The following is a 129,525-nucleotide window of genomic DNA, read 5'->3' on the forward strand; positions in this document are numbered from 1 at the left end:
TCCACGTCCACGTCCACGACCACGACCACGACCTTGATTTTGTCCTCGACCAAAATCTTGTTTGTAACTTTGATTTTGGTTTCCAGGTTTAAATTCATTTTTGCTTACAGCATTTACTTCTGGAAATGCTGTTGATCCAGTGGGTCGAGACTGATGATTTCTCATTAATAGCTCGTTGTTCTTTTCCGCCACAAGAAGACATGCAATAAGTTCAGAATATCTCGCAAATCCACGCGCTCTATATTGTTGCTGTAGAGTTATATTTGATGCGTGAAATGTGGAAAATGTATTTTCAAGCATTTCCGATTTCGTAACCTCATGTCCACAAAATTTTAATTGCGAGATTATTCGATACATCGCCGAATTGCAATCATTTACTTTCTTAAAATCTTGGAATCTNCCCCTTTATTGATTCTTTATAAAGTTTACAAAGGTGCTCAGGGGCCCGACAAATACGGGACCAATGTCCTGGAGTACCACATCTGAAACAAGAACTTTCAAATCTTTTTGAGTGATTCTCATTAACACTCATATTCTCTTGATGCCTTTTCGGTGGGTGGTTTGGGACGTTCTTTTGAGATGAGTTATAGAAATAACTATCTCGATTATTTTCAAAACCACGGCCGCGTCCACGACCACGACCACTTCCACGTCCACGTCCACGTCCACGACCACGACCACGACCTCGATTTTGTCCTCGACCAAAATCTTGTCTGTAACTTTGATTTTGGTTTCCAGGTTTAAATTCATTTTTGCTTACAGCATTTACTTCTGGAAATGCTGTTGATCCAGTGGGTCGGGACTGATGATTTCTCATTAATAGCTCGTTGTTCTTTTCCGCCACAAGAAGACAGGCGATGAGTTCAGAATATCTCGCAAATCCACGCACTCTATATTGTTGCTGTAGTGTTATATTTGATGCGTGAAACGTGGAAAATGTTTTTTCAAGCATTTCCGATTCTGTAACCTCATGTCCACAAAATTTTAACTGCGAGATTATTCTATACATCGCTGAATTGTAATCACTGACTTTTTTAAAGTCTTGGAATCTTAACATATTCCATTCATCACGGGCGGTCGGAAGTATAACTTCCCTTATATGTTCAAATCTCTCTTTTAATCCTTTCCACAGAGCCATGGGATCTTTTTCGATGAGATATTCACATTTTAAACCTTCATCAAGGTGTCGTCGTAAAAATATTATAGCTTTTGCTTTTTCTTGTGATGAAGATATACCATTTTCTTTAATGGTCTCGCTTAGACCCAATGACTCAAGATGCATTTCTACATCGAGAGTCCATGGCATATAATTTTTCCCCGTAATGTCGAGTGCAACAAATTCGAGCTTTGTCAAGTTTGACATGGTGGTACTAAAAAAAATTATGATGCATTTTATTAGTTAATGAATATTGCAATACAAAGTAATGGATAAACAACAAATACAAGCATTCGTAAAAATAAAGAAAACACATGAGGAGGATATTCTCCGATAAGTACAAGATTCGTGAGTATTATAACCAAAATAATTAAAAATAACTTTGTGAAAGCCATCTTCTTTTTTCTTCAAAAATTTGATGAAGAATAATTTTAGAGAAGAAGAGAAAGTTGGAGTGATTGAATGTGTTTGTGAGATCATATTTATAGGGCAAAAACTAGCCGTTTTGTTACCGTTTATGACCGTTGGTGTACAAGAAAATAAATGTATGTATTTGTATAATTTTATGGTAATAATATGGTGTATATAATATTAGTAATGTTTTAAATAATTATGTATATCATATCACAATATTATAATGAGGTGTCATAAGATATTTTGTTTAAAAACCTTATAGACTTTTATACTTGTCGTATCCCTTACCGGGAGTGTGGGATGTCGTCTTAACATCCTCCCAGGATTTATAACAAGTTTTTTGAAAAATTTATTTTTATTATTTATAATAACATTATATTATATAGTAAATATATAAACAATAAATAAATAAACAATAAAATAAATATTATTACTTTTGTTACCTTTTTCTTCTGTTTTGGAGCTTGGAAAAATATGGAAGACTTTTAGAGCTTCGTGCTGATAACGTGTTGTGAAAAAGTAAAAATTTACGGTAAAAAGTAAAAATCTCAAACTCTCAAAATTATCACACTACACACTTTATAATATTTTTCTCTCAACTCAATTGTGATTTTCTTCACAAATGAGAGATCTATTTATAGAAAAATTTTACAAATAATTCAAAAATAAAATACATCATTACATACATCATCACGTACTAATTTTCAACATTCAACACCTAATTTTATCTAATTTTCAACATTCACATTTTCAACACAAATATTTTCATATTTTTAAATAATTTTTCAACATACTACATATTTTTTTAAAAAAGAGAGATTTTTGTAATAATGCCTAGTTGAGTAATGATATTTTTATTAACTCATAACATTCGTGGATTAAAATCGATTACTGCTGATAGAGTCGCCTCGTAGTGGGCCTCAAAGTGGAGCACACGACAACAATCAAGCCCCAACCCAGCCCAAAAGAATAGCCCATTGATTGCGTGATCAATCGGGTTGGCGCCTTGATTGAAAAACAGCTTTAATTTCCTCAAATTTCCCTTTTCAATCTCCCAACCAAATTTACACACTTAGCCCAAACAAGATTTTGTATCCTGCAATTTTGGATTGAACATTTCTCTGCGCAAACCCTGGTTTTCGCTGCAATTATTGATTTCTCTCCGGTTCTCTGTAAGTTTCTCCCTTTCTCAGCGTCTGCAACCAAAGCATATGTGATTTGGGTGGTCTGGATGTTATCAGAAGTCCGAATAGTGATTGTGGTCGTGTCTTCCGTTTAATGGTGATAATAATGTTATTAAAAATTGTATGGCTTGAACGGGTATGGATCAATCCGGTGTTAGGGTTTTAAGAGTAGTTTCCGGATTAACCCGAAAAGTGCATTAACTCATCGGGTCGGTTTCTTATATTATCAAAGTTCGGGTTTTTTTAGCAAACAGGATATGGGCTGGCCTTTTTCTTTTCCGCCCATGTACAAAATTGGCATTTTGTTTCGAATGCTGAATCTTTTTTTTAGCTCGAAATGGGAGCAAATTTTCTTCATGTTGATTGTTTAAGTTGAACTGGTCTGATAATTGCACTGATTTTTTTATGGCTTTTACTCCTTTTTTCCGATGCACAAATGACAGTTTCCGGCCGAGGCTGAGCTTTTGGTCACTTTTTACTAATTTATAATCTAGAATTGAAGGCACCAGACAACATTCGTATTCCTCTTTCAGAGTTTTGTTATTTTGCGTTCTTTTCATTTTTCTTTTACCCTTTTTGAAAGGAAATGTTCCCAACAAATATGCACTTGGTTACTTCAAGTTTGTCGTGGTTTAGTCTTTAATCTACGTTTTCAGGTGATATCTTGTCAGAGCCTACATAGGAGGAATAACATTTAAAGCAAATGGATGGCTCAGATGAAGCTGTCATTGTTAACTCTAGTAGATTGAAATCTGTTGTCTGGAATGATTTTGATAGAGTTAAAAGAGGTGAAACATACATGGCCGTCTGTCGGCACTGCAAAAGAATACTTAGCGGGTCAAGTACTAGTGGAACATCTCATTTGAGAAATCATTTGACTAGGTGCCGTAAAAGATCAAACCACGACATTGCTCAAATGTTGACAAGGGGCATGAGAAAGCAAAGCACCCTTGCCCTTACCAAGTTCAACTCAGTTCAAATAAAGAATGAGATGGTCACTATTGCAAGTAACACTTGTGAACAAGGGCCAAAAAGTGGAAATGTGAGCATGGGAAGTGTCAATGTTGATCAGAGGAAGAGTCAGACAGATCTTGCACGCATGATCATTATGCATGGTTATCCATTGGGCATGGTTGAGGACATAGGCTTCAAGATATTTGTTGGAAATCTTCAGCCCTTGTTTGATCTTGTGACTGTTGATAGAGTTCAGGCTGACTGTATGGAGATCTATGGAAAAGAGAAACAGAGAGTATATGAGGAGCTTGATAAACTGCCTGGGAAAGTCAGCCTTAGTGCTGAGAGATGGACTTACAATGGAAATACAGAGTATCTGAGTTTGATAGCACATTTTATCGATGATTCTTGGGAACTAAAGAAGAAGGTTTTGAACTTTTTAGCCATTGATCCCTTTCAAGCAGAAGAATTGCTTTCAGATATAATCATGACTAATCTTAGGAACTGGGATATTGATAGAAAGTTGTTCTCATTGACAGTTGATAACTGTTCCACCTGTGACAGGATTGTCTATAGAATCAGAGACCAACTCAGCCAGCACAATTTCCTGATGTGTGAGGGCCAATTGTTCGATGTACGCTGTGCAGCAAATACCGTCAAGTTGTTGGTCCAAGATGTCCTTGGAACATCACGAGAGATCACTGACAAAGTTCGTGAAGCTATACGGTTTGTTCAAAATTCCCAAGCCACTAGAGAAAAGTTTGAAGAGATAGTTCAGTTAGTTGGGGCTAATTGCCAGCAACTCTTATCCCTTGATAATCCATTTCAATGGAACTCGACATATTCAATGCTTGAAACTGCTTTAGGGTACAAAGAAGCACTCTCTCAATTGCAAGAACGTGACCCTGGCTTCTCAATATTTCCATCTTGTTTAGATTGGGACAGACTGCGTGCTGTCACTAGTATCTTGAAGTTCTTTCATGAAGTTTCCAATGTATTTGTGGGAGGCAAGCATTCCACTGCTAATTCATACTTTGCTGAGACTTGTGACATTCATTTACAGCTGATTGAATGGTGCCAGAAGTCAGATGATTTCGTTAGCAGTTTAGCATTGAAACTGAAAACAAAGTTTGACGAATATTGGAAGAAATGCAGCTTGATTATGGCCGTTGCAGCCATCTTAGATCCCAGATTTAAAATGAAACTAGTGGAATACTACTATCCACAAATTTATGGTGATACTGCTCTAGATTGCATAGATATTGTTTCAAATTGTATAAAAGCTTTGTACAATGGTCATGCTATCTACACCCCATTAGCGGATCATGGTCAATGTTCAAATTCGGAAACGAGTGGTAGTGCTGTTAAGGATAAACTTACTGGCTTTGACGGATTCCTGCACGAAAATTCCGTTAACCAAAATATAAAATCTGACCTAGACAAGTATTTGGAGGAACCCCTCTTTCCACGAAGTGTTGATTTCAGTATATTGAATTGGTGGAAGGTTCACGAACCAAGATATCCTGTGCTGTCCATGATGGCGCGCAACATTTTAGGGATACCGATATCCAAAGTATCCCTTGAGTCTCTATTTGATTTTCGCGATAGGGCCCTTAATCACTGCTGGAGTTCACTCAAGCCGGATAGTTTGCAAGCTTTGATGTGTTCCCAGGATTGGGTGCGGCATGAATTAGAAGGTAGCTGTGTTTTTTGCCACATTTCTATTTGCGAGTTTTGTGTAGTTGCAGCTAACAGATAACTTTTCTCCATTCTGCAGTGACATACTCGAAATCTCTCGTGGCCCCTACCTTTGCCTTGTGCTACGATGCAAACTAACATATTCCTGGTATAATTTTCTGCTTTCAGCTGCCATCTACAAACTTAGTCAGCATTTTCTCAGAAACATTAGAAGCTTTATTTGGTAGATCTAACTTACGAAAAACATGCTTGACTCTGCTATATTGGGACGAAACATTGGTTTGTCAGATATCAACGTTGCTAGCCTTACATTGATTCTTAACTAGGGATTGAATGATGAATACAGTACAAGGCTTTAAATTGTTCAAATGTTTTATCTAGATGTTACAAGTAGACCCTTTGATTGCGATGATTTCATCCATTTGGTGTTAAGAATGAGGAGAGCAAGAATTTTGGTAGGAAGGGGCTAAGTAGTTTATCCGAATTTGAAATTCTTTTGGTGCGAGGTGTGTGGTGATCTATAAATAAGAAAGACTTGCACTATATGTTAATTAGTTTTTATTTATTTATTTTTGTATAATTTTTTTTCAATGTTCCAATATGTATAGCTAACGCAAGTATTATTGCGTTTGTCTCTGCTGCGTTTCTGGTATAGACATCAGTTTTCACCCATAATAATTCGGTTTTTCATTGGATTGTGTTAAATTGGATTGATCTGCTACAAGTTTAACATGCCTGGAATAATAGGCCATGTTTGGTTTTGTTATTCAAAACATTTACATCCGTTTTCACTATATCTATTAAATTATCCTCTGAACAGATAGATTATATTTTGTATTTTAAAACATCTCATAAACAACATTATTGAATGATTTCAAGTTCCAAGTAAAAATGTCATCTTAGCTGCCTTGATTTCTTTAAAAACACTTTCTTCAACACATTCTCAAGCCAAACGTAGCCATTGTTTTCGACCTTAAGCTAGCTAGCTATTGAAGTACGGCGCCAAATCAAAGACTAAATTGCAACGTTATCCAAGCAAATGCAAAGTCATGAAAAATGAAACAGGGCATCACTTGTGAGCAAATACAAGCAAAATAAAACATATATCAAGGATAGTGGGAATATATCTTTTATTCAAGGGAAAAAATACAAATATGCCATTCAAAAAACTGTGTTTAATATATGGATTGTGAGTGTAAATATATTTCGTCTACCTTCTTCTATATCGTTACTTATCAACAAGCTAGGGAGCATGGCCTGTGACGAGACTGAAGGCTAAACCTACTTCCCTCTGTCATAGAGGATGCTCCATGGCCTAAAACAGTAATAAGTAACTATAAATTGTGCTACGGGATATAACTTTATCCCTTTAGCCTGCTATTCCACATCTTCTTATACATTCGTTTGAAAAATTTACATGCCTGGTCCAAAGGTCTCTTACCTCAGGGGACGCAATTTCGAGCCATGGCTTTGCAGGCCCGCTAAAGTGTATAACTGCTGCCGCTTCTGACATCTGTTTATCAACTTGGGGGAAGCGATAACCCAGACCAGCCAGTTGCCATGAAGAATCAATGTGATGCACATGGTTTTTGAATGCAATCAAGGCGGGAGGAAGTGCTCCAGGATGCCATAGTGTAAAACCAGAATTTAGGTTCTACAAAACATGTGAAAGAATAATGAAATAGCTGTAACTAGCTTTTCGGTTAGGGTAAAACAATTTATATGCTCGTATACTTCTAAATCTTTTATTGATTCATCAACTACTCTGAATGTGGGAAACCAATCGATGAATAAACTTAATTATTGAGATCACCATCAGAGGAAGAGATACTCACAAGTTTGAGCCATTGGTGATACACTGCAGTGATGTTAGTCTTCCTCCATTTTTTGAGGTCAAAGATAGCCATCCCGTATTGCCATCCACAATTATCTGGATCCATGTTAGATAGTATGATAGGATCTGTAAAATTGAAGTAATCCTTGTATTTTCTTCCTGGACAGCAGTCACGTCCGCACCATGAATCTACAACTGCACCTACAACCTTGTCATTGAGGTCCAAGTCCCATAGAGATGATAAGTCATGTTGTGCAACAATATCATCATCCAATAGCACAACCTTGTCGAGATCTGGGAACAGCTGCGAGATAATGAAAATTGAACACCAAATGAATTTTAATTCATTCGCAAGGATGATGCATTGTCATAATCAGTCCAAGCTAGTAGATTGTAAGTATTTACCTCAGGGAGATAAATGCGGAGGTGATTCAAAAGTGAAACGCCGCTGGGGCTTAGGACACCTAGTTTGTGATCACAATCTTCTTTGTCATCAAAGCCTTCCTTTAGATTTATCAAATTGTACTTCACGATCTGGTGATGAATTTCGAACACCTCCTTAATCCCGACATTTACTTCATGAGACCACTCGTATTGATGCAAGCCCTTGACTTCAATGACAGCAGAATCTATTGTGTTCAATGCAAACCATGCATGCATTGAAGTGTATGTTTTCTTATCGGTAATCACATGAAATACCAAGTTTTTGGGATTGACGGAAGTTTTAATGGTAGAGGAGATTACAACAGATGCAGCCAGGACATTGTCAGTTAGAAGAACAACATGTTGGAATGAAGCATCGGCGAGGCGGTAAACATATTGAGGCAAAGGTAAACGAGAACGAGCCACTGCATTTATCGCATACTCTTCTGTCAACTTAAGAGAAAGGCAGTGCATGCTGTTGGGAACTCCATGAGCAGCTAAATGCCAGTAAAAAGACTCCTGCCATTTTGCTGTTTTAACCATGTGTTCCATCTTCTCAATCTGCACAAACACAAAAGTTCAGTGAAGGTCATTAGATTGTGATTTGAGGCAATGATTACATATGTGAACACATACCTTCGAATGAAAATTTTCTTTTTATTAACATATAAGATCACATCATAAAACATATGTTTATCTACGTACATATTAAAGACTTCATCAGTAATTGAAGAGGTGGTGGTTCAGGCTTCAGCTAATAATATATCAAGTCCTTGTGACCTTGCAAGGCCTAATTGTTCAAGCAGTATTGTTGTCGGTTTTTCATTGCTCATACTGGCTTAACCTTGTCGCAGAAAAGCACAGATGATACTTAAAATCGTCAATTACATGTTCTCTTGGAAGAGCGGTCCTCAAGAAGGATTTCCGAATCCATCCCTTTGTATCATTATATGACATGTTGTTAATACTTAATATTGGTTCATGCATGGGATCGATAAAGTTTTATCTTTGTTCCTGTCGTGCATCCTAGAAAGTAAAATAACTTGTTTGTTTCGTTTACGTTTGGTTTCCTCTAGCAATCTATGCAAGCATCATGTCTTTATGAGACGACCACTGTGAGGATTATGCTGTACTTTAGCATCTTTTACTTTGAACTTTGAAGGACCTCTAAACCCGGAAGGAAAAGTAGGCAAAAATAAAGTTATTTGAACGAAATGGTAAACGGTGCAAACCTAGTACTTTGCCTAGCCGGAAAACACCAACTTTCACACATTGTTAAAACTTAAAAACAACGAATTTCTTAGACAAGTGAAAGGTGGCGTGTTGATATTAATTTTTAATTTTAGATAATATTCCTAATCCATAAAAAGTGGTGAGATGTGTGAATGGCTATATTTAGAAATAGTACGGGCCCCCGAGTCAGCATATTTTTCCCCTCTGAAGCAAGTGGCTTGGGTGATACCCTTATAGTTTCAGGTAAAAAAAAAATGTGGGAGCCGCTACTTATGCTAACAATGGCACGACAGTGACTGCAGGCAATAAACTAATAATGAGAGTGGACATTAAACGTGAGTAGTAGTCAAGTGAAAGAGAACACAAGAATAGGTGATTGCATAGCCAATAGGAGGATGGGGCCCCTGCAATAAATGGCAGTTAATTTTGTAAACTTACCACGGCCTTCGTCTTGAAAGCGAATGCTTTAATATCTTGTTTATTGGACGCCATGTCCTCGACTAGATCCTTGAATGTAAGTGGTATTAAATTTGATCTCTCCACTGTTCCAATTCCGATTCCACCCCCATAATCATCATTACTAGTCGTTGCCTCCAAGAGAGCCCTTGTCAGCTCTTCTCTGAGCTTTTTAAGCGGTGCCACAATCAAAAAAACAAAAGAAAGAAAATCATAAGCAAAACATAACTACTATACTGGTGTAATCTTAATTTTTTAAAAAAGGTTACATATCGGATCCTAAAATCCAGGCTTCCTGTTTCGACAACAAGATTTGGATAACCCAGCATGTAATCACATCAGAATGTCCTCGGTGGGGTTGGAGAGTTTCTTCGCATTTGTTTCTCTATCATAGTAGCTCATTCGCGAAAAGTCGAAGTACCTTTATCTCCACATAAATGATAATCTTTCTCAAACTAAATCCTTTTTTTCCCCTTTTTAAAATCTAATAAAAGATCATCTTCATTTTCTACAAATTTTTTCATTATACATATGATGTCAAAATATATGATCATCCACTGATTTCATTAGCTGGACTTTTTGTCAGATATCCAAATTACGCCAGACGAAAAAGGTAAGTTATGGGTCAATTCTAAATATTATGATCAAATTGAAAAGAAACCTTATCGGAATCAAATTTAAAACTGATGTAACGTCCGGGTATTTACATAAATAGAAAAGAAGAGCAGGAAATTTTCAACTGTACTAATTACCGAACAAGAAAAAGTAGTTATTAAAATCTCATTTTCATTATTTTCCTTCATAAAATCATGACGTGAACCTGTCGGCTCTACTTTTTGATACACGCTGGATAAACCCCGGACTAACGTAATAACCTATAAATTGTGTTAACAAGGTAAACCATATTGGACATGCTCTATATATGTGAAAAATTCATTCGAAAAATTGTTAATAAAGTGAATCGAAATGCTGATAATTGATCTCGTTTGGACAACTACCCAACCGACTCAAACACACCAAGCAATAAAAAGGGACACTCGGGGCAATAAAAATACTAATTTCATCTCACGTCAAAGACAACCCATGTATCATTACATTTTTACTTATTTATTCGATATATATAATATCATTATTATCAAATGAAGGTTGAAAAGGGGATAGATAAGATCAAGTTAAACTAACAAATCGGCTGGCAGTGCAACTTGCCAATTTTTTACCCAAGCACCGCCTGAAGGCTAATAAATACCGACAATCGCGAAATTGTTACCCTCACCCCCTACTGTTCTAGTAATTTGTCCATAATCTTGGGCCTTTTGTATATCTACCACAGTAAAAAGTAAGTATTTGGGTTTACTTGGTCTATTTCATGCATAGCAATTTGCATATGCATCTTCCTAATCTAGCCGAAAAGAAGTACTTTTGACTTACCAGAGCAGCATCGCTCCCGCCAAAAATCCTTAATGTCATACACCCTACATGATCACGTACGCGCAATTACACTTCATCCAACTAGTAAAAGTAAAATTTAAAGATTATATCGATGAATTGAAATATGGTGATATTGAAAAGCCTAAAATACCGATGGAGGAGGAGCAAATAGCGGCGGATTCGAGTACTAGAAAAGCAGTTCTAATGAAGAGTAAAGGCAACACCAGTCCAAACAACAGCACCGCCGTTAAAATCGCCGCCCGACGGTATAATCGGCGATCGAACGCAGTTGATGGCGAATTCTTCCCTTTCATCTCACTCCGAGTACCTCCAACGCCAGCTCCCTCTGCGGCGGCACTGTATGCCGCAACTCTCTTAGTTCCAGTCGTGGATATGTAAAGCTTCATATTACGAGACATGATTCCTGCTCCTTCTCTATAAAGATGCCCATCGCACTTCGAATCTCAGCTTCAGATCCATTTCCTCGATCAAAACTCCAAAATCTTCGCACCTGCGAAAAATTTCATCGCGGCATAAACATCAGTGGAGATTTACCAAAAAAAAAGGAGCAAATTAATCCAAAAACAAGCTTATCCCTATCAAATCAAACACCAGAGCAGGAATCAACAGAAAGAGAGAGTTCATTTAGGAACTGAATTATTTGTTGTGCGTGAATCTATGAAAAAAGGCACTGCGGCAATCAAAATTACCTTTTTGGAATTCAGTAAAGCTGAGAATTGAAGTTTATGCCAACGGCATCAGTATTTGCGAGTGCGAGAGAGATCATGTCCATGAATTTATTCGAGTCTCCATCTGCATTGTTACTGTGTATCTTGAATTTTTGTCAAAGAAAAGATGAGATCACGCGCTACTAAGCTACGTCAGAATTAGGCATTAGCTACGTTTATNATATATCATGAGTATTTTTTAATTAAATAAAAGCATATAAAACAATTATTTTTCATTTTAAAAAGAAATAATTTTTCGTTTCTTTCCTATTTGTATTGTTGTATCCCGCGTTATTCTACAATTTCAATAATTTTTGTTCTTTTAAAATATCTCTCGTGTAATATAACGAGCATATAATGTGTTAATTGTTTGGCGCAAAAAATACATATTTGTTGTTTATATATCATTGTTCATCTCAAGAGTTACAAAATGATTACTTATTTATCATACTTATATTATGTATCATTTATCATCTTATCTAACGAAAATATTACATTTCACAATAATCTATAAATTATGTTTAATTTTAACTTTCAGCAAAATAATAACGTGCAAGTGTACCACCATGTACATAGATAAAATATCATTGAAGAATAAATTAACTCGTGAAAATCAAAATACAAATAAAAGTTTTTTAACATATAATTTAGTGTGTGTTTTGGATACAAACTTAAGTTTTAATATTGAAAACCAACATTATTATAATTTTAATATAAACAAATATTAAATTTTTTTTTATGTTTTAAAGTAAAATTTCCTATTATATATTATATTTTACAAATATTATACTTATAGTGACCAATGCTATATTTGTCGCGTCTATATTTGCACCCCGTAAATTTTCACCGACACTCGGTTTGACTCCGCTTCATGAGTTGTACACTCTAAATACTTGATGTTGCATTTTCTTTTAATAGAAAATTTTAATTAATTTAATAAAACATTATAAAAGAATAAGCAATCCTTCATTATGTACATTTTTTTAAGTGAAGCACAATAACGTGGGTAACGTACAATTAATTGATGTAGGCATTCCATAAATTTTCCACGACTCAATTAAAGGTGAACATCATCCATTAATCAGTCGCACACCATTAATAATGAGAGTCTTAACTTATTACATGAAAATTTCATTGATATTTATTTAATTTTAGTCAAGTGGTAAGGATAGTTTGCATTATATTATACTACATTCATTCTATATATTTAGCATGATTTTTTTTCGGTTGTCCTATATTTTTTTAGTTGGGAAGGAGATTGTTATAATTTGTTATGAACTTGAGACCAAGTCTCAAATTTGAGATTTTGGTCTATCACAAAATCTCATGTTAGACGGTCTCACATATCAATTTTGTGAGACAAAATTTCAATCTGATCTGATTCATGGAAAAAATTTTATTTTTTTATTCTTAGAGTATTACTTTCACTTTAAATATGAATCGAGTCGACTCATCTCACGAAAAAGATTCATGACACTATCTATCTCTGAAGAGATACTCTTGGTCTAGATGATCTTGGTTGTCCTTCTACATTTTTTTTACGGTAAAACTTGTATCTTATTAAGTAATGACGAAGTCTTTCGTTATAAGAGCTGCTAGCCAAAACGGAAAATTCCCTTGTTATCGTATAAAGGGAGAATGGAAAAAATAACAAAATGAATAATTGCATTTTATTTTTGTATTTGCATTTTAAAGAAAATGCGTTAGTGCACTCAACAGTCATTCACAAGACTTATATGGATGGATATCGACGGTGTTCTTTTTCTCATGTACACGTATGTAAACAAATAAACTCGTGCACGGATGTAAATGCGTTTTTGAGTGCACTGTTTGGGGGGTTGAGATTCTGTTTCTTAGTTACATTTAAATGCGTTTTCGACTTTCGAGTACTGAATTTTAATGCCGACGTATTAAATTTCAATGCGTCTACTCAACGTTTGCTAAATGCTACCACATTTTGGCGACTTTGGATACTGAATTGAGAATATATACTTTGTAAAATTACATAGAAAATAATATAATAATCATTACAAAAAAAATTAAAAAACAATTCCCAATTATAAAAAATTTCAACGCTCTCATTAAAATAAATGCTTTTATTGAAATAAATTCTAAAACCCAACACACAACAAAAACCTAACCTTGGATCTGAGTCCACCGTCTGTCCAGTTTTATGGTAAATTAAGCTCTTTGTCTCAGCATGATTTGTATTTCACTAAAAACAGATTAAATATCAACTAAGCATTTTTCTTTTGTCAAATCCCAGACTTCAAAATAACTCTAATCATCAATGACGCACTCGCATGTGATGTTGTAACCATGTTAGAATAATTTGTTTTTCATGTAATGATTTTAAAATAATTGTCCAATGCTATTCTATATATAAAAATTAATATACACACACACACATATATATATATATATATGTGTGTGTGTGTGTGTGTGTGTATGTGTGTGTGTGTGTGTGGAAGTCTTATCTTGAAGATGTCCAACTGAACTGAATATGAAATGGAACTATAAAAGTCAAGAAAATTAATTGATGGCAGAAACTTCACAGACAGAAACGCGAGTTTACATCACATGGCCAGTGTCCGAGCTGAATATATTGAAACGCCATTTACGTGACAAGAGAATAACTAAAGATTTTTTTAAAAAAAAAATTGAAAAAAAAGACTCAACAAATCAAATATATATAAAAATAAATGATATTTAACATTTGAGATTACATATAATTAATAATTGAAATGCACATTCATGAGCCACTCACTTTGATTTGTGATATAAGTTGTAACTCATATATGAAGTTTATTAATTAGATTATCGAGTATTAACCGGTCACTCGGATCTCCACAAACTACCTGATTCTTCTCAAATTGAGCTAAACAATATCAATTTTTTGCTACATCACAACGTTTTCCGAATTAAAAGAAGAGGAATAGCGCGCTACATATAAAATGAGATATACTAATGAATAAAAATGCGGGGATAAAATAATTTGGCGAACTTGACACCAAAAGAGCCATCTCATGCCCTCCTTAATTCCAACCCTACAACATGCGATTCGGCCCCAAAACAAAATTAATGTCTGCAAGATTAAGTGTTCATTGAAAAAAAAAAATTATTTCAACCATTTCATAAATTTAAGTTTATAAATTTATATTATGTAGATAATGAATCATCCACAAGTGCGATGGATACACGTGTATAATTCGCACATAAATTAAATATTGGACCACTATTTAATTACTGTTGACTCCAATCCATACTGACACGCGCGCGCGTGTATATACCTCCATTTTAGGCCTGACGTGACCTATTTATAGCCCATCAGCCCATGGGCAATTAATTGTAAAGTGGCCCATGCAATAACCCAATCCAAAGTGCTGAATTCATACTACTTGTACATCCCATATGTTTTAATACATTTATCATCCAATGAGTTTTGCATTTCTTTTTTTTGAATTTAGAATGGAACATGTAGTGTTAACATAAGGGGTGTTGCTCCAAGTAACATACACCGGACCCATCCAAAAGATAAGGATCAAGCCCAATTAGCACAAAGCCCAGGCCTTGACAAAAAATCTATTTCGGTTAGCCCATAAAGTTTGCAAGAATGATCCATACCAAAACTAAGAAGAATCAGGAGAACTGTGTGAATAGATTTTATCCTTTGTGGAAGAATATTAGTTCATTATTCTTGTTATAACAATTCTGCAGGAACTTAGTGGATAGATGTTATCCTTTGTGCAATCTTTGAATCAATCTCAAATTTCCGCACACCTTATCTGCTGTCGTTTGTGTGATATTGTTAGAACTTATACCTTGCTTACAGTTTAGGCATGAGAATGATAATGATAGCTGTAAATAGTGTGTGTATTTTTGTCTCCGTGTTTCTTTGTCGAGGAATAACCTCATATTTTGGATAAATGATTTGTGTCGTGCTTTTTCTTAACTTGCCAGCAAGCCAGTCACTTTACCAGTGAAATGGCATATTTCATATAAGAAATTCTTGATAGCTAGTCCTCTTCCATGTTGAAGTCTGATGCATAAGTATGTGTATCATTATTGGTGTTTCTATTTAACTGATGCCTTTAAATATTTACGGAATAATGCTCAAAACATTTGTGTATATATATATGACATGCACATATGAAACTTTGCATACACCTCAAACTTTAAATCCAGTGTGCTTTTAATCTAGTCGCCAGATTAGCATGTTATTTCTGTGTCTGGAAGTTTGGCCTTTCATGTCAGGACGTGAGTATGCTGTGAACAGAAAACAAAAGTTTATTCTTGCTTACTTATCATCTGTAGTGATTGCATGCTCCTTGATTAATTTAAGTATCATAGAGATGTACTGGAAAATTCATGCTAAATTCAATTTTATTCAGAAATTGGTAGATCCAACTTCTCAATAGTCAGGAAAATGAGAGTAAGGAAGCCGTTGAATTTGAAAAAATCGTTCCTATTGAGATCAGCAACTCGTAGATATATGTATTTCATTCATTAAGGTAACACTCGATAGATGATGAATATTCCATATGAATCGTATCACTGTTCTCGTTTCAAGTTTTCTCATAAAAATATTGCAGGCTTACTGATGGTAAATTCTCAAGATGGGTTTGACTGCTTGAATTTAATATATACACCTTTTAAGTCACTGGCTCCTTCTTGTTGGCACAGTGACATAGCTGGGATAACATTATAACCAAGAGTTGAACAGTTTCCAGGTTTGATCTTATAAGATTGAATAGAGTTATGAAAAATGAATATAATTTTGTTGCTTGTTCTAAACACTATTCTGATATGGTTCGTAAATCACCAGATGAATGGAGTATCCACTTTAGAAACACGTCCCCCTAATTTTAAACATTTAGAGAGATCTTCCGGTGGTATGCACACATGCTTGCAAGTATTCCTAAGTTTGAAATGCTAAAGATGCTTACCGTTAACAAGCATTACCTCCTCTCATTGATAAATGCTGTGGCAGTTGGTGTCATGCTGGAATTGCATGTCATCCGGATATAGAGATATGTCTCGGAATCCATTGGTTGCTGTTTGAAATGTTGTTACTTTATGCTAAGCTACAAATTAGATATAAAAAAATGGACATGGTTTCATATTCGAACAGAAGACCTTTGTTGCCTAGTTGCACAATTCAGGACTGTCTAGCACACATTCGAGGGGTCTATGGGATGATGCTACCCAAGGTAGGACCCCTAAATCTCCGAATACAGCTTGAGATCAAATATCTTTTAAGTGCTGAAGTTAAATATCCAGTAACATGTAGGAATTCCACTGTCAACGATTATAATTAAGTTGCTCTTTATTTCTACATTCGATGAGGGATAAGGTTTGATAACTGGGTAAGGTTGAAGCATGGATGGTGTCATTCTTTCTTTCTTATTTGGCACCACTAAGGATAAAATATGTGTCTGTAGTCATTTAGTTAAGGTCTTTGTAAGCACAGCAAGGCATGAAATACATTGTGTTTGGTGAAAGCTGATTTCTTAATAGTTGCTATAGTTTATTTTTTTTTGCATGAGATAACATGCTTGTGAGGAGGAAATGTGAAACGCAATCTAGCAGAAAGGGAAAGAAAGATATATATATTAGCATAAATTTTGAATTTACACGTGTAGCAATATCTATTGATACACATGGTCCCAGTTCCATTCATCGGGAATTGTATAAACAATTTGCGGATTCTCCTTTCCTTATGCACAGCTTTAGTTTCAATAAAAAGAAAAACAAAATGAAGACTGCCGCCAAATATTTACTTTCTCAATGGCAGACAAACCATAATTAGGACTTTTGTAGTACATTTACTTATCTCTACACTAAATATCATCCTTATCCACCCACCTTTATCTTCAAGTATACTGAAATATTTTGATAGAAAGATTTGTTTCTTTGTCGATTGCTGATTTGCTGGCCTCCTTATTATTGTATTATCAAGCTGTGAAAAAATTCATCCAGGCCTGGCTTTATCTGGTTCGAAGAAATCCAATCACAGAGAGATTTGGATGGTGGAGCTGCTGGCTAAAGCAAGTCAATGTAGTCCCGGATGTGATATTTAAGTTCCATAACTTACGGTTCTCGACAAGTGACGCTTCTGATATTATTTGTGACAACACCATCTTATTTTACTTAAAGAAATATGCATTATGACTCTAGCATTTGCTGCATGACGTAAACCATGTGACATTTATTTAATGTTCAGCTACCCCGCTTAGATTTGGAGTGTAACTCTGTGTAGTTAGCCAGTATCTTAAACTTTATTTTGTAGTTGTATCTGCATTTATTCTTCCATCAATGTTGGTAATAAATTTTGGACAGCTCTATGATATAATCAATATATTTGATATTTGAACTAGTATTGGACGTGAAGCAGGTGTTTGGTGAAAGTAGTGCGATCAAATATTTTGCATGCATTAGTTCTGAGTATATTTGACTAGACTTGAGCTGCCATGAAACCTAATTAATTAATTAAGGTTGGCTTATTTCTCAGTATATTAAGTAATATCTGAGCTAACATGAAACTAATTCAAAGGATGGCTTATTTCTCAGTATATCAAGCAAGATCTGAGCTAACATGAAACTAATTTAAAGGATGGTTTATATCCTAATGGGATCCTATCCCAATTTTTCTTTTGTTAGGCCCATAATGAAAAAATCCACTTTCTTGCTATTACGAGGTATCAGTAGAACAGAAGAAAAGAAGAGATTTCGGGTTTTTTGTTTGATCAGGTGACACCCGGATTTGATAGGAAGGCCTCACAAACTTAAGTACCCCTCTACAATTTTTGCATAGTTGACGCCGATTTTGTAACATCAAGTCTATTCAGAAACCAATACTCACATTATATTGGCCTATTATCATTAATATAATGGTCATTCCAAGTTTTCCCTCCTTGTCCTCAGAGATTTAAGTCTAACTACATAGACTCGCATAAAAGGCTAGCCCCTAGATGGGAGAACTTCTCAAACTTAATATCATCTCATATGTACAATCTTTATTAGAGGTATAACAAATTCTTATCTGAAGGGCATCTTTAATTATTTATGATGCGTGTGTAAATTTATTTATTGTTGGCATGCAGCTGGAGGGTAAGGTCAATTACTTCCTCACTGCCAATTAATTAACATCACCCACGACTGTGATAAGTAGATGGTATATTTTTCAACTTTCTTTGTAGATATTGCAACATCCACCACGCTGTCATGCTTAGTTTACTCTTAATGCATTAAAAAATTACCATATTGTATATATGTAACTTTTAAATGGTAGAGTGCATTTTCTTGCAAGTGGTGACATGGGTGAGAGACACCGGTTGAAGACTGAACTTTCTGAGTTTTTATATTCACCGTCAAAAAATCTGTTGTTTTTTTCTAGAAGTATAAATTTGTTGTTTTGATGTCTTGAGAAGTAAATTGTTGAATCCGAAACATGACATAAATATGCAATACAAACAAACGACTAAGATTATTTAAATAAGAAAGCATAAGGTTGGTATCCATCTTGATTCTGTGACATTACAGTAAAGTAAACAATCTCATTCTAAAGGACTTCACACAAACAATCGAAATGCAGCAAGAACCAAACTGAACATGACAGAAGCAGTGATCCATAACATAAAGAATATGACTGCTTTCCAGACTCTTGGCTAGGTTCTACCCTCATTAGCCAGCTTGAAGAGCTGTGCCTGAGCTGATGCTGCCTTGTTTGAGCTAAGAGCCGCGATAAAACTATCCCTGACTTGTGTGGTTGAGTAAGGGAACCTCGCGTGCGCCATGGAGTTGAGGAAAGCTGCAGTCCCTTCCCTGTAAAGTTCTCCATAGCCATCGGTACGTGTGTTTGAAAGAGCCTGAAGCACATTCATGTTAGGACTAAATCCAGGTACAGTAGGCACACCTAATGTGCCACCAATTGTTCCGCCATTAACTGGTCCGCCAACTGTTCCAAGCCAGCCAATTAATCCCCATACAAATGTCGGGTGATTCCTCCAGAAACTGCAATTTACAGGGAAAGTAAGTTAAATACCTTTCTTCTGACTGGATTATATTTTGGATCTGTAAGTATGATTTAGCGCATATATATTTTTTCATGAAAACCTGTACTTACATGCAAGTAAAAGGCGGAGAGGCTGGACCAAAGGAAAATGGAGGTGATGGAGTTGTGACACCGGGAGTGCTTGGAGTCCCTGGGGTGGTGACAATTGGAGGGTTGACGATTGGGGTGGTTGGCGAAGTTCCGCTACCTGGTGTCGGAGTAGTTGGTGTCGGAGTAGTTGGTGTCGTTGGGGACGGGGTTGAGGTTGGAGGGGAGTGGTAGTATCCGCCGCCTCCACTTGGAGTAGAAGGACTAGTTCGGTGATGTCCATGTCCGCCGCTTGGTGGGGTAACGCAGTTGGTTGGTGGAGAACCTCCATAGCTGCCGCTGCCACCTCCATGAGAAGGTGTTGGAGTTGCATGGCCACCTCCTGAACCCTGTGATGGAGGGGTGTATGAACCTGTAACACAAGAAAGCAAAGATGATTTGGCCAATGTTGAAACGCTTATTTATTTTGTTTGTGCTTTGCTTCTTGTAAATCGGAAAGGGTAATCGTAAAAACCATGTAGTTTTGCTTTTAAATATTATAAAGAACGATAGAGATCTTGGTGAGTTTTCATGTGTTCAAAAAAAGTTTTGTTCAAACATGCGTCAAGAAACATCAAAATTGTAAATATGTGTGTGCATGAATGAGTTTATGAGTTGTGTCTGAGAATGACCAGATGGAGGATAGTAGTTTTTCTGATCTTCAAAGTTTGCTGCAGACATGACAGGAATGAGCAAGTGTTGGGAAAGTAACGCAGCCCACAGAAGCAGCATTGCATGCTTACTTTTCGAACTCTCCATTTTTGCAGCCTTTCAAGAAACTAAAGATTGGCTTGAAGAAAATAGAGGAAGAAAGAGTGCTCAGAGTTGAGGAAGAATCCAAAAGACAGCGCAGTCTATATAATGAGTTATCAGAGCCCGAAGTAAATATAAGCTGGTAAACAAGTATGTGGTTAGTTGTATGTGTTGCAGGTGCATTAAAACTGTCATCAAAACACACCAGCAATGTTCTTATTTTTCTAAAAAGAATTTACCCCGCCCTTGGTGTGTGTTTGGCCTTGCAAATCGAAAACCTTTGCGCGCATAGTTTTAGCCATGGCAGGGGTGAACTCAAGAAATGCAACTAGGGGAGAAATATTTTGACGAGGGCAGAAAAATATGGTTTTATAAAAGTCGCACACAATATTTTTAATGCTGTTGCTTGTTTTCCTAAATATTTGACTAGTTTTCACCCATGTCACATCCCATTTTCTTGGATTTAACTGACATCCTAGTTTATATGATTCTCTTACTAGGAACAAAACTTAACGTGTATGTTATGCTCTTCCTAAATCATCACGTCATAATCATTTGTATTTTAAATTTACCTTCTGTTGCAAGTATATAATAGAATTTTAATCTTTCATGATTTCTGCCATTTCCCACTACGGTGAATTAAGGTGGGACAAATTTCTTCACATTTGTGTTCAAATCTTGAATACACTAACTTATATTTGCGTTTATCTATTTTCTTTTTAAAATTATATTTGTTGCATTTCTTGGTTTCCTCTACCTTTCACAGCTCCAAAACTCTCCACGCCTTCATAATTGCGATCCTAAAAAGCCAGTTTCTGTAACAAATAACCATTGGCTGCAGTGGTTTTTCTTCTCAATGAATGGCATCTTGTTTCCATATATATCACAAATTTCTCATCTCAAGTTCGCTCATTTGCTTGGTTTCTTTTAATTCACAAATAAGCCTCGACTCTTATTGAACTTGGACCTCCTTGCATAGATATAGATTAAGAAATTTGTAATTTAATAAAATATTCTTTTATTTTTATCTATATTTTTGAATTCTTAAATGCATCGCCCATAACATAAAAAATATGATTACCGATCGAGTGCGGGCAATGGATTTTACGACACAGTGATGAAAATAAATTAGGTGAATTTAATCGGAGTAATGAGTGTGGCAGAGAAGTAGGTGAAGAGATTGAAAACTGATAGAGGGGAGGCCACATTCAATTCTTATCGTAAATGAATATCTATTTCGAATCCTTTCAATTCTGAGCTCACCCCTGTCAATGCCCTCTTTTGACTACTGTTCCTTGTCTGTGTTATCTGTTCGACTTATATAAAAATGTGGAGTGTGTGGAGTAAGTTGAGCTTGGAGAAGCTAACCAGAAAATCTCAAGACGTAACCAGTTGGAATGCCAACCATTAAGTAAAGATTATGATAACAAATAGAATATTAATCTTGATAACGGAAAGATTTATCAACTTCCATAAAATTTGTTATTAAAAATAAAGATTTTAAATAAAATTTGACAAAGTACCAACCAACAAAGCATGTGTTATATGTCTCTGGGTGAGGGACTTGAACATTTTGGTAAGATTCACTGATCTTCAGAGATTTTTTGAGCACCATTCCCCGTCTGAAGTAGGATTTTACCATTTGTTTATCAAAAAAAGAAATATTCCCCAACATTTAAAATGATTAATATATTCTTCCAGAATCTATATTTTAATAAGAAAACCCCCAATTATTATTTCTTTGCAAAATCTTTCAATCTGGGCCGTCAACAATGCTGTCCACATCCCATGCAGATCCACAACATATGCATGGTTTTTTCTTTTTTGAGTAAGTCTCTTGTAACACGATCTCACGAATCTTTATCTATTAGACGGATCAACCCTATCGATATTCACAATAAAAAATAATATTTTTAGCATAAAAAATAATATTTTTTTCATAGATGACCCAAATAAGATATATGTCTCACAAAATACGACCAGTGAGACCGTCTCACACAAATTTTTGCCTTCTTTTTTTAATAACATATCTTGGAGTGTCCCCTTGTAATTAATCCAACACTTTATTCGATACCCAACTCCTATTTTTTTAAATTAAAAAAAGCATCAAAATTTCACGTTAACATACATTATACTTTTTAAAAATGAAATCACCATACATTAAAAAAAAAAGAAAAGAAAAAAGAAATCACCCAATCAAAATAATTAAGATCCCATATGCATGTATTAGTTGTTGGCTCTTCACCACGTCTTGATTATAATCACAGAAGTATAAAAAGATTCGAGTTCCCACTAAATTAATTATAAAAACAAACCAGATCTCTAGGGATACCCTCGCGATCACGAATTTTAATCGCTATTTGAATGTGCTGTCCAAATAATTTTATTTTATTCTTCAATTTTCAACACTCGACATAATTAATAATTATAATCTAATACAAAGTTCTCATGCATAGCATATATAAACAAAATTAGCAACAGCATTTACCATAGTCGAAACACTAATCAGTGCACAAATAATTTTTTTTTAAAAAAAAAGGAAGAAGAAATTACTCTGATTCTTCCGCTCTCAATCTTATTCATGTCTTCATCAATGAATTTTCTTATTTCTCCATTGTTTTTAGTCATTTTCCCCATCATTTTATCCATATTCTTGATACGATATAACTGGACCAAGAACAAAAGCAAGAAGAAACTTCCTCCAGGCCAAATGGGATTGCCCTGGATTGGTGAAACCTTAGATTTCTACAAAGCACAAAGGAAGAACCAACTGTATGAAGATTTTGTTGAACATCGGATCCGAAAATATGGGAAAACATTCAAAACAAGGCTTATGGGATGCCCCACAGTCGTGGTGAATGGAGCAGAAGCCAATAAGTTTTTTCTGTCAAATGAGTTCAAGTTAGTCGTAAGCTCCTGGCCTGCATCATCAGTGCAGCTAATGGGAACGAATTCGATCATGGAAAAGCAAGGGGAAAAACATCATTTTCTGCATGGGATTGTGGCCAAAAGCCTAAGTTCTTCTGGTCTGGAATCTCTCGTGCCAAAAATATGTAGCATGGTTCAAATTCACTTTGAAAAATACTGGGATGGTGGCGAAAAAACCATCAGTCTTTACAATTTAACAAAAGTTTTGACATTTTCAATTGTGTTGAATTGTTTTCTTGGAATCGAGGTGAAACCAGGGATGTTGGAGATTTTCGAAAGGGTATTAGAAGGGGTGTTTGCTGCACCAATTAATGTTCCAGGATCGAAGTTCTCGAGGGCTAAGAAAGCACGCAAGGATATAGAGAAGATGTTGGTTGACGTTATTCGGAAGAAGAGATTTGAAATGGAAATGGAAATGGAGGGAGGGAGAGGGGCAGCAGAGGAAGAAGGGAGTCTACTTTCTGGATTAGTAGCAGCACTTATTCATGGTGGTATAAGTGAATCAGAGGTGTTGGATAATATAGTTTTGCTTGTATTTGCAGCACATGACACCACGTCGTTTGCCATTGCCATGACATTTAGGATGTTGGCTCTACATCCAACTTGCTATTCTTACCTTCTTAAAGGTACCTTTTAGGTTCAAAGATCTCCCGCTATAATAAAAGTTATACCACATTATGAATACTGAAAACAATCTAATTTTTGCAATTTGGTCACCTAATATATTCTGTTTTTCTTATCATATATATGTTAGAACATCATGAGATTTTGAGCAGCAAAAATGGGGATGAAACATTAACATTTGAAGATACGAAGAAAATGACATATACCTGGCAAGTAGCAAGGGAGAGTATGAGGATTTTCCCTCCCATTTTCGGATCTTTCAGAAAGGCAATTGATGATATTGAATATGAAGGCTTCACAATTCCAAGAGGATGGAAGGTAAAAAGCTTTTAAATAGATGCTAGAGACACAACCTCCTATGTTGAAGGATATACAATAGGAGCAACTACATTATAGTTGACCAAATCTGCACTGTCATAAATAACTTTAATATAAAGAAAATTCACGGAAAGGAAGGCAAATCTGTAAAATCACACGTTTTCTTTTGGTTAAAATAACTAGCCCAGCAAATCTGTCGGGAGTTCAACTGATCAAGATAACTTGTGAACTCAGAGATCTCTGAAGCAGGCATTAAGAAATCATGAAAACAATTAACATAAGTAAAACTAATCATGTTTCGAATCTGAATGAGTTGTTTAGTCACAATTATAGAAGGCCTTAAAGTTAAATTGATTAGCACAAATATAGAAGATATGCGCATGAACACCAATATTAGGTGACCATTACGAAATGAAAGAAAATAATCTTTAAACTATCTTGCTATGCTGTGATGCAGGTGCTATGGACTACATATGGAACACATCACAATGCAAAGTATTTCAAAGATCCTTTGAGTTTTAATCCAAGTAGATTTGAAGAGCCAATTCAACCATATGCTTTTGTACCATTTGGAGGAGGACCTAGACTGTGTGCAGGATACCAGTTGGCAAAGCTAAATATCCTCATATTTGTCCACTATGTAGTAACACGCTATGACTGGTCTTTGGTAAATCCTGATGAGCCAATTGCTATTGATCCACTTCCATTCCCTTCTCAAGGAATGCCCGTTAAGATTTCTCCCAAATTGCCATGAACCCAATATTGTTCGAAATATTGTTTCAAAAAAGAAATGAACATTTGTTCAAAACATGTACTCAAATCATCATTGAAAGTAAGTTATATATATAATGACTAGTGTTTAAACAAATACAAGACACGTACATAACAAACAAGCTGCACCAGTCCTGACAGATATAGCAACAGAATAGTTATATTAATAGCAATTTGTCATTTTAGTCCTTTTGCACCTTCTAAAATTGAAGTTTATTTCTGACATGTTACATCTAACATTTCAAGCTAGTTTTTTTTCAAAGCACAGCATGTCATCATGTAATCCAGACAATAATGAACTTAGACTTGGCATGTGGTAGATCACGAGTCACATGTTTAATATTACTTGCAAGCAAAGACACGTGATTATTGGAATGCTATGCAAAAAGAAAAAAGAAATAAAATGAAATTATTTATTGTAGGTAAACTATACTCATGGAAATGTATTATTGTAGATTAGATCACTCACGTTTGCACCTGATTTCCTTTAAGAATACTTGTAAAGAGATTGGAAGAGCCATGGTCTGAAAGAAAACTGAATGAGATCCATACATATATTTCTCACATGGTATTGGGTATAAGGGAATGTCACAGACAGTTTGCTGTTAATCTGCCTCAAGACATCTTCAATAATCAGTAAGAATAACTAAACAAAGAAAGACTCGGGCTTCTAAGTATCAAAACCTGTATCAAAGTGGTTCATTATTTACACACTTCATTGGATCGGTAAGAAGCCCATGAGTGATTGGCTTCAAGCCTTTCTCAGACCATCTCTTAACAATAGCCACTTCAAGCAGCCTCACCTGTCAATCATTTGTTCTATCATACGTTTTGAAAGGGAAAAGAAAGAAAAGAAAAGGGCAAGATTCTGGGAAAAAGGAATTGTGTAAAGCTGGAATGAAGTAATGCACGAGGGTCGATGCAGATGGCTATTTAAAAAGCTAAGACTCTGGCTTGTATCCATAGTTAAAATTTCCCCCAGATTTTGCCAGCTGTATCAGTTAAGATATGAAGTAATAGAGCACAAATTGGGGGAAAACGTATAAAATGAACCAATCTTTACAATTAATGCTTTATTTTATTGAATTACACTTTTCAATTTTTGGAAACCATATGCAAGAAGCAATTTAACAGAATCAGATTCACGAGGTCGCCTTGTGAAACTACAGCCATTGTTGTGATAACATTGAAGGGGAAAACCAAGAGAACGAACGAAGGCACCATGGCATGGGAGTCATTAGCAGAAAAGAGTGCAAGAAGTGACTTCTTAGTCATTAGAACTATAATTATGCAACCGGCAGGCGGCATGACAACTTGAACTCAAATGCTTTTGAATTCTTTTAGTACTTGACAACTTAAGATGGTGGGCTTAAGTATTGACAAAGTTAATTACATAAAATGTTGTACACTAATTTCAACAGCCAAAAAGGAAACATCTACAGGATCATTTCTTATCCGAAGTGAAAATCCAACAACCTAACCAAGGGATAAATATGGTATACATCTCCCAACTTCTCCCAAAAAATGTCAACTTTTAACTGGAAGTTTTAAATTGGCACATATGACCAAGTTATACTCTCTCACTTCTTCACCACTCATTCCCCTGCATATTTATCTTTTGGTCTCTTATTTCCATCATCTGTAAAACTTCATTTGCATTTGAATTTTTTTAGCCACTATAATTGAGCAAATCCACCGCTCATCCACTTTCCAGTAACTCAATGATCCCTGGATTTTCCTCCAGTTTCATTTACCACAATCTTTGTCCCCAGTAAACATCTCTATTCACTTGTACTTAGATTTAGTTTTAAATAGCAAGGATTATTCGCAGGGTTCGTGTAATTTGAAATATGGAGGTTGTAAACACCATCACAGCCAAGAAACTATTGTTCTTTAGGTGGACAGACTGAATTGGAGGGAAGCTAGAGCAAAGAGAAACATATTTATGGTGAATGTTTTTTTTTTTACTTACCGTTGATCAAACCTCATGGCTCCAAGCCACTGACATCAAATTTCAACAGTAGACCTTCATTTGAGATACTAATGACACCTAACAAGAAGGGAACTTAGCCCAGCTGTAATTTATCACTGAATCCAGTAGATTGTAAAATTGTCGATATTCAGAAGCTAAAAACACTCAACTTTCCACTACATAAGCATCTATCTTGTACCCATTCAGCGTAAATGAGTCCTGAATCCAAACCTTTTATGCTCAAAATCATTAAATTTGCAGAAAAGATTCTTGGGGGATAAAACAAGTTCACTTGACCAACCTGCCTCACAATCAAAGGTTCCTCCGTATGACTCAATGGTTCAGTTAGTATCGTGAAGAGACCATGTCGGTTTCCAAAGACAATATCAGTGAAGGGCCGGTCACCCACCTGTACTTTAGACAATCAATACACTTGATGATGTGATATTCCAAGAGAGAAAGAACAGCCAAAGACAAAATAAATCAATTGGACAAAAATCGAGGATCTCACCATGATAAGTCTTGATGATTCACAACCAAAGTTATTTTCAATTTCTTCAGCGTTTCCACCTGGCTTCTTCCCCCCTGTGTTAATGTAAATACAATTTTGATATCCAAATAACTTTGTCATCCATGGGAACCATTTGATTTCACATTTTTCTTTCATTTGAGGAAAAACCACCAGCATGCGTGGGGGTTGGTTATCATGACTTCAAACAGGTTCAAATAACAATTGTTTGGCGGTTTATCCATTTAAAAACAAATATATATATACATAATTACTTAAAATAAAATAATAGTCACGCCCAACAGTTTAGAACAGCATCGCAGGCTTCAAAAAGAAAAGAAAAACACATACCGTGCCTTATTACTTTGATTCCTATAGCATCCTCGAGGGCACTAGCTTTTCTACCATCAGGATCATACTCACACAATCCTAAAATATCATACTCCGAACATTTCATTCATTCAAAAGAAAAGAAATGTAACGAGAAATTTTAGAAGGTTTCTGAAAGTACCCGCAGAGTTACTGAACACTGCAATATTATCCCCGAACACCAATTTACACTGTTCTATGGATGATGCAAGTGGCGCCCACAAGCTTAAAGAGTAAGGAACAGTGATAGTGTTGTCCTTATCAAAGACCACGCCTTTAAACCCACTATTTTTCAGCTCAGCCCAATTGATATACCTTATATCAGGCACACTAACATGCGGCATCACCAAGTGCCTGTATTTGGATAAAATCCCCACGGAACACGTGATCCCTTCCAAATTAATCCTCTGCCCCAATGCAGCTTTAAAATCCACCCACCACATGATCGATGGAATGTCCCAATCTATCACGGACCCTATCTCTTCTTCACCTTCTTCAAATTGAGGTTCCTGGATTTCAAACGAAGAGTAAAAATCTTGAAAAGGCTTGTGCTTTTCTAGATTCGAGCAATTCGTGTTCTCCGAGTTAAAATGATTGCGCTTCTTCTCTTGCTCCTTGCTGCAGCTGTTTGTGGCGGTGAGTGTGAGAAAGCTGCAGTTTTTGCACTGTATTTTCCTAGGTTTTGAATCAAGTGTTACCTTGCTGTGAAATGGGGGATTTTTAGGGAGAGGATAATAGTAGCATGCCTGCCATGAACCAATCGAAATGGAATGCATATTCAATTCAACATCAGCTCTTTTTTATGTGTTTGGTGAACAATAATAAATTGTTGCAAAAATTTCGTTTCAGTTGGGTAAATTAGGGATTCGAATTTGTCCGTATCTTTGAACATTCTGAACCTCTAAAATCTTCTCAGTTCGTTGGGCTTTTATTTTGTTGGGCCTCATTTCTCTTGGGCCTTATGTGCTCTCTGCTGTAATTCACATTTTGAAAAATTCCCTATTTTTATTTTCTAAAAAAATAATTTAACTCAATTTTCCAACATATGGTTTATATCAGTCACTTTTACTTGTATCTCTATCATATAAACAATTCAATCATGATATATAAAAGTAAATGTGTGATCATTAAATTTTGATCGATGACGAGACAATATCACAAAATTTTTTGTAATTTTAAGTAACCTACATTTGGTGACCAAGGTAGTTATTAAAAGTCAGATGCATATTCTTAATTAACAGTAGATATATATATATGAGAAAATTATAATTTTGGTTATTTATGTTTGAATTATTTGTGATTTCAGTCGTATATGTTATCAAATTTCAACTTTAATATGTTGTTATAATTTTTTATAAATCTAGCCTTTTTTCTACGTGACGATTCTATAACGTTGATGTGTCTAATGTTGTGGCGCAAGCATTTCCTTATAAAAATACAAAAAATTGTAAAAAAAAATGATGAAAATTTCCAGAGAAAGAAAATTAGAATACTTAAATTCAATTATAACAACATAAGAAAACAAAAATCACACGTACGAAAATAATAATATGTATTCTCCTGGACGACTGCACCGTATTTTGAATACTTTGCAAATAAATAGGTCCGAAGGCCTTCCTGAATGTGCTATACGTTTGGTATTAATTAGCTATAACAGATGGAGGTACGGGTACCATCCCTATGTATATTTTGTAGTCGGGATTCCTCGAAAACAGAGAATAATTATAACAGAATATCAAATTCATTCACGAGATAAATTCAACGGTAGGTTTTTTTTTTAAACGATTTCACATATTTTTATTCGATAGATTGATCAACTTTACATGTATTTACAATAAAAAAAACAAAAATTTTGACATTGAAAAATTAATATTTTTTTTCAATGATGACCCAAAAATACGTCTTAAAAAATCGATATATGAGATTGTCTTACAAGAATTTTTATGTATACCGAATTATTTATGTATAATTATAACGAACTATTTTGTAATCTATTTTTGAGCCAAGCATGACATAAAATATAATTATTGTAAATTTGAAAATTATTAGCCAGCTGTCAGCAGAAGACAAATAGACGCCAGATGGAAGTCATGAAACGGAACTGAGCATAAAACTCGAAAACTTTGTGGTAACGTTCGATCGTACCTTCCTCCAAAATAAATTCGTATACGTACCCCCACAAGATATTTTAACCGAGTACAACTTAATTCTAATATAATAATTATTATTATAGTCGTAAAGGTCATCGATATAATACTAATGACTATTTATTCACATAAATTATAATGAGATTTTTCAAATTTTTGAGACGGGTATTCCACCCAATGCAAATATAAAAAAATTATTTTTAAATCAAATTTATTGTTTTTCATGATAATTATATATGAGTCGAGTACTTATTTTATAGATATAAATATGCGAGAGCGTATCACTAATTATATACCATCCAAATAAACCAATAGATTAACAAACTCTCTAATCCACTGCAGTTATTAAACATTTAATAAGTCTATATATATATTAGAGAGGACTTCACTTAAAAATTCAAGAGAAGGAATTTAAAAGAGAACATACGCGTTTCGGAAGACGTCAACTTTAGCTCCATACAGGAGAAGATCCTTCCTCAGCTAAAAGTCATTTCAAAAAATTAAATTTTCTTGCCAAAATTTTCCCCAAGTTCTAGGGAAAAGTAGTTGAGAATACTCGAGGATATGGAAATTAATTTTAAATTTGTTTTAACTTTTAAAATATTTTCTTTTAAACATATTATCAATATTTGGTAAATTTTTTTACAACTTTTGGAGGTTTAAAAGAGTGAAAAAAATGGGTGTTAAAGAAATTAAATAATTATTACTTTACATGTTTCTATTTTATATATTTTTTTAAAAAATATTTAGAGTATATTTATTTAGCATATCGGTTTTAAAGTCCAATAAGCTATACAAGGGAGGAACTGGACCAATACCTTCGACCTAAGACAAGCAAACAACCTAATTCTTAGATCGTATCGATCTCTTAGGGGAAAAAAAAAAGGAATCTTCTTATTTAGATGAAACAATAATTTGACGTCATATTTATGAAAAATGGAGTTTCATTAATTGTCGAGCTGACTATGCTTTAACATATTAATTTATTAAAGTTTTCCCACCAAAACTAGCTGTAGGCAGTTGTTTCTGATCGATCCCTTCCTGTGATGAACCTTGGAAAGCGTGTCAACTATGGCAGGCCTAACATTTTCCTATATATATATATGTATCTTTTCCTGATCAACAAAGGCATTCAAAACTCTATTCTCCAATCTTCCTACACGCCATTCTTCTTCGAGAAATCCCATCAATAATCAAAGAAAAATGCTTAAGCTTTTAGCGGCTGTGGCCTTCCTATTTGGCTTGGCAGCCGCAGGTAATTTCAGCGACGAGATCACCATAACTTGGGGAAATGGAAATGGAAATGGTAAGGTACTCAACGGGGGACAGGTTGTGTCCTTGTCCCTTGATAAGTCAACCGGCTCGGGTTTTGAATCCAACGACCAGTACTTATTTGGAAGATTTGATATGGAAATGAAGCTAGTGCCCAACAATTCAGCTGGCACTGTCACTACGTTTTATGTAAGTTTAGTCTCTTGAAAGAGAGAGTACATTTGAAATTCGAGTATTTTTAATACGTCATGACATCGTCAATGAACTGCGCGCAGATGTCGTCTCAAGGAAATGCACATGATGAAATTGATCTGGAGTTCTTGGGGAATGCCAGTGGACAACCTTATACTTTGCATACAAATATATTCGCGAAAGGCATCGGCGGCCGGGAGCAACAATTCCGTCTTTGGTTCGACCCAACTGTGGCATTCCATACTTACACCATTCTTTGGAACTCACAACGCATCATGTAAGCATTACACAAACACAGACACACACACTTTTAAATGTAATAATACATATTTTCCATCTGATTCAACTACATGTATTATATTATATCTTATACGGTTTCATTTCCTTGTGGGTAGTATCTTGGTGGATAACATTCCGATTAGGGTTTTCAACAACTACGAATCACAAGGCGTTCCATTCCCCAACAGCCAACCCATGAAAGTGTACGCGAGTCTGTGGAACGCCGATGACTGGGCCACACAAGGCGGGCAGGTGAAAACCGATTGGTCCCTGGCTCCTTTTACTGCATACTACATGAATTACAACGCCAATGCCTGCGTTGTTACCGCGTCCGGCAATTCGTGCGCAAATTCCACCGTAGGTAATCAGGCATGGAAGACGCAGGGATTAGATGCCAATGGCAGAAACAATATCCGTGGGGTGCAGGATAAATATATGATCTACAATTACTGCACCGACGCCAAGAGGTTTCCCAATGGTTTTCCGAAGGAATGCCAACTCCCAATGTTTTAAGGATGGAAGCGCAGCCGCCGCCATTGCTCATTCAGCAAGTTCATTTGCCTTTTGCTAATTATTTAGTAATTTATTAATGAATATTTCTTTATTTTTTGCCTCAAATGAATGTGAAAACATTGGAGCTAGTACTGAATAATTTTACTGATTAATTTTTGGTGTTTAAAATATAAATACATGGGTGCTCTTTTTTTTAATTAATAATTTATTTCGTTTTGTTTTTAAATTATGAAACAATATATATATTTTTAATTTTGGTCATGATAATATCCGAGTATTGAAATTTTTTATTATTAAATGATCTAATTAATTAGGCGAGTACTGGTAATTGACCTGAACGAGAAATTACATAAAGATTTCAAATATAGTTTCCCTTACAAATTTAAAGATTTAGCTCACCGAATTTCATTTTTAAAAGGGTTACTATTAATCTGTTGAAAGTATAATTCCATGCTGGCTAAAGTTATTCATTTTATATAGATAAAATTCCAAAAACCAGAGAGATGAGATAATAATAATTTATTAAAGATGTCTTTTTCCGAATATATAAATAAAATGTTGACTTTAGGTTCATTAATGGTCGTTTACATTAGCATTGACAAATTAATCAACTTGTTTTTATCGTGTCGTGAGGGCTGCTTTTGACAGTGAATGATTTGAAACTTAAAATTTAGAAAGAAAAGAAATTTCTTCGTTGGACCAACTACCAGTTCTCAACTATATTCTTCAATATCTTCACTTGTAATTAATAATTGATGTTGTTTTGGAAATAATATAGCTTTTAACTTTGGCTTAATTTTATATTGTTGATTTTGTTGCTATATATATATCATTTATTTGTAAGGAAAAGAGTTTATTGGTATTAGTTGCTCAGACGATCTATATACTCTAATAATATTTTGGTCAGAATTATGAAATCATAATCCAATAAGAGAATATTTATCATAATCTCAGCTATATTAAATGTGATTTTTATTTTTATTTTTACATTTTGAGAGGGATGGATAAATTAACTTTCCCAAAATAAAGAAAATCTCATTCCCAATTTTGTGGAACGAGCTTCTTGCTCTTGTAATATTTACTTGCCCGATTTGTTTTTTAAAGAAAGATAGTTTTAAGTTTGATCCGGTAATTGATCATGTTGCTATATGTATACACAAAAATCTTTGTGAGACGGTCTCACAAATCAATTTTGTCAGACAAATATTCTATTTGGGTCATCCATGAAAAATATTAATTTTCATTGCAAATATGGGTAGAGTTGATCCGTCTCACAAATAAAGATATATGAAACCGTCTCACAATAGTCCTTCAATCAATTGCTGACTTCCACCATTTCTCTACTTGCTACCGTCATTATTTCCCTACGACAGCTTAGCACTAGAGACCATCCCATAAAGAAGTGAGACCGAGCTTAGCCCTAGAGACCAACGCATGAAGAAGTGAGATTAAAATTGGAGAAATTTTGGTGCAACGTCGAGTGTTTTTTTTTCCATGGAAATTTTGCGATTCGGAAATGAGGATAATTAATTAACTTCTGAACTTGAAGGATTAAAAAGATGCTAAGCCATCAAAATCACCAGTTACGAATTCTTGTCATTGATTTTCATCTTCTTCTTGAATGTTTCTACTGCAACAATTCTTCCATCATAAAACATGCATGACTTTATGATATAAACTCTATCTTGATCTCCCACTCTTTTGTATTAAAAAAATATAATTTCTTAAAGTGAATAGTCGCCAATATGAGGATGGCATCATAACTTGGGAATGCGGTTTATGTTATTTGTATTATATATTATAAATTGGGGATAAAATATAAGAAATTAGATTTGGAGAGAACAAAAATCCCAGCTCCATCTGTTAACTTTAACCCAAAATCTAACAATAATGACTATATTATTCAATATAAATATCTATACGGTAAAATAAGTAAATAATCCAATAGATTATAAAATGATTTATCAATTTTTTTTCAAAAATACTCGTATCAAACCACATAATCATATCAATAAAAAAATAAAAAATAAAACAAAAAATAAAGCTATTTAAAATATGCATTACATTACATGCGTAAATATTGTTAATACTCATGAACATCAAATGCACTTAATAAGTATCTTTCCGACCAAATTAATTACGCAAATTTTTTCAAAGTTTTGCATTGAGTTGCATGTATCCGGAGTGGACCTAACAAGTCACACTAGCCGGTGATCCAAAAGGTGCATGCATACAAATTACAATGTATGCAAAACAAAAACAAAAACATAAACATAAACATAAACCTAAACCTGCCCGGTCTTATGTCTAAAAACAAAAACCAGACATTCATAAACAAAAGCAAACCAAATTACCAATGCATGGTGATTTGATCAATGAAACATACGTTTGCCCTTGGAACAAAGTTTCACAAATTCATGAACAACATCATCAACTTCCGCGTCCTCTTTCTTTCTCATCTTCTGGCTCAAGTCTCCCGCCTTTTTCCGAATAGGGTCTCCGGCCCTATCCACCACAACTTTTTGTATCACCTCTGCCACTGTCGCCCGGTCTAGCCTCCCAGACTTATCTCTCATAACTTCAGATCCAATGCCCAGTTCTTCGATCAGCCTTGCATTGATCGGTTGATCAAGGTGCATCGGCATGGCTATGATTGGAACACCAAAATGCATGGCTTCTATTATGGAACTGCATCCACAGTGGCTAACAAATCCACCAATATTCATATGTCCCAAGATTTTGGTCTGCGGAGCCCATCCCTCAACTACTAAACCCCTACCTCTAACCCTCTCCAGAAACCCTTTTGGTAGGGATTCTTCAAGATCAATTTTCTGACCTTTTGGGAACCTCACAACCCATATAAAGTTCATTTTGCTCAGCTCCAAACCGTGAGCAAGTTCATTCATATCTTCTTTTTTCAAGAAATATTCACTGCCAAAAGAAACAAAAATAGTGGATTTCTCACCTTTTAGGTCCAGCCAATCTAAGACTTCTGATGATTCATCTGTCTCAAGACTAGGGTCTGGAACCAAAGAGCCAACGGGAACAACTTTCTTGCCTAGCAACTTAGAAAGATAGTCAATGTATCTTCCTTCAAATTCTTCAAAACCCTTCACCAGAACAATCCCATTAGACCTCTCAATCCCTTGAAAGGCTATCTCTTTCACTTTCTCGTCTTCCGATGACTCCAACAATTTTGTGCGATGAACTACCTCGTAGTCACGATAAAATATAGCAGGGAATGGAAAATCAACATCCGGTGTCTTGAAAAAATGAAACATGAAGGCAGTCATAATAGCACTGCTGGTTATAAATTCAACAGCAGGTATTTTAATTGCTGCAGCAGCTAACGGAGCCCATGGCTGAAGAAAATCGTATATCAGCAAATCAGGCCTGATGGCTCTGAGAATACGCGAAAACTTCGGGGCAGACATCTCCAAGGCTTTTTTGAGGGTTGGCATAAGATGGGGTGGGAGGCCATTTGTGGTGTGGTGACTTACAGGAAGACCGGGTAAAACCGGTAAATGTAATTCAACTAGTTGAATCTTGGAAGCAAGTTTTTGGCCAATCTTGTTCTTTATGGAACTCAGATTAGCAGGAGAAGAACATAGGTAGACGATGAAGTTTCTAGCAGCGAGCCTTTTGGCTAACTCGAGGTATGGAGAGATGTGTCCATGAGCAAGCCATGGAAACATAAGGACACGAAGAGTTTTATTGCCATTCATTAGAGACCCCATGACTCAAATAAAACTTCAGGCTTAATTAGGCTGTTTTCCTGGTATGAATTTGCAGAGGTTAAAGAATATGACAGTTGATTTATAACGGTTGTGGAAGTAGGATAAGGAAAAATCCACAATAATTATTGCAATATTCTACATTCCTTTTGCAAAATGGACGTGTAAGGAAACATCCTCTTTAGTTTTGGATAATGGTTAAATTTGGAAGTGACCTATCGACATGCATATGGTACGTGAAGTTTTCTGGTATCATAAAAGGAAACATAATCCTTGGCTTGCCTAGCATGTATACGTAAATTTAGGTAATAAATCAATTAAATTAATTTAGCATCGGTTTTGTTTTTTTGGAGATCAAATTAATTCCATTTGTAATTCGTTATCTTTGCTGCTTATGTAATTTTGTCAGCAATAATTAATGTCCCACGGAAAAGGAATAAATAGCAAAACAAGTAAAAATAACTGAACAAAATTGAAATTTGGTTACGTAAACAGACCAGCTTCGTAGTGAAGCCAATTAATGTAAGAGTAGGTCTCTTGTGAGATGGTTTCACGAATTTTTATCTGTGAGATGGATCAATCTTACCGATATTCACAAAAAAGTAATACTCTTATCATAAAAAATAATATTTTTTCATGGATGACCAAAAAAAGAGATCTGTCTCACAAAATATGACCCGTAAGACCATCTCACACAAGTTTTTGCCTTAATTATAAATAAATTGGAATACTGAATAAATTTGGTGTCTAAAATATATGAGTTTTTTTTTTTCAATCTAGTTTCTTCTGATATTTTGACAAACGTACCAACATTTGGAAATATGAAAAAATAATTTGATAATTATATTCTAATATTGAAACTTAGGAGAAATTGCATTTTTGGTCCTATATAATTTTCTTTTGTATCACTGGTCATTTATTTTGTCAAATTTCAGTCTTAATTCATTATCTTTTGTTTATTTGAAATTTTATTTATTTTTTGGCGTTGAGTTAATATGACACAAATGTGATGCTAACGTATGCAATGTTACTGCTTCAGTCCCGATGAAAAAGATGAAAACTGACAAAAATTAAAAGATACAATGTAGTAGCCTTACCCAAACCACTACTAAACATACAGACTAATAAATATGCATAATTAAACTTGATAACAACTATTAAACGGTGAAATTCAAATAACTTAATCATCTTACAACCCAAACGAAACAAAACAATAATCTCAGTCTTAATACAACCAAATCGAAATCATAACCATGTACGAGAAACCAAATAAAATCTTCACTGGATCATCACCGAAAACACAACTTCTCTAGCCACTGTCCTGGCCGTCTGAACCGTCCAACCTAAGATCTTCCCCGTGGAATGAGGGTGTCCAAGGTGAAAACAAGAACGTGAGCGACAATCGTTCTATACGAGAACGTACGAGTATACAAACTTATATAATGCATATGAAATGCAATATTCTCGGATATCAAAGATCAAGTCAAGAATCTCATGCTCAGTCTAGAGGCGTCTGAGTGTATAATATCTGATCTGCTTCCATGTATATAATGCATCCGAACTAGTTCAGAAGATCTGAACTCAATTTTATCTACCACATATTATAATTTCATTTGTCTAGTTGGATTTCTCGTGATAATATAATCTGACGTAGAATGGATGGTCCATTTTAAATTCGGTGGATCCTAACATGTTGATTATAAATTAATGAATTCCTTAATAATTCTTAATTAATTTTTTAATCATTTCTTAATTGATAATCATTCAAAATAAGGATTCGAGTAATTACGCACAAACTATATTGAAATTTGATTACATAGCGCTATGGATGGTAATGGCCGTTTTGAACATGACCGCACATTAAACGGGTTTTGGGACATGTCTATACCTATTCAACGGGTCTAGAACTTGGTCCAAGATAGGTAACGGGTTTTAGTGGACTCGCCTTATCTATATTGTCGTCTTTGTTACTAATTATTATTTATTATTAAAATATTATATTTTGGATATAATTTTGAATCGAACGAGAAATATGAAATTTCCAATACATATAGTTTCCTTACAAATTAATTAAGATACTCACCAAATTTGATTTTCAATGGATTATTGTTATTCCATTTAAGTAAAATTTCATGTTGGCTTAACGTTATTTTATATAGGTAAACTTTCAAAATTCTCAAGATGATATAGTCGTTAATGACACATGTTTATGAAGAGGAGTGTTATTTAATGTCACGCTGTGAAATCGATACGTGTCATCAGCGTTATTTAATAATTTAAAATCGTAAAACAAAAAGTCACGTAGTACATAAAATAGCCAAAAATCAGTCTACTACATAAATCGGGAATGTTTTTATAGTTACATAAATCAGGAATGTTTTTACAAAGTATAAAATAAAAGCTGAAGCTATAACGTAATAAAACATAAAACTAAAATCGATGCTTGAAACTTCATATCTCGAACTTGATCACTAACCTCAAAACATGTGTTGTTCATCTTCTTCCAATTGATCTTCGCCTTTTTCTAGGGAGAGAAGTGGTGAGGTGGGTGTTTAGGAAAACACTAAGCATGTGAGAGACAATCATACACAAGAATGTCAAAATATAAATATACTATGAGTTCGAAAGTGACATGTTGCAGAACTTGTTGCAACATGAATCAAGACATAAGACAAACAAAATTCAACACCCCACCTGAATTTGATGGCAATCCGCATCGGTTGATCCCTTGATTGGCTGACCATCTAGTTTGTGATCACCTGATTGGTTGTGCACTCGAGTTAGTTGACAATCAGGTTGGTTGATCTCCCGGATGAACTTTCCACCAGGATTTGTTATCACCCGAATTGGTTGTCCACTTGGATTGGCTGGCCGATGTCCTTATTAGATGTTGTCTTCCACAACAGAAATAATGCGTAGTTATGATATCCCCGTCGAATGGTTTGATTCAAATTGTGAAATGATGGAGACGATTAAAAATGTACTAAATTTCTTTAATTTGATAAATTTTGGGTTAAAATGGAGAGAAACAATAGAGAAAAAAGAGGGGTTTTGGGTATTGTCTAGTTTCTAATAATAAAAATCCATAAGTTAATTAATGTTTATCCCGAGGCTTAACAAACAACGTATATAGTGAAACAACTTACGGCTTTGACCAGCCCATTAAAATTTAAATGCAGAAAAGGGTGCGGAATAAAACGGTGCTAGGGTAAGAAAATAGGTACAATTTGGCGATCAGAATAAAGAAAAAGTAGAATTGAAAAGACCAAACTCAAACTAACCAACTATTAGTTGTGCATGAGTGCGAGTTCAGATAGCCACGAGTTCGATATTCCGTGCCACACTTACTCGGTAGAGGCTATCGCATGAAGCATATGATTTATTTAGTTGACGTGGTTTGCAAAATAATGTGTTAAACCGGAGAAAGCCTTGCAATTTTATCAATTAGAAGGCTTTGTTGATTTATTTGCAGCCCACCAGGAATGAGCCCAACCATGCAGCTTCGTGGAGTTGGGAATTTATGGGCATTATTATTTGGTAATAAATGGCAGATATTTGACGCGTTCCAATCCAGCTCAACACGGATGCTTTCATATACAGCTGGCCCCGACCCCAGCACCAACCCCGCGCCACACACCACTATCTATATTACTATATAAATGAGAGTCACCATGCAAACTTAATTCATTTCATAAAAACCACAACCTTTTCCGACCTTCTTCTCTTCTCTATCTGCTTCACAAAATGGCAATCTCAAATTTAACCATGCTTCTTATACTTTCCATCTTCATTGCTTCTTTCTTCACGGCTTCGGCTGATTTCTACCGGGATGCTGAGATCTCATGGGGCCAAGGCCGTGGCAAGATTCTTGAAGGTGGGCGTGTCTTAACTTTATCTCTGGACCAGGATTCAGGCTCCGGCTTCCAGTCCAGGAATGAGTATTTGTTGGGACGGTTTGATATACAACTCAAGCTTGTTCCTGGAAATTCTGCCGGAACCGTCACAACATTCTTTGTAAGTCGTGAACTAGTAGTCATTCGATTCCTTTCTCACTCACTACCAGATTTTGCTCAATCTATCTAACTCATGTATGTTTCTACTGTACAGTTATCATCTCAGGGTGCGGGACACGACGAAATTGATTTCGAGTTCTTGGGAAATTCTTCTGGAGAGCCATACACGATTCACACAAATGTTTATGCACAAGGGAAAGGAGACAAAGAACAGCAGTTCCGCCTCTGGTTCGATCCAACGGTGGCATTCCACACGTACTCTATCGTTTGGAATTCCCAACGCATAATGTATGTACAATGAAACTAGTTGAAATTTTTATTTGGGTAACAAAGCTTTTGAATTTCTTACGGGGCTTAATAATTTTTCTTATTTCAGATTCTTGGTGGACAATATTCCTCTCAGAGTATTCAACAATAACGAAGCAATCGGGACTCCATACCCGAAAAACCAAGCCATGAGAGTATACTGCAGCTTATGGAATGCAGACGACTGGGCAACACAAGGTGGCCAAGTCAAGACGGATTGGACTAAAGCTCCTTTTGTGGCAACTTACCGGGATTTCAACATTGTTTCTTCAAAGCCTGGGGATTCTTTGAATAATAACTAGGCTTTGCAAACTCAGGCATTAGATGCAAATTGAAGAAACAGATTGAGATGGGTTCAACAAAAGTATATGATTTACAATTACTGCTCTGATATAAAGAGGTTTCCTCAGGGAATCCCCGCTGAATGCAAGAGCTCAAGATTCTAAAGTTTTATTCTTGTTTTTTTCATCTGTAATTCGATCTACTCTTCACAGGAATTCTTTATTCTTTCATTGAATGTTGCGTTGTGTTGTGGAAATGTAGTTTCCAAATAAAAGGTATATTGATGAATATTATACTTTTCCAGTTCATTCCGCCACTCGTTATCAGCCCAGATCCCTTTAATTTTTTTCCTGCAATTTTTCAAGAAACGGCATACTTGGAAGGAAATAAAGAAACGAGAGGAGCCATTAACATCACTCACATACGAAAACCAAATATCAAAATGAAACAAGGAAAAGAATTGAACGATAATGAAAAGCTAAAAAATGCACTTTTTTAATCAATCCAACGGCTATTCGAATTTCAATGTGCTACAGTAGTTTCATTATGCTACGCGGACCAATGGCTTCATTCCCTACGAGAATGATGACATATTTATCAACCTACATCCTTCATAATGAGCCTGTTAACTTATAAATCATCGTTGAGTGACTGCGAATCAGTGAAGCAAAGAATCCCCCAGCCATTTCAAGACCCGGAAAATGAGATTTACAAACAATGGAAACAAAAGTTAGATTCTCGATATTCCGTGCATGAAGTTACAGTCTAACGGGCACACCAAAACAAAGATTCTTTAGGCCTACTGCAATAAATATACACATGAAGATAGAGATGTTAGTGATGCATAAAACAAAGAAGACTAAGTTGAATAATGCTAAGAGAAGACTGGTATTCGAGATTTCCAAGTATTTCGATCTTTTAACAATGATAAATTAAAAAATTATTTGTGTCATAATGCTAATTAAAGGAGCGGTAAAAGTTTGTCATCCCCGAATACTTGGATAGAATAATTAACCTCAAAGTTTTGACCAGATGCCTAAAATGGGATTTTGCCTTTGATTACCCTGAAAGGATACATGAAAAACAGCCTCAATTGATCCAACATTGCAAAAAGCAAATCTACCCCAGAGAACTGCCAAAAAAAATACAAAAACTCCAAAAGTTCTAATCTTTAATGGATGTATCGCCAATGATTATCTTCATTCTTCAAGATTGTTGTCTTGTACATCTTTTTTATATAAACAAAAATAGCACGTTATGCTGAATAAATTTTAAAGCGGGGAATGAAATGTTTGATCAAATGTATTTGCAATAAAAGATTCAAGATTAAACAAATTTACAAAACATCCATAGTTTGACCAACAGGATAGGTTAAAAGCATGTTTAAGTCATAGTTTTCAAGTACAAATATTTCTTCCCAAGAAAAAAATGATAAAAAAATGTCGGTACATAGACATGAAAAAAAATCAATTTTCTCAAAAGGCTAAAATGTCACTAAATCAAAGTTTCTAATCACCGGAAAATGAACTAAAAATAGCAAAAACTTGATTTGACATGGAAGGAACAAGAAAAAAAGAGGGATGTCGGGAAAAAAATTGGCTTTCATCTAAGCAAATGCGAAATCCAGTTTCCCAACAAACCAACAAGATATCATTAAAACCCATCAATGACAAGAACAAATACATAAAAATTTCTATAACTGTTGAGGGAAAAAACTTGGAAGTAAAACCCATGTTGCAAAAAAGTGTACCCCCATACAAAGCCATGGGGGAGAGCTGAAGGCTTGCGTGGATGACTGGTTTGAGAAATGAGAAGAGCTAATAAGCAAAGGGCTGTTTGGTTGGACCGCACAGAAGGGGGAAGGAAATTACAGGAAAATGTAACGGGCATACAAGCTGAAACGGTAATGATTCAAAATGAATTAGCTAGCAAGACAGAGTCTTTATAGATACTCTATTTTTACAGAGTACCAACCAAAGAATGCTTGCATATTGAAGAACAGAGGAATCCGTGTCACTGACCATTATTGCCAGAAGTGAAGCACAATAATGTGGAAAAATGTCATCACCATTGATTATTACTGAGAACTAATCATAATCAAAGATTAAAAATTCGTTCCATGGCATGAATTAACATAAGTCTAATTTTTAGGCAAGAAGAAATAGGGATATCCGTGTCAAAATATGGCTACTGTATGGTAATACATACCAAGGCACGGCCAGAACAAGATTCGTTCTCCAAGTCTTGGATCTCTGAAGGACTTTAACCACACGATATATGGATTAATTTTGTCATGTTGTTAACATTAAAACGTGAAGCTTTGATGATTGACAAGACAATAGTTTTGGCTCCATGTTCCACTGTTATGTTTCATATCATGACTCAGGTATGCATATGAATGGCACACGTATCGTTTTCAAAATAACCATATTAGAGCGGTTTGTGGAATCCGGTTCTAAAAAGTACCTTCAAGAAAAGGAGCCTCAAAACTACTTTAACATAAATTAATCTTAGTAATGTATGCTGTTAAACTTGTTCCGCTGTAGTGAAGCTTATTCTACAATATATTCAATCCACGCAAGAAATAGCTCTCAAAAATATAAAACTGTCACTGAGAAAACCAAACTTCTTATTAAAGAAATCGAAGTTAACAAACCATAAGGCACGACTAGCAAAATTGAATCTTCTCCATTCGGCTAGAAAAGAAAGCCTTCTAACCTCTACCATTTTGAAATGTTAATTATATGTGCGAATCATTGTTTCCTGGCAGCATGTTGCATGTAACAGGCGACCCCCATCACAGTTACAGCAGCAAAGGTTGACCCTGCCATCACCACCCAATCCTTTTGCTTCAAATTACCAATTACTCCCTTCCTTCCAACCCCAATTGCAGCGTTTCCATTAATAACACCATAAACATCATCCAGAACTGCTCTTTCCCTCATTATGAACTCGTTAATCACCTCTTCTTTTTCATCCACTCTACTCTCTAGATCAGCTATTTCCACCTTCATTTTCTCAACTGTCTTCTCCAGATCATTCTTCAACGTCTCCAAAGTCTTCATTCTTCCCACAGCCGACTCCAAGTCGTCGACTTTCTTCCTCAAATCCAAGATATACTTTCCTTTTCTCTCCAACTCATCCCTAATACTGCTTTCCACTCCTTCCAAATTCTCAACTTTGGACACCAGCAAGTTCCTCTCTTTCTGCAAGGTCTCCAACTTAACATCCTTTTCCTTCTCCCCATCTTTCATCCCCATCAAACCCCTCTTCAAATCCGATAACTCGAGAGTGGAATCCTGCAAATCGCTCATGGTAGAAACCAAATCATGCTGCAGCCTTGCAACCTCAGCTTCCAGCTCTGCAGCTCTAGCTGCCACTGCTCCTAAAGCCTTATTTTCTGACTCTGCTTCATCAACCTTATTTTTTAGCTCCACATTGCCATCTCTTAACACATTGACAGAGTCCTTCAACTCTTCAATCCTCTGCTTATATTCCCTGTTTTTCCGTGCAATTTCATCGTTTTCTTGCTTAAGGTCATCGACCTTCTGATTGAGTCCTGAAGTTTCCGACGCATCATCCCCAGTAATTTCCAATTCCGGATCATCGTAAATTTCCCCATTCATCATCATCTCGTCTGCCATTTCTTATCCCTAAACAAGACAAAAAGAATATCAAAAATTGAGTCGAAAAAAAGAAAATAATTTCCAATTTTAGTAAAAGAAACAAAAAATTCGATGAAATCACAACGCTCAACGATTGTACCCTAAAACCACAAAATAAATAAACAAAAACAGCATCCTGAGTTGAGTTTATGATAAAAGTGTACCTCGACAAAAATATTCCCAACAGCGAAACAGAGGGTAGCAAACCCAACGGCAACACTTTCACTCAAATCGGATTTCCGAAGAAGAAATAGAAGGAAATGTTTACGCTATTTTGGCCAGCCTTACTCTGCAGAAATGCCAATTAGGTTTTGCCGAATCAAAACCACCACGGTCCTTTCAGAAATGTTCGTAGCACGTGCTAAAGATTATGGGCCTCATCATTCCGGGCTATTAAATTGAGCCCGTTGGTTTAGGCCTGAAAAACTAAGTAACAAAATCCAATTATCCAATTGTCCATCATTTAAACCAATGGATTTAACCAATTCAAGCCCAATGATCAGCGAATTCTGCCTATATACATTTATTCAACTAAAATTATGTCACACGCAAAAAATGTGTGGAAAAACATTAAATAGTGATAAGAGCAACGACCGTTAGTAGGTGACAACAGGTTCTGGGGGATTAATTCTGCAAAATATTAAATATTTGTGTTTCGGAAAATTGAAAAGGATCGAATATCTTGCGGTGTATTTAATTGGAAAAATTATATATTTCATTTAGTAATTTTTTTTATTTTAGTCGTCTATATTATCAAATTTAAGTTTTAATCATGTGTCTTTCAATTTGTGACAATTGTACAAAAAAGAACTAGGATTGTAAAAAATTGAAAGAGACATGATTAAAATTGAGTTACATATTAATGAATTTGAAATTACAAAATTATCTTAATGCATTTTTGAGAAAAAATCTAAATAAAGTGCACGAAATATTTTGTAATTTCAAATGAATTTTGTAACTCAATTTGTACATATAGTATTTTCCAAAAACCAATTATATCTTACTAAAAATGAAATTTGACAACTCTAATTACTAAAAAATGCAAATAAACAAACAAACCAAAAATACAATTTTCCGTATTTAATTTGATCTCAATGTTTATGCGAACACAAGTATATAATCGAAAGCACTAATATACTTCGACCCAGAAGAAAAATTGTTATAAAGTGAAGTTTTGCATCGGTTAATTAAGTTTTCTTTTGTTTTGATGTAAATTCCATCATTTTTAACTTAATCTCTCGATTTTTTCATGAGCACTCGCGAAGTACCATAGCTAGCAGCCGGCCAGAAGCATGCATACATGTTACGCTATCCAAAAACATTATCGAAAATGTGCACTTGTTTTTTTATCGATCGATCCCATAGCTAGCCTTTCTCTGAATCGAAATAGCAGAAAACAGACGATTTTTTTTTCATTTTTTTAATCATAACTCAAGATCTACATGATGCTATATTATTTTTTAAAAACAAATAATGTAATAACTTGAAGAAAAAGCATGTGTGTGCAGTGTATCAACCACCAAGCTTCCGTTTATTACTTTCAGAGCTTTCAACAAAGGCAACAAGAAACCTCAAAGCTTCCACTCTATACTGCAATGACAGTATATAATCAGCAGTCTCTTCAAACAGATTCTCGACCGCTAGCGTTTCACCACCTGGCACTATTGTCTTCAACGCCACAATCTTCTTCTCAAACTCGTCTTTTTCTGCGGATTCTTCTTCGTCCCTTGAGATCATCTTCCTCACATGGGTTCTTCTACTACTTCTCACGCCTCCGGATACGGTGGTGCTGGAGGAGGAGGGTCGGTTGGGCGCTGCTGCCATCCTTGGTTTTGCGGATAATGCAGCGTTGGTTTCGGGTGCTGAGAAGCAAATACTTGTGTTGGAATTCTTCATTAAAGAAAGAGAGATTGAGGATGGAGATACTAGGAAATGTAGGGGGTGGACTTAAATTATTTGCTGAAGAAGTGTCAAAGACAACGAAGCTGGTCCTACCATGGTTTCCGAATACATTTGTTTATAGTATAGTTTCGCTGCATGAATTAGAATTTGGTTAAAATAATTACAACGGTCGCTCATGACTCATTGTTCACATTGAAAGTGAAGACAAATCTTAAAATTTTATAATGCTGAAAATGTGAAGAAAGTCGTGGGAACGAAGGGGCCGGGAAGCGGATATAAAAGGTTAAAAGCACATGTACATGTTATCACATTAACCCTACACCTTCCCTCCCCATGTGCTCCTCTTATGTCTGTAGTCTCTTTGAGCCCCACACCTCAGCTTATTCCCATAAGCCACAGGTGATCATAAAACTATTGAGATCGGTCGATCTAAATATTTGGTTTTTACGCATATTTTTGTCTGAAACTATAGATAATTAATTCAAAGACTGGTCCATATGTCAGCATCTAATATGTATAATTAGTATAAACTAATATATANTATATTTATATTATATGTATATATCAAAGACAAGTAAATAGTGTTTCCAAGAAGGGGACTGGAGTCGGCTGTAGAGGAAAAATTTGGGTTAATTTATTACACCACCTAGCATATTAACTCTACCCCCATTTTGTTACCGCCACACGCGACATTTTTGCTGCTATTATTTTACCTATTTTTTTTTGTATTCGTAATACGTAATTTCTTGGATCAGTTGCCACTAATAAAAGACAAAATTTAATTCGGTTATAGGCACCATGAATTCTCTAATTGCGTTCACATGCACATAGATTGAGATTGCAGCAGAAAAGTTAGAGACTAGCTTGATTTGATGTAAATGACATCTTTTCTTAAAATATACATGGTTTTTACCAACTTATTCGGGCTAACTTCAAACTTAGTTTGTTGGACAATAACTATTAAACACTCTTATTCCATAAGTGGCTCATTGAATTTAATTTTTCCTAAAACCTGCTTAATTACTTCGTGTCAAGTTAAATTTTTTATTCTGAATCTACAATTATGTACGTCAAGTGTTTCTCTAACTTACGTCTCCACATACAAGGAAATTACATTTTCAAAGGTATATACCATGCGCTTCCCCTAGAAGAAAATTTTATTGGCTGCAATCTAAAAATATAACTTGCCTTCTTTGTAAAAAATTCTTTGATCATCTAAAACAAATTATTCCACCTTTTCCCAATAAAAGAGCAACAGAATTTGAACCGTAAACTTGTTGCCATCTTATTATTCATAAAGCGTAAAATTTTCACAACTAAAAGAGACGTATCTTCCCCTTCTGTACACCACCAATGATTACAATGTATTCAAGCCTCCCAGCGAAGGAGTATAGGTCCGAATCCATCATCCGTTCGAATTTCCATCATTCACTCCATTACCTTCAAACCATTCTCTAGTACATACTTGCCATGCCGTATTGAACGCTGCCGATTTTTCTATGGGCAGCTGCATTTGTAGCTGCAGCAATGCCGAGTCCACTGTAGTGAGCTTTTGCTTGCAGTAGATTTGTGTCGATGGTGACACTGTCGGGAACATGATTGTGGTCAACCTTGGTCACTCCAGCTCGTGGACTATAATATGAATTGTTGGAATCGATGTTTATAGCTATATCAGGAGCTAATTTAGCAGCCATGCCACAGTTTTGTATCTGTTTAGAAAGCGAAGATAAGTCTCTATGTGTCTCAGCTACCAGTCTTTCTGCTTGTCCGGGCGAATTTCTATGATAATAGTAAGTCGAGGGAGATGATTGGGCTGAAAGGGCTGCATTTCCAACAAGATTTCTAGGATCGTAAGCATCTTTGATAACATTTCCATTCTCATACGGCACAACTGGACCACGGACATTCCCGGGTTTTGCTGGGCAAGGAAAGATTCCAGCGGTGAACATATTTCGAATAGACAAGGACGACCCAGCTAGAACAAATGAACGGGGAAGGCTTGACATTTTAAGACTAAAATTACCTTGTACAATCATCTGTGGCGGTTGTAAGTTTCTCGATAAACTGTTACGAAACCCATAAGATTCTTCACCGTTCTGCTGACCATTGGCATTTGCAATAGTTGCCAGCTCATTAGGAAGCACTGAATTGGGTACAATTGTCGACCTGCATCATCAAATATTGTTTTATGCATGACAGCACAACAGGTCTGGCACCTGAGAGATCAGACATGATTACAGAAAGATACTGCAATACAAAAAGGACACAATTGGGTCGTGTAACTAAAACAGGAAGAATGAAGTGAGATGATTTTGACAAGATTTTATAGAAGGCAGCCAGATGCTAATTTTTACTAGCATCTTGTCAAGGTAATAAACACGCAGAACATCATAGCATACAGCAACTTTAAAAGACAAATCCACTACAATAAAACAGGCTGACTTCTGCATATACCTAGGAAGAGAAACATGCTTTCTGTCGAGCGGAATCACTGGTTCACTTTTATCAGCATTTTCTTCTAAAGCAGTAAATTGCTTTTTAAATTGATCAACAGCACTGCCAAGAGGCATAACTTTCAAGATCAGCAATATTTATGGTGAAGATGAGACTTGAGAGACATGATAAAGAAAGAGTTTTCACCTCGGATAGAGGAAATTAGTTCTCCCAATACCATTGATGTAATCCTTCAGCAACTGAGGATGGTACTCTAGTATCTCCCTAAATATTAACTCTCGAACATGCTCCTTTGTGACCCTTCGCCTCTCAAATTCAAATTCCATCTTTGAAATTGGTTGGCAGGATGGTTCTCTCTCGACTTTGGACAATCCCCGAAAGTAAGGATCACCTAGTGTCTGAACAGGTAGAGAAACTAAAATAACAAATGACCACAGATATTAAAATAGAGCAAGTTTCAAAAGAAAACATAAAGTCAAAAGATCAAATCCCTGATGTCTATAATGCACATAAGGGAAAGATCACCAACTGCTATCTTCAAAAAGATCACCATCATCTGGATCCAGACTTGGAAGAACGAGAGACTTTATCATGTTGCTATCAGCTTAAAACGCATTTATTTCGGTTTGATTTGAATATGTTTTGGAAAATTATAGAAATTGAAATTTTATTTAGAGAGTTACTGCCTATTCTAAGATATCACATTTTCTAAGTAGTTTCAGACAAGCAGCATTGATCTGGTGTTCAAAGGCATTCAAGACCATAAAAGATTAGAGAAGCTAATTTTGCGTAGATGTCATTGCTTCCTAACTGATTAACCACGGTGAAGTAAATGATGTATGTATACTTTTGATTTTAAAGTCCCCAAACAGGGCCCTAAATTTAAAGGACTCCAGATAGGTAACTAGTTTTAGGAGAAACTAGGTCATATGAAACCTCTTCAGCAGTCGGACGGTCCTTAGGATCAAAAGCGAGCAGCCTCTCCAAGAGTCGAAGGGCAGAAGGATCAGCATTTGGAAATTTCTGAGCAAATGGGACAGGTTGCTTCTTTCTCATGCTTGTGAGATATCTTCTAGCCTTTTCATTTCGCACCTTCACAAAAACACAAGAATTCAAATATCATGAGCAGGTAAGATTGCCCAAAGAATTTCAAATACCAGTAACTACAATTCATACAGAAGGGTTTAACTTATACTTACTCGTGAAATGGTATCCCTTGAAGGTGTGCCTAGAAGATCAGTTATCAAATCCAGCTGGTGAACTACATTTTTTCCAGGAAAAAGTGGCTTCCCAGTCAAAACTTCAGCAAAAATGCAGCCAATACTCCATATATCGATTGCTGCTGTATACTGAGAAGCAACCAGAAACAAGGATATCTCAAGCCTTGTTACTGAGCAAGGGCATGTTTTGATGCTATAAAACATCAATAAGGAATAAACCTACACTAAACACTAGGCAATCTTCATAACTGATAACAAATAAGGGATATAGTACGAGTATTGGAATACAAGGGAATCAGTAACCATGCAACTCACATGAAATAAACTTGTTTCAACCTCAGTGTATCCACGTAAATTCAATCTAAAGCCCTTTCAAGGGAATCGACATGTTTCCTACAAGCTAGAGAAATGATTTACATGGGCATGGATCACGATCTGTAATTTGAATTAAAATAATGAATAAGAGAGAAACTTTTACATATTGATATGGAATGGGATTATGGGGTAACACAGCTTTTTTACACGAAATAGTCATTGATGAGAACTTCCCCAGACTTCAATTGGAATAAAAAACCAGGAAAATGCAGAACTATACCTTCGAGAAAAATGAACCACACAATTCTGGAGCCCTATACCATCTTGTAGCTACATAATCCTGCATGCCACAACCTTGAACTCTAAGAACCAGGCAAAGAGTAATAGTGAGTGAACATAATTATGAAGGTACAGATTCTTTTGATTGGCATACCGTCCAAAATATCATTGTCGGTGTGTCATTGAAAGCAACTCTAGCCAATCCAAAATCACATATTTTGAGTTTACAGTTTGCATTTGCAAGAATATTCTTTGGCTTTAAATCACGATGATAAACATTAGCTGCACCCAAAGACTTCAATCATCAGATATTTTCCCAAACTCATAATGATCAACTAACTAGCTTAAATTTCCAATCCTTTAATGAGGCTGAGAACATTCTTAACACGATTTAAACCATCTCCCTTGACAATTGTCAAAGTTAAGGCATTACCTGAATGCCATATTACAGTTACTCTAATCATTACATAAGTTCATGATTATATGAAATTCCAACTGTCAGAAGTGACAGCCAGACGTATTTATTTTCCATTTCAACAGCTGAAAAAAAGAAACAGAACACAAGATATTAGAAGAAAAGTAGCTGTGGGAGTCACCTGTATGAATATATTTAAGGGCACGAAGCAATTGGTACAGGAAAAACTGATAATGTTCTCGAGTCAAATCATCGTTGGCCTTAATGACCTGGTGTAGATCAGATTCCATCAGCTCAAAAACAACATAGATATCTTTGAATTCTCTTCTAGAAGGTGGAAGCATGATATGTTTGATTTCAACGATGTCTGGGTGTCGCAGAAGCCTGAGAAGCTTTATCTCTCGGAGAATTCGAGCAGCATCAGAAATGTGCTCAAAAATGTCATGTATTTTCTTTATTGCCACCTTTTCACCAGTATGGGTGTCAATCGCTGAGCAAACAACGCCATAACTTCCTTTTCCGACGACTTCCTGAATTTTATACCTGCTCGCATCACCATACTCTGAAAAGAAATCCATTTCTGTCGAAGTCTGTGCACCAAGCATGAAAAAACTTTAGTCCCCTGAATATAGAGATTCACAGACATAATTTACAGCACATGCTGAATGCTGAAACACATATAAGATAATACTTTTTAACATCTAATACATTAAACATTCCCATTACATATGATTTTCCTAGAGAAGCAGAACGAAGTGTCACCAAATCACATGCCTAAGAATCGGCATCTAACAAGAAAATTATTTAAAAACATGCATATAGAGCATGCAAAAAAAGGTAATTAATGGAGCACATTTTTCTTTGAAGAACAAAATTCCACTAACACCCCGGTTCCCTGACAGATGGAAAAAATTCAAACTGGCCAGTTGGAATTCCAACGGATATAGCCACCAATTTCGATTAACAAGAGGGAGTACTCTAATGGAACCAAATGCATATTTTCTCCTTTAAACCAAAAACACTAAATATATTGACATCATTGTATAAATTACTTTAGCCCCTAAAAACTTAATATTTCCTAACTTTGAAGATCAAAATCAGGATAAGGACTTAAAAAGAGACGCACTACTCCAAGATAAACAAATCTTGAAACAGGAGCTGCTAGACGGGATATCTAAAAGCCAATTTTAGTTTAACCCAGAACTCAGAGTTAATCGAAACTCACCATTAATGACGTTAACAAGTGCAAAACTTTAAGATGTCATAATCTGATTAACAAAGACTATAAATTGCAACCAGAGAAAATGAATCAAAGGAGAGTGAATACAATAACTAAGGATCCAAAGAAGAATAGAACGAAGAATTGGCAGATGATTACCCAATTTTGCAACAGGATTAGACGCCAATAAAATGAAGAGGAAAAAAAAGTACTTCACATAATCAAGCCATTGAGAACAAGAATTAATAGGACGTGAGAAGGCGAGAGACAATAAAAAGCATTCATTTCTTTAAACATTCAAATGCAGAACATCCGCGTGAAATATATACAGAATATCTCAATTAAATAAAATTTTACTCAATCATTAACCAAATCCCACAAATTCAATTGGCCACAATCAGCCTACAAAATGCAGCACACGGTCCCAATCTATTTGAGTTTCTAAAATCACGCCAGCTCAATTTGTAACTGGCAGTAATAGGGAAAAACAGTTCTATCAAAAGGATATTAGGAAAACAAGCACAGTCAAATCGCGAAGACTAGAGCAACTCGTTTTCAGAAAACACATATATAGAACACGGAAGTAAAAATCAATAGTATTTCTTTCACTCGATCTCTCTCAAAATCAATAAAAAAAATCTCGACCAAATCTCTCACTTTCTTCCGGTGATCCGCCTGCATTGTCGAGGAAATTCAAAACCCTCAAATAATGTCCGCAGTAACCCTCGACTCCAAAAAAAACCAGAATAACTTCAATTTTCTTTCCCAGCAAGATTATGAAAAGCAATTCAACCACATTATCCCCATCGACCGCCGCTTCTGATCGCAAAGGAGGAATCCCACCTCTTACACTTCGAATTACTATTAAAATCAAAGAGAAACCGATCCTTCATGCACCGCAACTCTTCTTCCTCAGCAACAATCGCAGAACATCAAAACCCACCACCAATTTCCTCAACAAAAAAATCACCCTCTTATGCAAATACTAAATGCAAGTATACGAGAGCGTGGGAATGTGTGGATCTAAAGGAACCGCTTACAGCTGGAGGGGTGTGGGCTGTTGAGATCTGTCACCGACACAGAGTCGACAGAGAGAAAAGGTGGGGCGACAAACTGTACACATTTATGTACCTAGTGTTGAGATGAGATAAAACACAGTTAGTATTTGCGCTTTTTCTAAATTAATTAATGTTTTTAATTTTCAATTTATTTGAAATTTTAATCAAATCAAATTCATACCATCATCATTATATTGATATAAAAACAATTTGTTTTTAAAGCTAAATTGTTTTTCTCTATAATTTTTATGTCTAAATATATTCTAAATGATTTCTCTTTCTCGAAACGTAAAGGTCTCTTTCTATTTAACATGTTTTCCTTTTGTTCGTTCATAAACAGAGAAAATTTGTAAAATAAACACAATCAACTATTTTTTAAGAAAGTGAATAGTTCATTTTATTAAAAAATTATATTTACAATGTAACCGTAGCAAAATTATAATTAGTGATTTGGCTAATTATTCGCATGTAGATAATCCATACAGCGAAAAACCACAATTTAAATTTATAGAAATATTAAAATTATATTTCTACAATCGGAGAATATGAGTTGAGTTTCAACATGTTACATACATTTTATGTCTCCCAAGTATTTTATTTAAAAAAAATTACAAATTTGATACTAATTTGAGACTTAGTTACGTTATTTGTTTTTATTATATCTCCATAGGTAAGAGTTAAGAGACAAAACTTGAAAAAAATACAAATTTGATACTAATTTGAGACTTAGTTACATTATTTGTTTTTATTATATCTCCATAGGTAAGAGTTAAGAGACAAAACTTGATATGAAAATGTGCACATTTTCATAACATACGAATTGATAATGTCAAAGCTTGCAAATCCGTGTAATTTTTTCTGGTCTCACCTAATTAAATAGGTTGATTGAAAGAGAAAAATTCGATAATAGGTCTCTTGTGAGACGATTATATTTATATTTACAATAACATAAAAAAAATATTTTTTATATATAATCTAAATAAAATATCTATTTCATAAAATTGATTCATAACTTCTAGTTTCTTTTTTATATATGTGTCCATATTCAGTGATCGGTTTTACCAAAGAATCCAATGTAATAACTTGACTGATGTTTATTGACCTTAAGATATTTCTAATTCTTGTCTATTATAATAAAAAAAACAAACAAACAAACTTTTGAAAAATAATATATTTGGACTTAGACATCACTGTGGGCCGCATAAGCACATGTTTTATATTTTTGGCGTCTTGTATACTTTAACACATTACTCCAAACTTTTGAAAACAGTCGGTTGGATTTTGCATACTTTTCCCTTTCTATAGTGGGTGTATATATATATTAAAATGGTCAGAAAATATTATATTAAATTAATTCAATGGTTCGGCGTGAAAGGGAGGTTATATATTTTATATTTTATTATTATTATTAGTGCTTATTTTGACCACTATTTTCGGACGGCGGAAGGAGGGTGGGTCATGCGTTTTGTGGGGTGAACAAAAAAAAATATATGTTCGACTCAATTGATAAATCAAATTTAGTTAGTTTATTAATTTAAATTATTTTGTATAATAACTAATTCAATTGGATTGATTTTCTTATGAATTGAGTCCATTCGAGTTACAAAAACATAATTTTAAGACTAGGAAAAAATATTTATTTCGATTTTAACAAGAAAATATTAAACACAAAATCATTAAAACATTGCGACCACTTAGAGACATACGAAGCAACAAAAAATTTGTTTTTGTTTACCTTATTGACCTTGCAACTCTCATATGAAAACAATGATATAACAAACTGAAATTAATGATAAACTTAGGATATTAATATAAGAATATGGCGAAAATTCCCCATTTTAGGATGGGATAATTGAGGAGATTAAATCAAAAGGTAGACACAGACAAAGTTGCCATAGAAGACAACTTTCGTTATTTTTAAAATAAGGAAAATGATATATTCCACTTAGATGACCATTGTGTAGGAGAGCATTTATTGTCACAGTTTAATATTTATTGAATAAAATATGGAAATGAAACTTTACCTGTCGAAAAAGGCAGATAAGTTGTCCCTTTCATTTATCTTCTCATTTCTTCGCTTGCAAGGACTGCGGCCAAACTATTTTTTTAAAAAAAAAAAAAACTCGTTTGAAACTCGTTTGGCTATCGGGAGTTATTGATAGGCAAAAATGAATTACAAAATATCTATTCAAAATATTACTTTTAATCATAAAAAAATATGTTCGAATAATAAATATGTTTTACAACATTGACATATGATACGATCTAGTTTTTGTGGATGTTTAAGAATTGGAAAACATAATTAGTAATTACATGAATCTATTTTCTATAAGTGAAACCTTTATTTGTAAAAAAAAAACGTAATTATTTTGGACACAATTTCAATAATTATTTAAAATAAAAAAAAACGTAATTATTTTGGACACAATTTCAATAATTATTTAAAATCAGCTAGGGTAGTATTAAATGAACCTCGGTGCCCGCAGGAGTAGCAAACCTGGTGATTTTGAAAAAGGATATGCAATCAAATACTCACACTTACCTATTTTTTTATTTCGTAGGATGAGATGATAATTGATAACTATCGATAATATGAGATAGATATTTATAAATCAAAGCTTAGAATGGAAATTTGCAAATGTAAAGGATATATATATATATATGATATCTCTAAACCAACACTAATGCATATCAATTTAGTACTAAAGAAGAAAACACTTACTCATACTGATACTATCACTGAATTAAATATATTAGACCTAAAAAATAAAATAAAATTTAAAATCAACCCATTTTTTTTTATGAAATAGCCCATTTATTTTCCTCAAAATTTTGAAGACACGAATGCATTGCCTGGTACAATTACATCTTATAATAAACTTATATTATACACAAGTGTCATTGTATTGAAATAGCCCATTAAATTTTCTCACAATTTTGAAAACAACAAATAAACAACCCAACAAAATAAATATTGAAGTAGCCCAACCCAACTAAATAAACATTAAAATAGCCCAACCCAACTAAAGAAACCCTATATCGAGTCTATATATATGTGGATGTTTCTAGACGTGCTTTCATTTTTTCCACACACATTTCACATAAAATAAACAGTCAAAGGGGTGACTTTTGGTATCCCATTATTTCTTTGAATATCTTATCTCAAACCAAAATATTTTCGTTTCTTTCTTCTTAGTTTTTGTTTTGCACCGAAAATCATGGTTTTTGTGCTTTTGTTTTTCGGTTTTTTTGACTCATGAAGAATGTTTTTGATTCTTTGTATTATTTCGAAATAATAGATCTATTGATGGACATGTAATTTTAGACCTAAATTTTTTTTCATATTTTTCGAGTGTTTAATCTTCACGTCGAAACTCATGGCGTGTACAGATACATACTCGGATTTTTTAATCTTCATGCCGAAATATGAATGCTTTAAAACATGTTTTTTAAAGCATTATTCATCCTTTTTTATATGTGATAGTGATAGCAACCCGAAAAAATCAACCACAAATATTGTATTTAAGGAAGTTTTTCAAAATTTGTAATTTATTTTGTTTTCCAATTGTATGATCTATAATCCATTTGGTTTATTAGTACTATTTTAATTTTACTTATTTTTTCAAATGTGCATTCTTAATAATTTTAATCTTTAATTATATAAACTAACATCTCGTGTCAATTTAGTAAAATCCCCTAAAATGAATTTGCTGAATGAGAAAATTATGTATAATGTAAGTATCCGTTTAACATATTGAATGTTTAATAATGAATATATAATTTATATGTTATTGTACCAATCTATAATGAATATGTTATTGTATCATGCCAATTCGATGACTTTTCAAATTTCAAATTAGAATATGACATCTTATTGAAATTAAAACCCCATTATTTTTATTACAGTTATTGTTATGTATTACATAAATTTATATGTGTATATGATATAACTGATAAACACATTATGTCATTCATTGTCTAATACAAGTGTGATATTATTTTTCAGCCGAAATACAAAAATAACTCTTTTATTCAGTGTTTCATTGTTAAGATCTTTATGTATATGAAAACAATAGACATTTCAGTTTGATAAACAGTCACGTTATGGAGAAAGTGAAACAGATTATCATATTTACTAATTTTAATAATTAATTAGAAAAAATAAATGACCGTGCATCGCACGGGTGAGAAACTAGTGTATATATATATATATATATGCCTTTGTTTGCCTCCTCTAGATTAGTCTAAAGCAAAATCTACAAAAAGAACCAAAAGGTCAAATGCCACTCTCAACTTACATAGTGAAGCATATGAATAATTGATTGAAACAACAATAATAATACACTTATTTGTTCAGGTTAAAAAAATCGTTGGAGTTCAAGTGTTCGCGAAAAGCAAGCCATCCACTCAATATTAAAAGTAAATTTGTGCAAGCTGATTGTATATATATGTTGATCGATCTCTAATTTAATTTTCTTTTGTCTTTTTGTTAGTAAAAAAAATTGATATATTCGAACAGAAATTATGACACTTTAAAATATCGATATATTCGTGACATGATAAAATTATAAAAAATATTATAACGAACTGAAAGATAATGATGATATAATTATTTTTTTTAGCTTAAACTATTGTCAAGCTCAAATCATATATATGTAGCACGAAGTACACCCAAAACAAAGATCTTCTCAAATATCACAATACATTTTTTTTTTTTAAAAAAATGTTCAAAGTTTCAGCTATAGATTTGTTCAACAGTTGTTTAAATTATTGTTCCTAAGTCACATACTTCCCAATATTTATCTATATCATTTGTGTAATTTTTTTTATTTTATGGTATTGTTCATGATGCATCTACTTATTTTTGTATATTTAACCATTTAAGTGATTTTTTAAAACTTGATTTACGTACTTTTGTGTTGTATTTATATTTAAGTCTCTTAATTTGTATATAGTGTTTTTCTAGTATGGTTTTCTTTGGACGTTGAAAGGTTATTAATTTGAAAGTTTTATATATCAAAATTTGCTACAACGAAAATGATATTATGTTTTAGTACTCTAGTAATATTATGTGGCAATGGGACTTGCATAATCTAAACAATCTTTTTTTTTATTATTATTGTTATAATTGTTGATTGAGAAATAAATTGTATAAAAATTGGATTATACAAATTTGATAAATATTTATAATCGTAAAACAGTTAGATGAGTATTATTTGCATAATTATTTCAAATATTTTATCGATTTTTTAATGATGAAATATATTATTTATGATATATTTAAGTATTATTTATTTTATCTGTTAATTGAATTTTACAGTTATTTACCACAACAAAATGACAAATTTTTTTTTTTTAACTTTTCAACTTAGGTCTCGTTAAACACCGGTATGCTCTGTCTAGCGGCAAGGGAACTTTGTTGAACAGCTAACGGTGCTGATAGATAAACGTCTTTCCTAATTTTCTGATTTATTTATCATCTTAAAACTTTTAATCCAATATGGAATTAATAAAACTTAAAATGCTGAATCAAATTTTTTTTTATATATAAAAATCTCAAACAAATATATTTCATCGAATCTTTCTCAAAATTTGCTCCTCACTCTAAAATCACGTGGAGAAAGAAGATAGCTAAATAACTTATTTTGACATCAAATGAAAGTCCAAAATCCAAACCATGATCAACATATTATAGACACATGAATGATTGCTTTTCCTTCTTAATTTCGGACTAAATCTTTTGCAATATCAAGTCAATTTTCATAAATAAACACCCGTTTGTCGTTGCTCACAAATCACATTGGTTTAGTTTACGTTACACGAGGAATTTCTCATGTTTTTTTTTTTTTTTATAGAATTTGACATATATATTGACGATGCAAGGATTAACATTTGACCAGACGAAGAAAAATACTCCAAATGTAACATAAAATAATCATTGAGGTCCCCAAGCCGGAAAAAAGAAAAGAAAAGGATATTCACATGCTAAACATTGCACATTATGATTGTGTAATTTTAAAGTTTTTTTTTTAAAAAAAGAAAATATACACAGTTTCCCATTATAATTTTCATGTTTTTGGAAAATCTCTGAAAAATGTTTATAAGAAATTGAAAATATATGTTTTCTAAATTTCATCATGAGATAATTTGTTGTATACTTTTTTTTTAATATGCTTATCGAAACAAACAACGTTAACTAAATATCATTGAATTGAAATTTGGATGGATGAAAAATACAGTAATATTTCAAAATTTTGAAGTCCAGTATATATATGGAGTAAGTATCTTGTGAGACGATCTCACGAATCTTTATCTGTGAGACGTGTCAATCATACCGATATTCACAATAAAAAGTAATACTATTTACATAAAAAGTAATAATTTTTCATGAATGAGCCAAATAAGATATTCGTCTCACAAAATACGATCTGTGAGACTGTCTCACACAAGTTTTTGTCATATATATATATATATATAAACATCACATCATAATAGAAAACAAATAAGTTACAATGATTAAAATGTAAAGGTACATTGAAAAGTGAAGAAATTGGTTAAAACGTGCTTTTTATATGATAGAATATAAAATGGTGATATTTTATTTTATTTCGGGGAACGAGTAAATAAATTTTGGATGAAAAAGTAAACAAACATCAGAATTTTCATATAATTTATTCGAGAATAAATACATGCACACACACACTCATTGCCGATGCGCATTGAAAATATAAAATACCCAGTTATTTAAAGACATTGAACTGGGCCGAATTGTACAAGTTCATTGATCGAGAAGTATATAATTAGGTCCAATATATGTTAACGAGAGTACGGTCTCTTGTTAACTCGTCTCATAAATTTATATCTATTATATAAGTCGATTTGATATCTATATTAACCATGAAAAATAAAATTTTTGATATAAAAAATAATATTTTTTTATGAAATAATTCGGATCAGATATTCGTCTTACAAAATTAACATATGAGATAGTTTCATAAAATTTTTTGAGTCGAAATTATTATTAAGCACAACGTTACGGTTTAGCCAAGATTAGACATTTGGACATCATGAATGTGCATGCATCTTCCAGGTAATTTTGCGAACATCGATGTAGAAACTTTTAAAGACAGATAAAAACTTTTTATTTTATATAAATGTAGAAAACTTGCATGTTTTTGCAATATGATACAACTTATCTATTTATTCATATGAACTTATGATACATTTACACATTGTGAGATATGAAATCTCATAAATTTTTTAAATTCTCACACAATCACAGGATCTTTTATACATAAAAAAAAAAGTATCAGGATGTTCTACACTATGCCATCAACATTACCTGTCGACCTAAATTCAACAAGTTTCTTTCAGAATACTTGGTTGCTAGCTCAGGAATCAAGAGTGCCCTGAAATGCAAGATTATATAATCGAGGTTGAAACCTCACCATATAATAGACTATTTTATCGAACTAAGACTAAGAGATATTTAAACGCAAATATATAATAGCACCATAAATGTGCCGACAACTATTGGGATATGGATGTATTGTTAAACATCGTCTAATTTACATCTGAAATAATTTCTATGGCACAAATGATTAAGACAAGGATTTATGGTGTAATAATGATTGTTTACTTTGTATCAATAATTTATTTGAGCTAATGATTGATACACACCAACTCCCAAAATGAGTTTTACATATACCTATTTTATTCTCGGAGTAGGTCGTACAAAATTTTGTACTGCAATTGCCGTGACGTTTTATCGGTATCGATACGAACCGGCCAACGGCGACACGATCCGATCGGTGGCATTCCCCCCCTGTAATTTACGGAAAATTGAGTCCAATTTTTACATCCAAATATATAAATATAAACTGTATCAAATAAGCCGCCTGGAGATAAAATTTTGTACGGTCAACGGACCTCAAAAACAAATTTAATTGCAGCAAAGATAGTAATTTTTTTTTTAAAAAAAAATCAAAACACCAAAGGCTTGTTTGGATGCATTAATAATAAGGAATTTAGATGAGTGAAAAGCACATTGAATGACTTATTCAAAATCAAATACTTTTTTAAATAACATTTTCATTGACAATAAATGGGTTACCATCGGTTTATGATAACCATACTATATATATTGTTTAAAAAATTGAGAAGTTCTCAGAATCGTAAAATAATGTTTAAAAACAGAATAGATAATCATATATTAAAAAATTTAATCAGTCGTATGTTTGGGAGAGCTCCGTTTTTCTTAGACAGGGTGCCAAACAGAGCCTAAATGAAATTAAAGAGAAGCGCCGATGTAAAAGCGAGGATATTTCATGTCTGCAATTAATAAAAGATTGATTTTGAAAGCAATTTTAATCTAAAGAATAATCATCAATTCAGTCGAGGTGAAATCAATCATCCATCTCCTTTCCTTCCAATCATTCTCCACTGTGTTGTTCCCTTTGGACCATTTTGCTTCGTGGGCTTCTTCTATCTTTCCTAAAAACTCGGCCCTTTTTCCACCTCCGCGGGATTTTTTTTAGTTCTCTCCCAGGCATTTTACTGGTTTTATTTATGCAGGGGAGGAGTGGGAGTGGAAGAGAGTAACTCGTTTGCTTCTACGAAACTGTTTTTGATTTGATTTGTTTTGTTCGATTTGTGTGGCTTGAAAATTTGTGGTTTAGTCTCCAGTGGCCTCCTTTTAATCGAGACTTTGATTTTTTTTCTTTTGGATAAATAATAAAAAAATCTTTTTTTCCCCATTCCGTCTCTTTTTTCTCTTACTTGCATCTTCTTTTTTGGCAGTTATCAGTCTTCTTCATCTTGCTCATGTGGTACTCTCCCCCCCTTCTTTCTTTCTATATCTCTGCGGTTTTGGGATTTCTATGCTCCATTTTAACTGTTTAATTGAGGTGGGGCTTGTTTTTATTATATGTTCCTTTAGTAGTGTCATGCTTAATTGGTTTTTCAAAGGTAACGGTTTCTGTTGAAAACATCAAGTTCGGTTCTTTTGTAGCTTAACTTGCGATTTTTATACGATGTGCGTGACATCTTCTTGGGTTTTTGTATATTTTTGGACATGCTTAATTCCAATTGAAGTCCATGGATAGTGGTAGTTTCTATGATCTGGAAAAATATGTTCTTGTTGATTTATCCTTCTTGAAGCCTGGGCGTGGTTTGAGCAAAACCGGTTTGTATTATTCTATAAACGGGTCGATCTATGAGCATACTTTGTCTTTCACCAATTCTGGGTGGAATTTTCACATGAATTACGGCTCTCCCTTCGATTCTGCAGCTGAGCTTTTTTTTTTTTTTTTTTTTTTTTTTTTTTTTTTTTTTTTTTTTTTTTTTTTTTTTTTTTTTTTTTTTTTTTTTTTTTTTTTTTTTTTTTTTTTTTTTTTTTTTTTTTTTTTTTTTTTTTTTTTTTTTTTTTTTTTTTTTTTTTTTTTTTTTTTTTTTTTTTTTTTTTTTTTTTTTTTTTTTTTTTTTTTTTTTTTTTTTTTTTTTTTTTTTTTTTTTTTTTTTTTTTTTTTTTTTTTTTTTTTTTTTTTTTTTTTTTTTTTTTTTTTTTTTTTTTTTTTTTTTTTTTTTTTTTTTTTTTTTTTTTTTTTTTTTTTTTTTTTTTTTTTTTTTTTTTTTTTTTTTTTTTTTTTTTTTTTTTTTTTTTTTTTTTTTTTTTTTTTTTTTTTTTTTTTTTTTTTTTTTTTTTTTTTTTTTTTTTTTTTTTTTTTTTTTTTTTTTTTTTTTTTTTTTTTTTTTTTTTTTTTTTTTTTTTTTTTTTTTTTTTTTTTTTTTTTTTTTTTTTTTTTTTTTTTTTTTTTTTTTTTTTTTTTTTTTTTTTTTTTTTTTTTTTTTTTTTTTTTTTTTTTTTTTTTTTTTTTTTTTTTTTTTTTTTTTTTTTTTTTTTTTTTTTTTTTTTTTTTTTTTTTTTTTTTTTTTTTTTTTTTTTTTTTTTTTTTTTTTTTTTTTTTTTTTTTTTTTTTTTTTTTTTTTTTTTTTTTTTTTTTTTTTTTTTTTTTTTTTTTTTTTTTTTTTTTTTTTTTTTTTTTTTTTTTTTTTTTTTTTTTTTTTTTTTTTTTTTTTTTTTTTTTTTTTTTTTTTTTTTTTTTTTTTTTTTTTTTTTTTTTTTTTTTTTTTTTTTTTTTTTTTTTTTTTTTTTTTAAATTTTAAGTTTAGAACATAAAAACTCTTTAAAAATGCCTCCTTTTGTAGTTGTATTGTTCTTTTGTTTCTCCCTGTGAGTTTTTTATTTCACTAATTGAGTAGTTTTATGGTCCAACCTTTCTTCATTTGTCATTTTGATACAAATTTCGCTATTAGTGTCCTGCTTTGGTATTGGAGGACGTAATCTTGCTTTCGATTTGCAATGTGTTTGTGTGCTTTTGAGTTTGTTTCTACAATTGCTATCTTCCAAAACGGTAAAATTAGTGAAGCTATCTTTTTGCTTTTCCTAAACTTGGTCTAGGCTATTATATATATATTTTTATCTTTGGTTGCTGTGCAGTTTTGGATAGCCATAATTGATCATGGCTGTTGCTTGTGTTACCACTGTATGTAGGTAGCACTTCCCCCAATCAACATTTTGTTTTATACTTGTGTCAATGAGGCATTTTTCAGAATCCTAATCCTGAAATACTGAACATTCGTTTGTTACGGAATTGCCAGCTCAGAGCGATTATGATGATTTGGTTCTTTTATGATGTTTCTGCAGGAAGTGATTTCAATGGAGAAACAGTTGAAAAATTCTATTCCTGGTTAGTTTTCAGAGTTCTTTTGTCCTCGTCAAAATGTCATCAGTCATTTGTTACGCAGCAGATGTTAATGTAATATATATCAAGGAATTCATTTTCATGTACCTGAAGTCTTGATTATTGCATATTGGTGTATGTAGGTCCTAAACTTCCACTATCACCAACTTCTTCGAAAGAGAAAAATCCACGGAGTCTTTCTAGTGGGACTGATGTATATCATGCATCTAGTGATGCTAGCTTGTTTTCTACCTCATTACCCGTCATACGACATGAGACATGTGAGCATTAACAATTAACGATTGATTATAATGTTGCAATTTTCTTTTGCTTTAGACAATCTCTTAGAATGTTTCATTTATCAGTTAAATTTAGTGAATCCGAACAAAGTGACCTACCAAATGATGATGGCTTTCCTATCCTTAGTAAAGTTCGTATGGGAGATGAAGATAGGGATCCACTTGAAGATGTTGAACCAAATGCAATAGGAAGCGTTCTTCCAGGTGATGAAGATGAACTTTTTGCCGGTCTCATGGATGATTTTGATCTTAGTGGGTTGCCGACTCAACTCGAGGATTTGGACGATGATTTCTTTGAAAGTGGAGGGGGTCTGGAAATTGAATCTGAAAGCCATGAAAGTTTACTCGATGGTATATCAAGGTTATCTACATCTGATGTTACCAGTGGAATTAGCGCTGCTCAATACGGGTTGGCGAATGGCGTAGGAACTGTAAGTGGTGAGCATCCATTTGGAGAGCACCCTTCAAGAACTTTATTTGTTCGAAATATCAACAGTAATGTCGAGGATTCTGAACTTAAGTCTCTGTTTGAGGTATTGTTCAATAAATTTTAATCAAGTTTCTGCTGTTCACCATTCATTGTGTAGTCATTTCTCACCTTTTGATTGTTTTGCTTACTAAAAGAGAAAAAGAAAAATCTACGAATCATTTGAATTAGTATGGTGCAATGATTGTTCACACTGACTATAGCTGCAAACAAGCCAATTTGACTAATAAATTTCTGCTCAAGCCCGATCGTGTACTTAATGTGAGCCGGAGCCTGACTCATAAACTCGAGTAACTTCATCTTGGCTTGAAAAAATTGCCTGTTAACTTAGATGGTTCTAATTTGCAACAAGAAAAACGATTCATTTTATAGATTTCTTAACTTGTGAGAAAATTCTTTGTTTTGCCTCTCAAAGGATTCAACATTTGATTAGTAAGTTTAAATATTATTTAGAAAATAACTTAATTTCAGGAGCAGAGTAAAAATACTAAATTTTCACTTTACCTTTCTTTATTCTCTTCCTTCCAATAGCATTTTGGAGATATCAGAACTCTCTATACTGCATGCAAGCACAGGGGATTTGTGATGATATCTTACTATGACATCAGAGCTGCTCGAACTGCAATGCGTTCATTACAGAACAAGCCCTTGAGACGAAGAAAACTCGATATTCATTTTTCAATTCCAAAGGTACAAAGCAAGATATAATTCATTTCATAAATAATTGTCTTCAAATTGAATAAGTTTTGTAATCTGTTGTTTCTTGATGCACGCAGGATAACCCATCAGAAAAGGATGTGAACCAGGGAACTCTGGTTGTGTTCAATTTGGATGCATCTGTGTCCAATGATGATCTTCTCCAAATATTTGGAGCTTATGGGGAAATTAAGGAGGTAGCGTTTCATTGATATGCCAAGATGTCATCTGTTCTTCACCAGGAGTTTATTTGTACTGATAGCTGAATTGCTATTTTTATTGTGATGCATTGACGTCAGATAAGGGAAACACCACACAAACGACACCACAAGTTTATCGAGTTTTATGATGTTAGAGATGCGGATGCAGCTCTTAAGGGTTTAAATAGAATTGACATTGCTGGGAAGCGCATAAAACTTGAACCTAGCCGACCTGGTGGAGCTCGTCGAAGGTACATTTCATTCTTAATCCTTAAATGCCGATTGTCTCCTTTTACTGTGCAACTCTGTTCTATGCCATTTGGCTGTGAGATTTTATTTATTTTCTAGTGAATTTTAAACTCTTGAATTTGTCTATGCTGTTGACACCACGATATGTTAAATTAACAACGGCGGAATCTTAATCAACCCTGAATTGCTACATAGTAATTAGGAAATTTAACTTCTTGCATGCATGGTCTTTTTTAGTTTCTGTTCCTAACTTACGCGCTGTAGTATGTGCATGTTTACAAATAACGTGGGTGCAATTGAGAAAGCAGGGTTTCTATACTTTACGAACTCATTCCTCTTTCCAGTGAAATATCAAGTATGTTACATATATAAATAATGTGGTTCAGTATAGAAAGTTGGGTTTCTGATACTCGGCCAACTCATTTCTTTTCCATTGAAACATCGATATTTGAAATCCTAAGTTTCTTTAATTATATGGTATTATTAGTCATTCTGTGGAGTTTCAGTTTTTTCACTAGGATTACATCTTTATCAGCTCCATTGAACAGGCCTGACGATGGTTCTGGAATCACCGGTGCCAGTCACAATGGAAGCTACAATAGTTCCCCAATCATTTGGAGACGATTTAGTTCCATTTTAAATAAATTCATGCCTTTAACTTTTGTTGGCTAAGAAAAAAATAGTGGTGCGGATTTCGAGGTTACCACACTATCAAGTTAATTAGATTAACTATATTACAAAATGTAATGGATATTTTTTGAAGTTTAAAAATAAAAGCACGTCTTGAATTTGATTTCTATAAGTCAAATAGATTCTTTTGAGTTTAGTTGCCTGTTCTCATGATCGTAGAACTTGACGTGGAATTAGGATTTTGGCTAAAGGTAAAAATCAAAACAGGTATTGAACTCAATTTTTGTAAGTCGAGTAATTTAAAGTACCTAAGTTAATATTTTGGCTACAATTTTAGCCTCAGTTCCAGTTTTTTAATTCCTGGAAACATGGAATAGATCCTTAGTTTTTTTTTATTTGTTTTGTGATTTCAAACCAAAACTGAAAAAAGGTTCAGATTTAGGTTCTAGTTTTGGATTTGCTCCACAGTTTCATTTGAATTGTGGTCAGCTCTACCATCGAACCTCATTGGTGTAGGAAACAAATTGCAAGTATAGTTATAACACCAATGTTTGTTCTTTCTTTATGAAGCTTAATTCAACAGCTGAGTCAAGAGCCGGATCAAGATGAAGCCCTAGGTTTCCTGCATCATGTTGGTTCGCCCATAGCCAACTCTCCTCCAGGCATGTTGATGGCGATTATGTATCTAAAACCATCTGTTGTGTTCTGTTTCTGTAGCCATCCCTGTATTATTTGGAACTTTAACTGATGGCATGTTCTTTGTAGGTAGCTGGCAAAATTTTGGCAGCCCAGTTGAGCACAATTCATTCCATGCTTATAGTCCGACTATGTCTAGTTTGGGAAGTCTCAGCCCTGGGGGAAGCAATCACTTACCTGGGTTGGCCTCTATTCTTCCCTCCCCCGACTCGAATTCTGCGAAGATTGCCCCTATAGGTAAAGATCCCAGAAGGGTTAACCAAGTAATTACCAAATCTAATACAGCACAAGGAGCTGCATATCATCATCCTTTCTCTGTTTATGATCCCAAGTTAAGTTCGAGTTGTGATCCTGTCTCATCATTTGGTGATTCCAAGCTTTCAAGTGATGGAACTCTTTCTGGTCCTCAGTTTCTCTGGGGAAGTCCTACTATCACGTCAGAGAATATAAACTCTTCACCCTGGTCAGTGTCATCATTGAAAGGACGTCCATTCCCATTGAGCAAACAAGGAATTGGTTTTCCATATACAAGTCCACATGGCTCTTTTGTTGGTTCAGGTCATCACGTGGGATCTGCTCCATCTGGTATTCAACTAGACAGGCATATTGGATTTTTCCCAGAATCGCCGGAACCATCCTATATAAACCAATCAGCTTTTGGAGTAAAAAATTATGGTCGCAACTATGGTATTCATGGAGTGCATCTTGGTTCTCCCGTGGCTATGAATAGAGGAATTTCTTTTGCAGGAAACTTTACGGAAAGTGGTTCTCCTAGCTCCCGAATGATTCCACTGTCCAGAAATGGTCCTTTGTATTTTGAGAATGGCTCTTTTGGTGGCATGGGAACTATCATCAACGATGGACTGTTTGACCGGGCTCGGAATAGAAGGGCTGAGAGTGGTAGCCAGATGGATAATAAAAGGCAGTATCAACTTGATTTGGAAAAGATTATGAATGGTGAAGATACCAGGACCACTTTGATGATTAAAAACATCCCAAACAAGTAAAACTCAGACCATTTTCTTTGTGTGGGATTTATATTTTCTATTGCTGATTTATTATTTATCTTCCTTCTTTCCATCTCTGAAGATACACTTCAAAGATGCTACTTGCAGCCATCGATGAAACCCACAAGGGTACATATGATTTTCTCTATTTACCGATCGATTTTAAGGTAACTTCGCATTTGGTTGTATCGTATATGTGTATAGTTTTGTTTCACTATTGGTACAAAAAATGTTTCATTTGTTTTTGGCCCAGAATAAGTGCAATGTGGGGTATGCCTTCATAAATATGGTGTCTCCTTCACACATTGTGACTTTCTTTGAGGTTTGTGCGCCAATCATTTTTGTATTGGGTATTTTAGCGATATAGTTTCGAGGAATATTTCTTTCGAGGAATATTTCTCTATAACATCTTGATCTTTCAATTGACAAATCAATTGGTCATGCACGTCTTTGCAGGTGTTTAATGGGAAGAAATGGGAAAAGTTCAATAGTGAAAAGATTGCTTCCTTGGCGTATGCAAGAATCCAAGGAAAGGCAGGTCTTGTCTCCCACTTCCAGAATTCGAGTTTAATGAATGAAGACAAACGCTGTCGACCAATTATTTTCCAGTCCGAGGGCCAAGGGACTAGTTACCTGGTACATTAATGTTGGATTTTTGGCACATAAGAATTTCCCACTTTTAGCTACGAGCCAAAACACTTTCCTTTTTCGTCTCCCCGACTCACTATAATTCTTGTGCAACCGGTTTAGCGGTACAAACTTGTAAGAAATTTGTGTAATATTTTTTTTTCATGGGTGCTTAGGATTCTTATCCATCTGGCAACTTGAATGTTTTTATACGTCAGCCAGATGGATCTTATGCCGGAGATTCCCTCGACAGCCCAAAGGACGAGTCAGATGAGAAGCTGTAGCACCTTAAATCTGTCGGTGAAGTTGCAGATTTTCAGTAATCATTGGTGGAATATTATGATTTTTTTTGTAGAGAAATTCTTGCATACATTTTGTGTTGGACATGGATTTTTCTTAACCCCCTTGGTTGGAATATTGACGAGGCGGTTGCAGTGTAACGTCGACGTGTCGTAGCAGCAAGTGATAATTAACAAAGGCAGAGGAACTAGGCGAGGCGTATGCTTGTCCAGTTTTTTGGGTTTATTCTATTTTATCGCCCTCGGTTCTAGTAAGTGTACAGTAGTTTATAGAGCAGCCGATTTGAGCGTCGGGATCTGTATGGATTTTCTGGGCAATGTATGGTAGGAGACTTGTCATTTTTTTCTGTGTTCATGTACTAACTGAAACGAGAGTTTATGAAATCAATTTACGACGTTTGTCGCTTCAGAACATATGATTTACTCGGGTCGTTCTTGTATAAATAAATGATCTTATGTTTCGTCACGAAGTTGTATTGTTTAGTGTGAATGTGTAATGATCGGCGGGCCCTTCTTTTTCCTTGATCGATCTTAATTTTCTTTGCAGTTATACGGAAATCTGAGAATTCGAATTTTTGGTTTGAATCCCATCTTTCAAAAAATAATGATCTTTTGGTTTATAATATCGAGGTTGGTTCAAAAAAATATGTAAAAAATAAGAAAGTCTTGAACCAACGAGAATATAAAGCTGAAGAAAATTGAAAAGGGGTCAAACTATAATTACCAAAATGAATAGGGGTGACTCGAGTATTAACAAAAAAAACGTACAAACCTACCAATTTTGTTTATATTAGACTTCAACTTTAATATAACAATAGAAATCGGGAAAAATTTTGTCTATGTTTGATATTTTTGTTTTTTGTTTTTGTTTTTGTTTTTGTTTTACAATTTTAGACATTTTTTCAATGTGACACTGATGTAACACTTAAACTACGTCTACGTAGCTCTGACATGACGTTGATGTATATAACGTCACATCAGCTGTATCGATAAAAAAAATAAAATTATAAAAAAAATTGAAATATACAAAATTAAGATATAAAACTAAAATGACAGTTTTTTATTTATTTATTATAATTATTACAGTTATTTTCAAGATGTATTTAATATCACAAATGTATATGTTACAAACTTAAATGATTTTTATCGTAAAAAAAAACTTAAATCATTTTTTTATAACAATTGAAATGTTTGAATGGCAAAAACATCAATTCGACATCAAATTATTAACATGCACAATATATTTTTTTTAAAAAATAAAACTTTTTTAAAGAAATAAAACAACAAAATATATATAGAATAATTAAAATAATTTTACTACCTAAAGGACACGTACATATTAGGTGTGGTTGGACTATTCAAACTTACATAGTCGCATGCAAAATTCATGCAGAATGAAATATTAGATGATCCACATTCAAATGATTAAACCCTCACCGGCCAGACCTGTTAACGAGAATTGCATGAGCTTGCATTCAAAGAAAATTTCAAAACGCTAGAATTACTCAAAGGACGTTCCTTTAAATTAATTTGAGTTAAATTTTGACGATGGTGATATTATATATATGTAATTGGCGTGCATTTTGAATTAATAATTGGCTCAAATCAATACATGCATTGGTAAATAGCAAAGTAATTAAGTGTTAAAAATTCTTGGTGAAATCAAAATTTTGTACGTCTTTGGAATTCTAATTAACAACTCCCTAATTGTCTCTTCCTTGAAATAATCCATTTGTAGGAGAATTGAGAAACCCGGCCTTCTCTGCTCTTAAACTAATAATAATTGTCAATAACGTGCAAATTTAAATTTTTAACTATCATAGTTATGGAAGTCGTCTTCAACATTGGAAGTTATCCTATGTTTTGTAAATATTGAATTCAATTCATTAGTATAAAATAAAAATTAATATATTTTGGAGATGTATTAACTTCACGTTTTTATAAAGAATATCAAGTATTTTTTTTAATATAAAAAAAAATAGAATTTAAACTCAAATAAAAGGTCAACGATGCACAGTTGCTGGGATTCTTAATTAAATAATTAATTTCAGCAGTGATTTCTTCTGTCTTGTCAAATAATTTTCCTTAAAAAATACAAGTGAAAAGGTCAAAATTGATCAGAAATAAATTTCTGTGTTTCAGTTGAAACAAACATTGATTGCTCTCTGAACTTTATCTCAAGAATGGTGATAGAAACAGGAGGTCCCAAGCCCACAATCCAACGCGCATTGTAAACTCAGAACACCTATATATATAATATTATTATATTTATCCAGATAACATTTTACACATATTTTTAATATTCATTTCATTGTAAAAAACTTTATATATATACAGGAAAACTAAAGTTATTTGCCTATCATAGCTTTGTACCTGACAGTGAACAACACATAACCTACCATATATTACCATCATACTACATAAAAAAAAACTAGATTTTCAAGTATATATATTTATAATGTTTTTGTCCACATACACATTACAACATAACATAAAATTTGAAGGAATTCTTCGAAAAAATATGTATGTAACACACGTAGTGAAATTTCTCAGAAAACGCAATAATAAGTTAAAATAAAGTAATAATAATTGGTATTTCAGTCATGATAGTAAATGCAACACGCTAACAAAAACTTTTATGGTCAACCTTCTCACTCCCTCTTAAGACGTACCACTATAAATATGTCTAATATGGGATCATTTCCTCACCGCCATACTTATTTTCTCCTTCTTTCAGAATCCATACTTTTTCTTCAGCAAATTCTTCAGGCACATTCAAATGAAGACATCTCCGCTAAAAACCATGGAGTTCCCAATGGTGCTCCTCAGATTGGCAGACTGGTTCTTGTACAAGTTTTTGGCAAACTCCTGCTACACAGCGGTTATGAAAGTCAAGAACCATGGTTTCTTTCTGAAAAACCCATTCATAACAAAAATATCACACCAATTTCCTTTGTATCCAAATGTAGTTAAATGCAATTTGCATGGTAGAAAATCACAAACCCTAGTTTGTGATATTCATGGAGGACTTCTAAGGAATCGATCTTTCTTTCCTTACTTTATGCTTGTTGCATTTGAAGGTGGCAGCATTTTCAGAGCTCTTTTGCTTCTCTTGTCATGCCCTTTTCTGTGTGTTTTAAACTGCGAGCTCAAGATGAGGGTAATGATATTCATCACCTTTTGTGGGCTCAAGTCTAAAGACATGGAAAGTGTGTCAAGAGCTGTTTTGCCTAAGTTTTATCTTGAAAATCTCAATCTTCATGCCTACGAGGTTTTGGCTTCAACAGGGGCTACAGTGGTGTTCACGACTGTGCCAAGAGTCATGGTTGAAGGATTTCTCAAGGAATATCTAAGTGTTGATTCTGTTATAGGGACCGAGTTGCATACTATAGGACACTTTTTTACTGGTTTGGTATCTGATGCTGGGTTGCTGGTGAAGCATCGGGCGCTTAAGGAATTCTTTGGTGATAGAAGTCCAGATATTGGAATGGGAACTTCAAGCTTTGATGACCACACATTAATCTCCCTCTGCAAGGTATGAATGTAATCTTCTTTAGATTTCTTTTAAATTATTTCCTAGAAAATATGGTGATCTTTTTTTAATTAGAAAAATAACCTCCCACCCCCCTAAATTAATCTATTTTATTTTGGTTTTGTGGAGCTGAATAATTTGCGAAACTTTTGACAGGAAGCATACGTGATCAGCAAAGAAGACGCCAAATGCAATACAATGTCAGCAGAAATGCCAAGGAAAAAATACCCAAAGCCACTGGTTTTTCATGACGGAAGGCTAGCTTTCTTGCCCACACCTTCTGCAACTCTCTCGATGTTCATGTGGCTTCCTGCCGGAATAATACTTTCAATCTTCAGAATTTTTGTGGGAGTCTGTTTGCCTTTCAAACTGGCCATTTTCTTAGGCTGTTTCAGTGGAATCAACCTAAGAACGAAAGGATTGGCCCCAAATATCTCTCCAAATGGCAAAGGAGTGCTGTATGTTTGCACGCACAGAACCCTTCTTGATCCTGTTTTTCTTAGTATATCGCTGGGAAAATCCTTAACTGCCGTAACTTACAGCCTTAGCAAAATGTCTGAAATCTTGGCACCGATAAAAACAGTTAGGCTAACGAGAGACAGAAAACAAGATGGTGAAACTATGCAGAAATTGTTAAGTGAAGGTGACTTGATTGTATGCCCAGAAGGGACTACTTGCAGGGAGCCGTACCTTCTGAGATTTAGCTCTTTGTTTGCGGAATTGGCCGATGATATAGTTCCTGTGGCGATGAACACATGCGTAACCATGTTTTATGGGACAACTGCGAGAGGATTCAAATGTTTGGATCCAATATTTTTCTTGATGAATCCTAGGCCAAGTTACAGTGTTCAAATTCTAGGAAAGATGCCTAAGGAGCTGACTTGTGCTGGTGGGAAATCTTGCTGCGAAGTGGCTAATTATATGCAGAAAGAGTTAGCTGATGTATTGGGGTTTGAATGCACTACACTTACAAGAAAAGACAAGTATTTGATGCTAGCAGGGAATGAAGGGGTCGTCGAGGGTAAAATAAAGAAACCCTATTGTAATTTTCATATATTTCTTAATCATGAATGATCAGTACTTTTTTTCACGTTAAATAGTATATTTATCACTACCTTTCTTTACTGGCATTTTCCCCTTTCGAGTGCATGTGTTTCATGGTTAATGCTTATATTATATAATGTCAAAATAATGAGCAAGAAAATCATACCCCCCCAAAAAAAAAGAAGCAAGAAACCAACGGCCATATTCAAATTACAGGTATGGCCACAAGTTATTAATATCTGTAAACTCAAATATGGATAGATATTCCCCAATGTCCACGGCCATTGATTCTTTTTACCGTAGTTTAGCCAACGGCGCTAGCTACCTAGTTATTTCAATTTGACCTTATTCATTTAGCCAACCGGCGGTTGAGTTTGAAGGGAAATATTATCTCTTAATTTAATTGATATAATTGCCTATTTTGAAAGATTTCCCTAATATTATCTTTTACTTGTTGATTTGATTGAATATAATATTTAATATGATTTTGTCTTTCTAGATAATGTGATAAATATGATAATGATTATGATGATATGATATCCTTGTTTAAAACTCTAACTTTCCATATTATGTATGATTCCTTATATATTGATAAACCCTAGGCTTATAAATAAGAGATTTGTGTGAAAAAGCGAAACTGAAGACGCATCACAAATTTCAGAGAAAAAGACTTACAAAGCTGTTGCCGATTGAAAGAGTGGTGATCAATGTGTTGCCTTGAATGTTGCCAACATCTTCAGACAACATTAGCGACGAAGTTGGATGAAGATCGTATTTAGTTGATTTTGCTTTTGGGCTTACGTTTTTGTTTTCTTGTTTACGTTTTATTATTGTTAGTTATTTTAGAAAGCATTTGTTTTCTCAAAGTGTTGAGGAAATTGATTTTCGTGGAAATCACTAGTGATAGGTTTTTGTGTAAACGATTTGGTTTTCTAGTGATTAATTTTTGACAGGCACCACACAAGTGTTTATACTTGTGCACATTTAATCTTGTCCATCTATTTATTTAAAGTGAGTCTGAAACGATTTGTTTAATATTCCGCTGTATGTTGTCTTAAATGTTGTAACATTTGACACAACATTTAACTCACAATTTACACTGCCCGAGCTCGGGACATGACATTATCAAATTTAGTCGAGAAGAACCACGATGATAATTATGCATATTTATAGCACCGATTTTACCTTGATTTAACCACTCAAAGTTGGTTTCATGGTCTTCAATGATTTAATTAGCCACAAATACAATAACATAGAATGAAAGCCAAAAAGGCAATATCAAATTATCTTCACTGGTTCCATGACACCTTATCCGTTATCCCTGATGAAGAAGCTATAACAGGAACTCCCCTTTTTTCTCCGTGCGAGAAAAGGTAAGAATCTGCTCTCCTGAGCTTTAATAATCATTCAGTCGTTTTCATGATTTAACGTGAAAAGATGCACACAAGACACACACTCGAATGCCACCATGTTTTTGCTCCTTCAGTCCACGTTCAACCTCTATCTCAAAGTTTTTCTCAGACCAGCCATTTCTCTCGATGCTGGAAACAAAGTGCCGCACAATCCAAGAATTGAACATGATTCACGCCCAACTCATCAAAACTGGTCTAGTAAAAGACACCATAGCGGCTAGCCGGCCGTGTCTTGGCCTTCTGCGCCACTTCCTAGGCGTGTGACATGGACTACGCGTTATTGATATTCAGGCAGATAGGAAATTTGAATCCTTTCACTTGGAATACTATAATTAGAGGATTTTCTCGGCGTTCATCTCCTCATGTTGCAATTTCTCTTTTCATTGAAATGTTGGTGAGTTCTATGGTTCAACCGGGAACTCTGACTTATCCTTCCGTTTTCAAGGCTTATTCTCAACTCGGTTTGGCTAAAGATGGTTCTCAGCTTCATGGAAGAATCATTAAACTAGGAATGGATTTGATCCATTTATAAGAAACTCGGTTATACATATGTATTCAAGTTGTGGGCTTTTGGGGGATGCGAGAAAAGTATTTGATGAGGATGAAAAATTCGATGTTGCTTGGAACTCGATCATTACGTGACTTGCAAAGTGCGGGGAAGTTCAGGAATCTTGTAGATTGTTCGATAAAATGTCGTATAAAAATGAAGTTTCTTGGAATACTATGATAAGTGGTTATGTAAGAAATGGAAAGTGGATGGAGGCATTGAATCTTTTTTATCAATGCAGGGGGAAAAAGACATCAAACCAAGCGAACTTACTATGCGCTAGTAAGCTTGTTGAATGCTTGTGCGAGATTAGGAGCTTTTAAACAAGGAAAATGAATCCATGACTATATCAAGAAGAACAATATTGAACTGAATGTTATTTTAGTAACAGCAATAATAGATATGTACTGCAATTGCGGAAAAATTGAAATGGCACGAAAAGTGTTTGCAAGTGCACCAAGAAAAGGATTATCTTGCTGGAACTCCATGGTGTTGGGCTTAGCAATCAATGGATTTGAAAATGAAACTATGGAGTTGTTCATGAAACTCAAATCTTCGAGTCTAAGCACCGATGTTGTCACTTTTATTGGAGTTCTAATGTCATGCAGTCATTCAGGTCAAGTTGATCTAGCCATGGAATACTTCGTATTGATGAAATAAGCGTATAAAATTAAGGCATCCATTGAATATTACCGTTGTATGGTTGATTTATAGGACGGGCAGGACTCATTGAATGGCCAGCAGAGAATTTGATTTCATCGAATCCTGACGACCTAGTTTTCATGTACTTGTGTTAAATGTTCAGCCTTGGGTCATTTCAGGAAGGCAATACAGGAAAGAATTTCAATGAAAAATAAAAAGATGCAGAAGCAACCAGGATGAAATTTGATTGAAGTGAATGGGGAAGTGCATGAATTTGTAGCTGGTGGCAAGTGGCATTTTCAAGTGCCAGTTTTGTGGTCTTTACAGAACGAGCCAGTTATGATAAAGGTTTTGAAGCATGAGCTTTATAGTCCTATTGTGGTTAATATCATGTTAAAAATTTTGAATCAGAGAATGTTTTGTGCTAATTATGATATCATTATTTTTCTAAAAGTCATGTTGTTGAGGGCATTTGAGGGAAGAATTAACAAGTTTTAGTTAGATTTCTATGTTATTCGATTGTCTTGAACTTATCAAGGCATATACAAGTAGGGATCCTCTAAATATCAAAGCCTCAAATTACGGCATAAGCTTCGGATATTCGAAGGTTGTGGTGTTGCCCTTTTCATAAACATAGGATTTTTTGGAATGAAGGATGATGGAAAAACCATCGATTGATTAGCAGCTGCGTTTTTCTGCTTGGGACCGGAAAATCATCGATTGATGATAAAGATGAAGCAAAGAAATTGGAGCTTCAAGACCTCGACCCTCAATGTTTTGGCTGGAGGCAGTCTCATGTCCAGAGAAGAAAATAGTTCTCTCAGATTTAAACATTGTGCTCTTGTTATTTGGGTCTGTAAGATCGATATATTTTTCTTTCGAAGGAATTGTTACGATACAACAATATTAAGAAGTTTACTTCATATATAGAATGTTACATTTTTCAAACGTTACGAAGTAACATTAGGATTCTACTCTTTAAATTTCTAATACACCAGAGAATGCAATAAAGTAGTGCAGGTTCTAGAGAAGCTATAACAAAAATACAAGTTTTAACCCCCCTATGCTGTAGAAACTGCTAGATCAAACTCCTATATACAACCACCAGGTTTCTGTTTTCCCGAAGAAGAACCAGTAACATGCGAACACAAAGATCTCGCCTGTCCTCCCCGGCCACGGTAGGACAAGTCTATGTCCACCAGCCGAACATTTTTGCAAGGCAGAGTCGGACTGCATTGTATATTCACGGCAACTTTTGTGTTCGAAATTCCCTTTATGTTCTTGAATGTAACATCTTTAATCTGCACCTCTGAGCTCAACATATTCTAGAGACAACAAAAAGAGTAATCATAATGTGTAACTAAGATGGTTTGACAAAAGGGAAGCATTAAATAAAGACTCCCATCATCTCTAAGGCGGCGAAAAAATACCAGTGATCGAAATAATTTAGAGTTTACCTGCAGTTTACAACTTCCAGACGGGCAATATTGTTGATCGATGATAATAGGATTGCCTGTATTTTTTATGTCAATATTCTCAAATATTATATCAGAAGCCAAACTATACAAAGAGGGTGCCCATGTTTTGATCCTCAGGCCATTTTCGGCACCAATGAAAGTGCAGTTCCTGACGTGTATACCAGTAACATATTCAGTTTCATGGGTCCTTCCAAGGCTTCCAACGCTTATGCCATGGCCAGGCCCACAAACAACGTCAAAAATATCGATGTCCTGGCTGCCCGCTACCATGGATACACAGTCATCCCCTGTGTGAATTTTGGCGTGAACAATCTTAATTTTAGTTGAGCTTCCTATGTGAATTCCATCGGTGTTCGGGCTGTTTCCGGGTGCTGTCAATATCACGTGGCTGATGTTCATGTTGTGGCATGCAAATAGGTACATGTGGGCATTTTTGCTGTTGACTGATGCTAGATTACGGACCCTTGAATTCGTTATGAAATCGAACCTCAACGTCTGCGAAAAGTTCAATGAAAAACAAGAAACAATGCTGTGTTTGTCATTCCTTACTGTAAGATTTAGAGCATACATATAATACTTTAAAAATTTTATTTACTTCAAAATATTAACAACTAGAATCTTATTAACCGCATGCAAGTGTTTTAATTTATTGCAAATACCGAAATTTTGGTGTTAGCTTTACAAATATATATAAACTTTGAGATGCAATAAAAAAATTTCCCCTAAAATCCCACGAATTTAAAGGCTACATGGTTCGAAGAACATTGCTCAGAATCTCGGAACCATCCACAGATCCCTTGGAAAGAAGGAGAAATTTATGGCAAAGGAATATTAATCGTTCCCATCACACGAAAAGTTGGGTAATTGAAAATTATCCATCAAGATTTTTTTCATACAAAAGGTAATTGAAAGTTAGTATATATTCCATCAAAATATGGAAATAGTAATTAATGAAATTTTTTTTGGAATAAATTAGCAGTTAATATATTTCCGTTACTCAACATAATATGGAAATAAATTAATTCAATACAAAAACAAGTAAAAGAAAATGAAGAGGAAATAGTAATTAATGAACTTACAACCGGGAGAACCCTGCACCTAGTATTCTTTCTACAATCATTGTAAGGCCATGCCGCCGCCCCTTTGCCATCCAAAACACCGCCGCCATGCACCGTTAAATCTTCAATGTACCGGAAACCGATCCAAGTATCCGTAAAAAACTTAGCAGGTTCCGTCGGAGCTATTAGAGTCCCTTCAATCAGAAACTCCATCGGGCCCTTGCATGGCCCGATGAATCTCACTGAATCGACCAGATACTTTCCTGGAGGGATCCGGACGCGACCACCCCCTTCATGGGCACATGCATCTCTCCACGCTTTAAGTGTCGCCTGCCAGCCACAAATGAACAAGAAAATTAACCAAGATAGATTTTGTTCTTTCTTGAAGATCATCAATTTAAATGACAAACCAAAACTCACCTGAGTTATATCAATCGGCGCATCAGCATTCCTGTGGTATCTCATGACATCGAAGAGTTTTTTCGGTGGCCTAGCGCCATTAACGAGTGAGACCATTACTAGCAAGATCAGAAAAAGAAGATTTGCAACCATTTTGAAAACTGACTCCATTTTCATTTCTTCTGNTTTAGCACCAAGATTCAGCCATATAATTTTATGAATTTATTTCCCTTTCTTTACATAAGATTTCACACAGTTGACCAGAAACAAAATGATGATTCCATGCACCCGATAAAATATTTCGTAGCATTGTCATAATTTTTTTTGGCAAAAGATAAGGATTCAGTTGAATGTAATAAATTGCAAAAAACTGTTAGGATTCTGGGACAATGGACTGTCAGATTAAATAGCTAATTCTAACAAAAACAATGTTTGACTCTTAGTCTTCAAGCGTTAAAATAGCAATTTTTCATTTTTCTTTTGAATAAATTAGTTTTTGGTGTTCCTTAGCCCTATATTTCGTTTCTTGTGTGCTGTCTCATCATTTATTTATTTAATATATAAAAATCCGAAAGCTAGTCAATGCTGATTCTATTTTCAAATGTGATTATAATATTTTGTTAAATTAAAGAAAATTCTTCTAGATACTCTTACTCTACATATTTTTGTCTAATCCAAATTTAACTTTTACATTCACTTAAATAAATTAAAAGAGATATGCATCTAATAAGTGTATTTTTGTTATTTTTTTTAAAAAAATTAGTAATTATTTATTAAAAATTATACGATAAAAAAAATTCAGTTTTACATTCAAACACTACAAACTTATGATTTTTTTCTATTTTTTTCATAATCTATAAATTTACAATTTTATAAAAAAAAACATAATATTTTGCAAAAACTACATCAATAATTTAGCACAATCTTTACTTTCTCCATATTATTATTATTATAATAATTATTTATAGATACACGTGGTGTATAAGTCATTTTTTAGTCGGAAAAGTCAACGACGGAGATATAGAGAAAATATTACATGTCTTAACATTGTGTATTTGCATGCATCCATTTCTTGTGTTATCTATATCCATATCACGCTAAAATCACATCTACGAGCCGGGTTGAGATTCGACCCGTATCAAGTCTAATTATTTCATTTGAATTTAATTATCAAATTATATATTTTACAAAAAAAAAATACGGTCATTGAATTATATATATAATATGAGATATTTATAATAAATAAATGCAATATAGTTCGCTGATGATTAATAAGTTATCTAACAAAATAATTTGGATTAAATTTAACACACATATATTCAATTTAATAAATCTTACTCAAATTAAATATTAGATTAAAAATCAAATAATATTCGAGATAATTTAAATATCTCCAATTGACTTGAGTTATTAGCACGACTTGTAAAAAAAAAACCACCAAAATTTCTATACCCAAAAAAATCCCTTTAGATCCCCAATTTAGCATTTTTTTTTCCTCTCATAACTACCCTTTAATAATATACATGAAATGATAAATATTTTTTAGAAAATATTTATTTAATTAGGACAAATATTTTAAAAATACAATCAAACGCTTAGTAAACTTATAATACATTCGTGTAATGAAATTAATTAGCAAACTCACTATATTAAGTTCAATAAAGTTACATATATCAAATTTAGATTAACATAAGATATCATTAGTCAAAATCAATTTACCAGTAATATTTTTAAGGACTCGATTTTAAATGTTTGAGATAAAAGACTATCCAAATATAAATATTCTAAGTCAGGAAAATATTGAGTATGCTATTATGTATTGATACTAACGGGAAATTTAAGGTCCGATTCCGGCAAGTGTCACTAGTCCAGACGCAGGTTTCGAAATTGTCCTGAGCCTGAAATCACGAAGAAAACCGTTAGAAGGGGGTCGGGAGAGTGTCCCGGCATAGTCCCTCCGACTCTCAAGTCAGAGACTGAGGAAATGAAGTAGGAGCAGCTAAGTGTGCTGCTGAAAAATAATATATTGAATGAATGAATTCACACACAAACCTGGTATTTATAGAAAAATACATGGGTTCGTCATGGGCCTGCCTTCCACTTGGGCTAGGGATAAGCCATGGTAGTGGGCTCATCATGATGTATCATGTATATTTTCACCCCATAATTTTCTATTAAAATTTGCATATTGATCAAACAAATTTTATATTTGATAGAATAATATAATTTTAATCGACTTTAAATTCTAAATTTAAGGATATAATCGTAAAATTTATATCACAATAATCCCATTATTTAATTTAATGGGAAAATCATAATATTTTGACCGAATGACCTTTTGGTCTTAAATTTGGTATAAGCAATTTATTATATAAAGTTTAATTTTGTCAGCAGAGGAAAATACAGGGCCTTATTGATAAATTTACTTTGCCCATGTTTCATATGTGGATTCCATTTACAAGGGTTTTATTTTTCTTGGTTCACTAAAAAAACAAAATTTCTTTCTCGTGAATTCTTCACATGCAAAGATAATATCTAGTCAAATTATTTTAAAGAGCTAATAATTTTTTCACAGTTTTATAATTCTTTCATTTTATTTTTAGCTAAATATTAAAGTATCTAGATGATGTAAGTTATAATGTGAGGAAAAAAAATCGTGAAAGAGAGCATATAAATTTAAGATATGAGTCGAGTCGATCCGTCTCATACATATCAAAATACGAAAATTCTCGTGAAACAGTGTCATGGAATTTCCAATCCAACCAAAATCATGAAAAAAACATTAGTTTTTAAGTCAAAAATATTACTTCTCATAACAGATATGAGTCGAGTCGATCCGTCTCATAGATATACACCGCGAGACATATATCAAAATAAACATGGAATTGGAAAGCTGCTGGTAATACTGTACATCGGTCTATAATGGATTTCTGAATATGGAATGTCTCTATAAAAAGACGAATAAGATGTCATATAAATTGAGAAGGAAATTGGTGGTGATAATCTTGAAATCGAATAGGTGCAATGAACAAGTTTGTAGGATGACCACTAGGCTACCCTTTTTATCTCAAATCAATCAAATGATAATAGGTTTAAGTGGGCCTGTCTATCTTCAGTTGATGTGTAGATGAACTCCAACTATTGCCCTTTTCTGGCCCACTTTGAAAAAGACGGCCCATTACAAGATTTCGTTTTATTTGGATTCCATCTTTAGTCTATGATCAAATCAATGCCCTAATGATTACCAATTATTCATAATAATATATTCTATATATATTATGGTAGTAATAACCACATAATATATACTTTTTTTTGGCAGATTTCATATTAATATATNATATTGGATAAGTTGACCCACCAATCTTTGGAAGAGAGGGAGTTTTCCAATCATTTTATGAGAGGATAGAATGATGAATAAACAAATAGTTGAAAATACCATCGGAAAGCACTCTTAATCACTTAAATATTGAATATTTTATAATTTGACTCACTTTATTCATTCCACGAACTTTTCTAATTTATAGAAGTTAATATTGAGAATATAAATTTCAGACTATATATCCAATGACTAAATTATTTTCATCTCCTTGACAAAAAATTATAACTAGTTGTGATAACACCAATCATTGTCCCAAGCATACTTCAATTATAGTACCCAAACAATATGTATATAAAATTTTAAAAATAATTTTTTTTTGAATTTATTAATGATATATGAAATATTTATATCAATATCTAAAAGTCACTTTCAATTGAACCTAACAAAACCTACCCTATATATTGACAACATGACTCCTCAATAAAGAGATGCCAATACATATACGTATGCTTTCAAATTGATTGTTTGCAGAAACTAAGGTCAACAATGTCATGCTCTCGATCCTTACATTATATTTGCCAGTGTTCTTTTACCAAAATTATATACTATCATCTTTCAAAATAATGAAAGCACGAGGCAGAAGGAATATATAGATCAGTATCACCATAATTATTATTCCACTTGTCAATATAAAAAAATATATATATACACGGCAATGATTTCATCAGATAATTAATGGAGAAACCAAAAAAATAAAATTTTGCCAATAATTTGAAGGATGTTTTTATAAATAAATCATATAAATAACTGTTTTGTGATTAAATTATATATATATTTATTCGTCACAAAACATGCAATTTTATATCTATGATTAATTGTTTTTATATATAAATGGATATATTAATTAATCAAAATCTATTTGCAAAAGCAAAACTACAAATTTATAGATCAAAGCTATTATTTTGAAGTCATTTGAAAGTAGAAGAATCCGTGCTTGAATAATTGAGACAGCAACTACCACTTGGTATATTGTGTTTGTGCAATCCTTAGTTTTAGCCAACTACAGTATATGATTAAAATACTTATTCTACTTTTTTTGTTTTTAATTTCTTTAATTTTATTCACTTATAATGAAGGTAAATGTATCTAAAGATACTTCTCGTCCCAAGTCTTCTCTAGCCTTAAAAGAAACATACATGTGGGAATGTGGCAATAACAACTGCAAAATGTTAGACTAAAAATTACATTTTTTGATACAAATCAAACAGTTTACATTCCGTACATGACATTTTAGGTTTAATAAGAAAGACACGGAATCCTTAAAAGATGACATATATATAATCGGTACACACTGCAGTTAAGAAAAACAATATTGAAAATCACTTGACAGGGAGAATTGTGTTCCGAGATGATAAACTTTAGACTTCTCCCGACTCAAACGATAACCTTTTAGATAAGGTTGTAATATTTCTTAGAACCCTTAAAAGTCAAGTAAGAAGTACTACCTGGATCAAACTTGAAATTCAGTTGGAAGTTGATCTTCAGTGCTTCAGTTCAGGAAATCTTGTTTCTTGTTTAGATGAATAACCTAAATGATGTCCTAAATCTGAAACCTATAAAGCTTTGATCAATCATAGAGCTTCTTACACGAGTGATGTAACTGCCTCTGATTCTTAATTGTCACCAAGATAAATTAAGGGCTTTCCGAAAACCTGTTGTTTTCGAAGTCTTGAAGTATATACAACCCTGTTGAATACATAAGGCGAAATTTGGATTCGGACATGAGAATAAGTGTTTTATGTGATAATCTGGTCTCTAAGTAATCCAAGGACAATATTTTTTGTAAGATAGTACATACTAGAAATATGGTTGGATTTAAAACGTTGATTACCATTCAGGGATGAGGTTTATGTACTACAGTTGAAATATCTTGTCCGAAAATGCGTATTGAACGTCAGGAACTTGCGGCTGCTGCTGCTGGTGTTGTGGGTCCATAAAATGTGTGTAATAGTTGGGAACTTGTTGGTGTTGGTGATTGATGGTGGGAGAATTGAAGCCATGAGTGAAGCTTGGAAGTGTCATTGGTAGTGGCGGAGATAGTAGAGAAGGGGGCAACACAGCGATGGCGGCATTGCCACGGAGAGTGTCGGGGCTGTGGTGGTTGTGTTGGCCCTCATAGGTTGTGATCACCACCAAAGGATCCTCAAATGATCTCTCCACACGTTTCTTCACGCCGCACTTTTTGCTGGTGCATCTGTAGTAACTCCTGAAATGCAAAAGGCCGATTATGAATTCAGAGTTTATCAGTGAATTTGTGATAAGTAATACAAGAAAACCATGTTTAATAAATTATTTTTAAAAAAAATTCTGCGAATACTTTACTGAAATGTTGGCATTTCGATTTGGTTCTTTCAGACACAGACCTTGGAAAGGGGCTATTTTTTACTGCTTTTTGTCCATATTTTCTCCATCTATATCCATCTTCAAGAATATCTATCTCGCTTTTAGTCATGAAGGCAACGCGTGCTTCTTTTGGCCTTTTCTCCTTCTTGTTTTTTGCTTTGCTGCTAAAATAATATCACAAGAAATTATTGATAGTGTTTTGCACCAGATAATAAATACCATGATCACCAATCAAAACCAAAAAATGTCGTGCTGGATAACGATGGTTACTTTGTCGATCATCATGTGTCATTGATAGAATTGACTCAAACCGAGAAAACAATGGAGGTGACAATTTTCTTTATTTGTTTCAAAAAAAGTCGGAAAGAACACAGCTGGTGCAAATATACAAGTTATACACTTTCTATATTTCCTTATTTACAATCATTAAATTTGGAGTACCATTATTTTCAAAGCTCCTTGAAATATTGAATATGACGAGTTAATACTTCCCCAAATGGAAAATGCAAACATATTTACGAATTCAAGATAGAAGTAAATACATCTTCTCTGGTTTCTTCATCTTTGAAATTTAGCTGATTAAATTCATCCAAGTAGGATAATTAAGTTCGTCTAATTTTGTACACGGAAGTACATAATAATGCATCAATTAAAGACAACTTTTCAAATGTCAAAATCTAAGTTCCTAAAAAGAGAGGAAAATAAAATAAAAAACCCACTTTTCCAAGTACTTAATGTTACTAAGTGAGCCATAATTCAACTTAACAAAAACGGGAAAAAAGTTAAAACAAAGAAAGAAAGAAATAAAATGAAATAAACCTACTCTTTTTTCGACTTCACATCCCCATCTTCACAAACTTTGGGACGCAGAACTTTCGTCTTGCTTCTTGAAGAACCTTCTTCTGCTCCAGCCTCTGAGGAAGAAACCGATACCGAAGAATTTGTCGACAAAGGATATTCGGCAGCAGAAACAACATTCTGATTGGACAAATAGTTATTCACAGAATTATAAACTGCATGATCAGATGACGAACAAGACAAGTCGAAAGCACTTGATACAGCGTTGTACTCTGTTGCATCATGCAAGCAGCCTGCGAAAGTCATTTGGAACGGATCGAATCGATTAGGGTTTTGCTCATACTTCGGCAGCTGGTTGTGCTCAAAAGGGTCGAAATCACTTTGATCAGAAACAAAAGGAAACGAAAACCCTTCAGAACCCATGTTTTGATAGCTGTCATGAAAAGGATATTTTTGCAGAGAATTCATGTTATTTTCATGAGACATGGATGGATCAGAGAAAACAGCTTGTTGATCCAGATGTGAATGGAGAGAAGAGAAGGTTTGATGGAGCATCAATTATTGTTCTTGGAAGGGTTGCAGAAAAGACGTTTGTTTGATTTCATTGTGTGCTATAGAGATAACTTTGGTTTAACCTTTTTGGCTTACCCTTTTTTCCTCTCTTCTCTCCTTTTTGTAGCGATGGAATAACAACAAGAAACACGCTCATTCTTTTCGGAGTAAAAAATTATAAATTATATTTCTCTAAAATATGATTCTTGGATTTTATTTATTTTTCTTGGTGCAGATTAAGAGATGGTGAAAAGTGACGTTGATTGCTATATATGTTTATTATTAATTAGTACTATTGCATTAAAGAGGGAGTTCCATGTTTGAAGGTTGAAAGTTTCTTCAAGTTAATTTGATTACCGGCCAAAAGGTTAAAAAAATCGACTCAAAATCAGCGATCGAGTATACATATAATTAATTACGTTTATTTACTTTACTTTTTAAAAATGTTAACATTTTGCCTGGCCTCCTCATGTAGAAATCACAATCGGCTCAAATTTAATTTCATCTTTTATAAAATTGGACAAAAATGATATACAAGCAGAAAATGTTTTAGACTTTGATCTTTAAATTCATGCCAAACAATGTTATCAAGAATTTACAGAGCGAGACTAATTTTTTGTTGCGTGCTTAATTCCTTCCGTAAGTCAAAGTTATAACAAGTCACTTGAATTTTCTTAACCAATTGGTGCAAAAGAAATCTTTTTCATGGTCAAAATTTAAACCTACTCATGCAAACCACGACAAAACTTATTAAATTGATGGATACAATTAAAAAAAACATAAATTTTGTTAATCTAAAATTTTAAGTTATAATTAAGTCATTGTTCTTATAAAAATTTAGGACTTGGTTTCTAAATTAGCATAATTGGTTTGTATATATGTTAGAGTGTGTGTGTGTGTATTAGTTAACTTTATAATATCTATGTTTTCAAATTGACTTTCTAAATAATTTTGGTATCGAAATTCAAAATCAAGTAATATGAAATGATTATGTATGTCTGATGTGTAACGTAACGTTCATTATATGAACTTTTGAATGAGAAACAATGTGTGCCGTTGAAAATAACGACGACAAAAAGTCAGAAGCAACTATGAAANGTTGTGTTGGCCCTCATAGGTTGTGATCACCACCAAAGGATCCTCAAATGATCTCTCCACACGTTTCTTCACGCCGCACTTTTTGCTGGTGCATCTGTAGTAACTCCTGAAATGCAAAAGGCCGATTATGAATTCAGAGTTTATCAGTGAATTTGTGATAAGTAATACAAGAAAACCATGTTTAATAAATTATTTTTAAAAAAAATTCTGCGAATACTTTACTGAAATGTTGGCATTTCGATTTGGTTCTTTCAGACACAGACCTTGGAAAGGGGCTATTTTTTACTGCTTTTTGTCCATATTTTCTCCATCTATATCCATCTTCAAGAATATCTATCTCGCTTTTAGTCATGAAGGCAACGCGTGCTTCTTTTGGCCTTTTCTCCTTCTTGTTTTTTGCTTTGCTGCTAAAATAATATCACAAGAAATTATTGATAGTGTTTTGCACCAGATAATAAATACCATGATCACCAATCAAAACCAAAAAATGTCGTGCTGGATAACGATGGTTACTTTGTCGATCATCATGTGTCATTGATAGAATTGACTCAAACCGAGAAAACAATGGAGGTGACAATTTTCTTTATTTGTTTCAAAAAAAGTCGGAAAGAACACAGCTGGTGCAAATATACAAGTTATACACTTTCTATATTTCCTTATTTACAATCATTAAATTTGGAGTACCATTATTTTCAAAGCTCCTTGAAATATTGAATATGACGAGTTAATACTTCCCCAAATGGAAAATGCAAACATATTTACGAATTCAAGATAGAAGTAAATACATCTTCTCTGGTTTCTTCATCTTTGAAATTTAGCTGATTAAATTCATCCAAGTAGGATAATTAAGTTCGTCTAATTTTGTACACGGAAGTACATAATAATGCATCAATTAAAGACAACTTTTCAAATGTCAAAATCTAAGTTCCTAAAAAGAGAGGAAAATAAAATAAAAAACCCACTTTTCCAAGTACTTAATGTTACTAAGTGAGCCATAATTCAACTTAACAAAAACGGGAAAAAAGTTAAAACAAAGAAAGAAAGAAATAAAATGAAATAAACCTACTCTTTTTTCGACTTCACATCCCCATCTTCACAAACTTTGGGACGCAGAACTTTCGTCTTGCTTCTTGAAGAACCTTCTTCTGCTCCAGCCTCTGAGGAAGAAACCGATACCGAAGAATTTGTCGACAAAGGATATTCGGCAGCAGAAACAACATTCTGATTGGACAAATAGTTATTCACAGAATTATAAACTGCATGATCAGATGACGAACAAGACAAGTCGAAAGCACTTGATACAGCGTTGTACTCTGTTGCATCATGCAAGCAGCCTGCGAAAGTCATTTGGAACGGATCGAATCGATTAGGGTTTTGCTCATACTTCGGCAGCTGGTTGTGCTCAAAAGGGTCGAAATCACTTTGATCAGAAACAAAAGGAAACGAAAACCCTTCAGAACCCATGTTTTGATAGCTGTCATGAAAAGGATATTTTTGCAGAGAATTCATGTTATTTTCATGAGACATGGATGGATCAGAGAAAACAGCTTGTTGATCCAGATGTGAATGGAGAGAAGAGAAGGTTTGATGGAGCATCAATTATTGTTCTTGGAAGGGTTGCAGAAAAGACGTTTGTTTGATTTCATTGTGTGCTATAGAGATAACTTTGGTTTAACCTTTTTGGCTTACCCTTTTTTCCTCTCTTCTCTCCTTTTTGTAGCGATGGAATAACAACAAGAAACACGCTCATTCTTTTCGGAGTAAAAAATTATAAATTATATTTCTCTAAAATATGATTCTTGGATTTTATTTATTTTTCTTGGTGCAGATTAAGAGATGGTGAAAAGTGACGTTGATTGCTATATATGTTTATTATTAATTAGTACTATTGCATTAAAGAGGGAGTTCCATGTTTGAAGGTTGAAAGTTTCTTCAAGTTAATTTGATTACCGGCCAAAAGGTTAAAAAAATCGACTCAAAATCAGCGATCGAGTATACATATAATTAATTACGTTTATTTACTTTACTTTTTAAAAATGTTAACATTTTGCCTGGCCTCCTCATGTAGAAATCACAATCGGCTCAAATTTAATTTCATCTTTTATAAAATTGGACAAAAATGATATACAAGCAGAAAATGTTTTAGACTTTGATCTTTAAATTCATGCCAAACAATGTTATCAAGAATTTACAGAGCGAGACTAATTTTTTGTTGCGTGCTTAATTCCTTCCGTAAGTCAAAGTTATAACAAGTCACTTGAATTTTCTTAACCAATTGGTGCAAAAGAAATCTTTTTCATGGTCAAAATTTAAACCTACTCATGCAAACCACGACAAAACTTATTAAATTGATGGATACAATTAAAAAAAACATAAATTTTGTTAATCTAAAATTTTAAGTTATAATTAAGTCATTGTTCTTATAAAAATTTAGGACTTGGTTTCTAAATTAGCATAATTGGTTTGTATATATGTTAGAGTGTGTGTGTGTGTATTAGTTAACTTTATAATATCTATGTTTTCAAATTGACTTTCTAAATAATTTTGGTATCGAAATTCAAAATCAAGTAATATGAAATGATTATGTATGTCTGATGTGTAACGTAACGTTCATTATATGAACTTTTGAATGAGAAACAATGTGTGCCGTTGAAAATAACGACGACAAAAAGTCAGAAGCAACTATGAAACATGTCTCCTATAAATGACACCCACCTCCCCCCTCTTCTTCTTGATTATTTTTAATATTCTCGTGTAAACAAAAATTACATAATAATATATAAAAAAATGTATAAAATCAATTTTCATTGGAATAAATACTCAGGACTTATTATGTAATTTTTGTTTACACGAGAATATTAAAAATAATCAAGAAGAAGAGGGGGGAGGTGGGTGTCATTTATAGGAGACATGGGAATAAATACTCAGGACTTAGGACTTTTATTGGTGATATCAAGTAATGATCAATCAATCAAGCTAGTAAAATAATAAATTAAAAAGTTGTTTAATCTCACAGAGTTTGAGAAGACGTTTGACCGATCTTTGCGCCAAATTTCTGTGAGCTACACCTAACACCTTTGCTTTCAACGGCTTAATTAAGTGCCAATATCTACTAAAGTAATTATTGATAGAGAATTCGATTCTCTTCCATCAAAATATCTCGAGATTCTTATTGCATCAATAATTTATATTAGGCAAAAACTTGTATGAGACGGTCTCACGGGTCGTATTTGTGAGACATATCTCTTGTTTGGGTTATCCATAAAAAAGTATTAATTTTTATGCTAAGAGTATTACTTTTTATTGTGAATATGGGTAGGGTTGACCCATACGGATTAAGATCCGTGAGACGGTCTCACATGAGACATACTCTTTATATATATGCTAGAGAACGATCAATACGTAGAGTTTGAACCTTTTTACGGTTTAAAAAATTAAAATTACACAAATAGTTATAGTTTGTTAAAAACGGCAAGCGGTCCAGGCTCGATTATAAATATTAGCCTCGACCAGCAAATATATCAATTAGTCCTTTATGCCAACAATGCTGTCAACAAAGAAACGGGCAGACCCATATCCATGTAGTTTACCCGAATAGAATGAATTTATGGGTTATTGCTGAACCCGTTGCCGTTTGTCATCCCCATTCTATTCTATGCATGCGTATGGTTTACATCATGCTTTGTGTATTGTACAATTATTTCGGTACAACCGATAAGCAATAGCTGCTCCGGTACTTCTCCTCGGATCGAAGCTGAAACATGGGAGGAAACGACGACGTAGCACGCCAACCGGACATCAATGGCGTCTACAGCAATCCCCAGGTCCCCACTCCAACGCCTCTCCACCTTCAAAAATACTCCGACCGCCGGCGGTGTCCACACCCCTATGCCCCTCTCCCCACCTACATCCCCCCTAAATTCTTTTTCTTCTGATCCAATCTTCTCCGCCTTCCTCTCCCCAGACTTCAACCCCGCTCGATTCTCCTCCTCCGCCCTCTCATCCGGCTCTGCCGCCTCAAGAATCGAAAAACTCCAGGATGGCGTCCGCCTACTTGACACCCAGTTACGTCACGAAGTCCTGTCCCGTCACCACGACCTGCTCAACCAGCTTTCCTCCTTTAAAGCTGCTGAATCCTCTCTTTCCACCTTACGATCATCTCTTTCTTCTCTTCAATCCTCCCTCCGCCGCGCTCGCTCCGAGCTCTCCGATCCCCCCCGCGTTATTTACACCCATACCCATCAGCTTAACAATCTTCATTCTACCTCTTTGCTTCTTCAGTTCAATCTTCGCACTCGAGGCAAATCCAGAAGCTAAGAAATGCTGTCGATTCTCTGCTCGATGCATCGAAATGGGATCTTGCCAACGCAGCTCAGCTGCATTTTGAGATTTTGACCCTTACAACGAGTCCCATTTATCGGGGATTGATATAGTGGACGCGGAGTTGCAATGGGTGTATTGGAAAAGGGACTCGAGAGTTTGAATCAACCGGAAGTGGGATTGGGTTTGCAGGTGTTTTATAACATGGGAGAGTTGAGGGGGGCGGTGGATGGGTTGGTGAGCAAGTATAAGCAAACGGGGGTGAAGAGTGTGAGTAACGCGCTTGATAGGAAGGCAATTTCTGGAGGAGGAGGGGGTTATGGTGCTGGGGGGCCTAGTGGGGTACAAAGACATGGGACACCACAGATTGGGGGTGGAGCAAAAGCAAAGGAAGCGCTTTTGATATTGTAAGATACTTTCATCATTGCAATTGCAAGAGAAATCAACACTTGTCTGAGAAGAAATGTGCAGTCTTAGAAGTTGTATTTGTGCTCACAGGTGTTAAGATACTCGTGTTAATCTCCAATAGCTAGGTATGTGTCAAGTGTCATGTTTGCGATCTTATGATGCATGGCAGTATTAATAGCATTTTTTTTATTGAAGAATCGGTTTGAGTTTATCGTCACCGTCCGAAAATTATTAAATTCAGTCGGCAAAACTTTATGCTTCTCTCCACTTTCTTTTGGTGCTAAATTAGTATTTCTTTCTCTTTCCATAATGCTCTGTTTTTCTGACAATTGGGTGGGTGATTGCTAGTCAATTGTATTTTGCCTCAGTTTACCATCTGATCAAGTGGTTTTTTTAATTTTTTGGAATTATGTGTGGAGTATTTTCATTAGAGTTGATTTGAGATTTACAACTTATCTGAGCCTCAAAAATTGGACAGCTGAATCGTGGTTCATTTTTTCTCTAAGCTGGGCAACATCCTGATGCTGTTGCGTGATGCCTAAGTGTTTTGTTTTCTTTCTTAGATTTAACACATTTGCTCAATGAGATGATGGAGTAAACTTCGAGCCTAAAACCTCCCAGTTATAGTCCCAGTACCACTAGTAGATGTTACTGGGTTGGGCTTATGGGTAACAGTGGGCTTGGTCTTTTGGGTAATAGCAGGCTAGATTCAAATGGGGTTAGTTATTTTGTACGTGTCAAGAACAAAAATGTGGGCGGGATTAGTTATTTTAGTAGTTTTGAATTTTATTACAGTTTCTGCTAGCCAAGGCTATGGGAGAGGAAAGATGTTCTGTTATGAATATTTTCTGCTAAGGGCCCATTCTTCTTGTAATGATCGATAATTTTCTTTATAAATCTTTTTGTCATTTACAGAATATAATTAGTATTCTCTTTTATTCTGGTTTGGAGTTTTGTTATTAATTGTTGATCTCTCTCTCTTTCTCTTTGTTCTTTTTTTTATACATAAAATGATAGACATTGGATGCGGTTAAAGGTAGCCACTTACGTTTTCTTGGGCTTTTTCAGGAGGGGGATCCAATGTTGACGGATCGTGTTTGGGATGCTTTAGTAAAGTCTTTTACTAATCAAATGAAGTCTGTTTTCACCACATCAAGTTTTGTCAAAGAAATATTTACTGTTGGGTATCCGAAGCTTTTGATGATGATAGAGAACCTCGTTGAAAGAATTTCACGTGACACAGATGTCAAAGGAGTTCCACCAGCTCTCAGTTCAGAAGGAAAGGAACAAATGATAGCTGCCGTTGAGATTTTTGAGACAACTTTTTTATCACTTTGCTTAAGTCGGCTGTCGGATCTTGTAAATTCTGTATTCCCAATGCCAAGCCGTGGAAGTATTCCCTCCAAAGTACATATATTGAGGATTTTGTCATGCATTCAAGAAGAAATTGAAGCTGTGCAGATGAATGCTCGCTTGACTCTTCTTGTTTTGCATGAAATCAGCACAGCATTGCTTCTACTTGCAGAAAGATCTGAACACCAGGTATAAGTCATCCTTTTTTGCTCGCTCTAGGATTTACGAGATTTACACTAATTACTATCTGACTTTTGGACTTATTTTCCATATTCCTAAGTTTGATCAAAGTTCTCGTGTTCAAGACCATTTTGGATTTTTCTTTGCCGGTTTCTTCTCGAAGCCTACAGTCTGAAATATAAAATCCATCTGCTTGTCAATCACGGAATATTCAACATGATATCTGCTTTCCACATGTAGCGCCAAATCACTAGGCCATTGTTACACCTGTCTGGGCAAGGCAAACTGTTGTCAGTTGACACTGAAACATTAAACCATGTTTTTATTTATTTGCCATTATTACTTAAGAAACTTAACATGTAAATTACTTGTGCTTCTAAGTCTAAAGATCAATCAGGCGCTCTTTTACATTGCATCTAAATTATTGAAATGATATTATTATTCTATTATTAACTCAAAATACATGAAAAATCTTATGTAAAATTGTTTGTAAAGTATTATATGGTGGATGCAATCCACTCATAATTGAGTGTTTTGGTTGTAAACCTTAAAATATGTTAAAATAAAAGATCACATCCATTACAGGGTTTCTTTTATGTCGTGAGAACTTGTTAATTTGCGAAAAGCCATCTATGTGTTGATTTGTTGACAATGCTGTTGTCGTTACTGTTGGATGAGAAACACAAGATCTTGGTCATGTCGGTATTTGAGCTATAAAATATCTCCAAAGGCGGTTATATACTTTTCTGGGTTCTTGTTCAATGTCCAGAAATTGTGTAGTTGATGTTCATAAAAAGAGAGCAAATGAGTTAATTGATTAAAATTTGATTGTCATATTTTTGGTTATGCAGTGTGTTGACATCCTAGAGTAATAAAAACTATTGGTCCAGTTTGATTTGAAACGAGCATTTGTTGGAATGATTCACTGTTTAAACTTGCTTTATTCCTGGGCATTTTGAATTTCTGAATTTTTGGTTCTGTTAATCAAACTACCTGTTTGATCCTTTTCTGTTCTGATGACACACTTAGTGCTTCTGATTCAGCTTTTAATCGAACAGTTACTTTTGTTATTGCAGATATCAACAGGCCCTGAAGCACACCAAGTCACTGGTCCTGCAACTCCATTGCAACTCAAGAACTTCATATTGTGTCAACATCTGCAAGATATCCATACACACACGGTTTCAGGGTTGCCAACTGTTGCTGTGGATGTCTTGTCTGTTGCTCTTGGTACATTGTATGAAGTTGCTGGCGATTCAGTGGCCTCCTTATTTCAAGCCATGCTCGAGCGTCTTGAATCTTGCATCTTGCAGATTCATGAACAGAATTTTGCCACTCTTGGCATAGATGCTGCTATCGACAACAATGCATCTCCTTACATGGAAGAGTTGCAAAAAAGTACTGTTCTCTTTCGGACTTAAATTTTGTCCAGACTTTTGCCTTCATCAGGAGCTATTTCCCGTGGCACAGAAACTATATGCACGAGGCTTGTAAGAAGCACTGTATCGAGAGTTTTGATATTTTTTTATTAGGCAAGCATCTCTTGTTAGGCCATTATCTGAATCAGGAAAGCTGAGAATGGCGAGAGACATGGCTGAAATTGAATTAGCAGTTGGCCAAAACTTGTTTCCAGTGGAACAACTTGGTGCTCCATATCGCGCCCTTCGAGCATTTCGCCCTGTTATTTTCCTGGGAACATCTCAGCTCAGTTCTTCACCACTCCTGCAAGATCTTCCCTCAAGTGTCATACTTCACCATCTGTATTCACGAGGCCCTGAAGATTTACAGTCACCTCTACAAAGGAACAAGCTTACACCTATTCGGTATTCATTGTGGATGGACTCACAAGGGGATGATCAGATATGGAAAGAGATAAAAGCATCTTTAGACGATTATGCTGCAAAGGTAAGGGCACGAGGAGATAAGGAGTTCAGCCCTGTCTATCCTGTTATGCTGAAAATTGGGTCATCATTAACCGGAAATGAATCATAATTTTGGCAAATATTGAATTGAAGCAAGCAATTTGTCCATGAATCTTGCAGCCAGCAGTTTTGGCTCCAAATACAGCTAGCTACTGGTACACTATATTTCCCATTTCCATAATGTCTTCCAATTCCTCTTACTACTATACGATTTTGTATCACATGAGTCGAGTTCCAAATCTTTTTTCTGTAACAGCATTCTCAGTTAAACACATGTTCTGAATCTATTAACCTGTACATGATCCCTGTTTTTTTGCTGGAGAAATTTCGTAATACAAAGAAGTTTGATTCAATTTCATAGATGTGTCTTTATTTGTTATTCTGGGGTGCATGTATTGTTTGTTGCCCTATAAGATTATAAGAGCACATATTGAAGCAATGGTAATCTGCCTTATTACCTGTTTATGTTTGCTCCAGTTTCTGACTGAATTATAGATCTCTACCATTTTCTTCTGGGGGGAAAAACCTAAACCATTTGGCATATTCCAAAAAGCAGGATATATAGTTACTCTATATAGACCATATAAACACAACAATTTTGTGGTCTATCACAATCTTGATTCTTATTTGAGTAGCTAGCTATATGCAAATTGTGTAGGTAAATGAACGTGATTAAGAAAAGTCATGATTTTTTACACCCCTAATTTGTACCATTAATTATATATAAGAAAAACTGTGGTGTAAAATAGATATATAATAATAATACTTCGGTGCCTTATAATAAAAGTGGAACAATGTAATTATGGAAGAGGCTGAATTAACACTAGAAAAAAAAAAAAACACAGGCAGCACCAAAATTCAAGATACGGATGGGTGATGTTGAACTCACCAGTCACCAACTTTTCGAAGGAAAAAGAAAGAAATTAATACGTAAAATATTGACTTAAGTAAACAATTCAGCGGTGCCGCCTTCGCTGTTGCAATTGAGGTTTACGAAATTCTTTCAAGGGTGTGCGTGGATGGAAGTATTTCAAGCTAATGATTCAGATCAATGAATTTTAAATCTATTTGAATGAATTTATCTTAGATTAATTTAATAGTCGTATATTGATTCTTCAAATCAAATACTTCATTCCAAATTTAATTCTCTCGCCCATTAAATATTATCTTTTCATTGATCTACATTATCTGATTTTCATATCATTTGTTTTAAAATTTTATTTATGGTTATTTTATATTTTTACAAGTTTAATTTTATTACATTTATAAATATGATGACATGTAGCATCTATGCTCGTTTATCTAATACCTTAATTAAGTATAAAGAGCCCCAAAGAAATGGCAAACCAACATCCATATAATTACAAATCTAGGCATATATCATTTGATGCGTCACAAATTTTACATTGATCAAGGTAAATGTTGGAGAAAAAACGTGGAATAAATATTATTTTCGGCATCTTTTGATTCTTTTCCGTCAAACTTAAGAACATTATTTAATTTCTTCAAACATATATCCCTCTTCGTATTAATACCTCTAGTTATCCTGAGTCACGAGCAAGGAGGCAGAGTTATTTTCAAGGCCAAACAGCAGAATCAAGACTTTTCCTCCATCAGTTTCAAAGAAAGAAAATGGGGAAAAGATCTAAAACTCGATCTCCCGAGAAAATATCTAAGCATGAAAAGAAACAACCACTAAATAACTTGATCAAGATTTTGAGGCCTAAAGTTTACATCACAAGTTCTAACAACTTCAAGGATCTCGTTCAAGAACTTACCGGAAACACAAACACGTCTCCTGTTCCTTCACTATCTGCATCTCATCCATCTCGACAAGTTCTACCCTCTATACAGATTGAAGACCATGCATATCAAGAACTCAGCATCGATTTATCGTTTGATTCTTCATGTTTTAACACCCCTTTAGAGGGTTCACCTGATTTACAGGTGCGGCCTCACGAATCTTTGAACTATGTGTTAGAAGATTCAGAATTAGGCAGCCAAAAGAATGTGGATACGTACTCACCGGAGTATGGAGATTTAGAGTCGTTTTTGATGGAGATGGACTCGATCTCCTCGTGTGATGCATGTTGTGATTATGGGATGATTCAACAAGAGGTCTGTGTTTATGATTATGATTTATCCACCTTGGTTTGATTCATAAATGGTACATATAATTGTAATTATCAAGTGTGTAAGGGTGCTTGTGATTAAGTTTCTGATCATAGTGTACATGTTTGTAAAAACTGAAGCAATTAGTGCAAATATTCATCGTTGCTATATCCTATATTTGTTGGCCAAAAAATAAGGGTTATGTCCTAAATGAAAGCGGTTATTATTTTCTCAAGTACTGTTTGTGATCTTGATTATTGTGAACAGAGTGGGTTAAATATGATGTGTAGTTAATATGCACTTTTTTTTATGTAATTAATATGCGCTTTTGCCACTTCTAATTTCGAGCTTCCTTCATGTAATTATTCTTTTTTTTTTTAAATTTAATTACGAAAAATTGATTATTTTTTTTTGTCTTTTATGTGTTTCTTTTATTATTTTTATAGTTTATATCTTTATTTTTTTAAATTTTAGTCATTTTTTATGTGATGTTGATGATACGCTAACGTGTGAGTGTCACGTCCCATCAACACTTCTGATGAAAAAATTTAAAATTATCAAAAATAAAAAATTACATGACTAAGTTTAAAATTTAACAAAAAATCTTAAAGTGAAAAAAATATAAAAGATAAAAATTCAATTTTTTCTTTTATCTATATTATTATTATATTATTAAGTTTGAGACCTATCTTAGAAGACACCAAAATATTTAATTTCATAATTATCTTTCTTACTTTACTGCAACATCCTCAAATCACTTAATATTTTACATAGAAATACGTGTGCTTACTATAGAATGAATTGGACATGTATGTAACTTATCAAATGATTAGCAGTTGAAAACAATCTAGAAGCTGAAAGATCTCTTTGAACTAAAAATACTATAATAATACTAATTATTAAAATATATTAATGAAATAAACATTCGAATTACACATGTAGTACTTAAAATGTAGCGATTTAATATTAATATATGCATTCTGGACCGCTGTTTGAAATGAGGTGTCACTCACAAAATTGCGATTTTGCCAACTCAAAATGGAAACTGGCAGGCCATTTTCGAACCAGAAACATTCTAATGGCCCTGATTTCTGGCTCTGCTTCATCTCTACATCCAAGACCAATAATTTCCTTCAAGATTCATAAGCTCAAACATGGGATTAAGCCAATTGACGCTGCGATTCCAGGCTCTTTGAAGGCGGCTGCTCTTTCTGAGGGAACCGAGCGCAGAGTTTCGGAGGATGAGCCCTCTACTTACTCTGGTGAATTTTTCTGTCGCATATGAATTTGCGTTTGATCGGAAGAAATTTGATGCTGGCTTTAGTATTTGAATTCAAATGGTTTGGTTCTGATAATTATGAAATGAAGTTTCTAGGTTACCAATAAAGAGAGTAGAAAGTTTAATTGAGTAAAATTTCGTTTGTTGATTTACCCTATGATAGTCAGACGATGATAATTAGCGTATAATTTAATTTATTATAGAATTCGATTTAATGAGACCATAAATATTTTATACGGTGAAAAAAAGAGGAAAAGAAGGTTGTTGCGAAGATGCATCTTTTAAACTATTATTATCGTCTTTGGTTGACAAAGTAGCTAAAATATACAGACTGCTAATATTCTGCTGAAATATCTACATTATCTTTGTTGATTCAATGATTTCAAATGTAAGGGCCATCCACCTCTGCTCGGATGCAGCTGGATCTCTTGGAACAACTCACTTCTAGTGCGGAACAAGGTTTTAGTTTGCCTTCTTTATAAAACATTGGGAACATATTTTAACACCGTCTTCCAATTCTAGCTTTATCTGATAATTGACCAGGTTACGAGAGCGATGGCAGCTCGGCAAAACCGACAATACGCGAACAACTCGCTAATTTGTTTGGAGAACGGGATGATGATTTTACGATCCCGTTAGGTAAGAATCTTAAGAAAGTGACTCCAAAGTTCTTGACTACATCACAGAAGAGAAACATCAGAAGGCAGTCGTATATGGACCAAGTGTCTCAGAGGAACGACTCCGGCTTCTTCGCCACCATAGGTGCTTTTGTTGTCCTTCCACCTCTTGTTATATTAGGTGTAGCTATTGCAACTGGTTATGTGCAACTTTTTCCTTGATATATTGTACAGAGAACTCACTTTTACTTGCATCAATATGGGATCGTTTGCCTTAGCAACAATACCACCATTACTATATTATAGCTGATGTAGTTCATTCTAACCACTGATATATCTACTTCGTTACTATGTAGAATTGAATTCAATATGTATAGATTTTGATTTTAAAAGAGATACATAAATCAGACATAATCATATTCAATAATTATGCAACTGAAATCGTCTAAATCTAATGGCAAAAACTTGTGTGAGACGGTTTCACTGGTCGTATTTTGTGAGACGGGTCTCTTATTTGGATATCCATAAAAAATATTACTTTTTATGTCAAGAGTATTACTTTTATTGTGAATATCGGTAGGGTTGACCCGTCTCACAGATAAAGATTCGTGATACCGTCTCACAAGAGACCTACTCAAATCTAATTGAAGCAGAGTCGTGTTAATGTTGGCCGGTGACCTAATTTATTAATTATACTGAAAGTATGTGAAATTCAAACTATCGCAACATTCTATGGTTCTATCAAATCATACATCCTACAAATCTAACGAGGGATGTTTCAGAGCTGCAGGGTCATATTTTTCTAATTTACAACAATTGCTCATTAATTGATAAAATGGATCATTAAACAATTAATTAGCCTTTTTGATGCTTTATTGAATTACATAACCAATTAATTGCATTACCCTTTTTTTTCCTCCAAGTCCATAGTCTAATTTTTTTACTTGAGCTAGTTGATCGAACCTTAATTTAACAAGAGTTATGTTACAAGTTACAAAGTGCATTTGAAATTAAAAAATTATCTTAGTTTGAAAGGTTTTTTTTTAAAAAAATAAAATGGATGAATAATTTTGTAATTTTAAATATATTTTGTTATTCAATTTATACATAAAACATTTTCCATTAAACAATTAGATAAGAGTGGCTATTGGACTTCTCGGTTGCTTCAACTTAAAGTCAGCACATATAAATCGACGAATGCCTAAACTGATGTGCTATTTTCATCATAGAACAACAATTGCTGGACAAATATACGGCAGTTACCCATTTTATATAGAGGTAAAATACAAGTCCAATGGAACAATGTAAAGGGGTGATCATTTGAATCACATTACCATGGTACGTAGGATCACCGAAAAAATAGTGAAAATTGAGTTTCACCACGATTATTGTGTTGATATTTACACCAATTATGCTCAGTAGAATAAATCGAATTTATGTTCATTGATTAATTTATATTTTCTTTTTTCGAATTATTTATTATAATACGCAGTTGTAGTTCTTAAAACAAAATTTGGAATAATAGATAATAAAATTTTGTTATAATGAAAAACATTGTAATATTTATCACATCAAATGTTATTTATGGATTTCTGTGACACATAACACGATTTCTCAAATTGGAGAATATATGTTGTTGTGGAATGGTAAAGTGATGCATAGAGGACATGCAAACGTCGCGTCGCATCTGTCAATTATTTTGCGTAATTAAATCTTATACATGCATGTTATGGTTCTTTGAATTTTCTAAAAATGAGCCTTTACTTGTGATAATTAATTTCTATCATGATTATATGAACATATAATTGATCCTCTCTTTTAGTTCATCTTCAACGAATGCATACTCCTCGCATGTTCGTGGCCAATATATACAATGAAGGTATGTATATATTACATAATCTTATCGAACACTAAAAAAAATATATTTCTTGAGTTTTTATGTATTTGAATTGATTAACGAAATATTTCGTAATAATTTGATTAATTTGCAGCAAAAGATTGTGGTGAAGGTGTCGATGCACGATAAGAAATCTCGTTCCAAGGCCCTCAAAATTGCGGTCAGCTTATCAGGTACAAACACAACATTTTCCCTCCGTTATGTTTTTGTTCAATTAACACGATGATTTTTTTTACAAAGATATACAGTTTCAAAAAAGTATGAATTAACTAAATCTAATCTGAATTCTTTGTTTCGTAATTCAAAGGTTTGATTTAATCATTTGATCAAATAAAACATTTTTAAAATATCAACTGTACTTAATTTTTTCAATTCAAAGATAATTAACGATGTGTTCTAATGTTTTAAGGACAAAGTTCCATGCTGATGATCAAAATTTAGTTCTTTGAGTATATATATATATCTAAATTTGGAGTACTGTTTTAGGTGTTGAATCGGCGGCAATAACAGGACAGAGAAAGGACCAGGTGGAGGTGGTCGGAGATGGAACGGACGCAACGGAGCTGACGCGGTTGTTGAGGAAGAAGGTAGCACATGCAGAGCTGGTGAGCGTCACCGAGGCCAAGACAGAACTGCCCAAGTTTGAAGCCGTAAACCCACAACCGCTGCCGATGGCTGTGTGGTACCCGCCAGCGCCGCCACCTTATAATTGTCATACTCATTGCCCAAGCCATGATCCCTTCTGCAACATCATGTGACGTTTTTAATATATATATATATATATATATATATGATTATCTGGAATATTTACAAACATTTCATTGTCGAATACAAGAAAGATTATCTAGTGTTGTGGAAGTTTGCAGAATGAGCATTCTCATAATCGGTGGTAACACCATTTTAGTCCTAGTTAATTATGAGATAAGGACCAAAAAAGTTTTAACTAACAAAATGCAATTAGCCCAAGAAACAAGTTTTCAACTTTATTTATAATATAAATACAAATGTAAATAATAATAATAATTATTAAAACGACATAAATGTATACAAACTACAAAAAAAATTGAAGATTTTATTAATAAAATATAAAGTTTTTAGTAGTATTTTTTTAATAATAATAAAAGTATAAAAAATATTATCTGAAGTTCACAAAAAGCATCAATGATAATTTTTCGATTTATTTTTCTGAAAAAGTCAATGATGATATCTATTTCTATTTCATGCCAAAAGAAATGCTAGAATCTAGGGATAAATAGATAAAATTATTATGAAATTTTTTAGAGTCTAATGATATATAGATAAAATTATTATGAAAAAATTTGACACAAATGAGTCAAAAAAGAGTGAACAAGATATTCCCACAAATAATCTTTAATATAATGTTATCATAACTAAATTGGAAGTTATATTGTTTCAATTGGAATCACCAGTTGTGATGATGATACATGATACACTGTTGTGACACTATATATTACTTTAGAGTTGAGGTAATTTTCTTCTTATTTTAGATAGAATAGTAATATTTCAGTAAACATCACAATATAAAAAAAATGAATAGATATAGCTGTTAGAAAAAAGTTAGGTATCTGTAATATCTATACATTATTCAAGTTAATTAAGTTAAAATTTGTAACGTCTATTTATCATTCAACTCAAATAACTTATATAAAATAATTGGTCGATTTCGATTATTAATTTAAGAAAATGAATCCATGTTTAGTAAAATTGTAGTAAATGAAGTTTTCTTAGTTAATTATTCTAAGTCAATAAAGTATTTGTTTAGTTTATTTTCAATTCTTATGTCTAAATATATTATTGTTTTTTTAAACTATTATAATGTTTTATTATTTCTTTGCATAACTCATTGAGTAACAAAATGTGGTTTTGAAAGATTTTGAAATTACGATATTCATGTGGTTATAGTTTAGAATATAAGCTATCATGAACAATTGTTGTCACACGTACTTAGATATTCCAAGAATTATAATTAATTATTATTTTAGATATTTAAAATGTAATGTTTTTAATTTCAGGAACATAATTATCAATTAATTTATGTAATGAGTAGAAAAATATCAACATCATATACCAAAATATTTTCTTACACTCTTATATTGATTAATTAATAAAAATTCATTCATATAATTCTATTTACACTCTTATATTGTTTAATTAATTCAAATCTATTCGTATTGTTATGTTATTTCAATTTAGTATTTAATATGATAAATCATTTTTTCCAATTCTTATAACTTGTTTGAATTTATCTTTTTTTGAATAAAATGTCTGATGGATTGGATCACGTTTTGTCATTAATAAAAAATATTTTATTATTAATTTAGTTTTTTATTATATAGAATATGAACTCACGTGTGAACATTGGATCACGTTTTGTCATTAATAAAAAATATTTTATTATTAATTTAGTTTTTTATTATATAGAATATGAACTCACGTGTGAATGTATGCTTTCATACTAGTGTGTATATATAAAATAATTTGAGATATTTTTAAATTGGTGATTATGATGGTTATTTTTTGTACTGATGTAAATAATGGATGCGTCCGAAATCAATTAGAATTTTTGTTAATAAAAATGTTAATAATTAATATAGGAGGAAAATGCATTCAGAAAAATCATCCAAACAACCAAAATGGATTTGAAACAAAAAGTTTTTTGTTTAAAGAATACTCAATCTGAATATATACACCCCTAACTTTATCTACACATTATAGAAAACAGGGACCTTGTTTTGTGTGGATTCAACCCAAAATCTGACTTTCTTAGAATCTTTTAATTTAATAGATTGATTACTCGAATCCGATGTAGAGCAAAAACCTTACTATCCTCTAGCGAAAAAAATCCGATAATGTTTAAAAAAAAAGGGAAAAAAGTCCGAATATTTGTAAGGTCATCTTCAACCACAAAATCTCTTTTGGTACAAATTTTACACTAAAATAGTGCGGTTTCTGCACCAAATACAACATACATCTCTAACCCATTTATTTCAAATCTTACACCAAAAAAAATATTCTTGAAATATTCCTTTTATTTTTCATATATTAATTATTATATTATATTAATTATTATATTTTATTTAATGTATTGTTATAATACTTTTTTGTATTTGTATTAAATTATATTAAATATAAATCATTAAATCAAATTAGTTTTTTAAATATTAATAATTAACATAAATAAGTAAATATTTTAAAAATCAACAATTATTATTTTTAAATTTTTATGATTAAATATCTAATTATTAAAATAATAAAATAAATATTATACTATAATTTAAATAGTATTTATAATTTTTAATATAAATATTTATAATAAATACAAATAAATAAAATTAAAAAAAATTAAAATGGCGTAAGGGAAGGGGCAGCGTTATTTTGGTAAAATAACGTAACTACTATTTTGGTACATCATTTGACATGGCTTAAGAAAAAGGAATAAAGGTGCATGATGAGTTGAGGAATGGATTCCTGTTGCTATCAGGTTTGACCTTTTTCAAAATCCCATCTTTGCACGAAGCCAATTATGTTAAGCAATGGTGGCATATATCGTCTTCTTGTTAAATAAACTGCACAAGATTTTAGTTGCAAGTGCGTACACTTGCTAAAGCCCATCAACCGAACCGAACGAGTTATTCTTTCAACTCAGCAATAAAGAAAGGCAAATTATTAATTAATGCTTCCACACAAATTCATGTCGACATTGTGAAAGTGGGTCCTCGTGCATTAAATCTTAGCATTTAATAATTCGAGCGAGTTTCAATAATGCCTGCTAGGATCATAGACCAGTCAGTACTTAAATTTTATGTATTTATTACCATTGAGTCTCGTACATGAGATATCGTTTCATAAATGAGGTCTCGATGAACTCAATATTAAAAGACTATATATATAATAGATACAGTGTCAGGGAGTGGATTATAAGCATATGTGGAAACATATATATCCACAAAGTTTTACTCAAGACTTTTGAGATTTAACACGATCTTGGGATCATTCCTTTACATTTAAATTCTTGCGTGATCTTAGCCGTCTTTATGCTCTCGATGATCTTCCATGTGACCATATTTATAATTTAATAATGTATAATTTATATTCAAAAACCTGCCGGAAATGAGTTTGATATGTTAAAATAATCAAATGATTATAGTTTTAGGTTTCTAGCGGTTGAGATTTCGATTCTCTTCGGTGATCATGATCTTGGGTTTCGTGTCTTATAAATTGAGAAAATAGTCACTCAATGAATTTAAGCATGATGTGAATAATAATAATAGTAATAATAATATTAAAGTTTATGGGAAGAGCAAAGTGGGAACTGGATTTCAAGAAGTTGACTCGAATTTGTGGGTACATTTCTTAAAAAGCTGCGTGGAGATTGATGCCGAATCTCGAGTAAACTTCGTCGTCATGGCCGAGTCCAAAACAAAATTTAATTTCCAAAACTTTGAATCTTGAGTGCAATACGGGTCCCTCTTGTATGCAAAAGAACAACCATCCGTTCTAAGCATGGAGGACCCTCACCAGAATGGCCACATGCTATTTGTCAACACACCCTTGCTATTTCTAAATTCAATTATTTTAATCATCGCAAAATCTTGATCAACACCATTCACCGCAATGTCAAAATGGGAGGAGACGGGATGACTAATAACCCATCACAACTCGCCATTAGACAAGTCGGGATGGTACAACTTAAACCACTTATTTTATGTGGTGGAGCCAGCTTTGTTCGATCATAAATCCAAAATAATATCATTTCAAAAGACTTTTCAATAAGGCGGTATAATATTTTTGAATTTATAAGTCGTTTTTTTATTAATTTAATATTTATCGAATTGGAACTTTTGTAACATTGTCGATCTTTTAAGAAGCCGACGTCCGCCGCGATTCACTCTGGACGATTTTCACTCACTTTTCAATATCCAGTGCATGCATCATGCACATTAATCCAACCTACGATTTTTATCATCGATGCGGTAGCTCTTTTCTACGTCATCCCTTCTAATACACTGACTCTCAACGAGAGCAACAATGTTAGCTTATAAACTTAAGAAAGGTATTATCCCAAAAAGCTTGTCTTTTGGGTGGTGTAACTTTCTGGAGTTTATAAGCCACTCTTTATTAGTTTAATATATCGATGTGAGTAACATTGTCGACCCCTTGAGAAGCCGACGTCTGCTTGTATGAGACACAAATAGGTTGTAGATAATATATCTCCAAAGCGACAAGTGGGACTCGAAATATATCAATGGAGTTTATAAGACACAATTAGGTTGTAGATAATATATCTCCAAAGCGACAACGGGGACACGAAAATGATCAAAGAATCAAATTTTTATTGAAGTTATCGGAGAGAGGAACTAGTATGTGTTGGTCCCACTTGCAGTAATTTGAGATAATAAATATAAAAATAAAGAATAAACTGGACATCGAGATTTACGTGGAAAACCCCTAAAAATTATTAGGGTAAAAATCACTGATAAGATGAAAAGATTTCCACTATAATATTTTCTGGTGTACAACTCAGTCACTGTGTTTTCAAAGAGAACACACTCTCTTAATACAGGAGAACAAACACATCACAAATATTATAGAACTAAGCACTCAAATGCTATAGAATGAGAGAAAACTCGAATAAGGGATGATTTCAGAATGAAGGGTATCAATGTGAAAACGCGTCTGATAAATTTCCTCGAACTTTCGTTGATAATTCAGCCAACCACGTTTTTCCTCAACCAATTCAATTCATTTTCCCGACATGCATTTAATGCACACTTTCTTTGACCATTCTTTGTCGACGGTATGTATGTTAGTCAGAGGTATATACGAGTTCAATTTTGCCGAATCAATAAAAATATTAGTTTGATATATCGATATAAGACATTTATAACACATAAACTCGACGGACTTAACCCGTTTTGACACTTCTAACCATATATTAGCTCAATCACAATGGCCCAAACGTTGACGAAATTTAGCATTCTTAATGATTGTTTTAAAATGAATATCGAGCAATGAATTTTTGGAGCTGCTACACTAAAAGTTTTCAGTGTGTCGATGGTATAAAGAGTTGCATATGGTGGGTTAACAAGGGATATCGAGTGGTCCTCGTACAATTGACAATGAAACTTCGTAATTTAGCTCGGACCATTTCTTGCGCATATAGCATGCCCACCCACCACTCGAGCCCCAATATAAAGCACACGGTAGAGCGCTACACTAAGTCTAAAACGATAGCCACACAATTTTATTTAGCTGAGGCATTAGCATCACTCATCTCTTGAATTCGGGTCCTTACTTATTTTTTTGGATCTTTATAATTTATTAAAATATTATATAATTCTCCTGGATGAAAGGAAAAATTGATCCACACAGCGAAGATAATTGGCTTTTATACAATAATAGATATTATTGTTATTATCATAACATAATATATTTCAGTCCAAAGGAGCAATAAACATAGGCATTGAAGTGATATGAACCCAAAATACATAAGCTTGCCAGGTTCAAATTAGTATTTAGCTATATTTATGAAATGAAAACAACCATACTTCACTTAGCAACTAGAATTTAGCACTTTTCATTTCATTAACAAAAGTCTGCCAAAAACAATCATAATCGATGTTGTGAGTTGTATATTTTAAAATTTGAACGATTTTTGCACGGTTAAAATTATGCATGGTTAACATATTGAATCAATCTGAAACCGATCAAGAACTATGTCCGATTTTATCCAGTTCAATCCAGAACCAACATAGCTTCAAAGTGAATCAAGAACTATTTTAATTTGATCCGTTTGAATCCAGTACCGAAATTGGTTCAAGACCTGTTCTATACAACTATGTTAGGTTACGCTTCAATTTAGCTTAATTCGATTTCGGTTTTGGATTGTGTTACACTTCCAATTCGATAAATCCGAAATCGATCCAATCTGATACCATAGAAGTTTGGTATGGTTTCATCACCTTACAATCTGAAACTAGTTTAATTTAGTCTAGAATCGGCATGATTAACATGCCTAGTTAAAATGCTATTAATTTTACACTAAAAGCCCAGCTCATTACACTCACACTAGCTTTTCAACATTGAAGGGTCAACGGTCAACCTCTCCCTCAAAGAACTTTTAAATAGTGCACATCAATATTTGAATCCATACTATTTCTTTAGTTGGCAATAAGGGGAGGGTGGAAGTTTAGATTTCAATAAAACAAGGAACATAAAAAAAAAAAAAAACAGCTATACTTCAGGAATTTAGAGCGATGGAAGGCCACAATATTGTTTCTACTCTTTATCTCCTCCTCTCACTAGTTTTATCACTATTGCTTAGACCCACATTTGCCCACAAAAAGGTGAGCATTTATGTTCTCCAATACTTTCATATATGATTAGTAGTTGCTAATAACAATACACTAGCATAAGTGAAAGCACGATTTGATAGTTTTCTCTTGATTCTGTGCAATATATAGTCATATGTGGTGTACTTAGGAGCTCATTCCCATGGAGCAGAAGCGACATCCACCGACTATGACAGAGTAAAACAGTCTCATTATGAGTTTCTTGGATCATACTTGGGAAGGTAAATTAAGGTTAACTTGTGAGAATTTAATTTAATCAACTTCAATTTCTTGATATTATATCTTATCTTCTACCTTGTGTTTCACCACAGCTGTGAGAGGGCCAAAAGTGCCATTTTCTACTCTTACACCAGACACATTAATGGATTCGCAGCATATCTCGGAGAGGAAGAAGCAACCCAAATATCAAGTAACTGTGATTGTTTAATTTGCTCTTATCTTATTCAGTTTCTAACGGCAAGTGAAAGTATTTAGCATCATATATATTGCTTGCTTTGCAGGGCATCCAGATGTTGTGTCGGTGTTCTTAAACCAAGGAAGGAAATTGCACACAACCAGATCATGGGATTTTTTGGGCCTCGAAGAAAATGGTGAAATAAGCTCTAGTTTGATATGGAAGAAGGCCAGACTTGGTGAAGATACCATCATAGGAAATCTTGATACTGGTTGGATTTCTGTCTTGTGCTTCTTTTGATTTTTCTTGATATATATGAAAATCTTATAAAACTTATTATGTTCATGAAATAGTATTCTTGATTATAATAATTATCCAAAAATTCGCCCTTATCTTCGATTCTGTAGTTTTTTGTTTGGTTCTGAGACTATTTTATTATTTTTCGCCATCCACATCTGAAACACTGTGGAAGACAGTCTGGATATCACCTCCCTGCATCTAGCTCCTCCTCCTAGTGCATATGCTCAACTAACCTCTTTGCCGTTGATTTCCTAACCAGCTACTTGCACTGGGGACAAAAAGCAAATCTTGTTGCTTAAAATAGTCAATGTTGACCATCCACATCTGAAACACTGAGGAAGACAATCTGGATATCACTCCCTGCATCTGGATCATTGCACCCCAGGATAATAATAACAATGAGAAAATGTGGGTTGTGGTCCAGTCCCTAGGCACACTAATTTAACATGGAAGCGGGCCATACGGATGACTAAAAGTGATTCGATTTAGCAACAGTCTAGCTCCTCCTTCTAGTGCATATGCGCAACTAACCTCTTTGCCGTTGATTTCCTAACCAGCTACTTGCACTGGGGACAAAAAGCAAATCTTGTTGCTTAAAATAGTCAATGTTGACCTCGTAATTTGATTAAAAAGGTTGATCTATCAGAAAAGAAAGTGTATTAAGGAATCTTTTCCCTCCTACTGCATCATGTTATTGCATTATGAACGACGTATCTTTTGCTGTACGGTCAAGTTCCCAACAGAATTTCAATAGATTAAGTACGAATCATGCATATCACCACAGAGTCCATGCATAATATTTTACTTTAAAGTTTCAAATTGAACTTTTCACGGCTAATGAGCACCACTATTAAGAAAGAAACATCCGATTCGTTTTATAGAAGAGTGAGACAAAAAGAAGTAAGGTTACTGAGGAAATAGTTAAAAGTTTACGATTACATCTTCAGTTACACCTAAAATTCTTGCCATTTTACATTTGTTCTGAGGACGAATGTCTCTGCTTGTTCTCCTAGTTTTGGTGTTTCAGTTACCTAGAAAAATAAGCTGCACATAGTAACATGAACAAAAGGATTGGGAAATGGTTTTTTGTTTATAACAAATGTTGATATGAACCATCAAAATTAACTTTATGTCTTTACTCAATCAAACCAGGTGCATGGCCAGAATCAAAGAGCTTTAGTGATGATGGATTAGGACCTGTTCCATCAAAGTGGAAAGGAACTTGCCAACGTGGCTTGGATCCCAGCTTTCGCTGCAACAGGTATTATTGTTATTTGCGCTTATCTTGTAAATCTGCTACAATGAAAAGAACATTGAAATGAGAGAAAGAATACTTGAAAGTATTATTCGTCTGCGTGAAGGAAGCTCATTGGAGCCAGATACTTCAATAAAGGATATGGTGCAGCCGTAGGGCCCCTAAATTCGACGTTCAAGACACCTCGAGACACTGAAGGTCACGGATCACACACATTATCAACTGCTGGTGGTAATTTTGTGGCTGGAGCAAATGTTTTTGGGTATGGAAACGGAACAGCAAAGGGTGGATCACCGAAAGCCAGAGTGGCAGCTTACAAGGTGTGCTGGCCACCTGTTGCAGGGAATGAATGCTTCGATGCAGATATATTGGCTGCCTTTGATAAAGCCATCTATGATAGAGTAGATGTGCTATCAGTATCTCTGGGAGGAGATCCTGCACCATTTTATAATGACAGTGTTGCTATTGGGTCGTTTCATGCTGTCAAACATGGCATTACTGTTATTTGTTCGGCTGGTAACTCAGGGCCTGGTGCTGGTACGGTTTCGAATGTCGCGCCGTGGCAGATTACAGTAGGTGCAAGCACCATGGACCGCCAGTTTCCTAGTTATGTTTTCCTTGGAAACCGTATGGGCTTCAGAGTAAGTGTTTCTTCTGAGATGCTAGTTCAAGATAGATTTTTTGATTGGTTTAAGTGTGAAAGTACGTCAGATTATTTCTGGTTTTCAGGGAGAGAGCCTTTCAACTAAATCACTGCCCAAGAATAAGTTCTTCCCGATAATTTCTGCTGCATTTGCTAATGCTGCTAATGTGTCCGCTGAACAGGCGTAAGAGCACAAAAATGCCTATTTTACTCGTGTTGGAGAGTGTTTATAATGATAATTGATAGTAAAATCATTTTACATTGATCCAGGATTCTTTGTAAAGCTGAAACTCTGGACCCTGAAAAGGTGAAGGGGAAAATCTTGGTCTGTCTACGAGGAGATAATGCGAGGGTGGACAAAGGACAGCAAGCGGCCTTAGCTGGAGCAGTGGGAATGGTTTTAGCCAACAACCAGGCTTCTGGTTATGAAATTATTGCTGATCCTCATGTCCTACCCGCTTCACATATCAATTATGTAGATGGGCTTGCTGTTTTTTCTTACGTTAATTCCACGAGGTTAGCACGGTTTATCCAAGAGCCGGGATCGCCTTTTTTGTATGTATAAAATGAACATTTAGCAATTCTTACCGCAGGTCTGGCGTAGCTTCTATCACGATACCCAGGACACAATTAGGTACAAAACCAGCTCCATTCATGGCTGCCTTTTCGTCCAAGGGCCCTAACACCATCACACCGGAAGTTCTGAAGGTTTTTGACATCAAACTTAATAACTTCCCCCTTCCATAGAAAAGGGTGTGATACATTTTTCTGTTGTTTCAGCCTGATATCACTGCTCCAGGAGTGAGTGTCATAGCCGCCTACACGGAAGCTCAGGGACCAACAAATCAAGATTTTGATAAACGACGTGTGAAGTTCAATTCAGTGTCGGGAACTTCAATGTCGTGCCCTCATGTTTCAGGGATTGTCGGCCTCTTGAAAACCCTCCATCCAAATTGGAGCCCTGCAGCTATAAAATCCGCCATAATGACCACCGGTAACTACAAAAAAATGCATGAACAGAATTGGTTTTATCAAAATTGATCTCATTATTTTTCTTTGCCCGTTTCCCCTGCAGCCAAAACGGCTGACAACACAATGAAGCCGCTAACAAATGCATCCCATTTCAAGGCTACACCATTCAGCTACGGAGGAGGTCATATTAACCCGAACCGAGCAATGGATCCTGGACTAGTGTATGATCTTGGACTCCACGACTACTTGAACTTCATGTGTGCCCTCGGCTACAATAAAACTCAAGTCCGGTTGTTTTCTGACAAACCACATACGTGCTCGAATCCTACCAGTATCATCAACTTGAACTACCCTTCAATCACAGTACCTAAGCTCAATGGTTCAGTGACAGTAACTAGAAGAGTCAAGAATGTAGGTTCACCAGCAACTTACAAAGCTCGTATCCGCAGCCCCCCTGGAATATCGGTTCAAGTTAAACCGGATATTCTGAAGTTCGAGACAATCGGTGAGGAGAAAGATTTCCAGGTTGTTTTGGAGGTGAAAGAAGCCGGTGTTGCTGGGAATTATGTATTCGGGAAGCTGATATGGTCAGATGGTAACCATTATGTAAGGAGTCCAATTGTAGTCAATAAACTATAGGATTTATCAATACATTTAATCTCTATCTGGAATTTTATTTTTTGGGGAAATTAAGGCAATTGTTCTTTAATGGTTGTTCAGTACTTGAATGAATCTCCGTTTCTTGTTCAGTAGCCCATTTTTTCAATGTTACGCAAGTGAAGAGACTGATTATGTTACTGAACTATCTCCTATTTCTAAAGAAGAAAGAGTGATCCAAACTTTTATGGAAGTACGCAAATTTGTTCGAAAATTACAAATGAATTATTATTTTGATGCAAATTTAATACCCAAAATGAGAAATTCATGTGATTTCTTTCATGCTTCTTTTGTTCTAATGCTCAGCGTTACTTTTGATATTTATCAGTTTCAATTAATTGCCATAGCCCACGTAGAAGTTTGTGTCTGTGGCCTCCCACGGTAATGGAGGAGCTAGGACCGAAATATGCAATGAGTGATAATAGTATAAACAATTTATTTCTAAGAAAAATAAAAATCACAGTATATTAATTAAACTAATAAAAATTCTTGGCCAACACTTAAAAAGAACATTTAATATATAAAAAAAATTATTTTAGTTCATCGATGATGATCTGATATATATATAAAGAATAAAAGTATCCTCTTGTTCTAAATGGCTCGTCCACCAATTTGAAGGTTGGTATAGCAACAAGATAGAACTAAGCATAAACGAAAATCATCTTCTGTCAAATAGTACTCCGCACATGATCAGACGCAATACAGCACATTAACATTGACATAAATTTTAGTGAAATTTAAGACTGGTTAGCACGTTGTTGTGCACAGGATCTGACAAGTGAGCCAGCAAGTTCTCATACGGGCCGTCACCCGTCACCAGAGCCTGGACAAAGTAACCCAAGATAGCCAACATGGCCAGTCTTCCATTCTTCACTTCCTTCAACTTCAGATCCTTTAAAGATTTCTGATCCTTCCCGAATCCAAGCGGGTTGAAAAACGGGCCGCCAGGGTAGGCTGGTTCACCCGACCCGCACAATCCCTTTTCCAGGCCCAAAAAGTATTGCTTACCCATGGAACCTGGATTGTACCAGTCCTGGAATCTTCGATGCTCAGCAAATCCCATCAGCGCCATTTCGAAAACGAATAGTGTGTAGTTATCAGCCCAGTAGTTGTAAGTTCCGGCCGGGGGGATGACTCCTGTTCTGAACCAGGGGAGAGCTGTTTCTGGTGGAATCAGGCCGGCTTTCCCTAGGATTTCTGGTGCTATGGCACCCACTGCCCCTAGCATTGCGAAACGGCCATTGATGATTTCTCCGTAGGCTAGCCATCTGGGCTCGATGAACCCTCCAGTGCCTTCTGGGTCTGACAGCCCCAATGGGTCGAATCCGTAGTCACCGGGGAGACTGGGACAGTTCCAATTTTTCCATTAGTTTCAACTTCCGGTCTAAAGAAATCAATAGACTGACAGACAATTTACCTTCCATCCAAGTAGGACAGACTCTGCTTCGATGCAAACCAGAGTTGCCTGTCTGCTCCTTGCTGAAAAAAAAACGCATAATCAAAAGCTATTAGTAACTTTTCCACAACAAACTCAAGAATTTTTTGCGAGTTTATGTGTGTGGATGTATTGTAAATACCTTGACAGGAGGAGCAGCCTCGGCCCTGACAACAAATGAGATTTTTCTTGAAAATTGGATTGACCTTCCTCCAAAAATCTGCCTGGCGGCGTCTGCGGTGGCGCAGATTGATGATGAAGAGACCAACGCCTGTGTTGCCATTCTTTGTTTTTCTTACTTGGACACAGGATTTTTAGTTGGCTATTCTCACAGAAGAAGAATTTGGTAGCACCAAATAACGATTACAATACGGAATGAGGACCAATCCAAGCAAGCCAACTGGATCTATGTGGGACATATAAAGATCTTGAAATTGTGGTGCACACACGAGTTACGAAATCGGTGGATAGAGTTAGTATCTGTTGTCCAATGGAAATGGTACAGCTGGCATGCCCGCTTGGATTGCAGATAATCATCGGTTCTTTTGAAATAAGCCTCCATAGCCCACCCGGTTTGGGATTATTTTTATTTTTTCGTTTTGTATTTATATCTATCCACATTCCTTCTATTCTTTTTCTATTATATTTTTATTTAATTTGGGCCTTGTAATTAACTAACTAACGAAAAAATAACAAATCATTTATATAATTAATCATTAAACAATGATAAAATTGAAAAGTTATTTGTGTAATTGCTACTTCTATTAACCTTTGTGAAAAAGAAACGTACATATATAATTGAAAGAGAGAGTGTATCGTATTAAAAAGCTATAATGATAGGTTATTAGCATCTTATTAATTTTACTTCATCCAACATATTCTAATTTTTTAGATAATTTTTAATTTTAATTTCAGACATTAGAGTGAACTAATATAAAATCCTATGATATCATCCCCAACAAAAGTAGACGAGCATCTGGAACTTGATGACATGAAGCGATTCGCATTTTGAAAGCAGAGAAGCTAAACTTGAAATAAAATTAATAGAGGATAAGGCTTCAAATTCAATTCACTTCATAATTTCGTTTCGAAATCCATTTAATTGAGATCCTACAAGTACAACATTTCAGAACAACCCACCAATTTATTCGACATATTGGTCCTGCATTATGAGGTTCTCTTGTTCTCTGATTCTACATGTTCTCCACACCTAAGAGATAGATTGGGAGCATTTGGATTCGACGTCTTGCAACCCACAAACCATGTTAGCAGGGACTGCTATGTCTATCATCTTTGGATACGACAAGTTTAAATCTGTGTAAAACAGAGTGAATTATATATCAGCAACAAAGTGTTACAACGAATCGACTTGAACTTCAGTTTTGAGCATTTGTACCACTGATACTTACTCGTCATTATATTTATGAATGCTTCCTGCAAAAGAACATATATCAGTATCACAATTTATTGGTGAAATAAATTTAAATGGGAATTTCACAAGTTGTCACCTGATAACGTTTTTTATGTGTGAGAAATCTTTGACACGTCAACAAGTTGGCATCGCAAAAAAAGGAAAATAGATTAGAGTTACCTGATCTTTCGTTAGGCGGGGGTTGTGCACCATCTCTTCTCCCACAGTACTCACCTAAAAATCATTGAGTATGCATAAGCAACTTCAGTTATTTGTGTGCCCAAGACAGAGGAGCGATTAGGTCTTTCATGGTCACTTACAGAGAACCCCTTGTAGTCATGAGCAGGGTATACCAATGTGTCTTTAGGCAATGCAAAGATCTGTTTTCGAATTAAAACTTCAGAATGCATGTGGGAACTTTGGAGTGTTTAAATTCATAAAATGCTGTTCATCTTATGATTTATTTATTCTTACCTGGGAATGAACCGACTTATAAAGCTGCTCGGAACTGCCACCCTGTGGAAAAAGTAATTGGAGTTCAATACCAGAGCTTAAATACAACATAAAATATAAAATCAAATTTGGCTGACAAAAATTTCCTCCAGAGAAAGGACAAAGATACTGATTGAGGATAACTTGTGATCGACTTTCCACGTGTTCCATCAATCTTTAAGGCTTTTGTATGTCTTAATTGATGTGAGTTTGACCGCAGACTTACAATTGCCGCATAGAATCAGAACTATTTTATGCACCCAAGGTTAACCTCAAATACTTTGTGAGTCATAATTACCAACTTATAAGGAGATGAAGTTTCTATCCAATAATTATCTCCACATCTTTAGAAAAGGAACCTACATGTTTAAGGGTTTTAGACAAAGAAAATTTGTTACTTGAGTTCACCTATGATAAATGACATGATGAACAAAATTTGGAGTAAAGGTCTCTCCTGAAGAAGATGATACCTGAAAATCTGTCCTACCACATCCACGTATCAATAAAGCATCACCAGTGAAAGCCATCCTCGGTTGTGGCTGATTAGGTCCTTCGCCTGTGACATAAGTCACACAACCTTGCGTATGACCTGGTGTAGCACGAACCTGTGAAAGAAAAGATAAATCATGAGGCCAACATGAGGATAATCAAATGCATCATACAGAACCGAAATGCAGGATTTCACAAGGACATTACACAGCCTAATTAAATAGGTTACATTAACAGGTCGATGAAGTCATACGTCAACTTTTTCAAATGTATGATTGGTAAATCTAATTTGAAAAGCTCAAGTTCCTTTCAGTACCTCTAGAAAGAGATCACCAAATGAGATTCTATCACCAGGTTCAACAAATAGGTCAGCTTTTGCGTTGCTTGCTTTAGAGATGATGGATTGTAGTCCAGGAACCTTACTCTATAGCCACAACAGAAAAATAAACAAGTTAGAATACACTCAAATAATATTGAATCATCATAAAGAAAATGCAAAATATACTCAAAATTCAAAAACCAGGTCCGCCGCCAACAAGAATTCGAAAGTGAAAAAAGAAAAGAAAAAGTAACCTTAAGCAAGCCGGTGCCAGTGACATGATCGGCATGTACATGTGTATTGATTGCATAAATAAGCTTTAAACCCAACTCTTTCATCACAGAAAGATCCCTATCAACTGTCTTGTCCACAGGGTCAACCAACTGTTTACAGACAAGTTGCGTCAGTTCATTCTGAAGGCCTCATTGCAGTGCAAAAACAACTAATAAAAAGACAATTGTTGTCACACTACAAAATAAGTCTCCAATTATCAATACATTGGATCGTTCCCGATGAATCGAAAGTTAAGGAACGGTCTAACCCATTAATTCTCATACACACAACCGCAAAACAATTTGATGACATAAATCAACACATAGCTTTAGCAGGGAATTTCAATATATATTCATAATTTAAAAGAAATAGACCTAAGAATATCAACGGGGCTTCTGCTTTCTAGAGAGAAAAGTATAATAAATTCAAGAGTGATGCAGATACTTGTTCGAGTAATTTGGCATCATCAGTCAGCATGTTAACATTAGATAGATAAGAAGCTGATTAAGCAATCTTGATTGGAAAAAGCAAACAACTTTCATCCAACGCTCGCATTCCACTGAATAAAAGGATCGAACATGTCTAAATGTATCAAAAATACCCCAACAATAAGCTATTACATCAAACGACATCAAAATTCAAAATTCACTAAACAGACATTAAAAAACCACCCAGAACCCACTTGACCATTACTAAGATAGAAGATGGCCAATAGAATAAAGAATGTAAACATAAACCGCGAATTTAAACAAGAAGAAACTAAGATGTGGTGATAACTAACAAGGGCAGGTTTATCAGGATAAGAAGCATCGGCAAGAAGGTAAGTGTAAGTGCACGACTCCTTCTCGAACATCTGACGAAAAAGCAAAGCCGACGACGTCACATAAGAGGCTGACCCCATTGGAGATGATCGAACACTCCCGGTAAACGCTACAACCTTGGGGAAAAAAGCTTTCTTTTGCGGTTTCGGAGCGGAAAACACAGCAGAGAATTGGAAAACCCGGAGATTCAGAAGCATTTCTTGTTGTGAAAGGTGGGATTTCGATTTAATAACACAAATCGACGACCATATCAATGTAAAGAGATGGTTGCCCGAATTATTTTAGTCGGTGACGTGCATTAATTTGTCGCGGTTTAAGGATGTTTTGGCGTGACCGAGAGAGGGAATTGATGTGCGATGAACCGGGATGATGTGATTGGTAGTTGACGTTATTAGGAGACACCGTGGCAACGTTAGCAATCGCACCTAGTATTGCGCGCCTCCATTGCGTTTTGTTTGGATGTTGAGAATTTGGTGGGAAAATATTTCTATTAAAAAGCGACTGTCTTTTACATAATATTCTTGATTTAACGGGTGACGCTTTGTTTAATTGGCTTGATAATCCTTCATAACATTATTAATATTTTTAATCAAGTGTTTGGTTATGCATCTTTTCATATATTTTACTAATCACAACATTATTTATTAATACAATATCAATCATAGAAGTAAACGCTACCTAATCTGACCTGGTTCCGAACTCATAAACACAAACATACAGAATTGTGTACATTGAGAGAAATTATATTTTCCTATAAACAATGCATATCTGAAACTTGAAAGCTTAAAACAAACAGCGTATTTTTTGCCAAAAAAATTGCTGTAACATCATATTGATGGCATAACTTTCTACACCACTGTTCTCCTGAATGTAGTTTTTTGGTTGTAAAGAATGAGAAAAAATGTCACATTGTTTTTTGTTGCAAGCCAACTCATCAACTGGAGCATGAAGAATACCTTCATCCAAACTTATGGAAACTCGTGGGATAACTCATAAGAATCTTCAAGCGGAAGCTTCAGTCGACTTTGAGAAGTTGCACCGATAATATCCCATTAACTGATTACTCCCTGAAGTCAAAGAGGAGTGGTATCAAGAGAATCTTGTAAAATCAAGACCCAATTATCTCATCAAAAGAGACGCATTCCCGTTCAGTATAGATGCCAACCCCATTAGATATCACACACCTAACAATTTGTTTCCACATTCCCATTTTTGGCACAAATCCATGCCCTACCATTTGCTTCAATGACCATTCCACATCTTCCGCCATATTCTGACGACAAAATCCCTTTATCACCATCTTGTAAGATTCAAAACTCGGATTTATTCCCTTCTCAATCATCTTTTGCATAAAATTCTTGGCTTCAACAAAGCACTTTGCATCAAGAAAACAGTACAACACCTCTTGATAAGTTCCAGAATTCGGCTCGCATCCCTTGACCGTAACCCTGTCAAAAAGTTTCATCCCTTCTTGAAATCTCTTTTGTTTTCTTAATCCTAGGATCAATATGTTAAACACAATTGCGTCCACCTCCACCCCCTCCGATTCCATCCTATCCAACAAACTAAATGCCTCATCCACACGCCCAAGCTCGCACAAGCCATGCATTATGGTCGAAAAGGTTCTCACGTTAGGCATGCATTTCTGCTTTGGAAATTCATCGAGCACATTGAGGGCAGCCTCAATCTTCCCGCACTCGCAGAGCCCCTTTATGATGATATTCAGGCAACAGGCATCAACCTCCACACCCAAGGTCGGAGCACGTGCATAAACCTCATGAACAAACTCGAACTGTTTCGTCGAAACCAGCATATTCAACACGCAATTAAACGTGACCACGCTTGGCCAGCACTTGTAATTTGGCATATCGAAAAGGGTTCCGATGGCTTTGTTTATCCTACCAGCAGAGTGGCCGTAAATCTTGATCACGTCACGGAACAACACATCAGAAAGTCGACATCTCCTCTCAAGCTTGATTCTTTGCATGAGAGCTTCGACCCCATCAAAGTCACCGGCATCCGCGAGCTTATGGATGACCGTAGAGTAGAGGGATTCGGTGGGATTGTAGTCTTTGCGTTTGGAGAGTTGAATGAAGAGTGGGAAGATGAGACGGGGGTCTTTGATGTTGTTGAAAATCCTGATGACTTGAGGCTGGCTCAGCCAGTCTTTGTGGTTGAGGAGATCGGGAGGAACACAACACTTATCGCTAAACTGACGGAAGAAGAGCGAAAGATTTCGAATTGAGGAAAGGAATGAGAATCTGGAGATGGGCTGATGGATTTTCAATCTGTAACTCATACTCTCCGCATTTGATTTGGGGCGGCACCCTATTCTACCTATCATTATAGAATATTTTGAAATGGTTCACAAAATACCCGATAAACTTACCAAGCAAACTGTCTTAATTACACCAGCAAACTCACAAATACTTTTTACCAGGTTGATGAGTCGGGATTTCTTTAAACATCTATTAAAAAAAAAGGCTCGGCCAATAGAAAAAAAATGGTTTTTTTTTTATGGACTGTTAAAATCGGGACTTGAGTTAATTTCTCCGAGTTTATATTCTGAAAATTATTGTTTTAAAGCAATGGGTCCGACGTTTTTAATCAAATAAATGATGGGCGGGATTGTAATTAAGAAAGAAAGATGCCCATTCATAAATATTTTCCAATCTTTTGCAGTAAAGAAGGTAAAAAAACACATTTAATCGATTTTTAGCTAGTGATACCCCTGTAAGAGCCCGGATCATGGATGATCCGGGATATCAGATGGATTCCCAAATCAGGGTCAATCTGTAGGGTAGATTCTTCTGAAGCCGGGCAGGTGCAAGCCCGGGCTCTACTCCCCGGACAACCAGACGCCTGTGCTCTTATATAAGCCCCCAGTAGGCATTCTAACCGGGCCACCTCGATATGAGCACCGCACTCGAGTACACTAACAGAATAGGATGTAGGCGACTGTCCCATCTCTGACACCAGGTCGATGGGTTGACAAAATCAGATGGTCTGGATGTGACCAGTATGAGATTTGACATGTCAGAGTATAGCCGCCCTACTATAATTAGTAGGTAGCACGCAGAACGAGGTTATCATCACATCTCTTACTATAAATATCATGTTCATTCTACATTAAATACAGGTGCACACACCTATTCATACCAGCAGCAATATTTTCTTTAAAGAGCTTCCTCTTTTACACTTGCTGACTTAAGCATCGGAGTGGCCACGCCGGACACCCCTCCGACGCCCATTCACGAGTTCATTTCATTGTGTACAGGTTACAGCTGAAGCCATATTACAGAGATATATCTCATTGCTCTTATTCCCTTCATTATTTTGATAACAGATCCGATGGAGCACTCGACCGGCTCATCCATTTCATCCAGGATCGCATCAGCTAGATTGTTAAATTGTAAACGCGTAAAGGGTAAATCTACTGCCATAAACCACCATAAGCATCCTCTTCCACAACGCCAATCCCATATGAAATAAGCGAATAATCCCTCAATCCCACAAAATCATTCATATTTTCCGTGTTGTCTCCAAAACAACCCATAAAAGAACCAGCCATGTAATCATTAGGACAATAATAGTAATAATAATAATCCATCTCCTCATCAATCCATTCAAAATCAAGATGATCGGGTGATGTAGAACATAAGCTATATACATCCATTTGCTGTATATCATCCTCCATGCGATCATCAGAATTAACATCGGTCTCCAAACACGATTCTTGATCAGTTATAATCTCAGCTTCAAGAGACTGAATCACGATTCTCAACCTTTCGTCGTCTCCGTCTTCCACTTGCGCAGACTCTTCCAGTGAAGTCATCAGCAATGAAGAAGAATCGTCGAGTATGTTGATGTTCAAATCATGAACCTGACTTGTAATCGTAGTTCTCGAACCACAGATTTCAGATACTGTGGCCATGCCAATTATATCTATAGATTCAATGGATGGTCTGACTACCACTCAAGGATTGAAATTAACAGGGAGAACAAGAGAAATTTCACAGGATATGTACACATGCATCTTTCGAAGGAGAGTGTCCTATTTATATAGGACTTCGACTTTAATAAACTTTTTTGTAATTGATATTTAGAATTTTAGAGTTGAAGCAATGGCCATGTGCGATGCTAGTGAAGATGATCCCACCATTCATGTGCAACCAAGATCTCTTTGTTCGATACAGGTCACGAATGACATATTCAATTGGTCCTGAAATTTTGAACTAAAGCAGTGTTCGTATTGTCTTGCAATGCCCCCTACAATATTAATGCCATTTTTATTTATGGATACTGTTTTCAAGAAATTGTGTCGGCAGTCCAACATGTATATATGAAGGATAAGATAAAAGGATAGATTTTGATTTCGTAAAATTAGTTGTCGGAATTGTTTCAAATAAAATGTTTCTCCTCCGCCCCAAATATATGCGTGAGTGTGTGTTTCTATACTTGTTCACACATTTCATTCAAAAAATAGTTGCATATTTCCCAATACTTTAATTAACATATGTGTATTTGAGACAGCCGAAAAAGAAAAGCAAACCTATACATTGAGACGAGGAGATTATATATCAAACCCAATTTCCTTGTTGCACTAAAAAATACGGAAAATCGAATATATATGATATGGATCGGATAAACAATTTTGCTTGACCAATCGAACATTTTAACTTTTAAGGAACCGTTTGAAGTTAAAAGATATGATACTATATGTAGATAAATAATCTAATATGATAATTATTAATACAATATTTGATTTAATTGATAAACAATAGTTTGTTTGATTTAATTGATTAAATTTGAGATAAAATGATAAATTATCATTTTGTTCTTTTAATAATTAATAAGATATTAATAATGTTATTTATTAAGGCTAATATTATAATATAAATTAAATGATTTAATTGATTTAAGATAAATGATTAGTAGATTAATAAATAATATGATAATGTAAATATGATATATGATTGATAAATTATCAAAGATTACTTACGAGAAAATTGAAACTGTTCCTAAAAATGGTACAATGTTACCTATACTTTTTTTTATGTTGTATGAAAAATAATAGTAAAATATTACCTGATAAAGAAATCCTAGCTCCGTCGAACAAAGTCCGTAGTTAAAATTCATCTAAAATAAAAGGCAATCATCGACGTCTAAGTAATTGTAAAATAAATAAATAAATAAATTACTTAAAAATAATATCAAACATCTTCTTCTTCTTTTTTTTTCCAAAATTTTTAAGACTAGCAAGTCGTGTCGAAACTAAAGTTGATCCAAAAGCAACTACATTTTTGTCATGGGGCAGACACTGAGAAGACGGCACCCGAACAAGATCGTGTATCAGAATCAATCTTTATGGGTCCGATGACTGCAAGTGGATTTTTGATCATTTAGCTACTCATAATTATGTAATATTTTTACTAATGTCTAGTGTGCACTTCCCGACGTAACCAAGGTTTTCCTTTTAGGTGGTGACTGTTTGCACTGTCACTCAAAAATATGATGTTACTTGAACATCCACAAAATTCTTCTCATACAGCAGATTGACTCCTTTCATAATGGCTAATAACACTTCATGGACCACACCAATATGGTTGACTGATTTGCTTCCCAAATGCATGTAGAAGTCTACCTTGCTTGTCTCACAGTAGTGAGTCACTCAAATCTCTTATTGACACATGCATCTACATTTAGATTGAAAGCGCTTTTGTCTGAGGGTTTCCAACTTTTCTCGGCCCTGCGCTTGTTGACATGCTTCTATACCAATCTCGCTGCATGAAAGTCCGAGAGTAGCGATGAGCTCCCAGCTACACTCTCCGCCATCGCACTTCTGTTATTATCATGTAGAAATTTATGTTTTTCTTTTTAGATAGCCCAGGCAAAGAGTGCGAATTCCTCAAAACTCTTCCTTGGACAGTTGTGCTCGCATCCATTTTTAGAGTTAATAAAAAAAGAGTATTTGTTCTTTTTGTTTTTGCTTTATTTTTAAACATAACATTACTTAAATACAAGTAGAACGGACGAAAGGTTAATGTTTGAGTTTAATTGTCACAAGTTTAATATCTACTTCTCTGCACAAGCAAGTATGTATGTGTGTGTGTGTGTGTGTGTGTGTCTATATTTTTTTTATATTTAGTATCATAATATATATATATTTTTATATTTAGTATCATAGCACGCTGTTTCCTAGTTTTGGTGTGCAAATTATTTTCCATATGCGGGAGATATAGAACGTGAAAGTGATCTTAAAACTATTTATTAATGATTTAACAATAAAACTCTTAATGTGATTAATTATATTTGTTATTGGTCTATTTCACCTCTTGCAACTCCATCATTGTTATTTTTTTCCAAATCAAAGTCGAATGCCGTGAAACATTGCAAAGACACCTTGTTGCCCCAGGTTAACGATCGAGACCTCACGAATCCGATTATTATTACGCGTTCATGCTTAATCGTAAGAAAAAATATTTTTGAAATAATGGCCCTCGAGTTGAACAGAATCTTGTCAAACATGGCCAATTTTCATTCTCCGATAAGGAAAAAAGGAACTAAACCACCGTTGTCTCCCGCCGCCACCGCCGCCACAACAACCGACAGTGACACCATCACCTCTACCTTCAATGTCGGCAAAAATTTCTAATACAGCTGCACCAGGTTCGGTCAAATCGCCATCCTTCTCTTCACATCTTCCATTTGCAGGAGACAGCTGCCGAGTTTTGGAACCGTCTGTTGTCAAATTTAACTCTCGGTCCGCTGTCATTGTTTTTTTTTTTTTTTTTTTTTTTTTTTTTTTTTTTTTTTTTTTTTTTTTTTTGCAATTTTAAATTTGTTTTTAATGTGACGTTGAAATGTACATTTCTACATTAATATTTTCGATTAAAAATAATTAAATTGACAAAAATTGAAATCAAAATATAAAAATAACTAAAATCACGAATAAACAAATATATAGTATCGAACTGAAGTTTTCCTAATTTATAATTTGGCAACTATGCTGGACATACACATCGATGTCTCCAGTCCATTAGGTGTATCAAAATGTTTTTGTAAAATCTCTCAATAATTTTTTTAAAAATATCTGTATTTAAAAAAGAATGTTATCAATTATCTTACACTATTCTTCTTCGTAACTTCTGAAATCCCAAAATATCCCCTGTTTTTATATAATTTCTTCTTTTTTCCCCATTCTTAAAGATGGTTTAATTTTCGTGATTTAATGACGAGATCTTGATTATCCACGTTAATTCATTGACTGCTGACCATTATTATTTAATTAAAAAAAAAGGTGAATTATAAATACATTCAATTATAATAATTAAAGAGGAATAATAGTCAGAAGTCAAAATTTGTACATTCTTTTTTCAAAGACCCCATTAAATAAATTTTGAAAAGTTTAAAGAATTACTCAATCAATATTCACGTAAAGGAAATTGGGTATCAAAGATTAATTTCATGATTACATAATAATTAATCAAGAAGAATCAAAGCTAACCAATTTATAGACAAATTTCGATTTCATGTTATAGTGAAATTTGAAATTTATAAGAAAAAAGATCACTTATCTAGTGATAAAAGTGACGTCTCAAAAATATATGAAATATTGAGTTCAAATCTCACTTATACGAGTAGTACAAGTAATTTAAATATAAATATCTCTACTCGGAAGTCAAACCGAAAACGATATTAAGTAGATATTTGCTAAAAAGAAAAATAATTTTTTTGGTTAATTAATTTGCGGAATTTTAGATTGTAGTCAATTAGATTATCAAAGTTTTGTTTTGATTAATAAATTTAATTTTCGATTATTTTGATCTGATTACTTATATTATATATGATAAGTTAGCATTTAGCGATGTTACGTCAGTTTTTTAGATGTCATATCAATATTTTTGGATGTCACGTCAATAGTTTTCAGTCTTACGTCAACTATTAGATCAAAATAAATAAAAATTAAAATTTATTTTATCAAAACCAATATTAAAAAATTTAATAAAAAAAATCCAAAATCAAACAAGTTACAAATCCAAAAACTGTTTTACTTAGTAATACATTGTTGTAGGTCAAATATCTATTAACCTCCACAACCACCGCAACCACCGCCACCGCAACCGCAACCGCAGCCGTCGCTACTGCCACTGCCACCACAAAAACAACCTTGTGAATTGCTGGCAACAAAAACGCTTGTTTCCACCCTATCGGCATAACTTTTATCCTTTTTGTCATTTTTGTCGGACTTTTCAGTTCTCTTTTTGTTGTTATAAGCATATATCGAAGGCGGTTGAGGCCAATTGTAGGCGGGCTTTCCCCTATTTTCTTTAAAGACATTCGGCGGCGTTGGTGGACGAGATCTTCGAGGCGGCTGGGGCCAATTGTAAGCGGGCTTTCCCCTATTTTCTTTAAAGACATTCGGCGGCGCTGGTGGACGGGATCTTCCCGGTCGTGGGCATAGGCAGCTAAACATAGTGTCAATGTTCTGTTTGGGTACAAGGTGTGGAGATCAGTTCAAAGCATTTTACTTCAAGTACCGCAGCTTTTATAGGGAATATAGTGTTTTTTATTATCACGTTAATTAATTGACTGCTGACCATAATAATTTAATTATAAAAAAAGTGAATTATTCAGTCAATTCATATGATAGCTGAATCAACGATATGCTTTATTTGACTTTTGAGTAATGAGTTTATTTCATGCCATTTAATATTTACATATATTATTCTAACACAAGCTTTGACTTTTTTTAAAAAAAAGGGATTGAATTTTGTGACATGTTTAATAACTTTAAAAACTTATTGAAAATACTAGCGACTCAATGACGCATATGATGATGTCAAATGCTCAATTTGAATATACAATATAAACTATCCAACAAGATATCCAAATTTTAAAAAGGCAAAAACTTGTGTGAAACGGTCTCACATGTCATATTTTGTGAGACGAATATCTTATTTGGGTCATCCATGAAAAAATATTATTTTTTATGCTAAGAGTATTATTTTTTATTGTGAATATCGGTAAGGTTGACCCGTCTCACAGATAAAGATTCGTGAGACCGTTTCACAAAAGACCTACTCTTTTAAAAATAGTTGAACTGTTTGATCTTTTGGTTTTGTTAGCTTATATATGGACTGTACATACATGGATTTGTGACGTTTTAGAATTGGTCCTGAATTTCCTTCGGTTAAGAATAGCTTGGTTGAGGAATTGATTTTTTTTTTTTCCCACACTTTCTCCAATTTTTTTAGGATTTATTTTCAAGAAAAAAGTAAAAAGAAAAAAAAAAGAAAAAAACAAGTTGTCTGATATACCAGGAGAAGAGAAAAATCCTAAATCAAGCCATCAGTCTGTCAAAAAATATTGAAAGATATAATTAGCACATACAAAAGATGGACAGAATTGAAAATAAGAAAAAATAAAAAAAGGGTATATTGTGAATTATCACTTCTTTGAAGTTATCATTATTTGTTTTCAATTGGTTCTCCTTGAATTGTTTGTTTCTTACGTTAATTGTGAGTTTACCACTAATACAAAAACGACAAACGACAACGGATTTTATCCGTTCTCGTAGTCATTTTAAAACTGTTGTAACTGAGGGTGTTGTTGAAAGTCCGTTCAACGGCAACGATTTTTATCCGTTGTGGTAGATCACAACCGTCGCAAATAAAAATAGCGACGGGTATGAACAAAACCGTCGTTAATTTTAAATTAGCGACGGTTACATAAACCGTCGCTAGTTCAAATTAGCGACGGTTTGGTCAACCGTCGCTAATTTTAGGTAGCAATCAAGTCCGTCGTTAATTTTAGCGATGGTCAGTGGTCAAGATTTCCGTCGCTAATTTGTTTCGAAAAATAAAAAAAATACTTTTAATAATTTAATAAATCTAAAAGAAACGAATAATCCAAACTAAAATCGTGTAAAAGAAAAAAATTTGAAGTGTTGTGAAGTAGTAAAATCGTGTAAAAGAGAAAAATTTTAAGTGTTATGAAGTGGTTAGAAAAATTTTATGTGTTGTGTGAAAGTGATAAAATTATGTAAGAGAAAAAAATTTTAAGTGTTGTGTGAAGTGATAAAATGGTGTAAGAGAGAAAAATTTTAAGTGTTATGAAGTGGTGAGAAAAATTTAAAGTGTTGTGTGAAGTGATAAAATGGTGTAAAAGAGAAAAATTTTAAGTGTTGTGAAGTGTTGTGGAGGAAAATGGATCGGAAATGGAGATATTTATAGACAGTTTACGACGAGTTTTGGTTAAACCGTCGCTATTGGCGACGGTAAATGATAAATCGTCGCATAGTTTTATTTGGCAACGGTTTGGATTTAAACCGTCGCTAATATTAGCGACGGTTTCAAAACAATGTCGCTAATTTTAGCGACGGGTTTTATTGAACCGTCGCTAAATTTAAAGATGCGACGAGTTTTACTAAAACAGTCGCTAAAATTGACGACGGTTATTTTAGAACCGTCGCCAAATTTAGCGAAGGTTTTTGAAAAACCGTCGCTAAATATTGTAACATTTTCCAAAACCGTTGTTTGTCAAAAAACCACGCTAATCGACAACGGTTTCTTCAAACCGTTGTCAATTGTCCAAAAAAACACGCTAATAGACAACGGTTCGTTGACCCTAAAAAACGCTCAAAGACAACGGTTCTATAAAACCGTTGTCATTGATCCCAAAACCCGTTGTCTTTGACCCCCCAAAGCTTTGCCCCCTCAAAAGACAACGGTTTTCGATAAAACCGTTGTTAAAAAACATACGACAACGGTTCGTATGTGCGTTCTTGTATGCAAAATTTCTTGTAGTGTAGGTGAGTTGCTCTTATCTTGTTGAGGCTTTGTGAAGAGTCCAAGTGGAAAATTGAGGACCAAGACTTACAAAAAGTTGAGTGCGATTTCAATAGAACCATACAATCCAAAGTTTCCGAAACAAATGTAAAGGATTTATATTATGATTTCTCAATAAGGACGCAACAGAAACATAGTTAAAAAAATAGAGAAAACTATATTTTTAGTCTTATATATTCACTTTTTTGCGGTTTTGATATTTAATGTTGTCAAATTTCAATTTAGCCATGTATCTTTCATTTTTTTTGACAATTTTAATCTTTTTTCGTTAACAATGTTGGCATTGCATGCATGAGTTTTATGGCCTTGTCACATCGTTGTATGTCAGAAAAAGACGTAAATTCTAAAAACAATAAAGATAGTAAACTAAGCTTAATTTGACA

The 129,525-nt window shown here is 34.2% G+C and overlaps 21 protein-coding genes and 2 pseudogenes across 33 annotated transcripts; 11 read left to right on the forward strand and 12 right to left on the reverse strand.

Moving 5' to 3' along the window:
* Window positions 1-2,502: 2,502 nt before the first annotated feature.
* LOC140988598 (zinc finger BED domain-containing protein RICESLEEPER 1-like) lies at window positions 2,503-6,389 on the forward strand. Of its 3 annotated transcripts, XM_073457616.1 has the most exons (4): window positions 2,503-2,742; window positions 3,411-5,405; window positions 5,486-5,554; window positions 5,788-6,389. In XM_073457616.1, the coding sequence occupies exons 2-3, from the start codon at window positions 3,458-3,460 to the stop codon at window positions 5,542-5,544; spliced, it is 2,007 nt and encodes a 668-aa protein (XP_073313717.1). In that variant the 5' UTR covers window positions 2,503-2,742; window positions 3,411-3,457; the 3' UTR covers window positions 5,545-5,554; window positions 5,788-6,389. The 3 variants fall into 3 exon arrangements, with proteins under 3 accessions (XP_073313717.1, XP_073313715.1, XP_073313716.1); XM_073457614.1 differs by having other exon boundaries at window positions 2,504-2,742; window positions 5,486-6,389; XM_073457615.1 differs by lacking the exon at window positions 2,503-2,742 and adding an exon at window positions 2,756-3,221 and having other exon boundaries at window positions 5,486-6,389.
* Window positions 6,390-6,519: 130 nt separating this feature from the next.
* Window positions 6,520-11,437, reverse strand: LOC140988599 (probable galacturonosyltransferase 15). Of its 2 annotated transcripts, XM_073457617.1 has the most exons (6): window positions 10,932-11,437; window positions 10,781-10,824; window positions 9,335-9,520; window positions 7,646-8,224; window positions 7,242-7,544; window positions 6,520-7,060 (listed from the first exon to the last, which is right to left on the reverse strand). In XM_073457617.1, the coding sequence occupies exons 1-6, from the start codon at window positions 11,197-11,199 to the stop codon at window positions 6,776-6,778; spliced, it is 1,665 nt and encodes a 554-aa protein (XP_073313718.1). In that variant the 5' UTR covers window positions 11,200-11,437; the 3' UTR covers window positions 6,520-6,775. The 2 variants fall into 2 exon arrangements, with proteins under 2 accessions (XP_073313718.1, XP_073313720.1); XM_073457619.1 differs by lacking the exon at window positions 10,932-11,437 and having other exon boundaries at window positions 9,335-9,515; window positions 10,781-10,798.
* Window positions 11,438-18,970: 7,533 nt separating this feature from the next.
* On the reverse strand, window positions 18,971-20,577 carry LOC140989055 (protodermal factor 1-like). The gene is made up of 3 exons (XM_073458227.1): window positions 20,281-20,577; window positions 19,634-20,021; window positions 18,971-19,521 (listed from the first exon to the last, which is right to left on the reverse strand). The coding sequence occupies exons 1-3, from the start codon at window positions 20,405-20,407 to the stop codon at window positions 19,176-19,178; spliced, it is 861 nt and encodes a 286-aa protein (XP_073314328.1). The 5' UTR covers window positions 20,408-20,577; the 3' UTR covers window positions 18,971-19,175.
* A 1,928-nt stretch (window positions 20,578-22,505) lies between these two features.
* LOC140987620 (taxadiene 5-alpha hydroxylase) lies at window positions 22,506-25,252 on the forward strand. Its single transcript, XM_073456197.1, has 3 exons — window positions 22,506-23,955; window positions 24,084-24,271; window positions 24,729-25,252. Exons 1-3 carry the CDS (start codon window positions 22,983-22,985, stop codon window positions 25,023-25,025), a joined length of 1,458 nt encoding a protein of 485 aa, XP_073312298.1. The 5' UTR covers window positions 22,506-22,982; the 3' UTR covers window positions 25,026-25,252.
* A 258-nt stretch (window positions 25,253-25,510) lies between these two features.
* Window positions 25,511-28,764, reverse strand: LOC140987621 (phosphatidylglycerophosphate phosphatase 1, chloroplastic/mitochondrial). Its single transcript, XM_073456198.1, has 5 exons — window positions 28,034-28,764; window positions 27,874-27,951; window positions 27,526-27,599; window positions 27,316-27,423; window positions 25,511-25,845 (listed from the first exon to the last, which is right to left on the reverse strand). The coding sequence occupies exons 1-5, from the start codon at window positions 28,665-28,667 to the stop codon at window positions 25,732-25,734; spliced, it is 1,008 nt and encodes a 335-aa protein (XP_073312299.1). The 5' UTR covers window positions 28,668-28,764; the 3' UTR covers window positions 25,511-25,731.
* Window positions 28,765-31,177: 2,413 nt separating this feature from the next.
* Window positions 31,178-32,456, forward strand: LOC140987622 (xyloglucan endotransglucosylase protein 1-like). The gene is made up of 3 exons (XM_073456199.1): window positions 31,178-31,499; window positions 31,586-31,779; window positions 31,898-32,456. The coding sequence occupies exons 1-3, from the start codon at window positions 31,242-31,244 to the stop codon at window positions 32,292-32,294; spliced, it is 849 nt and encodes a 282-aa protein (XP_073312300.1). The 5' UTR covers window positions 31,178-31,241; the 3' UTR covers window positions 32,295-32,456.
* A 2,166-nt stretch (window positions 32,457-34,622) lies between these two features.
* LOC140988486 (beta-D-glucosyl crocetin beta-1,6-glucosyltransferase-like) lies at window positions 34,623-36,031 on the reverse strand. Its single transcript, XM_073457495.1, has one exon. It carries the CDS (start codon window positions 36,029-36,031, stop codon window positions 34,667-34,669), a length of 1,365 nt encoding a protein of 454 aa, XP_073313596.1. The 3' UTR covers window positions 34,623-34,666.
* A 3,695-nt stretch (window positions 36,032-39,726) lies between these two features.
* LOC140987863 (xyloglucan endotransglucosylase/hydrolase protein 24-like) lies at window positions 39,727-40,937 on the forward strand. Its single transcript, XM_073456572.1, has 3 exons — window positions 39,727-40,042; window positions 40,136-40,329; window positions 40,418-40,937. Exons 1-3 carry the CDS (start codon window positions 39,773-39,775, stop codon window positions 40,647-40,649), a joined length of 696 nt encoding a protein of 231 aa, XP_073312673.1. The 5' UTR covers window positions 39,727-39,772; the 3' UTR covers window positions 40,650-40,937.
* Window positions 40,938-43,241: 2,304 nt separating this feature from the next.
* LOC140987861 (peroxisomal and mitochondrial division factor 2-like) lies at window positions 43,242-44,640 on the reverse strand. The gene is made up of 2 exons (XM_073456571.1): window positions 44,459-44,640; window positions 43,242-44,282 (listed from the first exon to the last, which is right to left on the reverse strand). Exon 2 carries the CDS (start codon window positions 44,271-44,273, stop codon window positions 43,383-43,385), a length of 891 nt encoding a protein of 296 aa, XP_073312672.1. The 5' UTR covers window positions 44,274-44,282; window positions 44,459-44,640; the 3' UTR covers window positions 43,242-43,382.
* Window positions 44,641-47,552: 2,912 nt separating this feature from the next.
* On the reverse strand, window positions 47,553-53,236 carry LOC140987771 (mitogen-activated protein kinase 20-like). The gene is made up of 10 exons (XM_073456427.1): window positions 52,756-53,236; window positions 51,061-51,469; window positions 50,619-50,746; window positions 50,466-50,525; window positions 49,850-49,999; window positions 49,587-49,742; window positions 48,837-49,048; window positions 48,651-48,752; window positions 48,220-48,362; window positions 47,553-48,114 (listed from the first exon to the last, which is right to left on the reverse strand). The coding sequence occupies exons 1-10, from the start codon at window positions 52,777-52,779 to the stop codon at window positions 47,651-47,653; spliced, it is 1,848 nt and encodes a 615-aa protein (XP_073312528.1). The 5' UTR covers window positions 52,780-53,236; the 3' UTR covers window positions 47,553-47,650.
* An 8,265-nt stretch (window positions 53,237-61,501) lies between these two features.
* Window positions 61,502-69,162, forward strand: LOC140988984 (protein MEI2-like 2). Of its 8 annotated transcripts, none has more exons than XM_073458117.1 (14): window positions 61,502-61,828; window positions 61,956-62,062; window positions 63,862-63,904; window positions 64,042-64,179; window positions 64,264-64,730; window positions 65,216-65,374; window positions 65,461-65,577; window positions 65,680-65,831; window positions 67,030-67,125; window positions 67,229-68,158; window positions 68,245-68,329; window positions 68,416-68,484; window positions 68,619-68,798; window positions 68,966-69,162. In XM_073458117.1, exons 2-14 carry the CDS (start codon window positions 62,036-62,038, stop codon window positions 69,071-69,073), a joined length of 2,571 nt encoding a protein of 856 aa, XP_073314218.1. In that variant the 5' UTR covers window positions 61,502-61,828; window positions 61,956-62,035; the 3' UTR covers window positions 69,074-69,162. The 8 variants fall into 8 exon arrangements, with proteins under 8 accessions (XP_073314218.1, XP_073314221.1, XP_073314219.1 ...); XM_073458120.1 differs by having other exon boundaries at window positions 61,503-61,828; window positions 61,956-61,984; XM_073458118.1 differs by having other exon boundaries at window positions 61,503-61,753.
* A 2,541-nt stretch (window positions 69,163-71,703) lies between these two features.
* Window positions 71,704-73,705, forward strand: LOC140988752 (glycerol-3-phosphate acyltransferase 1-like). 2 transcript variants are annotated; one of them, XM_073457810.1, is made up of 3 exons: window positions 71,704-72,623; window positions 72,777-73,419; window positions 73,480-73,610. In XM_073457810.1, coding segments are annotated over exons 1-3 (1,401 nt in total). In that variant the 5' UTR covers window positions 71,704-71,867; the 3' UTR covers window positions 73,482-73,610. The 2 variants fall into 2 exon arrangements, with proteins under 2 accessions (XP_073313911.1, XP_073313910.1); XM_073457809.1 differs by having other exon boundaries at window positions 72,777-73,705.
* Window positions 73,706-74,936: 1,231 nt separating this feature from the next.
* On the forward strand, window positions 74,937-77,153 carry LOC140988717 (pentatricopeptide repeat-containing protein At2g42920, chloroplastic-like; annotated as a pseudogene).
* A 98-nt stretch (window positions 77,154-77,251) lies between these two features.
* On the reverse strand, window positions 77,252-78,214 carry LOC140987477 (exopolygalacturonase-like). The gene is made up of 2 exons (XM_073455998.1): window positions 77,723-78,214; window positions 77,252-77,590 (listed from the first exon to the last, which is right to left on the reverse strand). The coding sequence occupies exons 1-2, from the start codon at window positions 78,164-78,166 to the stop codon at window positions 77,357-77,359; spliced, it is 678 nt and encodes a 225-aa protein (XP_073312099.1). The 5' UTR covers window positions 78,167-78,214; the 3' UTR covers window positions 77,252-77,356.
* Window positions 78,215-83,718: 5,504 nt separating this feature from the next.
* On the reverse strand, window positions 83,719-86,424 carry LOC140987352 (WRKY transcription factor 71-like). 2 transcript variants are annotated; one of them, XM_073455816.1, is made up of 4 exons: window positions 85,746-86,424; window positions 84,943-85,083; window positions 84,411-84,785; window positions 83,719-84,265 (listed from the first exon to the last, which is right to left on the reverse strand). In XM_073455816.1, exons 1-3 carry the CDS (start codon window positions 86,273-86,275, stop codon window positions 84,434-84,436), a joined length of 1,023 nt encoding a protein of 340 aa, XP_073311917.1. In that variant the 5' UTR covers window positions 86,276-86,424; the 3' UTR covers window positions 83,719-84,265; window positions 84,411-84,433. The 2 variants fall into 2 exon arrangements, with proteins under 2 accessions (XP_073311917.1, XP_073311916.1); XM_073455815.1 differs by having other exon boundaries at window positions 84,943-85,086.
* A 937-nt stretch (window positions 86,425-87,361) lies between these two features.
* Window positions 87,362-89,115, reverse strand: LOC140988487 (WRKY transcription factor 28-like). Its single transcript, XM_073457496.1, has 3 exons — window positions 88,437-89,115; window positions 87,634-87,777; window positions 87,362-87,476 (listed from the first exon to the last, which is right to left on the reverse strand). The coding sequence occupies exons 1-3, from the start codon at window positions 88,964-88,966 to the stop codon at window positions 87,362-87,364; spliced, it is 789 nt and encodes a 262-aa protein (XP_073313597.1). The 5' UTR covers window positions 88,967-89,115.
* A 1,825-nt stretch (window positions 89,116-90,940) lies between these two features.
* LOC140988651 (conserved oligomeric Golgi complex subunit 5-like) lies at window positions 90,941-95,911 on the forward strand (annotated as a pseudogene).
* Window positions 95,912-98,674: 2,763 nt separating this feature from the next.
* LOC140988273 (uncharacterized) lies at window positions 98,675-99,838 on the forward strand. Its single transcript, XM_073457292.1, has 3 exons — window positions 98,675-98,927; window positions 99,338-99,403; window positions 99,488-99,838. Exons 1-3 carry the CDS (start codon window positions 98,744-98,746, stop codon window positions 99,781-99,783), a joined length of 546 nt encoding a protein of 181 aa, XP_073313393.1. The 5' UTR covers window positions 98,675-98,743; the 3' UTR covers window positions 99,784-99,838.
* A 1,296-nt stretch (window positions 99,839-101,134) lies between these two features.
* Window positions 101,135-102,353, forward strand: LOC140987131 (heavy metal-associated isoprenylated plant protein 46-like). Its single transcript, XM_073455537.1, has 3 exons — window positions 101,135-101,440; window positions 101,553-101,631; window positions 101,945-102,353. Exons 1-3 carry the CDS (start codon window positions 101,435-101,437, stop codon window positions 102,214-102,216), a joined length of 357 nt encoding a protein of 118 aa, XP_073311638.1. The 5' UTR covers window positions 101,135-101,434; the 3' UTR covers window positions 102,217-102,353.
* Window positions 102,354-108,623: 6,270 nt separating this feature from the next.
* On the forward strand, window positions 108,624-113,144 carry LOC140988693 (subtilisin-like protease SBT5.3). The gene is made up of 11 exons (XM_073457738.1): window positions 108,624-108,825; window positions 108,943-109,052; window positions 109,143-109,240; window positions 109,332-109,496; window positions 110,678-110,786; window positions 110,887-111,421; window positions 111,510-111,607; window positions 111,694-111,939; window positions 112,017-112,131; window positions 112,204-112,417; window positions 112,499-113,144. The coding sequence occupies exons 1-11, from the start codon at window positions 108,736-108,738 to the stop codon at window positions 113,032-113,034; spliced, it is 2,316 nt and encodes a 771-aa protein (XP_073313839.1). The 5' UTR covers window positions 108,624-108,735; the 3' UTR covers window positions 113,035-113,144.
* Window positions 113,145-113,702: 558 nt separating this feature from the next.
* LOC140987373 (chlorophyll a-b binding protein 8, chloroplastic) lies at window positions 113,703-114,869 on the reverse strand. Its single transcript, XM_073455844.1, has 3 exons — window positions 114,630-114,869; window positions 114,470-114,531; window positions 113,703-114,395 (listed from the first exon to the last, which is right to left on the reverse strand). Exons 1-3 carry the CDS (start codon window positions 114,768-114,770, stop codon window positions 113,780-113,782), a joined length of 819 nt encoding a protein of 272 aa, XP_073311945.1. The 5' UTR covers window positions 114,771-114,869; the 3' UTR covers window positions 113,703-113,779.
* Window positions 114,870-115,508: 639 nt separating this feature from the next.
* LOC140987372 (persulfide dioxygenase ETHE1 homolog, mitochondrial-like) lies at window positions 115,509-118,691 on the reverse strand. The gene is made up of 9 exons (XM_073455843.1): window positions 118,253-118,691; window positions 117,453-117,581; window positions 117,196-117,303; window positions 116,861-116,995; window positions 116,373-116,414; window positions 116,219-116,278; window positions 116,079-116,132; window positions 115,897-115,921; window positions 115,509-115,801 (listed from the first exon to the last, which is right to left on the reverse strand). The coding sequence occupies exons 1-9, from the start codon at window positions 118,487-118,489 to the stop codon at window positions 115,698-115,700; spliced, it is 894 nt and encodes a 297-aa protein (XP_073311944.1). The 5' UTR covers window positions 118,490-118,691; the 3' UTR covers window positions 115,509-115,697.
* A 558-nt stretch (window positions 118,692-119,249) lies between these two features.
* On the reverse strand, window positions 119,250-120,751 carry LOC140987370 (pentatricopeptide repeat-containing protein At2g18520, mitochondrial). Its single transcript, XM_073455842.1, has one exon. The coding sequence runs from the start codon at window positions 120,634-120,636 to the stop codon at window positions 119,401-119,403; it is 1,236 nt and encodes a 411-aa protein (XP_073311943.1). The 5' UTR covers window positions 120,637-120,751; the 3' UTR covers window positions 119,250-119,400.
* Window positions 120,752-129,525: the final 8,774 nt, after the last annotated feature.

Source organism: Primulina huaijiensis, chromosome 11 (genome assembly GCF_012295235.1).
Source record: "Primulina huaijiensis isolate GDHJ02 chromosome 11, ASM1229523v2, whole genome shotgun sequence".
NCBI lineage: Eukaryota > Viridiplantae > Streptophyta > Magnoliopsida > Lamiales > Gesneriaceae > Primulina > Primulina huaijiensis.

What these genes read in the sequence shown, in the direction of transcription:
- LOC140989055 (XM_073458227.1), bottom strand. Translation starts at nt 20,407, where the DNA reads ATGGAGAGTTCGAAAAGTAAGCATGCAATGCTGCTTCTGTGGGCTGCG. An exon ending in AAACTACTATCCTCCATCTG is followed by an intron (nt 20,022 to 20,280) that starts GTCATTCTCAGA and finishes CTTGTGTTACAG; the next exon opens with GTTCATACACCCCTCCATCA. An exon ending in TCTCCGCCTTTTACTTGCAT is followed by an intron (nt 19,522 to 19,633) that starts GTAAGTACAGGT and finishes TGTAAATTGCAG; the next exon opens with TTTCTGGAGGAATCACCCGA.
- LOC140987771 (XM_073456427.1), bottom strand. Translation starts at nt 52,779, where the DNA reads ATGCAGGCGGATCACCGGAAGAAA. An exon ending in GTGGTTCATTTTTCTCGAAG is followed by an intron (nt 50,000 to 50,465) that starts GTATAGTTCTGC and finishes GTTGCTTCTCAG; the next exon opens with TATACAGCAGCAATCGATAT. An exon ending in ACCGTCCGACTGCTGAAGAG is followed by an intron (nt 49,049 to 49,586) that starts GTTTCATATGAC and finishes CTACCTGTTCAG; the next exon opens with ACACTAGGTGATCCTTACTT.
- LOC140987622 (XM_073456199.1), top strand. Translation starts at nt 31,242, where the DNA reads ATGCTTAAGCTTTTAGCGGCTGTGGCCTTCCTATTTGGCTTGGCAGCC. An exon ending in GCACTGTCACTACGTTTTAT is followed by an intron (nt 31,500 to 31,585) that starts GTAAGTTTAGTC and finishes AACTGCGCGCAG; the next exon opens with ATGTCGTCTCAAGGAAATGC. An exon ending in TGGAACTCACAACGCATCAT is followed by an intron (nt 31,780 to 31,897) that starts GTAAGCATTACA and finishes CCTTGTGGGTAG; the next exon opens with TATCTTGGTGGATAACATTC.
- LOC140987352 (XM_073455815.1), bottom strand. Translation starts at nt 86,275, where the DNA reads ATGCTCCATCAAACCTTCTCTTCTCTCCATTCACATCTGGATCAACAA. An exon ending in GATGTGAAGTCGAAAAAAGA is followed by an intron (nt 85,087 to 85,745) that starts GTAGGTTTATTT and finishes ATATTATTTTAG; the next exon opens with CAGCAAAGCAAAAAACAAGA. An exon ending in AAAAATAGCCCCTTTCCAAG is followed by an intron (nt 84,786 to 84,942) that starts GTCTGTGTCTGA and finishes TTTGCATTTCAG; the next exon opens with GAGTTACTACAGATGCACCA.
- LOC140988752 (XM_073457809.1), top strand. Translation starts at nt 71,868, where the DNA reads ATGAAGACATCTCCGCTAAAAACCATGGAGTTCCCAATGGTGCTCCTC. An exon ending in CATTAATCTCCCTCTGCAAG is followed by an intron (nt 72,624 to 72,776) that starts GTATGAATGTAA and finishes AACTTTTGACAG; the next exon opens with GAAGCATACGTGATCAGCAA.
- LOC140988599 (XM_073457617.1), bottom strand. Translation starts at nt 11,199, where the DNA reads ATGTCTCGTAATATGAAGCTTTACATATCCACGACTGGAACTAAGAGA. An exon ending in GCGGGAGCGATGCTGCTCTG is followed by an intron (nt 9,521 to 10,780) that starts GTAAGTCAAAAG and finishes CCGCTTAAAAAG; the next exon opens with CTCAGAGAAGAGCTGACAAG. An exon ending in ATCACCAATGGCTCAAACTT is followed by an intron (nt 7,061 to 7,241) that starts GTGAGTATCTCT and finishes CATGTTTTGTAG; the next exon opens with AACCTAAATTCTGGTTTTAC.
- LOC140987370 (XM_073455842.1), bottom strand. Translation starts at nt 120,636, where the DNA reads ATGATAGGTAGAATAGGGTGCCGCCCCAAATCAAATGCGGAGAGTATG.
- LOC140987621 (XM_073456198.1), bottom strand. Translation starts at nt 28,667, where the DNA reads ATGCATTCCATTTCGATTGGTTCATGGCAGGCATGCTACTATTATCCT. An exon ending in AATCAAAGTAATAAGGCACG is followed by an intron (nt 27,600 to 27,873) that starts GTATGTGTTTTT and finishes ACATTAACACAG; the next exon opens with GGGGGAAGAAGCCAGGTGGA. An exon ending in AATCATCAAGACTTATCATG is followed by an intron (nt 27,424 to 27,525) that starts GTGAGATCCTCG and finishes TCTAAAGTACAG; the next exon opens with GTGGGTGACCGGCCCTTCAC.
- LOC140987372 (XM_073455843.1), bottom strand. Translation starts at nt 118,489, where the DNA reads ATGCTTCTGAATCTCCGGGTTTTCCAATTCTCTGCTGTGTTTTCCGCT. An exon ending in CTGGCACCGGCTTGCTTAAG is followed by an intron (nt 117,304 to 117,452) that starts GTTACTTTTTCT and finishes TTGTGGCTATAG; the next exon opens with AGTAAGGTTCCTGGACTACA. An exon ending in TTGGTGATCTCTTTCTAGAG is followed by an intron (nt 116,996 to 117,195) that starts GTACTGAAAGGA and finishes TTTCTTTCACAG; the next exon opens with GTTCGTGCTACACCAGGTCA.
- LOC140988598 (XM_073457616.1), top strand. Translation starts at nt 3,458, where the DNA reads ATGGATGGCTCAGATGAAGCTGTCATTGTTAACTCTAGTAGATTGAAA. An exon ending in GGTGCGGCATGAATTAGAAG is followed by an intron (nt 5,406 to 5,485) that starts GTAGCTGTGTTT and finishes TCCATTCTGCAG; the next exon opens with TGACATACTCGAAATCTCTC.
- LOC140987620 (XM_073456197.1), top strand. Translation starts at nt 22,983, where the DNA reads ATGTCTTCATCAATGAATTTTCTTATTTCTCCATTGTTTTTAGTCATT. An exon ending in CTATTCTTACCTTCTTAAAG is followed by an intron (nt 23,956 to 24,083) that starts GTACCTTTTAGG and finishes TATATATGTTAG; the next exon opens with AACATCATGAGATTTTGAGC. An exon ending in CAATTCCAAGAGGATGGAAG is followed by an intron (nt 24,272 to 24,728) that starts GTAAAAAGCTTT and finishes GCTGTGATGCAG; the next exon opens with GTGCTATGGACTACATATGG.
- LOC140987863 (XM_073456572.1), top strand. Translation starts at nt 39,773, where the DNA reads ATGGCAATCTCAAATTTAACCATGCTTCTTATACTTTCCATCTTCATT. An exon ending in GAACCGTCACAACATTCTTT is followed by an intron (nt 40,043 to 40,135) that starts GTAAGTCGTGAA and finishes TCTACTGTACAG; the next exon opens with TTATCATCTCAGGGTGCGGG. An exon ending in TGGAATTCCCAACGCATAAT is followed by an intron (nt 40,330 to 40,417) that starts GTATGTACAATG and finishes TTCTTATTTCAG; the next exon opens with ATTCTTGGTGGACAATATTC.
- LOC140988984 (XM_073458117.1), top strand. Translation starts at nt 62,036, where the DNA reads ATGCTCCATTTTAACTGTTTAATTGAG. An exon ending in CTTATGGGGAAATTAAGGAG is followed by an intron (nt 65,578 to 65,679) that starts GTAGCGTTTCAT and finishes CATTGACGTCAG; the next exon opens with ATAAGGGAAACACCACACAA. An exon ending in CCTGGTGGAGCTCGTCGAAG is followed by an intron (nt 65,832 to 67,029) that starts GTACATTTCATT and finishes TTCTTTATGAAG; the next exon opens with CTTAATTCAACAGCTGAGTC.
- LOC140988693 (XM_073457738.1), top strand. Translation starts at nt 108,736, where the DNA reads ATGGAAGGCCACAATATTGTTTCTACTCTTTATCTCCTCCTCTCACTA. An exon ending in CATAGGAAATCTTGATACTG is followed by an intron (nt 109,497 to 110,677) that starts GTTGGATTTCTG and finishes CAATCAAACCAG; the next exon opens with GTGCATGGCCAGAATCAAAG. An exon ending in CCCAGCTTTCGCTGCAACAG is followed by an intron (nt 110,787 to 110,886) that starts GTATTATTGTTA and finishes GTCTGCGTGAAG; the next exon opens with GAAGCTCATTGGAGCCAGAT.
- LOC140987131 (XM_073455537.1), top strand. An exon ending in AATTGCGGTCAGCTTATCAG is followed by an intron (nt 101,632 to 101,944) that starts GTACAAACACAA and finishes GTACTGTTTTAG; the next exon opens with GTGTTGAATCGGCGGCAATA.
- LOC140987477 (XM_073455998.1), bottom strand. Translation starts at nt 78,166, where the DNA reads ATGTACCTATTTGCATGCCACAACATGAACATCAGCCACGTGATATTG. An exon ending in CTGGAAGTTGTAAACTGCAG is followed by an intron (nt 77,591 to 77,722) that starts GTAAACTCTAAA and finishes TGTTGTCTCTAG; the next exon opens with AATATGTTGAGCTCAGAGGT.
- LOC140988273 (XM_073457292.1), top strand. Translation starts at nt 98,744, where the DNA reads ATGGCCCTGATTTCTGGCTCTGCTTCATCTCTACATCCAAGACCAATA. An exon ending in TGAGCCCTCTACTTACTCTG is followed by an intron (nt 98,928 to 99,337) that starts GTGAATTTTTCT and finishes TTCAAATGTAAG; the next exon opens with GGCCATCCACCTCTGCTCGG. An exon ending in CACTTCTAGTGCGGAACAAG is followed by an intron (nt 99,404 to 99,487) that starts GTTTTAGTTTGC and finishes ATAATTGACCAG; the next exon opens with GTTACGAGAGCGATGGCAGC.
- LOC140987373 (XM_073455844.1), bottom strand. Translation starts at nt 114,770, where the DNA reads ATGGCAACACAGGCGTTGGTCTCTTCATCATCAATCTGCGCCACCGCA. An exon ending in AGGCTGCTCCTCCTGTCAAG is followed by an intron (nt 114,532 to 114,629) that starts GTATTTACAATA and finishes TTTTTTTTTCAG; the next exon opens with CAAGGAGCAGACAGGCAACT. An exon ending in CTGTCCTACTTGGATGGAAG is followed by an intron (nt 114,396 to 114,469) that starts GTAAATTGTCTG and finishes GAACTGTCCCAG; the next exon opens with TCTCCCCGGTGACTACGGAT.
- LOC140987861 (XM_073456571.1), bottom strand. Translation starts at nt 44,273, where the DNA reads ATGGCAGACGAGATGATGATGAATGGGGAAATTTACGATGATCCGGAA.
- LOC140988486 (XM_073457495.1), bottom strand. Translation starts at nt 36,031, where the DNA reads ATGGGGTCTCTAATGAATGGCAATAAAACTCTTCGTGTCCTTATGTTT.